The following is a 144,179-nucleotide window of genomic DNA, read 5'->3' as shown; positions in this document are numbered from 1 at the left end:
TCAAACTACCTGAGGATGGGCCAATAGCAACAATTATTTCTCTTCTTGTCCAGCCAAGTGTCAATAACCATAACATCAACTTCAGGTAGGCTATGCTAGGTTAGGATTTTGGGTGTTGGGTTCAAGATTTCCCTCTTACATTTTTTTCTTACATTAGCCAAAGAGGTCATCCAAATTCCATGCTACCCAAGAAACAATGCTTTTCTTTGCTTAACAATCAAATTCTGATGAAGGCTAAATACAGTCAAAACTCTCAGTGAGGAGAACTGCAAAAGGCAGTGTGTAATAAGGAATATGATTGGAAAGGTAAGCTCCACCCTGAATGGCAGAGTAGCCAATCACTCATCAGTCATGAAGCTGCCCTTATTACCAGCTCATCTAGAGTGAACTCATAGGTTAATGGCTAAAATGAGGCATGGGGTTCACAGCAACAGTTCAAATTCCAGATCCTACATTTACCAGCCAAATTACTTAACCTTTCTGTGCTCAGTTTTTTTTACCTGCAGGTGAGGATAATAGTACATACCTCTTAGAGTAATTATAAAAATGAAGTGAGTCCTCATGTGTGAGGTGTTGAGAACAGTGCCTGGCCAGCATCATGTTACTATCATCATTATCTGGGGATTCTTCTTAGCCATGCTGGCTCTCTTTCCTCTTAACTCAGATATTTGACAATAATTGAATCAACCCATAGTTGATTCATATTCTTGAGTTCCTTCTTAAATGGTGCTATTGGGTGTGCAACTTGGACAACCACTCAGATCTGGCATGATCTAATAAAGTTGAAGATGCTCATTCCCTATGAGCTGGCAAAGCTACTCTCAGGCATACACAATGGAGAAAATTTTAGACCAAGAGACTAGATTGGATTAGAATATTCATGGAAATATGGTTTGTAATAACAAAAAAATGGAGACATCCAGATGGTCATCAAGAAAAGATGAATAAATAAATCTTAGAGTATTCACACAATGGAATAACAAACAGTAGTGAGTATGAATAAAGTATGTTACATGTATCAACTTAGACAAATCTCACAAATATAATATTGAGTGAAGAAAAGCAATTCATAGAAGAAGATAATAGTATGATTCCATTTACATATGGTTCAAACATGGGAAATTTGTTTTTAAAAAGCAGGAGCATAAGAGGAGTTTAAATAATTAGGACCTGAAAATGAAGCCATAATAGAAAAAATCACATCATCAACATACAAACAGATGCATATCAGGAGCATAACATGCTTGAAATCAGGATAGGCATTGCCTCTGGGAGTAAGAAGGGTGTTACTGGAGTCTCAGTGGTGGTAATAATGTACTATATTTCTTAATTTGGGTGGGTAGATCCATAGACATTCATTTTATCGCAAAGTCTTCTATTGCATATATATTATGAATTTGTAAGCATTTTAACATTTTATTCAAAAGTTCTTCAGTGAAGAAAAACTAAATACAGCCACTACCTTGTTTAGGATCCCATCCCATTTCTCTCAGGTGGCTCACCCACATACATTCGTGGCAGCACATACTGAGAAGGCCCCTGTTCCCCCTCTTCAGTGCACCAGGGCACTATTCTGCAGATATTTCTAGTTAAGGATATGCAATCGAGTCAGGTCAGAGGGGCACTCTGCCAATATCTACATATTTGTTTGTTTTCTTAATAGAAGAATGCAGTATCCTGCCAAAATGATATAACCCCTCTTCTTACAGAGATTACTGTACCTAGTGCTTCAAAAGGCAGAAGGTGGGTTTACTTTCCCTATTTTGCAAAGAAATAATGCAAGCACAAAACCACCACGGTCTACTGGTGAACTGTTACCATCACTCTCTTCCTTCCCGCAGCTTCCATTCTGTTTTATTCCCAAAGGGACCCTCATGCACTGTTTGCCTCTATATATCATCCACAAGTTCTTTTGGAAGTAAGAAGCTCTAACTCTTAAATGTAAAAAAGGCAAGGGAATGGCACCTCTGGGGTTAAAACCCAACTTTCCTGATTACAGGTTCCACAATGGAACATCTTCTAAATGGGATTTCAATCCATACGTAGTGCTCATTACACACCACCAGGCCAGATGGGAGCGGGAGCGAGAACAGAACCACGGACAGCTCCGGCCGGCATGCACCTGCAGTAATGGGGACCGGTCCCCAGCCGCCGGCCCCTCCCTGCAGCCACCAGGGCTTCTCTTTGCATTATTTATTTATTTCTAAGACCTGGGGGTGGGAGAAGAAAGAGAAGAAGAAAAGGAAGTGATTTTTCTTCTTAATAGGTTTGCTCTTCTCGCTCTGGGTAGAATCAATGAAAGCAAGTGAAGTTGAACACACTCCTTAACATCCCCTCCCCTCCAAACTGCTTCCTTCCATGGTAAATAATTCAGACAAAATAAAATAATCATGTGCTGGTAATTACCACCCCACCCCAAAAATGAAGGATTGCTGCAATGCAATCCCCCTGGATGTTGCAGGGGCCGTTCTTGGTGCCTTCACTGGTGGCAAGTTGAGGCTGGGGGGGGGGGGGCACGTCTGAAGGTGAGGGCAAGAGAGCTGTTGGTTGTTATTCCCCAGCAGAAGGGCCATGAAATGACACCTCTGTGCTTCCATGGAAAAATGGCTGGCTTTCTGCTAAAGGGGTGTGGAAATAGCACCCATTTAAACTGGCTGCTCTAAACCAAATTCTTATTTTTCATTCTAATTTTCATCTTTCTGCATGAGACTAAAGCTTTTCTGAGAGGCTCCACATCAGCCCCTCTCAAAAAAAAGTATGCCTTTTCTCCCAGCCTCACTTCTTCATAGAATTTTTATTTTGTGAGCTTATTTCTTCATGCAAACACCTTGCTCACCTGTGTGGGCCTCATTGATAAGAATTTTTAGGCAAGGAGAAAGTGGTTGTTTTGCTCCAGAACATCAAAAAAGTTCAGGCAGAGATGGCATCAGTTACAATATGAAAATAACATTCTCGACCCCACAGAGCTAAGGGGTAGCAACTCATCACACACACACACACACACACACACACACACACACACACACACAAAAGTCTCTCCTAACAAAACTGTGCATGTGAACAGTATAAGGACAGTGTGGCGGAAGGCAACTTATTTGGACACCAGTAATTTACAGGGAAATCTCTACTTCATAATACTTATTCTCTGAGGACTCATCATCTTTGCGGAGACTTAAATAAGCTGTAAACAATAATTTTGACACCATCATAGACAGGACTGTTATGATCCCAACTGTTTATTGCTATGTGGCAAGTGGCCTTTAAATAAAAAGCCGGACAAAGGTAACTGAACTCATAAACATGTAGACAGAATCCTGGCTCTTCCTTCTTGCTCTCATGCACTGCTCTGAAGCTGGTGGGGAAAAGCTTTCTGGAGTGGAGGCTAGTGACCTTTGAAGCCTAAGGTTTCCCCAGGCTGCCCCAATACAGTGGGAGTAGAAGTGGATCCCTTCTCTCTGATACCTTCCTCAGGACCGAGGGTGACAAAGGCCATAAGGCCCTAAATCTGACTTGCCCAATGTATAGTCACTAGCCACATGGGGCTGTTTATACTTATACTAATTAATTTAAAATAATTTAAATAAAATTTAAAATTCAGTTCCTGAGTCACACTGGCACATTTCAAGTGCTCAGTGGTCACACATGGCTAGTGGTGTGATACTGGACAGTGCAGACATAGAACATTTCCATCATCTTAGAAAGTTCTATTGGACAAGGCTGTTCTAACATCAGCACACTGTAGAAGACAGATAGATACACTCACTACATGGGAGGAAGCCTTTCAAAAGGGAAGGAACAGGATCTCCAACCCTAAGTCACTTCAATATTTGATGCAACTGTTTAAATAAGTACGTGTAAATATCCATGAGAAACAAGTGCAACACCCAGTGTTTTAAAAATCCTCTTTCTACCCAAATGAGCATTAAGATATAATAGCAGGGTGTTTTCAGGTGCTTAGTAAAGTTATCTCTCAGTTTGGTTAATTTCCCTCTTCCATACGATGTTCTCAATAAGAGTTTTTGGAGAGAGGGAAGAGCACATGTATTAGGTGAAAAAAAATTTTTCCTATTCTAAAAAGAGGATAGTGATTCTGATGATAATACGAAAATTTTGCGTTAAAATACTTAGTAGGCTAGATAAGACATTTGGGCCTTTGCTCATTCAGTCATTTTCCCAAACAGTGTTAACACTGAGGATTGCCATGTGAGGATTGCACCAGGGTCTGATAAACCTTCTTTTAAGATTTTGCACTCACAAAGGAGAAAGAAACAAACACAAACATAAAGACAGTGCATGACAATGGCCATCAGAGAAGTGCAGAGGGGGGAGAGGGCTAGGGGTTTTAGAAGCAGCAGAGCCCACTTCCCACTGGGGAAGCAGGGCAGCTTCCTGGAAGAAGTGGCCTTTGAGCTGGATCTTAGAGTGGAAAGTGCCTGGAGGTGTGCAAACTCAGGGAGACAGGGGAAAGGCGGGGGACTGTGTTCGGAGAACCCTGGGTATCTCAGTTGAGCTGGGTGGTAAGCTAGTTAAAGGGAACTGGGGGAAGAAAGCACCAGAAAGGCAGATCATGATGTGATCTGAATGTTACATTGGGCCTAAATGTTAGACTGGGCCAAACACTGACCACCCTCACACCATCCAGCTACCAGTGACATGCAGACTCCAGCACCTGCCTTCATTAATGAAGGGTGGTCACTTTATCCATACTTGTACCTGCTTAGGGCCTCTATCCTTGACACTCCCCCTGTGATTGGTGCTCCGTGTGATGGAAAGTCATTCTGTCGTCAGTTACAATGCCAGTGGCTACCAACACCAGAATCCACTCACATTCCAACTTAGCTCCTCTCCTTTTCTAAAATGTTTACCTGATAGCTCAGTTCATCTTCAGCGTGATAGATCTTTTACAAAAGCTACACAGTTTACCCAGGAGAGTGAAAGAAAGGACTCAATCTCCAGGAGCGGCAAGGGTAGTGGGCAGAACACCAGCCCCAAAGCCGGAAACGACTCAGGCCTGGTTCTGTCCTGTAGCAGCTGGGGCACTGGGCAAAGCATATACGTGCTGTGACCCTTGGTTCCTTATCTTCCTATAAAGTGGAGGCGATGAGTGATGTCTGCCCTCACTCAGCTACAAAATACTGGGGAAACAGAACCTATTATTTCATTTAGATAAGAGTTCGGAATAGTTAGTATTGATTCATCCTCTGACAAAAATAAATCCAGAATAACTCTCTCTTCATGAATAATGTCCTTTTTCTCTTCAAAGGACCAATTTTCTTTCTAATTGAAAGTATCCACATGGAAGTTATTTTTTCTGATCTTTTTTGATTCGCTTTCCTTCTTAGCTTTTGTCTGTTAATTTAGGAGAAAGCAAAGGATTTATTTTGTGATTTAAAATTTGAAACTGGTGGTGAATTTCTTGAAATCCTACTGTGTGCTTAAAGTCATCTTTCTGGCCAGGGAGGCTATAGAAGCAGTATTGGGGGGGGGGGGGCGGAAGGGGAGAGCTCCGACCACAAAGACATTATAATCTAATTAGTTACTTAAGGTAATTTATGTTGTTATATTTTGTATGCAATTACAAAAACAAACTTAAAGAATTACTAAAGGTCAAGTTGTAGTTGAAATTACGTGTGCTTCAGAGCTTAGAACAATGGAGAACTCACCTAAGACGGAGCAGCAGGGGAAATTTGATGCAGTGGATGAGTTCTGTGTGAACCCCAAAGGGCAGGCAGGATTTGCTTGGAGGATGGGAGAGGGAGAGTACCACTGAGAAGTCCAGACAGTAATTAGGAGCAGCACTGTGACCTTGGAGCAATGAGAAAAGTGGCCAGATTGAGTGGATAGAAAACATTGGAGAATCAAAGGAAATAAGGTTGGGTCAGATTACAAAAGATTCAAAAGTTTAGCTCCTTTGAACAAATGCCTTTTGATAATTTAAGTTACGTGGGGTCACATGTAACTCACCATAATGGGTAGAAGACAAATAAGATGGTCTCTCTGGTTCAAGACACTAGACTTCTGGGACAGAGGACTAAATCTCCTGACAAATGACTATTTGCACCCACTGATCTGGGAGAGGCAAGGAACCTCCTGGGGATACACAAACAAATCAATAAACTTGAACTGTTTTTATAACTGTTGGTCAGACAATCTTGTACCTGTCTTGAGAGGGGAGGGCATTAGAAGCCAGGTTGAAGGGGAGGGTGGAGAGATGGCAGGAAAGAACTTATTGTGTGGGCTGGGGTCTGGCAGGGCAAGTCAGTCTGTGAAGAGGGCCAGAGAGCCACATATGAGTGGTGATCCTGGATAACCAACGGGGCCTTGTACCTGGAGCCACCTGCCCCAGCTGACCTGATGGTGTCTATGTACTTCTGTAGGAACTGAGAGGGGGACCTCAAGACGTTCCTGTAACACCTCAGCACTCAAGCAACAATGTTCTGGGACCCCACTCTTACTGTAATGTGATGAAAGAATCATTTTCACTTCCAAGAAGCCACCAAGCAGTCATAGCACCCATGGGAACTGATCATATCGGTGGGGTAGGTCAGTCTTTCTATACCTGCACTTATGCAAAGGAAGAAGACTCAGTGGAGCAGGCCAGTGGTAGCCATGTGGGGAGGCGGCAAAGGCCAGAGATAATATGGTTGAATAGATACATTACAAAAATATGCACTTTATCCCCCCAACCTCCATGCAAAGAGCATAGCTCCCCACTCCTTGACTTGGGGCATGGCCAAGTGAATAGCTTTGAACAAGAAGTGTTAGACGGGATACAAGCTGAGGCTTTAAAATGTGTTTGTGTGGTGGGATTTGTGCTCTTATGCTCCTGCCACCACTCTGAGAAGACTATGTCCCAATTAACCCTTTAGTCCAAGTCGGAGACCCAGACCCACAGGATGTAGCAGAGCCAACCCCAGCCAGCCAGCAGATCCTCAGGAATAAAGGGCATAATATAATTCACACCAACTGGAAATCCAAATCACACAAATCTCGGAATACAACATTCCACAAACTGGGACTGTCCTTGCCTACCTTAGTGAACGCACCTTTCAATAAACAATAACCTTATTGTGTTACTCACAATAAGGAACTGTGAAGAAGGGCTCACACAAGAGTTTTATTTGTTCCCATTGAAAGCAGTGGCTTACTCCAGCTATGGCTAAAATAAGGCACAAATATGAACAAAACCTAAAACTTGCCCAGACTGGTTTTACAGTAGCAGCTTTGGGAACTCACATCATACTTTTTTTTTTTTAAGATTTGATTTATTTATTCATTTATTTATTTAGATTGAGAGAGAGAGTGGGGGGGGGCAGGGGGAGAGAAATAATCTCAAGCAGATTTGGCACTGAGTGTAGAGCCCGATGCTGGGCTTTATCTCACAACCCTGAGATCGTGACCTGGGTTGAAATCAAGAGTCAGATGCTTAACTGACTGAGCCACCCAGGCACCCCCAGAAGTCACACCACTCTTTTTCCATTCAATGCATCATTTCTTTTTTTTTTTTTCTTTTTTCTTTTTTTTTACTTTTTATTTTGAAGTAACTTTAGACTTACAGAAAAGTTGCAAAAATAGTACGTACAGTTCCCATATTCCCTTCACCCGGTGCTAACATTTATTTGGATTTCATCAGTTTTTCTACTAATGTCCTTTTTCTATTCTAGGATCCAATCCATAATTCCACAATGTTTTGTCTCCTTAGTCCTTTCAAATCCATGACAATTCATTTGTCTTTCTTGGCATTTCATGTCCTTGACACTTCCGAAGGTTGCCAGTTAGTTATTTTTCAGAATGGATTTGTCTGATGTTTTCTCATAATTGGAGTTAGGTTATGCATTTTTAGTAAGAATACAATTTACAATTTTTGTAAAAACATTGTTGGCTCCCTCTCAGTGTATCATGGGGGTAGGTGAGTGGAGGGAATTGATTACTCGATCACTTGGTAAAGGGAGTATCTGCTGGGTTTCACCACTGTAGAGTTACTGTTTCTCCCTTATAATCTTGAGAATGGTACTTTAAGACTATACAAATATCCTGCTTCTCCTCAAACCTTCCTCTCTGATTTCAGTGTCCATTGGTGGATCTTGCTTGCAACATTACTACCGTGGCATTTGCCGAATGGTAGCTCAATTTGAAGCTAGAAGGGAAGCAGCTAATGCACCGTCCCTTCGCTTCCCAACCTCAACCCAACCAATAATGAGACCTGAACTAAATGTGCAAAAGGGTAGGAAAGGTGCGGTTCCTGAAACTAACGAGTCTCAGCCACAATTTCTGGGCTGCTCCACAAAGTCGACTGAACAGCAATTGACAGGTCCTGCTTAGAAGGCGAAGAGGAGAACAACCAGGGAGCACAGCCAACTTCCATGCTAATCAACGTGAATAAAGCCATGACATAGAACAGAAAACCACTGGACTCTGTTTAACACAACCAGGGAGGGACTCAACTTATTCAGCCAACTACCTTGTTTCCCACTTGTAATTAAAGTCACAAAGAAGCAGCTTCCTTGTGCGCTGCCCACAAGCAGAGCCCCAGACAACATCCTCATTTTCAATACTTCTTCCCCTTTATCTCACTCTGCCTGATGCCTAATAAGCTGATTGCTATTTACTTTGGACCAACAGCTAATCTGTTAATGATTGATTTAAAATTTTTACAGTCATTTGTCTCTGGCAGGACCTGAGACTGCAAAAGGCAGTCCTTCCCTACCTGATGAATTGGCTTTTTCTAAGAAAGAAAAGAAAGGAAAGGAAGGGGGGGAGGAAAGAAAGAAAGAAAGAAAGAAAGAAAGAAAGAAAGAAAGAAAGAAAGAGAGAGAGAGAGAGAGAGAGAGAGAGAGAAGGAAGGAAGGAAGGAAGGAAGGAAGGAAGGAAGGAAGGAAGGAAGGAAGGAAGGGAGGGAGATTGATTTAAGTCACAAGTCTTCATGGTTGCATTCTGCTGACCAACAATTAACATTTAATGAGAAATTTCAATGCAAAAGAAGAAATGGTGACTCTTCCTCTAAAATTCATCTGCCTTTGAAATGGTCAGCAAATAATAAAAGTGGACATTTAGCTAATGGTGGTATGGGGTAAAGACTCTGTTCCATATGAAGTAAATTATAATTGTACTATAAATTTACAAAGCCTAAAATTCTTAATTAACAAAATTGATGCTCATTGCCCAACCAGAATGGGCTAGCTAAACTAATGCCATTACTGTCTTTTAAAAAGATCTAAATTGCACACCATATGATATATGTATTTTTTGTAGGATATATGCAGAAAAGTGAATTTTGCTTTACACACACACGCACGAAAACTGTTGAATAGACAATGGTTGTTTTAATTGGTACCACACAGCAGTGCTCTGCAATTTAATCAGTGCTTCTAAAAATAAAACCACGGATCACCAAGTTCTGCAAAGTAGAGCAAACCCGGCGCACGAGAGTACCACCCGCATTTATAAACCCCACTTCCTCCAGAAAGTTAAGCCTGCCTCAGAGACGCCATCCCTAATTTTGTAAATAAGAATGACCCCCACGGCTAGCACTTCCATCAACTATTTATTAAAACGCACCCCAAGACCCCTCATCTCAAAATGGAATTAAACTCATCCAAGTGTCTCTGAAAAATGAGAGTGATTTAAAACGTGAACCAGCACTTGCACAAAACAAAAAGGAAGGACCCTGGTACAAAGTAGTGTTTGGTATGTCTGAGTGGTGGTGGGTCTTCCTGGAGAGCCAGTGTTATCAATTAGCAGATTAGACATTTTTGCAGAGCCTCTAAAAGGAAAGGCTAAACTGTTTGAAGGATAAAAGCCCTGATCTTATTAATATTTTAGATCCTGCAAGACATTGAGGCTCCATCTGCTGTCAGCACTACCTGAGAAAGAATTGAGGCAGCTGGGGGACAGAAACCACGGCCCCCCAAATGGTCTACTGACCTTCCTGAGAGGTAGATATCATGTGACAGCGATTGCCTATCTCAGCAGACACGCTGGAAACAGGAGAAAGTGTTAAATATCACCAGGTAGACAGTGATGAATTGACATACTGAAAAATCGAACACTTCAGTAATCAGCCTAAGGATCTGATATCAACAACATTTTTCAGTTTTGTCCAAATTCATTGAAAGGTGTACTTTAGCAAGTTCACTTCTCATTGGTAAGACCTTTCATCTTTATGCTGCTTTTCTGATTGGATTCTGTGTCATCATTGGTTTGGGTGGCTCTATGTGCAGGAGGCAGACAGACTGTTTGCCTGGAGAGAAGAAGGACTGGAATGAACACAAATACAAATGGGTTTTACTCCAACATTAATTAAAAAACTATTAAATATCTATCAAAATGGTTATTTAGAAAGAATTATTAAAGCCATGGTATATGAAAATGCATCAGGTACTGTGTTCTAACAGCACAGTAAGCCTGAAATATTGAAATATTGCCCTCTATTTTGCAGTAGGAAGCTTCTATAACTATAATTCTAATTACAGAACTCTAATTAATGTCTACATGGCCTCAGATAACTTCATTAAATATTTGGAATATTTATATTATCCAAAGACAATCTCTATCCATTAGAATAAGGAAATCCTTTAAAATAACTCTTTAAAATGCTACTGATATGCTTTTCTTTTTATAAGACACATAAGTCATACAATTTACTTTAAGGTTTCATTCATCTCTACAGCAGTATTGCAAAAACCCTTTAACTAAAAACCACTTTTGTCCCTGGTACAGACAGAACAAGGCATTCAGCTGAGGTCTTTACCTCCTTTGAGATTTAAATAAAAAACTGGCTCAAGTGTTCACCCCACATCCTGTGAGAAGTCTGATGCTCTCTCCTAGATTTCTGAGAATTCTGGAGAACTTATATTTTCATAATCACTTCTCTCTCCGGTGACTTCTCTGGGCTGGATTCTTGACCTCACTGTCTCTCACGTCTTATGGCTGCCCCATGCCACCCGAGATTTGGAAGGTAACCTCTCTTACTTGATTTCTGCCAAAACACCACATAAAAACAGTATTCATGTGGAACGGACTCTTTATGTCCTTAAAAGTCTATCATCAGGTCTGTCGTGTGCCACCATCTTGCTTTCTTCCTTACTTAGTCTCTCTCCCCTCTTCTTTCTCCTCTCCTCTCCCACATTCACAATTCCTGTAAACTTCTTTCACAGAGTAATTTGCTCTCTCCTCCTCTAGCTCCAGACTGTTCAGGCTATCTCTGGACGCCTTATCTTCTTAGCCAAATGCTCCCATTAAGGTGGTAGACAGTCTCCTCCCTGAAAGGAATTCCTGGCTAGCTCTTAAAATAACGGCATTTTCCTCTGGGCTGCTCATGTATTACAAGAAATCTCTGACTCATGCCTGCAAACATTCAGGAAAAGAAACACAAAGGACAACTAATTTTGTGATAAGTACCAGAGGAAAACATGGAAGGTCTATAACAGATAGGAATGTTGAATCAGAGTTTGGGGGCACTATAACTTGGGAGCAGAACTTTGAGGACATTCTGCTTTCAAATTCACCCTGGAAAGGATCAATGAAAGGATTGATTCATAGGCATCCAGAGAGCCATGTGGAGCTAGAGATGAACCTCCACGTCAGTATCTTCCTAAGTCCTTAAGCTCCTGGCTTTTCTTAGAAAGTTCTATGCCATAAATGGTGTTCTGGGTATGTCTGATTTCCTCTTGCAGACTAAGCTAGATGAGACCTAAGATGAGACAGTGCTTTGCTATATGGATGGGTAGAAAGAATTAGTTGCCAGAAACTGACAAGAAGTCAATTGCTTTCCCTTTACTCCCAGCTTGAATATGGGATACAAAACACCTCTCCAATACCCATAAGCTTCTGGCCACTCAGAACTATATGGATAATAACACGTGACTTACATGCCCCCATTAGATCAACAGCTTTAGCAGAGCTGGGGTTAAGGTTAGATCCATGAAGACAAACAGAGGATGACTCGATTCATTGGCAAATTCAGACACATCCTAACCCCTATCTTGATAATTCATGTAGGAGAATTTTACTTTAAATAGATTGTTATTCAATTTTTTTTTTCTGGCTCTCTGGCAAAGTAATGATAATTTCTAAGCAAATGACAAAAGTAAGTCAACTTGGTTCAAGTCTAAACAGTAATTTTTATCTCAGTTCAGTGCTGGAAATGTATATTCAATGTTTACAATGTTTAACTCAGTGGGAGGCAAAAGTGAGAATGCCCGTCACCATACATTGGAATAAAATCATTGAAAACTGCTGGAGAAGTAACTGAACAGTTAATTTTACTAAAATCTGTTGCGGCCAATGTCACCCAGCTATAATATGACTGCCCTATCTGAGACATGCTGGACAAAATTTGCACATGCACTGAGGAAAATGTTGGATTTTGAGGAATGTAGAAAGAAAATGACTTGTAATTGGTCAAACATTGTCCTTCAAATCACAATAGATATGATTTGATCTATTCATATTGAATTCATATAGTCAAATATGATAATAAATGGCAACACTTCTGTAATACTTTCTATAAACCAAGCACCACTATAAGAACTTTATATACTAATTCACGTATTCATCCCAACACTATAAGATAGGTACTACTATTATTCCCATTTTCCAGATGGGGAAACCAAGACATGGAGAGATAGTATAACTCACCTGTGGTCACATAGATAAGTAGCCAAAATGGCATTTGTATACAGGTGGTCTGGCTGCCCAGTGTTTTACATTGGCTTCTGTGCCCTAAACAGCTTCCACTAAATGTGGACCTACAGCTGACCCAAGCAACTTTCACAATAGCAGCACCAGAAGCACAAGCAGGCTTCCTATGGTCTAATTACCACTAACCACCTGAGGTTTGAAGACACAAGAAAAACCCACAAATCCAACCTCACTGCAGGGAGGGCAATGGCCAAATTAAGAGAATTTGCATTACAAAGTATTTTAGAATGTACCGGTTTGGTTAATTCCAAATGCAAATAGTGCCCTTGACCACAAGCCATTAAGTATGTCAAGTATAGGTTCCAGGGACCTGCTAAATAAACCAACAAATATTATTTGCATACTAGGTTTCATATGCCAGAATATTAAGAATAATTTAACATATTCCCTATACTCCTATTGGACTATTCATTTCCTTTGCAAACCATTTCTCCCTTAAAAATACCAGGGTAAATACTAGCCTGGCCAGTGAACTGGGGCATACTTCGAATTAATTGAGGATGCGTTAATGAGATTATACTGCAGTAAGAACAGTGGGTCCCAATCTCTAACCTAATCCAAGAGCCATTGCAAAACTGCAAAATATATCTTACTCTACCACATCTTGCATTTAAGCACCCCCTTTGACATAACCAGTTGGCAACCCTAAACATATTTGTCCTTGAATCAGGAAGCTGGGTAGGGTACATTCCTCCAACTCTCAAAATGCAATTCTCTCTTCACTTATTACCCCAGCCCTTAATTTGCATATAACATAAACACCTACTTGTTTGTGCATTTGTTTAATTTTTGCTTAATCATTCTTTTTTTCCCCCCTAAGCCTCCAAAGACCAAGTAGATCCGACACAGTTGGCTGCCCTCTGTTCTCCCTTTTTGGCGAAGGCCAGAATCCTTTCAGATATCTACCCTCCCACACATAACTCAGGAGGAATCTTAACTGATCCGAGCCAGTGATCGGTTTAGGTGTGTAAGTGAGCAAATGTCAGTGGAAGGGTTTCTGGGCTTCTGTATGAAAGGATATCCAAGGAAGAGAGAGGTTCTCTCCATTTCTATTGGATGTTAGTTACTATGTCCAGATATGGTGCCTGGAACAGTAGCAGCCATTTATGACTATGAGATCAGCTAGCCCGAAAATGACAGAACAGAAAGATGAGAAGGAGCTGAGCCAGGCATGATGTTAGTGAGCCATCAAATTAACCAACCACCGAACCTCTCTACTTTCTAACTTCTGGTTGTATGAAATAATAGATGTCCTCACTGGTTTAGCAAGTCGAGTCAGGGGTTTCTGCTGCTCAGAGCTGAAAGTCTCCTGAAGGAGACAGCAGAAAACATGACTATATAATTCACTTTAATTAATTTGTTCAACATGTACTAAATGAACATCCACTAGCCCTAGGCACTGTTCTAAAACTTGGGGATAGACCAATAAATAAAATAGACAAATCCCCGCCTTTATAAACATATGCTCTAGTGGGAAATTCACGTTGTGTGAGGCATTATACACTTAGCACAGCACAAAGCGGGAAAAGAGAAGGCATCTAACCCTGGAAGGATGAGAGGAAAGTTGCATTTATTACCCAGCACAACACTTTTCAAAGGCTATCTTGTTCAGTCGCCACAGTTGCACGGTGGGGTTGGTGTTATGGCCCCGTTTTGCAGATGAAAACGCTGGGGTTCAGAGATCATAAGTGGCAGCATCAGGATAAAACCAGATCTTCAACATCAGCCCTGACATTCTTTTGGCTCTTGTGCTTCCTTAAGCCTGCAGGGGAGCAAGTGGGTCAACGGTAGGAGCAGGACTAGAGACCCACCAGATCCTGGTGTGCTGGTGTAGACACACATCTCTACGTGGTCTCAGACCGACACAGGGCCATTGTGTGCCCTGTGCGGATTGTAAACAGGACAAGGCAGTAAAATGCGGGACAATCCCAAACAGATGGACATCTGGCAATCGTGAGATAAGCACTCAGAGCTTTTGATGAGTTGGTGACAGTGCAGGAAGGAGTAGAGATGAGGGTTCTGAGGGGTCTGAGATTTCCTGGCCTGTCAGCTCTGAGCCAGGCTGCAGGGCAGGGGATGTGGCCCCACCCTCTGTAGAAGATAAACAGTTCTGGGATCACAGTCAGGCATACGGAAAGGGGGAGTTCACTCAAGAGCTGTATGTTTTGCAATTAATAATGCATAAAGGAATCCTTCCCAAACTTCTGCTTGGGGTGCTGTTTAGTGACATAATGATGGTAGCTTCCATTTATTAAGCCTTTAATAATGCCAGGAATGTGCGAAGTCATTTCTCTGTAGGATCGTATTACGAAGTTAGTTCTACTCTTATTTTTACAGATGAGGAAACCAAGGCACAAAGCACTTTAGTAATTTTAGTAATTGCTAAATAGGAGGCAGAATTGGGATGTGAACCAAGTCCATCTTTTTTTTTTTTTTTAAGATTTATTTATTTATTTGACAGAGAGAGACCGCCAGCGAGAGAGAGAACACAAGCAGGGGGAGTGGGAGAGGAAGAAGCAGGCTCCTAGCAGTGGAGCCTGATGTGGGGCTCGATCCCAGGACTCCGGGATCACGCCCTGAGCCGAAGGCAGACGCTTGACGACTGAGCCACTCAGGTGCCCCATCCAAGTCCATCTTCTGTCTATTGTCCTATCCTCCCCGCTCTGAGGGTTTATGGAGATTTCAAGACCCTGTGTGCTTGATTCTCCACTCTGATCTAGGACAGCACTTCTCAGCCTGTGCAAAGTGAAGAACCGGTTTGTTTGCTTGTTTGTTTTGTGCAATCTGCCACGGGGCAACACGGAGTTCTAATATGCATACAGATTCCCACCACGCAAGACTCATAACCCAACCTGCTCAATATCCTATAAGATAGTCCTCTGACCACTTCTTGGATGGTGTAGCAATCTCAAATCACTATGAAATTTTAAGAACTAAGCATTTCCTCTCAATTTATGTATTTTTCGTTGTAGACCAGTAACAAACAGTTCACAGACATGCACTAGTCCACAGACCACACTATGAACGGCAGTGATGTAGGACACTTTACATGTAGCTCCCTAATCCTGAAAAGGCAAGGGAACCATTTAACAATGGTTAGTGTTTGTATGTACAGGTACATATCAGGGAAGAAAAACCCAACATTAAAAAATCCAAACGAAAAGAAAAAAAAAAAAAAAGGAAGCAAAACTTTTATAAAAAGGTAGTTCACAGACCTAAAAGCATCTTTCATATTATAAATCAGTAAGCTGCAATTGTCTAAGAGTGGAAGAACAGAACAATAATTCTGGTGAAGCCATTCATTGGAATAGTATACAGTCATTAGAGGAACAGATATAATGCTAAACAGAAAACAAGAGTAGAGATATATCCAGTATAATCCTATCTCTAACACACCAAAATCTGCTATCAAGAAAGGACTCTAGGAGCGCCTGGGTGGCACACTCGGTTAAGCATCCGACTCTTGCTTTTGGCTCAGGTCGTGATCTCAGCGTTATGAGATCAAGCCCCACGTCAGGCTCTGTACTTGGCACAGAGCCCCTCTCCCCTGAGCACTTGTGTGCACTCTCTCACTCCAAGAAATAAATAAATAAATAAATAAATAAATAAATAAATAAATCTTTTTTTTTTTAAGAACTCTATAAATTATCTGGCTTTTAATTATAATTTGGTAGATGACTTTAGCTAGCGTCAGTTTTTTTCCTTAACATACTTATTAATATCTCCTTAACTTATTTTAAGAAAACTGTTATAAATTCATTCTAAGTTGTAAATAACTAATAACTCATAATATTTCCCAGGGAGCATTTGCCTTTTAATGGGAGACATAGTTAGCAAAAAGGCATTAATTTTCAAATTTCAATCAGCAATGCATTAGGAATATTACTTTGAAATCAGGCAACTGAAGAGGCCGACTGCAATCCCTGATGTATATGGTATATGCCTCAGAAGCTTGGTCCCAGCTCTTCTCCTTCCAAATGAAATAACAAGGGTCCTTGCCTACATCAACAAACCATGAGACCAAAATATAGATGGCTGCCTTGGTCACTCACTTAGGAGGTATGTATAGGAAGGCTTTTGAATTATTTAGGATTTAGAGCTCACCTACTTCCCAAAAGAATTTGAAAACACCAGATGAAAATTTAGACAAACCTGGCTGGCTCAGTTGGAAGAGTGGGCAACTCTTGATCTCGAGGTTGTGAGTTAGAGCCCCACGTTGAGAGTAGAAATTACTTAAATAAATAACACTTTAAAAAATAGATTTAAATAATCAATTTTTAAAAAAACACAGAATAAAAAGTTTATAAGTGTCTGAAAAATAGATACAAGATAGTGAAGCAATGAATTTAGTTTACATTTTCCTCCTAGAACACAGTATTATTTTTTATTCAAAAAAAGTTACTGATTGTATTTCTTACAGCACTTCCCACAGTAGGTGTTTAAAATGAGCAAATTTAATCAAAGTGCATCAACTTCAAGGTTTAACCATTTCTTCCTAAGAAACTTGTGGAAATCAGTACATAAATTATGAAGTATTTAGCAAATTCCAAAGCAACAGTATATTCAGATAACTGTTTTATTTTTCCACTTAGCTACTTAAAGCATCTCAGACCTGAAGTACATTATGTACATTAAGTGTTATCGCTTTATAATGTATTTAGAACTCAACAGACTCCCTCTCCCCTCACCTCACCATCAGATGATCCACATAGGTTGAATTTGGTGTCAAGCAAATTAGAAGTGTTATTTTATTATCCAAAGTAATTGTTTCAGTATTAACAGGCCATTATGCTGAATTGGTTATGCTGGTGATTATGCCATTAAGAATGTGGGGCTAACTATTGGTTTAGCTGAATGCCCATGTTTGTGAAAGCCTTCTTTAAGCTCTCCTATAGGTGGCAAATCATTCTTAACTGGGTACTCCAAATGGTCTGTGCACCTCGGATGTATTTTTCTAAGCCATTAACACATTGAAGCCCTCCCTCAATTCCCCAAGTGACCATTAATTAACAGTGTAAAAAGAAAGAATCAGGCCTCCCATTGCGATGCGCCTGGGACCAAACCTTTCAGCAATGATCTTGCTCAGAACTAGACAGTCATTGGATGAGATCGCTTATTCACATCAAATATGCTATCATGGGAAGGGGGAGGTTGGGAGGGAAGGGTGTTAGAACAGTGCTTTTATTAAGAGCATTTTTTAAAGAGCTTATTTATTTATTTGAGGGAGAGAGAGAAGAGCACGAGCAGGGGGAGGGGCAGGAGAAGCAGACTCCCCACTGAGAGGGGAGTCTGACCCGGGCCTTGATCCCAGGACCCTGGAATAGTGACCTGAGCCAAAGGCAGAAGCTTAACTAACTGAGCTACCCAGGCGCCCCGTGAAGAGCCGGTTTTAAAAATCTGCTGGCTATGCATATGTTTTTGGAAGCTTCAAGTTTTCTCAACCATGTGAGGAATTTTGAAATGAACTGCTTAACCTTGCCCTCAAATAGTTCCCATATCTGAGGACTCACTAAGTCCTAAGCCCTTTATAAGGTGATTCAGGTATCATCACTGATGCTTACAGATTCTTGCCAGGTTTCCTGTTTTACAGATGGGGAAAAGCTTAGAGAGGAGAATCTACCCAAAGCCTCATGACAACCTGGAAGTACACAATCTGCTTGGTAGGCTTCTGTTGCATACCGACTCCCTGAAACACCACAATCCCGCTCCGAGCTTACAGTCAATGCCAGAGGGTAGCACATTCCTAAGAACCATAGGATTAATCATAAAACCAACAAAACCCACAAAAACACCCAGAAACAAACAACATAAGAAACAGGCAAAATCTGTGATACACATTCTCAGAGGGACATGCTCACCTAAGACTCAGAATTGTGAAGAAACTAATTCTCCCCCCAAATTAATCTATATATAAAATGCAATTCTAATGAAAATCTCAAAAGGATCTTCTTTGAACCTTTAAAAAATGATTCTAAAATCTATCTGGAAGAATAAACGCTCAAATAGCCAGGAAAATTCTAAAAATGAATAGTAATGAGATATTAAAATGCGTGATCCTGGCACAGAAATGCATGGAGCCATCAGATGACCATGGTAGAGCCCAGAAAGTATATATGGACATTTGTACATAATGAAAGCAGCATTTTATATCAGTGGGAATAAGATAAATTATTCAAGAAATGATCTTGAAAAAACTAGCTAGCCATTTGGAAAAAATAAATAGAGCTGGATCCCAGTCTCGTTCTTCATACTGAGTTAAATTCCAGGGGGATCAACAATTTAAATGTAAAAATTGGAACTGTAAAAGTAATAGGGGAAAAAAGAAAAAAGATTTTTATTATCCAGGAAAAATGGCAGTCTTTCTTATCATGAGTCAAAGGCCAGAAATGAAAAGGGAAAACCTGATACATTTTATTTCATAAAAAAATGTAAAATCCCTGTAATAAAAAAAAAAAAAGGCAAATGACAAACAGAAAAATATTCGCCACAAACATGATTTGCAGAGTTAATATCACTAAGAGTATATAAAATACTTTATATTTTCCCAAAAAATCATTTGTTTTGTTACAATGAACATACACCATTTTTCTACCAAGAAAAATAATAAAGCTGTTTTATTTTTTAAATGAAATATTTGTTTAACCATGCCTATTTCCTCCAGCATATAACTTCCAATATTTAAAGGAATGAGCAATCAGTTAGATCACACCCTTGCAACCCTAACCACAAAGGTCTCGAAGTTGGTGTGCTTAAGAATCACTGGGAAGGTTTTATTGCTGATTTCAGAGGTAAAGGAATTTGCCCTTAAAATTTAACAAGCGTCTTGGTGTGTCTCACCTGTTAATCTCACTTTAAAAACTATCATAGTTGCATCTCCAATCACAGAACATTTTAACCTGAAAAAAAGTACACTGAGAGACTGTCTTGAATTCAGCAGGAGATGAAGAAAGATCCAGGGCCTCTTAAAGCATTGGCCATTGAAGAATTACTTTCTCTGTCTCCTAGTTATGGGGGCCTCTTAAGATCTGATGTTAAAATGTTGGTGCCAAATAAAACTTATTATCTAGGCTTTATCCTCAAGCTCTCTTACATTTTATGCCAGAAAACCAATTCTGGGTATGACACTGTATTCTCCGTAGCTCTATGATGTGAAGCATGGGCTCTGTCTTCTGCATTTAAATGACCTTTGTAGGAATTCAATCTTCTGCGTATGGTCCAAATTTCACTTACTGAAGATGCCATACATGTCTCCTAAGGTGAAAAAAAAAACATTGGATTCCTTATTGGAACTTTCCTGCTTTATCCTGATGATCTGTTTTTGTTCATAAATTTGGAATGACTTTTGCAAGTTTCTATTGGCTCTTCGTTCCGTCCTCAGTTTTAACTTCAGCGTTAGGAGCTTTCACAGGCCTAAGTGTTGAGACACTAGTACAGTTCACAAGGTATGTGTGATTTATTCAAATCTATTTTGTTGGAATAGAAACTTAAGATTTCAAGTCAATTGATGACATGTCTAGGTTTAAATGAGGTCTACTCTGAGAAATCTTCCTATAATTAGGTTTTTCGAAGGATGTGATGGCCTTAGAAATTGATCATTGTTTCTAATTTTTTTTCTCTTTTTTTCAAGTTTTCCTGATAAGCATTTAGGTCCTACCACCTACATATTAGACTTGCAGTCATTTCTCTCTTCATACGCAGGTATTGTCATGCTAGGTAAAAATAATTCTGTTACCTTTTTGTATTTTATCTAACATTGAGTCCTTCCTTCCTTCTTCATTCATCATTTGATTAGTTCCTATTGACCACCTAGATAGGGTCTAGTTACTTTGCTAGATCATAAGCACATAAAAATTTGGGGACATCAATTCTAGGTGATATAATTCTGTTCTTTCCCAAGCTTCCCCAAGAAAGAACCAAACTTCACAATCACAACAGAGTTTCAGAAATATCAGCTATACAACTACTGTGAAGTTAATATCAATAATCTTGGTAAATCATGGCCATGAAAAAATTCCAGGGTGATGTCTCACCAGTCAGGCCCTCACGACTAGCCTTCACCTGTTGCTCATGGCTCCCAGATGCATAATTTTGGACCTTCTGGTCTTTGCTGGTATACAAATACATGAGCTCCAGACACCTGATGATCATATGTCATGCTCTGCCATTTGTTCTACCTCATACTGGTTACGGGACACATTCTTCCACAACGACCATTCCTTCAAAACAATGTTTCCTCTCCTCCTTGAATCTGGGAGTAAATCATTATGAAAGACTGTTGTCTGAACAAGGATTGCATGTCCCCAAAGTCCCAACAATGATTAGTGATTGCTACCTACTCACCTACACAGTAAGAATTCTCTCTCTTCATACTCTCAACAACTTGAGCTTCTGTTTGATAGCTGAGAAAATTAGAAATTTATTCTCATTGCCCAGGCTTTGTTCCATGCCAATGAAAATATCAAATTTGGTTTTGTCAGGAGTCCCTCTTGGAGGTCATTGCTGAGGATTCCACATAGGAGGTGATCTCATGGGAAACTATGTTGGAAATCCCCAACATCAATATGTGGGGCAGATGGCTCGACGCTGTGAGGTTTTAGCAGAGCCTCTCAGACCTCTTGCTTTCATTTGTAAAATTCAGGACACTGAACAGGGACCAGTAGGGCTGACAGGACATCCTTCTTCAATAATTCAATCATTTCATCTAACTCCCTAATCTTAGGCTAGTCACTGGTCACAAGAGATGCTATTGTGCCATGTATTTGGTCCTATGAGAAGTCTGCTTGTGTTTATTCTGTTTTCTTCTAGACAGCCTCAAATACAACATGGAAAACCCTGAGCCTAAAAATTAGGGGAATTACGTAAAGTTCATCTGGAAGTCAGCACAGATTTAAACCAAGTCTCTCATTCTTTTGGGCAAGATGAGCTGGCTAATAATTCTCAGAGTACTGGTGTCAGCTTGGAGGGAGGTCTCTAATCAAAAGGCCACAGGGCTCTCTCTGTCTTTCGATGTTGCTTCAGTTCAAATGAATCCCTCTGCCGCAAACAAGGACATGGATGGCACGCTTATCAAATCCTATGAAATTTATTCAGCGTATGAATCCAAGAAACAGGACACTTGACATCCAACTCTGCAATATACTTCGGAGAAACAATTTAAGCTGTGGCTGTTCGACTTCCAGTAAAGATAGCATTTAGTTGCATCTGAAGAGTAATTATCAAAAGATTTATACTGCCTGCTGTTGTTTTGCTTTCTTCTTCATTCTCATTCGTATCTTTTTTTGGGAGGGGACTACTAAAAAGTGTATGCAGTGTTCAGATCACAGTAAGTGGCCATGGTAGGTAGTTTCAGCAAATTATAACAAGCCACTTCCTACCATCTTAAAGGCATACCCTGAAATACCACACAGTGCTCCTTGGCACACAGAACAAAAGATAAATAAAGTCCTTGCATGCCAAGTTCAAATCCTGTAGCTCAAAGGCCACAGAATTTTAGAGATTTGTTTTTTTAAGATTTTATATATTTATTTGACAGAGACAGCCAGCAAGAGAGGGAACACAAGCAGGGGAGTGGTAGAGGAAGAAGTAGGCTCCCAGCAGAGAAGCCTGATGTGGGGCTCGATCCCAGAACGCCAGGATCATGCCCTGAGCCGAAGGCAGATGCTTAACGACTGCGCCGCCCAGGCGCCCCTAGAGATATTTTAGAAATTATGTAGCCTATGTGTTCCATTTTACAAACGAGGCACTTTAAAGCTACAGGAGTTCCATGACTTTTGAATGCCCCATTGCAATTCAGATTTAGAGCCTGAGTGAGAACCCCACTTCTTCCTTATTTCTCACTCCCTTTATGCTCTAGAATGATCGACTCAATGCCTCCTCGTAAGTAGGCAGTGCTTTTCTTTCTGCTCCCCTTCCTCCCTGTGAGCCATTCACACCAGCATTCCCCACAAAGCTTCACCCTCCTATTGTGGTTTCCTCTGTCTAGAAGTCCTACCCTGTTGCTACGGAAACAGTTCCCTCATCATCTTCCAAGACCCAGCTCAAATAAACTTTAAGGAAACTATTTACTCCATCAGAGTTAGTTACTCATTGTTCATTTTGCCCATATTATGTGAATTTTCAGACTGCTTTACATCCCCCTGTCTCTCCTCCTGTGAGCTGCTGGGAGATGAATCAAATGTCAGCCATCTTGAATCCCCAGCCTCAGGTAGAGCTGGGTATGGCCAAGTATGTAGTCGACAATAAATGGTCAAATTAAAACAAGCAAATAAACAGTAAGAACAATAAAAACAACCTTAGGTCAGGCCTCACTCCATAAATCTGTAGAAGCCACAAAGACAACATGACAAAGCTTTTACTCTCAAGAGGCTTATAATCCAGTGGAAAAGTCACAACTTCTCAGCAAATATTTGCTGAATGATGAATTAAAGTGATTTAATTCAAATTCTACCATATTGATAGGCTATTATAAAATTCAACTGATCTTGGTGTGTTTTGTAGAGCGAACACTTTTATTCGTGACTAACAGGACCTCCTACTTTATAGTCTGACTTCTCTACTTCACTGTATTTATCACAGCCCCCGGGGCTGGGCTCTTACCATAAAGCGATGCAGAAAACATGATGAGAAAATTCACTCACACACATTAGAAGTGTCCCCCATGATAAACCATTGTATTGGCCTGGAGTGGGAAAATGGGCACACTTTCTGTTAGTTGGAGTAGAAGACAGTATAATCTTTCTATGGGGTACCTGGGTGGCTCAGTCGGTTAAGCAGCCAACTCTTGATCTCAGCTCAGGTCTTGATCTCAGGGTAGTGAGTTCAAGTTCCGTGTTGGGTTCCAGGCATGGAGCCTACTTAAAAAAAAAAAAAAAAGACAGTACAATCATTCTAGTGGCCAACTTGAAGTATGCATCAACATTTTAAATGTATATCTCTTTGTCCCAGCATTTCCACCGCTAAAAATTTACCCTATGAACATATTTGCACAAATCTGCAAATATATAAGTATATTCGTTTCAGCAGTGGTTGAAATAACATAAATTTTAAAATGGTTACATCCATACCCCGGAATTCCATGCAATCATTACAAAGAATGCAAGAGATTAAATGTGCTGAGGAGAGACTTCGATACATTATTAATTCAAAGTTCAAAGCACTGAAGGGTATTGTTTAGTATTATTACCCCATTTGTGTAAACAAACAATAGATACATATATTTGTATATGTATAAAAATTACTAAAAGGATATACCTAAAATATTAACAGAGGTTATAACAATGGATGGTATAGAAGTCAGAAAGAAACAAGAGAATTTTACTTTTTAGTTCATACTCTGCCAGTGTTTGAATTATTTTACTATAAAATATATGATTTTTATGATTTCTAGAAGTGTCGTCCATCTTCTTACCACCTTCTTGTTTTATCTATTTCAGTTTAGCCAACTAGATTTTCTCGGGACTGAAGTTATTTATTCCATATTAACTCTGAAATTCACATGCGTCTCCCAAACTTACTCTCTCTAAACTACTTTTTCACTTTAAATATGACTTTTCCGGGGCGCCTGGGTGGCACAGCGGTTAAGCGTCTGCCTTCGGCTCAGGGCGTGATCCCGGCGTTCTGGGATCGAGCCCCACATCAGGCTCCTCTGCTATGAGCCTGCTTCTTCCTCTCCTACTCTCCCTGCTTGTGTTCCCTCTCTCGCTGGCTGTCTCTATCTCTGTCAAATAAATAAATAAAATCTTTTTAAAAAATAAATAAATAAATAAATATGACTTTTCCAAGGTCTTCAGCTTATATTAAGCAGATGAAATCATCAGTAAATGGACCCCCCACACACACACCCAGGTATTGAATTACAAAATTATATTTGGGGGGAAAAAAAGCTAACTCAATTGCATCAGTGAAAACATCAACAAATGTTAGCAACACCACAGTGTCACGATGCAGGAGGTCAAAGACCCATGCACTCTGCACCAGGAGTCACAGTGGGACTTAACTGGGGCAGTTCTGGTTCAGCCGTTAGGACCAGGAGCATTCCAGTCTCAATGAAAGTGCATGAGACACCGCCATTATCCCCGGATCATTGCCATGGTAGACCCAAACAACTCCTGTCTATCGTGTCAATGTGTATTTGGGGAGTCTTTAATGCACGGATCATTGGCAAGCTGCACCATAAAAGCCCTGTAGGAGCCATGGCCGAGCGTGGAGTCAATGCACACTCGGGGACGCCCCCATGCCTGGATCATTTGCAGCGCATCGTGTCAATGCATACTCGGGGAGCCTTTACTCCGCAGCCTGGGCACGCTGAGGAACAATGTACACCAAAAATCCTTATGAAATAGTAGTTACAGTGCATACACAGTATTCACTCTTCTAAACTGCATGTCAGCAAGTTTAGTGTGCAACAAATAACTCCTAAAAGGCACAAAACACTCCTAGAGGCCCAGCTTCACACACCGACGGCTGGCCCATGGAATTGTGGCAGGACTGTGGTGGGAGTGTGGGGCTCTCTTTACAGTGAAAAAAGCGAGAAGGACAGCTAGTTCATGCAATCTAAGCCTCTGCTTCTCCTCAATGTTCAGTAATAATCCCAACAATTTTCTAATTATTTTCCTGGGCGTTTGACACTTAAGATCCCAGAACCTTCCCTCTCTCCCCTGCCCTGTTCCAAAGCACCTAGAGAGTCAGGTGAGAGGGCATGGCTAGAGGAAAAAGCTCCGTGGGGCTGAAGGCTCTAAACCAGCACTGTCCAACAGAAATACAATGTGAGCCACAAATGTCATTTTACACGTTCTTTGTAGTCACACTTTTTACAAAGGTAAAAAGAAGCAGATTTAACAGATTTTAATAATACATTCCACTTCACACAAAATATTATCTTTCAATATCCAAACAATATTTTTAAGGGACTGGGAGTTTACATTCTTTTTTTTCAGAGACTGTATTTTGCACGGACAACACATCTCGATTTAGACTGGCCACATTGCAAGGGCTCCGTAGCCACATGTGGCCAGTGGCTGCCCCAGTGGACCGCACGGCTACAAAGGCCCAGGAAAACGAATCCCAGTAGCTTCAATGTCCGCCCGCAACGACCTGTCTCAAAGCAGGTGTGTGACTATCTTCCCCCTCATTTCCTTACCAGTGCTGCTGCCCCTGCTGATAGCCTTTTCTTAGCAGCCTGAGCGGGTGGGCAGGTGTTGGTTTTGTAACCGTAAAAATGACCGCAAATATGCAATCGGAATGGGGAGAAAACTACTTCAGGCCAAAGTGATAATGTCAGCAGTAGGTCCTCCTTCTTGGAGGTGAAGAGGACACGGGCAGCTGGGGAGGACAGGGGGAGCTGCTGGGGGAAGGAAAAGGGAGCGGGAAAGGTGCCAAGCGTGAGGGTGGCGGCCTCACTGCCACTAACTTCTTCCCCAAAAGTGCTGTCCGCAGGGTCTGTGGGTCACCGACAGCGGGCCGGGTGGGGTCGCTGGTATCTGCGGCTGAGTCTTCCCACAGACACAAAGGGGGAGGGAGGCGGAGACAAAGGCGCGGGGAAAGAAAGGGAAGAGGGCGAGAGCCGGGTGCGGGGCCGGGGGTGGGGGGTGAGGGCGCGCGAGGCGCAGGGCTGCGGGGCGCGGGGCGGGCGCGCCGGGGCAGACAAAGCGCCCGCGGCCGGCGGGAGGGGGCGGGCGGCGCGCGCTCATCCGGGGATTCGCGGGCCGGCCTGCGGCGGGGGGCGGGAGGCTGGGCGAGGCGGGCAGGTCTATTTGAATATCAGGCTCTGCCACACTCCGGGCGCCGCTGACAACTTCATTACCTCCGAGTATAAAAATGACTGCCGGCGAATGCAAATGGTTCGCCGGTCTCAGCCGCCTGCCTCCGCTCTGCCGCGGGCTGCGGGCGGAGGCCCCGGGAGCCGCCGCCGCCGCCGCCCGACCTGACGAACGGCCAGCGGCGGGGCCGGCTCCTCCTCCCGCGCCCGCGCGTCGCCGGGAGCCGGGACCTGGGACCCCCGCCCGACGCCGGCTCTGAGGGCCGCAGGGGAGGCCGATTTGGGAAGAGAAACGGGGGTGGGGGCGGCTGAGAACTGCCGATCTACTAAGATGTGCTCTTGAGTGTTAAGCAAATGCCCTGGCTCTTAACTGTCATCTAATTAATGTATAGCAATGCCGGGAAAACAGCACTCGGTGGATGGGATTCGTAACCTTGAACCCTGATGGAAGAGGGTGGACCCCACTGGTCCCCGACCGCCCTGCCTGGTGATTAATGGGGACGAAAGCATCCCGAATGCCCCATTTGCGGCAACTGAGCAAGCAGGGAAGGGAGTGTTCGGCTCCCTGCTCCCCAGGCCTTAGGGTGCACCTGCCACCAGGACGATGCCGCATCACTGTGCGGAACCTCTCTCCCAATCCAAATGGGAATAGAGGCAAATCTTGGAAAGGAAGGAAAGGAAGGAAAAACAGTCCTTACAGAGCCTCCCTCCCTCCTTTGGTATATAGAACGAGAGGAGAACTCCCTCCCTAGCAAGAAGTCACCTCCTGCCTTGTGACAGTTCCAGTTATTACATGTGGACTCCTTGTGAGCTTCTCTGGGGCAGGAGCTAGGTCCTTTTCATTGATAACGTCAACAATAGTAAACATCTGCTGAGGACTTATTATGCGCAAAACATTATGCCTACTCCTTTACCTAAATTACTTTATTTCTGCCACAACAACCCTACTGCTCTCCTGAAAACGAGGCTTATGGAAGCCTTAGAAGGGGCCCAGGGTAACCCAGCAGGAAGGGATGGAGCAGGGATGGGAAAGTAGGCCTGCTCCCTCCAGAGCCTGTGTTCTCAGTCATTCTGCAATATTCATTTTACGTGCCTTTCCTGCAGCTGGCACTGCTGTTCTGCACCCCCTTCCTTCAACTCCCCAACCCCTCCAAGACAGTCCTCTCACTTATGGCCCAGGAGTAAATCCCAAATCTGTTACAATCAACCCCTTCTTTTGTCACGGGCTTGGTTCAGAAAAGAACATGTGCCCAGTCCTGGCCAATGTCATGGGAGGGGACATCTGCTGGGGGGTTCTGGGAAGTGCTTCCTTGCTCCGAAAAAGGGACACACAGAAGCGATTCCCATTTCTCCTGCCGGATGATATCTTGGTGCTGTGTATAGTTTGACGGTGTCTACCTCCCGGTAGCCATGGAGTAGCCAGGCAGCAAAACTACTTTCTGTGGAGAGAGATTTGCAAGTATCAGTGGTGTGGGCAGGCCAAGTCCAAAGACCCAGAGGGAGGGTCCCACAGGACCAGCCAAGAGGGTCCCCGGCTTCATACATGATAGAAATCAAACGCAAGCCAGAGAGAGTGAAAGCAGTTTATTGAATAGCCTGAGTGACAGAGGGTAGCAGACAGGGTGTCTGGGAGACTCAGGAAGGAAAGGAGAGTGAGTCTCGTCATCACTTGGGGTGAGGGGGTTATACTGGGAAGGGGTCCAGGCCATGTGTTCCTTCAGGAATCGAGGACAGGGTCCAATCAAAGGCTGGTGTCATGTGAGCAATAGGTATTATTTCATAAACTACCAAAGGTGGGGGTGTTGATGCCAGCGTCAGCTGAGGTTTGTTTGAAGCGAATGTCTGGGAACGTGCTAGGGACCCGGCTCTTCTTCCGTGTTTTGAAGCCTAGGACAAAACTCAGAGAATGATTAATGGTCTTGCTTCCCCCTGGAAATGGGAACAAAGCTTCTTTGGTTTATTCAGAGGCAAAATATGGAACATGAGTAAGTAGGTCCTAGCAGAAAACCAGTAGAGAGGGAGCCGTTCTAAAATGGAGTCCCTTCAGCTTCCCGGCCTCCTCAGTACACTTAGTAAGAAAGCTAAAGTTTAGGAAAGTCTCATTCTATTCCCATCTCTACAGGCAGTGAAATCATGCTGCCTCATGTTTATTCAGGGTTATGTTTCAGCTAAATCCTTTTTGGAACAAGAGAAAATATGAACAAGTAAACAAATGAAAAACCCCAGAAATTTGGTCATGTCTCTTCCGTGTTCTCTTTCTCTTCATCAGTAAAATGACTGAAGAGGGTCTACTCCAGATACTTAAAGTGGAACCTCACACTTCCAACTCCTCTTCCTAGGCACTCACCTCCAACCTCATTCGGCCTCAAGGCCCTAGGCAGCTTTTCCCCAACTCCTTTTGCCTTTAAGACAGTCCTTTGCTTATACAGGCAAGGCATCTCTTCCCTCCCGGAGCATCAGACCTCCATCTAAGTGTCCTGCACACACACAGGCAGGTGTTTGAGCTTTGAAATGTTCTCTGCTGGCCCTCAAGCAGTCTCTTTAGAGAATTTGTATCTGGTTTTGGACATTTTCAAAAACAATGGCTACTTAAGCAGTCACTTAGTAGTTTCCTTTGGCAGCTGCTTTAAAACATAGAAGAAAATTAGAATGGAAAGTTGATTTTTATTGTTTGTTTCATTAAAACCTTGCACACTTTTCATTAAAATATGCAAAAAAAATATACAAAATACATTCTATAACAATCCATCCAGAATCAATATGGTGACTGGCTCCAATATCTCTCATATTTCCCTCCGCTGAGGAAAAGAAGCCCTGACTCATTAGCAAGACATTCAAGACGTGCCACCATCTGTACCCAACCAGCTCTAGCCTTATCTGTCTACCATCGCCCATACCGTCTAGAATGCCCTTGAACCCCATCTCCAACTATTCAAATACCACTGCTCTTTCCAGGTCCAGATTAAATACCACCTCTTCCAAAAAATCCTTTCCCATTCCTCATATTTAGTGACACAAAATTTTGTTACCTAGTGTTTGTTCTCAGTAATATTTAGCATGTGTCTTGAGTGTATTGACACCCAGTATTCTTAAAATAATGCACATGCCCAAATAGCATAGGCCTAATATTATTGGGCAAGCAAATCAAATAGGTTATAAACATTATCAGCAGAATGTATAAACCTCACTCCCAACTGAAGGATGGTCTCATATGTGATGAAATAAAGTTTCTTGGACCTCTTGTTTTCATTAGGATGACTTTGAGGTAAGTAATAGAAAACCTGTCCCTACTAGTTCAAGCAACAAGGAAAATGTACTATCTCGTGTAGGAAGTCTCAAGGGGGCAGGTGCTGAGGCTGATTAATTCAGTGGCTCCATAATGTTTAGTGTTGTCAGGGACCCAAGCCATCCTCAGCTTGTTGACCTTATCCTTAGCTAGTTCTCCTCAGGGTCTCAAAATGGCTACCGTAGTTCCAGGCATCACCTCAAGATACGCTAAAGACCAGCCAAAAAAGTGGGACTGTTCTTACCTTTAATTTCTTCTGAAGAGTAGGAAAATTATACCAGAAAATCATCTCAGGAGACTATTAGCCAGAATTGGATCCCATGCCTATCTCTAAACTTTTACTGGCAAGAGAGATAAGATTATCATCACTGATGACTAACCAGGCTTTATCCCTGAGTTATATTGGGGGTGGGGCGGTGAGAGGCAGGGGATAGGACAGGAATATCAAAACAAAAGTAAATTTTAGCTAGTCTCCCAGTCATCTATTATGCATACAAGCCCTCTGAAAGCTTATTGGCTTAAAAAAAAAAAACTATTTTTCTCAAGATTCTGAACTGGGTGAGGAGAGGAGTGATTCCCAAGGAAAAAGGGAGGATTGGTGGGTAGGCAACTGAAATTATCTCTTTCGTGCAACTTATGAGGGTTTATTTGAAAGTCAGAAATAGTCACATTTAGATTATTCTTATAGTTGTTCTTTCTGCAAAATATGTGTTCAAAATGGTGTGTATTAGTTTAGTCAGTAGCAAATTTATTGGCTAATTCCACTGATAATTTTCTTAGTGGGTGGCGAAATCATGTTTGCTCTTTTGCTTTGTTTTTTCCTAAATAACTAGCCGTGTTATAAACGCCACATAGGGGTTTGCCGTTTATAACATTAATGCTTGACTGTATTAAGCCATTTCTGCCCTAAATTCTTTAGGCTGTAGACATCTGAGAATTAAGGTCAGGAGGATAGCAAATAATTCCTTTGATTTTGCAAATAATTTGATAAGTGGATTATTCACCATCAGACTATTACCCTTTGGAAAACCTGTAAATCACAGAAGCTTTTGAGGATAACATTCTTAAATAAGCATCCCCCCTTTTAATCAGGGCAGGTAGGAAATCACAACGTAACATTCTTTGTTTTATAAAGTCACTTCCTTGCCCTAAATAGGCCTTCCAATTCTTTTTTTAACTTTCATATGTGTGAGGCAAGAAATTCTTTAGTGACAGCCGTAGTTAGATCCCTATCATTTACTAAAATAATACATGGACTTCCTTTTATGATGATATCTTCCATCTTCTAATAAATGTATAACTGCCTCTATAACAATACCCAGTCAGATGATGAATGTTCGTATAATAATACTACCCCCTCCCCCATTTTTTTTTCCCAAGAAGCTCGTGGAACTGCTTGCACAAAATCGGAGGTATGTCAGCATCAACTCTGTGACTCGTAGACCGTAAGAGTTGGAATCACAGCCCTCTAATCTGGTAAGTGAAGAAAGTGAGGCCCTAGAGTTCAAAGAACTTTCTGGAAGTTGCCAGGCCAGTCAGTGGCAGAGTAGGATCTCATCATTTTGTTTTCTGGTTGACTATCCTCTACACCACTCCATGCTATTAATGATTAATGTTAAGGACAGAACTAACTCTAACCAGGTTATCAAGTCAAACACCTGGATAAGAGTAAGCTCTGAGGTACCTGGGCAGCTCCATGGGTTAAGCCTCCGACTCTTGATTTCGGTTCGGGTCATGATCTGATCTCAGGGTCCAGGGATCAAGCTCCACACCGGGCTCTGCACTCAGTGGGGAGTCTGCTTCCTCCTCCCTCTCTCTCCCCCTCTGTCCCTCCCTCCCCACTCCTCAAACCTCTCCCCATGCCCCAAATAAATAAATCTTGAAGGGAAGAGTAGGTGGGACCCACTCAGCCAGGTCCCCACAGGGGCAGGGTCTGGGTTATATCCTCCAGGTGTACTTTCACCGCCCAGCCCGGTACTGCAGACATCCCAACCCACAGGTACCCACAGTCTCCTCAAGTGCCTGTTTCATTACATGTCCCAGCAGCCCAGGCAAACCCAGGGTGCAAGGAACGTCCTTGACAAGGGGCTTCTCTCCTCTACTCCCTCTCAGCGTGAGAAGAAAGGGACAAACAGCAGAGCACAGATGTAATGCATTTTTGGCCATCATAGTACCATCACGGTGAATTTAAAGCCAAATTTTAAGAATAGAATCTTTCAGTTCAGTCATAAAAGTGGGTGTTTACTTCTCCATGTTAGTTGAATTTCCCCCCTTCGATAATTTGGGTTTAGAAACCCCGGGCCTATATTTTTTCATTATAGAATTATTCCATTTGTGGCATTCACTCAAACCCACAACTTATTGGTTCAAATGGTACATTTCTAAACAGCAGAAAGGAAAATGTGCTCCAGTTCACTAGTACGTTTAAACAATCAAAGCACGACTAAGAAAATGAAGCCTAATTTCTCCCCTTCATCTCTTGCTTCCTCTTGTTCTTTGACCAACCATTGCTATAATCCACACTAATGAGGTAGACTGTGTTAAGAATTTTCTTCACTTAACATTTCTCATTATTAATAAATTTTACACTGACAACTATAAAGTGAACACTTTGGATTTATGCACCTAACCTAATTACATATGCTGCATGTACGCATTTCATTATTTACTTGACAGATTCATTCCTTGATATCATAAATAATTAAACAAGAATCAAATATTAACAATCAGATACATGTTAATTCTCCTCAAATCTGTAGAAACAAACTATATTTTTATCTTCAGTTCAACAAGCACTGATTAAAATCTCTTCATTAGGCAAATTTCATAAGCAAAGTTCTTGATCTACTTTTCTTACTTTCACTGAAAATTAAACCTGGAACAAATTATTCCAGGATTACTTCATGGGGGGAAAAATGAATATAACAGTGTTTCTAACATGCCACTGGATTCGTAATCTTTCTGGAGCATGGCTGTATCTTATATATGAAACATTAATCTGTGTGTTTGTTAGGCATTTTCAAATATGAGTTTTGGGGTTTTTTTTTAGATTTTATTTATTTATTTGACAGAGAGAGAGACAGCCAGTGAGAGAGGGAACACAAGCAGGGGGAGCGGGAGAGGAAGAAGCAGGCTCCCAGCGGAGAAGCCTGATGTGGGGCTCGATCCCAGAACGCCAGGATCACGCCCTGAGCCAAAGGCAGACGCTTAACGACTGCGCCACCCAGGCGCCCCTCAAATATGGGTTTTATTATGAGCCAGGAGACAGCACCATATTGGTTACTGGTAGTATATTAGCAAAACTTCTTGTCTTGTGAGATGATGGTTTTAACCAAACAATAATTTTATAATTTGTATAAAGAATAATATCCAGCCGTTATGGATAATGGTAGAACTACATTTCTTGGGGCTGAATATTTACCCTGAGGTCACAGTAGAGCTGTTGCTTTTTCTGCTTTAATGAGCTGGGTTTAAAATTTTTTTATTCAAGTATATCAACATCTTCATTGATCAAACTATTCTCACATTTTATCAAATTTGCTTTGGTAGAGCACACCATACAATTTCATCATTTAAAAAATATTAAAGATTCATAGATAGCCACATTATTCATAATACAAGATTAATGCCAGGCTGACAGGTTTTTGTAAAGATCTGACTCTTTTTTTCTAAGTGCATATACCATATCTATGCGAAATGTACCTCCGATGTTGCATATTGATTACTCCCTTCTCTTCTCTTCTAATGCTAAAGGGAGAATATTATGGAATGATTGTCAGGGTTAGTGTGTCTCTGACCTACACATGTACTATTAATAATTTATGAGCTGATTGGAAATACAGCACCAAGAAACCAACTGAGGACCACTGCCACTGCCTGGAATGACATACACCCGGGGTTGACAGCATGTGCACCCGGATTTCGAGGTTCCGTTAAAATACACAGAGACACAAATGCTCCAAGTGCCAGAGCTAACCGAATGGAAGGAAGCCATGCTTCTTTGTTAGAAATTTCAAGTAGCTACATTTATCTCGTTTCATCCCATCCTTTTTATGACATTAGATTTCCTCTTTAAATTATTTAATTAGATTGTCAAGTGAGGTCATAGCGTCTAAAAACATTAGAGAATCTAAATTCAAGGAATATAGAGGTATATAAAGCAAAAAGATCAGGGCTTTCTTATTTCCCCCCATGCTTTCACACCCAGAGGTTGTCTGATGAGTATCCTTCCAGACTGTTCTCGGCTCATCTCAAGATAGAGGAGATGGGGAGGAAGAGTTCCCCCTACCCTCAACAATGGTATCACACTACATACTGTGCTGTGATTTGCTTTATTCACTCAACAGTCTATCAAAGACAAGCCCTGTATCAGCACATGCATTGGTAGCTCAGAGTTTAAATGACAGTATAGCGCTCCATTTTATAGAGGCGCTACAGTCCACTTATCCCCTCCCTCATTAACAGATGGTTACGCTGTCTCCGATTTTTCACAATTAAAAAACAGCGCCATATACACTGAACGTACATGCTTGTGCACGTGCTGGACTATTTCACTAAGAGAGAGCACCGAAACTGGAGTGGCTGGGTCAGTCACTGATTTTTATTTATTTATTTTATTTATTTATTTTTTTTAAGATTTTATTTATTTATTTGACAGAGAGAGAGACAGCCAGCGAGAGGGGGAACACAAGCAGGGGGAGTGGGAGAGGAAGAAGCAGGCTCACAGCAGAGGAGCCTGATGTGGGGCTCGATCCCATAACGCCGGGATCATGCCCTGAGCCGAAGGCAGACGCTTAACCGCTGTGCCACCCAGGCACCCCAGTCACTGATTTTTAAAATCTCCTTGATCCAGAGTGCCTGGCCCGCTCAGTCAGCAGAGCACGTGACTCTTGATCTCAGAGTCATGAGTTCGAGCCTTGCATTGGGTGTAGAGCTTACTTAAAAAAAAATTAAACCAAAGTCTCCTTAATCCATTAATTAGGCAAGGATAAATAAATATTCCTATTTAGGGTTTAGCTATGACAACACTGCATTAATAGGTTTGCACATAACATTTAAGTACATTTTCTTACAAGTGTAGTTTTAAAATTGAACGATATGACGTAATTTAGGAAAAGATCGTCTAAAGTTTTAAGTACATTAATTTCATGTGTGGCTAGCTTTATGCCAAAAGCAAACTAAAGTCTACGTTTTCCTCATGTTTTAGCAATAAGTCATCAAGCCACACGTCTGTCTATATTATTTTTAATATCAACCCCCAAAGCAGCCAGTCTTCATTTTAGCAAAATGTTACACATAACGAACGCTTGAAGTGTGTTTATGGAGACCGACAACTGTTAAACTACTGAACATTTTTTAAAATATATCCAAAGGATTTTATGTGTAAAAACATTTCCTCCGCGAAATCTAATTAAAAACAGTATTGTTATGTTTATTTGAAACCATCACAAGTTAAGTATATTTGTAAAATGCTCTGCTTTCCCCTCGACTGTTCGAAGCTTTCTACAGTGTAATGGTTACCTAGTGTGTCTGTCAAGTTCCATTAAATGAAGTAGAGTATGCCTTCAGAAAAGATGCCTTGCATCCGATGACAGGCGCTTCCTATCTGCTAGGATTCATAAAAATTGGAACATTGATCATTTCATGTAGAGATCTTCTTTCGCAAGAAGATAAAGGGAAACCTTGTTATGCCAAATGACTTACTAGTCAAAAGTATCCCGGACACTGAGACCTGGAAACTAGTTAATGGTTTGTAACAAGTCAGAAATAAAGATGTTCAACCAAGAAAATGACATTAAGCAGCACTGGCTACAAGAGAAAAGAGCAGCCTGTCAGAATCATGCAAGGGCTGTGGTGACAGGTAGACAATAAAATGGGATGACACCCGTTCCTCTCACTGGGGGTGTTTTCAACAGCTTTCTCTTGAGAGGTTCCATGCACTTCCTCTGCAGGAGACCTTCCCTCTAAAAATGGCAGCGGACCCCTTGGAGGTCTTATTAAAATTCTCCTTCTGTGTTATAAAATACATTGTATAAGGCAGATGGCTGTACCTGAACAGTTCATTCTTCATTGCGTAAAGGAAAGTGGGGACAACGGTCATTCCAGTAAGGCAGCGCCTCGGCTGACGTATCCCAGCAATACTGCACGGTAGGCGTCATGAAACAGGAAATGAGTCGGGGGGAGAATCAGTCCACAGCACCACCTAAAATGGCAGACAGCACGAATCCAAAGAGAAGCAATATGGTACATAATTAATATTTCATACTCAGATTGGTAGCCATTATATCTGCAGATGAATTCCACATACTAGCTTAAATCTCCACAGTGTATAGTCCAACAGCGCCATTAGGATGAACACTGTTTTCATTTTTAAGAGAAATTTTCTTTCATTTACTCTCACCACAGAACTGCAGTGGTAAGAGTGTACCTCTACTTACCTCATTATGGGCTACGAAGGCTATGTTATCATAGAACAGAAAGAAAGCGAAGCACCCAGATAGTGCCCAGTGAGTTCTTTAATCGATTCCTTGAGTGATGTCAAGGAATGAATCTGCCTGACCTACAATAATACTATCAATGGTTTTTACTTAACACCGTTCTGTAAAGTTCTATCATTTCATATATGTCTACTTAAAATGTTATACCACTGAACTAATTTCCAATAGAGTAATAGCTATTAGAACAGTTTTCTAAACCATTTCTCTTTTTAAAATTCTATTCCCAATATATTTTAAGCTGTATGACAAAATAAACATTTCATAACCCTCTTCAGCTAAGTTTTTTTTCTACTAATGTCATTTCAACTAGTGGGAGGTCTGTGTTTCCACACTGCAGTTCTACATCTGAAATTATTTCTATAGATTAGCTGTCCCTTAGTGAGCTGTGAAAGACAAAATCTTAGTGTCTTTAACCCTGTCTTATTTGACAGCAAGCACATATCTACATGAAATAAAAAGCAAACGTTTGTTCTTTTCGTACAGCTGTCAGCGCAAACTTGGGTCATTTAGAAACCCGCTCACACAAACAGAATTGGTGTTTAATGCATGACATATGATAAAAGGTCAACGATAGGTAAAATCAAAGATTATTTAAAAAGAAGTCAAGAGTTGGCACACATTTTTGGAACAGAAGGTGATCGTGTTACACCATAAATCATATAGTCCATCGACAAGGAGAACTTCTTGTGTATTCATTTGATTGTTTGTTTAAAAAAACATAGGTTTAATTTTAGTTGCTTGCCTACCAGAGTATCAACTTCGGGTCCACTCGCAGGGATAGGAATAAGAAAATGTTGTTCGTTACCCTGAAATATTTCCAATTAAAGTTGCTTTTCAGCTCTTTCCTCCAGGGGACTTTCTAATAGCTAATGAGAACATTCTGAAGTCAGGCAAGCTGAGTGTTCCTGCTATTACAGCCACCTAATCGGGGCCCCCAAGGCACACCACCTCCGGTTACCCAACAATGTCTCGCTTCTGCTTTAAGAAACTGGCGGCTCCTGAGTATGCAGGAGCAGTGACTGACCAAAAGATGGTTTCCGTGGTAAATTTACTTTCCTGCTGCCTCCAGGATTTGCCCTATCTTGGGGACAAACTTCACCTGCCTCTAGACCCACTCTGTTCTGAAGCCCCAAGGACAGAACTTGTTCTGCTTTCTGTGGACAGCGTCCCATCTGCTGAACACACATTTTAATAAGTAAACTCTATTTCAAAGGAAATACCTATTGGTATTAACAAGAAAATAGCATCTCTACAAGATTCTCTGAAAGGAAATCCTGTCAATGCCACTCATTCTCCCTTCAAAGACAAGTCCCTGTAATTACTTTCTCCTCTTCGTTTCCTTGTCTGGATAAAGCAACAAGATCAAGAGAGCCTATCCATTTTCCCCAGATACCTTCCAAAATGTGCGTCTGCTTTGCAGGCTGGGATCAGAAATTTCATTATCTGTATTTGTATTAGTAATTCGCTGCACAAAGAGAACAGGGGGCAGAGGAGGAGAGCAAGCATGGAAGCAAACATCAGACAGACAATTGTATATATGCAAATGCTTGCAAATTTCTGCCAGCATCTCCATATCTATAACCAAGCAACATGGAAGCCTATTCATCCCTCATCTTCTTTGCTGCCAAATATGGTTGTGGTTTTGGAAGAAAATATTGAGAAAACGTTGAATTTTCAGGCACCGGGACTAAATCTAACTCAAAGCCTACTACATAAAAGGCTAAATATAAAATGCATAAATATAATCAGTGATTTTCTAGAAAGACATGAGAAATGCACCCTCCTGGCTACAGAGGGTGGGAAACAATATGCCCTGGGAGGGGGCAGGGGAAGGGAATGGTTGCATGCAGCTCTCCAGCCCAATTGACAGGGAGCTGAAATGTTGCCTCTTGGCTTGGGGTTGTGTATTTGCATAAGCAGCCTGAGCAAGGAGGGGCATGGAAAACCGAATCAGGCATGATGAAGAAAATGCCCCAAATTCGAATTCGTAAATACAACGTACTACGTTTCAAATGAGTATGCATGGTAATTGAAAAATGACAGCAGGACTCATCATGTATTTTTTTTTGTCTTGAAATCAATTAGTCCCAAATAATAATGGTTATAGGAATTTTCATGACTTTCTTTATTCCTATATGTTTATTCTACTCACTGCCAATCAGTAACATGCATTTCGCATGCATTAATTCCACTCACCTTCACAATCACGCTCTGAGGTAGGATCGCTATTATACTCGTTGCACGGATTAAGAACTCAAGACTCAGATGTTCAGACATTTTCATCACTAATAAATGACAGGACTGGAACTCAAATTCTCATGATCTACTGAGATGTGTCACCACATTATGCTGCCGAGCAACCTTACCAAAGAGAATTCTTTCCAAAGGTAATGGAAGCGGCCATTTTTTTTTCCTTTCAGCAACATCTGACCCTGCTGCCCACTCCTGCCTTCTTGAAACCCTCTACTTCCTTTATTCTGGAGAATTGTTCTTTATTGATTTGCCTTCTGCCTCATATACTTTCTCAGTCTCTTCCAAGACTTCCTCTTCCTTGGCCTTCTGTCCCCTTCTCTCAATTTCCACCATCAGTGAGCAGTCTCATCCACTTCGATTCCTTCATTTATTCATTCAACAGGTGTCTTTTGGGCACCTCCTGTGTGTGACGCACGAGTGTGGCCACAGGGGATAGCACAGTGAACAGTGAGCTCCCTGCACAAATTAAGTTTATGTTGTTGGGTAGGTGCAGAGAAGACAGATAAAAACAAATAGATAAGTAACGTGGATATAGGCAGTGGAGACTATAACGCAGAGAAGAGGGATAGGGAGGAACATGGTAAGGGAGTCCAGAGGAGATTGCAATTTTGGGGTCAAGGCAGGCCTCACTGACCAGACACGTGTGCAGAGATGACCTCTGTCGATCTCCTCTCAGACAGTTTCCGAATTTCCACCTTTGACCTCTCTGCTGATTCCAACCCCACACTGGCACCTCCAAACACACCATCTCTTCAAGTCGTCACCGCCACACTTGAATTCACCCTCCCTCCACTTCCTCCTGACCTCCTGCGTGCTCCCAGCTCTGGTTAACAGCACCACCCTCCCCTACATCACAAATACACAGTAAATAAGTGTGTAAGGGACACCTTCGGAGCAAGTGCGCTATTCTAGGTGCTAAGAGAATGGGTTGATCAATAACAGCTATTTTCTTCTTAACAGCGGTGTCTAGGGAAATCATATAGGGAAATGACGTAGGATTTAGAAACAGACCTGAGTTCAATTCCAACTCTTCCATTAATTAGCAGTAGGGTCATCTCTACACTGGGGATAATGGTACGTACTCCTACACATGTTATAGGTATTAAAGGCAGCAATGCCAGGAAAGTGAGCCAGTGAGTAAAGGAATGAATAAATTGGTGAATGGAGTGCTTCCTGCAGGGCTTGAGGTGGGACGTATTTAAGAGATTTACGATGATGCCATCAAGACCCCATTTTCTTCTCTCTCACCTCTGTTCTCTTTCGTGGGGCCTCATTCTCAGGCAGGCTCCCCTTACAGTGGCAAGATGGCATCCCAGAGTTCCAGGGTTACACGCTTGTCCAGTCACTCCAGAGCATGAAAGAGAGTTTCTTTTCTCTGTAACTGCACAAAAAGCATTGGTTCTGTTAGAGTCATGTACCCACTCCCAAGCCAATCACTTTGGGCACAGGAAAAGCCGTTGCTCTGACGGGCCAGGCATGGAGGCTGAATCCGCTCCCCTGCGAACTAAGAGTGAAGAGTGGTGGCCCCTGAGGAAAAGCAAGACACTTGCAGGAAGGGCATGGACAGTGGACAGGTAGAACAGTGGGTGCCCACTACCCTCGACTGTGGCACCCAGGGCATTCTGTTTTGCATTATGGTTAGATGCTTGCGTGCGTATCTGCCCTCCGAGGGAGAGCCCCTGAGAACAAGGACTGTCTGTTATCATCGTATCCCGGAGACCCAGGACAACCCTAGAATATACTACAAGCTCCATAAATGTTTCTTGGCATGAATTGATTCATTAAACTAGTTTAAACCAGTTCTTTTGCTCATTTTAAGTTCTGCGGTGTCTTGTTCTTTTTATTACCAGAAGATACTTAAGGTATTAAACACACATACACCTTTTAACACCTTACAAGACAGGGTTCCAACAGCAGAAGCAAATAAACCATCTTCATAATTTACATATATATTGACTCTCCTCCAAAATCATTATCTCAGCTAATTTTACACAGGTGAGAAAAAAGCAAGATCCTGTGATGCCTTTCTAAGCCGCTTCATTTTGCTGTTCTGTTTTCGTTCAGCAAATGTTGCATTTGCTAAAAATTCAAGAGCGTCAGGCTCCCGATAGCCTTTCACAGGGTTTCGGTATGCAGTTGTCATCACTTAGTTTTTACTGCAGTCTCGAAATGTCCTTAGTGTTCCTTGAGAGATTTCACTTCAATCTCTGTGGCCCCTCTCAAGGACCCCCCTCCCGCCCCAAATCCTGTGACCTCAAGTGTGGCATTTCCTCCTCCACCCTGGGCATACAGCCGCCCCCAGACAGTCTGCCCAGCCTTGCCTACAGCCAGATGTGGCCAGGTGACTGAGTTGTTACCAAGCGACGCAGCGATGTCTGCAACTTTCAGATAGCTTCTTAAGGGGGTTTGAGATTTGATTAAAAGTAATATAGCAAAGGGGGAAGGCGTATTTGGAGGACGTAAATCTTACAAGTTCCACCACAGGAAGGTGACTTTGAGTGATGGGCATATGGGGTATCTTACACTCCATTATCTTTACATGGGTGTGTGCTTGAGAATTTCTATTGACAAAAACATCAAAATAAATTAAAATGCAATAAATTAATTAAATAAATTAATTAAAAGGTGCTTTGCCCCAGTTGTTCTCGCCTTTCCGTCTTATGAGCTAGACATAGGAGAGAATGGGGCAGTGTTGGAAAGCACTCGTCAAGGATGGCAGGGCCACCCCGCCGGCCTGGGTCCCTGAATGATTTCCTGGGGCAGGGCTTGCCTACCTGTGCAGGAGAGTTCCTGAAAGAGACATCGATTTCTCGCTCATTGGAGCTCCTTGGGCTCTCTTTATTATAATGACAGTGTTCTCTACATAACTCCAGCTCCTGATTTACTTACATTCTATTTCAAAACAGACTCCTTTCCTCTGACATAGACAGTATAATTCACCTGCCTTCACCATCCTTTTATCTTTTCCTGGTTCTCTTCGGGGTCAGAAGAGTGGCACAATTCAATACATGTTGACTATGGCTACGTCTTTTGCTCCTCTGGGGGGCCGGCTGCACGCGCTCCACGGGCACCTCGCCTGCACTGAGACAGCCTTACGTTAAATTGCTCACAATCCACCTTGCTGTCGAAACCCTCACAAAAACGTCGTGTTTGCATTTGGAGGTCTGCTATTTACCACAGTGGTGGACAAACTCGATTCAGAAAAGGACCATAAATTATTACAGCAAAACTTAGGAAGAAATGGTCATGTTGAGAACATTTCAACTAGGAAAGAAAAGGTTTTGTTTTTGTTTTTTTGCAAATAAAATATGGATGTATTCTTTTGTTTCTGTTTTTGTTTTTTTTTTTTCAAATAAAATATGGTTGTATTCTATGGGGCGCTTGGGTGGCTCAGTCGGTTAAGCGTCTGCCTTCAGCTCAGGTCATGATCCCGGGGTCCTGGGATGGAGCCCGGTGTAGGGCTCCCTGCTCTGTGGGCACCCTGCTTCTCCTCTGCTTCTTCTTTTTTTTTCTTTTTTAAGATTTTATTTATTTATTTGACAGAGAGAGACAGCCAACAAGAGAGGGAACACAAGCAGGGGGAGTGGGAGAGAAAGAAGCAGGCTCCCAGCAGAGGAGCCTGATGTGGGGCTTGATCCCAGGACTCTGGGATCATGCCCTGAGCTGAAGGCAGACGCTTAACCGCTGTGCCACCCAGGCGCCCCTCCCCTTTGCTTCTGCCTGCCACTCCCCCTGCTTGTGCTCTCTCTCTCTCTCACTTGTTATCTCTCACTCTGTCAAATAAATAAATAAAATCTAATAAATATATACTTTATATATATACACATTATATATATACTTTATATATATACACATTATATATACTTTATATATACACATTATATATAAATATATAATTCATATATTTATAATTATAATATATAATTAATATTTAATTATATATAATTAAATGTATATTATAATATATAATATATTAATATAATATATAATATATACTTATAATATAAATATATATTTATAAATACAAATATATATTTTAATATATAAATTATATATTTATTTTTATTTATTATTATTTATATTTATTTTATATTTATACATATATGTATATATAATGTGTATATAAATATATAATTTATATATTAAAATATATACATATATATATGTGTATGTATATATACATATACACATTCTAAACCCCCCTGTAGGCTGCATCCAACCCATCGACATGGTGCCTGCCCCTGTCCAGATTCTGCACAGTCCCACCTCGCTTGTACGAGTTCACAATTTCTGTGCTTGGAGGGCATGCTCGATCCATAGGCAAAGTTTCTGCCCTTCCCTGGCCTCACCCAGGCTTCTGACACATTGACCCTGAGCTCAAGTGATCCGGCCATAGACTGGGCCTCACAGGTAGCATGAGGCACATTATATCCATGTTGATCCTTGTAGTGGATGACCAAAGGTCACAGTCTCTTTCTCCAATGGTCCTTAGAAACAAGGTCGATTTTCACATCGTGGCTTTAGGTGAATTCCCCCGAAGGTCAGAGGATGAAATTGGTAGACAGACCTACAGAGAGGAAAGTAAAAAGGGGATGCAAACTACCGTTTGTTAGTATTGGACCTAAAAGAAATTAGGAGCTCTAGGGAGCCGTATTGGCAGGGGTAGACTAGGGGCTTCCTCTGCTCACTTCTGTGATGGGAGAAAAATACCTTGTGAGAAGAGCCAGATGTCTCCCACCCTCCGCCCCCAGCACACCCACATCCACACCCCCCACCCAGCCCCCGGCCCCCGCTCCGCAGAAGAAGTCTTTGCCCGACTACAAGAGCTCTGGCTGTGCAGATGGGAATTAGTGAGGGCAGGAACCAAGAGGATTGGAGATTGCTGTCACCAATTTACGAGAGGAGAGCAAGGGATGGATATGACAAGATAGAGAAGAGGGGAAGAAAGACAAGAGCCAGTGTGGGCTGTGATTTGGAAGTTTGGACAGTCACTGAAGTTGTCAGAAGTTTCAAAACAAACTGACAAAGAATGTGAGGGGTGTGTGTGTGTGTGTGTGTGTGTGTGTGTGTGTTACCTAGAGAAAGAGAGACAGAGAAACAGAAAGTTTGGGACTTAAAATTAGATTCCTTCAGTGTTTTTTAGGAGACTTTAGTAAAACTCTAAATTACTTTTCAGTTCCTCTTTAAAAGTCAGTCTGGGCTTCACCATCATATAGGGTTATATGACAGAGCCCAGACATTTGGAGAAAATGCTAACCTGTCCACACAGTCAAATCTTTCCACTCGAAATCACCCACCAGTTTTCGGATGTCACTCTAATGTATACAGACCACAATGGGCACAGTGTCTTATCAGAAACAAGTTGTCTAGGGGCGCCTGGGTGGTGCAGTCGTGAAGCGTCTGCCTTCGGCTCAGGGCGTGATCCCGGCGTTCTGGGATCGAGCCCCACATCAGGCTCCTCCACTGGGAGCCTGCTTCTTCCTCTCCCACTCCCCCTGCTTGTGTTCCCTCTCTTGCTGGCTGTCTCTCTCTCTCTGTCAAATAAATAAATAAAATCTTAAAAAAAAAAAAACAAGTTGTCTAAAAGAAATATTTTATCAGAATGTTTCATTCAATGGTCTCGAGGATCAATGAAAAAAGTAATCTCGAGCCAAGCACTTACTGACTGCCATGCAGACGTCACGAATGGACAATTATGTTACCGTCTCAAGGCCTACTACAGACAGGAAATGAGAAACGAGGCCCCGTAACAGAGGGTTCCCATGCACCCTCAGGACGACCAAAGTTTCCAAGTTCAAGGAGGTAAACATCTCTGAATTACCTGCTCCCGCTCCCCAGCTCTTCTACTTTTGCTGGTTCTGCCACAGGAAAGAGGCTTTGAGAGGCTCTGCGGCCCGTCACCCACCCCATGGCAGGAATTCAACATCGCCTCCAGAATGTGCCCCATATCAGGCTAGAGGCTGCTGCTGGGTGGTGGGGGGTAGGAGGCAGAGAGGAAACGCAGTCCTCACCCTCCAGGAGCTTCTGCCTGAACAGAGGGACAGACAGACTGGCGACCAACCATGCAGAGCAGAGGGAGAAGTGCTGCCAGAAAGGCATGAGGGGATAGGAGGTTGCTCGTGGGTCTTGCTGCGGAAAGGGAACCCGACTTGTAGTGGGTGTGCTCAGAGTCGACCTCAGTCATCAGTGCATAGGACACGTAACGTGAGTCCTGACTAAGCAGTAGGAATTCGCCAAGCAAAAAGACATTGGAAGGGGAAAAGCAAAGACCCTTCCAGGCTGAGGGAACATGCAGTGACTTCATCAGCACTTCACACCTGGCCTCATGTTGTATCATTATCCTCCCGTTATAAATGAAGAAAGAAATTCCATCAGGTTAAGTGACCTATTCCCGGGTCACTTATCTTGTAAGCAGTGAAACTAAGATTTAAACTTAGTACCACACTCCCTGCCTCTTCGTAGAACTTGCTCTCTGAAGGGGAATCCTTCTTACTTAGTGATACTCACACATTCCTCACACCCTACCTCAGGAACACCTAGGGTGAGAGCAAGTGCCCCTTATTCATTCTGGGAAGAGATCCAAAGTATTACAGATTCAAAAATCATAGAATTTTAGATTCTCTTCTTCAAATCAGTTTAAGGAAACTGCATACTGAAACCCCCACCCCCGGCCCCTCTCACACACAAATACTTAAGAGATTCACAGTGTATATTAATATATGAAAGACACTGACAAGTCTTGCAGAAAAAAATTAATGTTAAATTTTGTTTAATGCAATGTGTCTAAAATGTAACTGACCATGGAAACCTTCAACCTACCTCCTTTTTTTTTTTAAACAACACTTATTAATACCTTTAAAGACATTCTGCATTCTGTATGCAATCTTCTTATTGCAGTGATGAGGAAAATGAAGTCCAGAGGGCTCGGCAGCTACCTTTAAGTATGTGCTAGTGGCAGAGCCAGAACTCAATTCACCAGACTTCCTTCCAGTCAACACTCTCTCCGACAAATCATGCTTCAATATGTCCAGTCCATACTTCTAATACATAAACACTACACACAGCACGAGTTGATAACCTTGTAATTGTCAACTTACAAATTACCCTTAAAAAAAAATACAAAGAAATCTGTAGGTGAGAGCTGAGATCATGTATACAAGTTTGAAGTGTGTTTATAAACACTATTAATCGCCCTTGTCATGGTTTATATTAGTTATCCAAATCAGCTGATATCAACTGTTTATCTTCACCGCCTTCCCACTGAAATAATACCAATAACAACTACTAGCTCTCTCAATGAGAAGGATAACATTACTATATTGATGCCAATTTCTAGTGTTTATCTTTTTGCCTTCATTTAAATGGAACCAAAGCTGAAGAAATCAGTCGTTAACAAGATAATCACAAAACAAATCTTTGTACCAAGTACTCTGTTGCTAAGTCAAATCCCATTATTACTAACTAAAAAGACAATTCTTTACTTTTAAATTCAGTTGGAATCCAGACAGCACAAAAAAGGGAGGTGAGGAGGAAGACTGGAAATCTTTTTGTTTTGCAAAGATTTATATTATCACAATATTTGTTTTATTAAAATGTAAGTTTTGCTTGAATGGAAGTTTTTTAAAGGTAATATGCAAGTGAAAAAACGCATTTCAAGAGCAGTCACTGCTCAACTCCGGAGAGTATTTATGAATAATAATGCATTACGAAAGGTCAATTGGGCTTTCTGTCTAAAAAGTTAAATATTCAGTGCCTGGTTCTGCATTTCTTACCAAAGGCTTCTTTATCAGTAGGAGGCAAATGATGCCCCGAAAATGTTTTAAATGTGCAACTTTGCTTATCTTCCTGTATTAATGATCCCTACGGCAGTGGTTATATTAACCTTATCACATAGCACAGGAATAGGGGAAAAGTATTGTGAAAGGAAGGAAAAGAAAAGACATTTAGTCTAATCTTGAGACACTTTTTTCAACCTAGCAATTTTCTGATTGTCAAGGGGGAAAAATGAAAGTTAGGTTTTTACTCGGTTTTCTTAAAATCTCAAAAAAGAAATTAGACATTTCCAAAGTGGTGATTCACTAGACATCCTATACTGTGAAGAGGACAGAGATTAGATGATCAATGAAAGGCTCATTACGTGAGTTCTGGGTTTCGTGAGGTCTGTGAAAGAGCTCTGAGCAGGAGATGGTGAGTGGCTCCTGAGAAAGCCAGGCTCTCCTTCAAGGCTCTGAATTGCTCATTTGTGGATATGACATTACAAGAAATACCGTTTGCCCCTCAGAGGACTTCTGTATCCTTCTTCATACAGTCTCTGTATTCACACAGAGGAAATTCAAAGGCTCCGTCTTTTCATCCCTTTTACCTTTGACAACAATACCAAACCCGACCCTGAGAACCTCTCTACCTTCTCATTCTCTCAAGGTGCTTGGAAAACCACCTAATTTTATGATTGAAATTAATGTTTTCATTCGACTGCAAATGCTGGAGCTCAACACACATACCAGCAGAGTGAACACAAGCCCCTTCGGCTTCTTCAGCCAGGTAATACGCCTCTTCCTTTTTTTTTTTTTTTTTTCATTATCCCTTTAATGCAGAGCAGGGCTACTGATTACAAAGAGGCAGTTTGACTCCAGCAATAGGTCTTCTTCACTAATCCTCACTGTCATGGAAATTCCAGCTGCTACAAGAATAAGAGGTTCAATCCATATTTGCCAGCTCTAATATGAAATCTGTCAGAGCCCAAATTAATGAGTTCCAAATTCCTTACATCACGATAACAGGTTAAGACTGGTCAATTAATTACATAAATCCTTCCCGATTCATTGTGCGTTTGCAGGCCAGATTGTGTCTTACATTACTCCATGACACAAGGCCTTTTGGCTCCTGTTGTTCTGCAGAAAGGCCCCATTTAAGTGGAGGCTGCCTGCCACGGCAAAATGTTAAATGTCACACGTTAAATTTGCACTTTTCTGTAATTGCTTTTGTTAAAAAAAAAAAAAATTAAAGCACAGGGCTCCCAGTACACCACGATGCAGAGGGCTGGGATGGTATTGAATGGATCCCCAGGCAGGCAAGGAGCTACCTTTTACCTGGAAAGGTTCACACGGTCTCTGTGCCAGGTGGTTAGTAGGCAGTGGAACCCAGAACGTGCATATTTTGAAAATAAACCAAGTTGCCCTAGGATCTGTGGCAGCAAAAATATATATTTGGAAGATTCTCTTCTTTATGAAAGGATTAAAATAGCTTTCTTTACGTAGCCAGGCTCCCTTTTGTCTCCCAGCAAAGGTTAGATAAAACACTATTGATCTAATCACCTGTTCAGGTACATACGTTGTACAAGTGAGTGTGTGTTACACTTGTGTAGGTCTTTGCCTCCAAAAGAGATGTTGCTGATGGCTTTGCTCTTTGGATTTGTAACTGGTACTCATCTACAGAGGGCAAATCACTACGGATTAAGATCTCAAAGGAGTTCAAAAATCATCCAGGTCAAACGTTTTCCTTTCTAAAACATCAAAATGAGCTCGGAATCACAGCTCATTCGAACTAGACCTGGAACTGTGGACTTCAGCTTCCCAGGGCGGCCGGTCTTCACCGCAGATCATTTCCTTGTGGAATGGACTTGCCTGTGCCTAGGTGATCTGTATTGAATGGAACCAGTCGCCGGATGTTTCCTGCATCCTCTTCTCGTTGAGGGCTAAGGGGTTCTGCGAATCCACGAGCGAGCAGACGATACTCCTAGACACGGACTGAAATCTATCTGGGGCGCAGGTTCCTTCCACCTGGAACCCCTAACACCACTCCACCATGCGGGCAGCTAGCCTGACCCTGGCGGCGCTCTCTCGGGCGGGCCGCTGCCGCCGCGGCGCTGGCCCGGCAGCGCCCCCCTCTGTCCGCCGGCGGCCTTGCAGCGGGTTATGCCACCAGCCGCGCGCCTCTTTTTCCAGACGAAGAACACAGCCCTGCTTCTGGGCCCGCAGCCTAAAGCGGTGGAGGACTCGTGTCCCCCCGCCTGTTCCTCACCCCCCTCCCCCGCACACACAGACATTAAACTCTAACCTAGGGCCCTTTCTGGACCCGGAGGCACGCGCTTCTACCCCAAGGCCCAGTCCCGCCACCAAGCGCGACTGTCCCCTCCCTCCCTAAACGGGAGGAGGCTAGTTAAGGCGACGGCCCGTCCGCGCAGCAGGCTTTAGGGTCCTGGCGAGACTGGAGAGGAAAGAGGTTAACTAATGGGTGCGGTGCGTGCGCAGATAACAGAGAGGCAGCGCGCGGGTGGTGCCCCAGCCTCGCCGCGACCTCGGGGCGCTCGCGGGGCCCCGCCAGGCCTCGCCGCCTCCAGTCCCGGGCGGCCCGTCGTCGCCCCCTCTCGCGCCGGCCGGCGGGGTCGGGGGCCGCAGCGCCGCGAGCATCTGCAGAACAAAGACTCGGGTCTAGACCGAGAAACAACGCCGCCGCCGCCGCCGTCGCTGCCGCCGCCTCCTCCCCGGGCTCCGGCGCGGCCGACCCCGACCCGGCTGTCCCGAACCCCACCGGAGCGGCGGAGTCGCGGCTCCACGCGCGCTCACAAACCCAGCGGGGCCCCAGGACACCACTGAGCCCGGAGGCCCGGGGCGGGGGGGGGGGAACATCGCTATTCAAAGCTCCCTCCCACACCAAACCCACCCTCACCCCGAGGTCCCTCCGCATTCTTGTTTTTTCATTATTTTTCAAGCAGCCGGAACTGTCATTTTCACATTGGGAAGGGGGCCTCGCGGTGCCCACGTTGGCAGCAGGTGGGGCAGGCGAGAGGGCGCTGCAGGTTTGTGCTGTAAATCGCTGTCTTTTTGCGGTTGTTGCGCCCACTCACCACCCACCGCCCCCCTCCACCCGAGTGTGTTTTTTTTTTTTTCCTTTCTTTCGGCAGCGCAGTTGCTATGGGTTACCAGGGCGGTTGCCATGGGTTACCGGACGGAGGCCGGCTGGCTCGCTACCTGCCACCCAGTCGCCGCCGCAGCCGCCGCCGGCGGAGCGCCCGGGCGGGAGGAGGCGGGAGCGCGCGTGTGCGGGACGCGGCGCGGGGGAGTGTGCGCGAGCCGCCGCGGCGCCGCAGCCAACAGGCGGCCGAGGGTGCAGCGGCGGGAGCGCCACCGCCAGTGGGGTGGGGGCAAAGCTATAAAGAAGACCCGGAGGTAAGAAACTAACAAAAACACAACCACAAGTTATGCCCGTGCTGTGCGTCTACAGCAGCAAAGACGCAGTGTGGGCTTTGGGATGAATCTACACTTCTGCGGGGGAGAGAAAGGGTATTTTCCTCTTTAGCATAAGCCATTTGCATAGTGTCTTTAGAGTTTACGTTCAGCAGAAAACTGTAGCTTAATTTTTTTCCCCCTCATCTGTATCTTTTGAAAAGAAGTCTTTGGAATTTTGGAGAAAGAGAAAAGGATCATTAGCTACCAGAGTGTTTGCGCAGCTAAAATAAATTAGTGTCCAATGCAGGGTTCATAATAATGATCCAGAAAAGTTTCCAACAAGAGTGAAGAGCAATTGTGTCCGACTTAAAGGGACAATGGTGACTCGTTTGTGAGATGCATATGGCAAAGAACAGAGGAAAAATCCTTTGTAAATATTTCAAATTTTAAAGAAATTGTTGCTTACTTACATTTTTCTTACAATTTTTGAACTCCCTCTATTACAGTGTATTAATGTCTTATGACCTTTATTGGCAAAGAAAATTGTATCTATGCTTTGAATGTCAAACTGTGGTAATTAATTTCAGACGGCACTACTTTTTGAAAATGTGTTTCTATATAATAAAAAAAGAAAAGGTCTATATTCCAAACAAAAAGAGAAAATTATGTTGAAATAAATGGTTTTCTCCATTGAAAAGATGGCTACATTGAATTCACAGGACATCGACTAAGCAATTTAAATATTAAGAGGGAAACTATTTAGAAACAGAATAAGCTTTTGTTGTGTTATTTTTGTCTTAAAACTGTAGAGGCGTTTTGTGGAAAAGGGTCTTTTCCTTTATAGCTGAAATACTGAAAACTATATTTGTATCACAGTAGCTCAATAATGATGAATCCTTAAGGCACCAAAAAAACCAAACTGAGTTCAAAACAGCATTCATTTTACTGTTGGATATAACGGTAATTGTGACTAGGCTAAATGAATTTGTTTATGTTCTTAATAGCCATAAAAGAAATTTTATTCTTTTACCTTACTATAGTAAGGTTACGGCATATTATTTGTTTGTATTTAATTATTCAATGAAATGTGCATTAGGCTTGAAAAGCTCCTGCAAGATACTTACTATCTTAAAGGACGTAACTACTTAAAGATAAACATTTGTTTTTCCTTGGTAATTTTTAAAACTGGAAATTTTAACTGGAATCTAAATCACTTTGTTCCAAGCGCGACTTTGAAGAAGCCCTAAGTAACAGGTTGTTGACTTTCATTGTTGACAGCTCCGGGTTATATATAAGATCAGTTCTCAAACAAAACACATAAAACGGCTTTACAGGTGAATCATTTACCCTTTCAAAATTAGTCAGGGAAACAGTTTTGCAGTGTGTAAATCATAAAGCATCCAAGACTGGAATTCTTTAAGTTCCATTAAAGATAGTTTTAAATAAACATCTCTTTAATTTAGTTACTTAGTAATTATGTTCTTGTCCTAAAGAAAGCTTTATTAAAAATATGCCAGAGAAAAATAAGAGACTAGAACAAAGCCAGAAAGCCATGGGGGCTGAAGTTCATCTAAATATCTCAGTTGCAGAAAATCAATTTTAAGAAGCCAATGTTTAGATATCACAACCACCAAACCAAGGCTAAAAGCCTCCAATGTGCAAATCTGACTATTAAGCAGATCTTACCAAAGTTTCTCATTACTGCTTGTTCAAAAACGCACTGAATTTAGGTGCAAGAAGAAATATATCCCCTTGTATAAAATAAGTGATCCAACAAACTGAACTTGATTTTTTCACGTTTAATGTGAAAACGATGATCTCGTGAAGTTTACATACCACAGTATTTCGCATACCTAATATCAATTTTGATGGCTATGTTACATCATCTAAAAATAATATGACAATCGGTGGCACATTACATGCTTTTCAAAAACTGCTGTAAAACAGAAATAACGTGAACTCAAATACATATTGCCAGCAAGCTAAGGATCGCTCTTAAATGACTGGATGGCAAACTTTACATGTTAGCAAATAAAAAGAAATTGCTAAATCTTTTTTCCCCCGTATTAAAATAATGAGTCTTAGATAATAAAGTAACAAGATCCAAGATACATTAAATCAAAATATTTACAAAAGCTCAGTAATGTTTTGGACCAAACAAAAACAAGAAGGAAAAATTAAGGAGATCATTCTTATTCTAAATTTAATTTTTTTCTGTTCTTAGTTACGGGCATTTCAAAGACTTTTTAATAATATGGTAACTTTTAAACTCCCAGTTAAAATAAAATGAGGTGAGGTAACATTTAATTAAAGCAACAAGTTACTCCAGTTATGTAAAAATATCTTCCCAGTGGTTTCAGAGATATTTCTCACCATTCAGTGAAGAAGAAACTTGGATAATTATCTCAAGAAAATGCTGCCTCATCTGAAATTTGAAGTTCAGTGTAGTTTATCTAAGACCTTTTATCTTTGGGCCACTAAAAAAGAAGACATTTTATTAAATGACACCAATCCTCAGGCAAATGCCTTAAAAGAAAGGGCTTTTTAAAAATGAACAATTCTTAAATTAGCAAATTGATATTCTCTTCTAAATTACGGGAATATTTATTGATAAACTTATTAATTTTTATAAGATCCCATTTCTAACTTAAAAATAAGTGACAAGTAACCACCACTGACACTGAAATTTATCTAGTGATGAGAAATTGCACATTTAGTCAGAAAATAGTTAACCCATAAATTCTAATCACACAATGATAATGAAAACAAACTACTTGTTTCCAGAAACCATGTGTGAATCTGGACAATGAAAATGTATTTCTGAATCTATATATTGCAGATATAAGCAACATGACTAGCACTATTTCTGTTTTTGTACAAGACATCAACATTATTTTAACATGTCTCTATTCATAAGACACACTTTCCATCTAAGTGTGACATAAAATACCGGAAAGGTGAAACTTCTTAAAATATTTCGAACACCCAAAAGCCAAGTATCTTTCCCAGTGCAGGGGAGGTGCCCACAAAATATTGGCCACATGTCTGAGAGAGGCGGCCTGGTCTATGCGTCAGGCTCCACAGTGGTTAAGATCATACAGGCTGCGTTTATGCAAACACTGGGCCACTGATACAGGAAGGAATGCGCTATCTGGATTTTTAAATGCAGGCTAACTATATACCTATCTTTTAAAATTGAGTAAAGCCAAGTAGGTTTTTCTAAACGTATGTATCATTGCATTCCAGAGCAGGGTCTTGTTGTTGCCAATAATGTTTGCCTCTAAAGGGGACTTGCATTCACAGGCCTTTAGCTTTTTACAGAAGCTTAGCCGAAATAAGACAACATAAAAATACCACTAATAAACAACCCAACGTCTTTAAGAATGTAAATACCTAACGTCATGACAGTGAGCTTTAGGTAAGGATATATTATTAGCAAGCTTTCTTCTCCATGAGTGGACATCAGTTGCTCTTCCTAAGATGGTAACATTAGAATTATTTTTCAGGATTCCTGCGGAGCGGTGCTCATTTTACATCCGTGCGAACTGCTGTCATCACTACTGTGTCCAAACCCAGAGGATGAACTGGAAAAGAAGAGAGGGGGAAAATAATAAAAAGAGGAAATTGGTTTTCACAACACACTCAAAGCCTGAGTAACAGAGGAGAACTTTAATTATCTCCAGTCACAAAGAGAGACAGGAAATTTGGACTTTTAATTAGCCATTTGGAGTGCAGTTGGATATTTTTTTAGCTAGATAATTTAAACGCGAATAATTCAAGTCTGACTAAATGAAAGTCACATAATCAGAATGCAGATAATTGAATTTCTACTGCATTCATTAATTCAGTGTGGAGGTGTGTGTGAGGACTTCTCCGATGAGCTGTCACAGCTCAATAAAATCTCAGTCAATTAATTTTTTCATTATCTTAGTATTACATCAACAAAAAAGTGAAGTGTGTCCGTGTATCTGTACACACGCAGATGTGCGCTCCGTAGTAGCCAAACACATATACGTTACATCGAAGTGCAAGGAAATACCTTTCTGAATCATAATCTACATCGTTTTCTTTCTTCCCTTCTTCGTCTTCTTCAGGGAAACGTCTGTTCATCAAGGCAAACTTGTGAATGGCGTCTTCTACGGAGTACTTAGTCTGCCCAGAAACGCAAGCCTCGATGTCTTCCGAATTCAGGTGGCTCTGCAGGAAGAGGTGGAGGCAGCTATCTGAGAGCAGGAGTGCGTTCTGGAGGACCCTGTGTGGAAGGGAAAAGGACAAATGACCAGTGATCGGGGATGGACAATTAGAGGGTAGGAGAGAGCAAAACGTTAGGAAGGGGCCCCCGAAGTCATCTCTCCACGGTGGCAAACTTTGCCACCATGAAAGACTCTGCCTATTAAAAGGAGGAAAGCATATGTTAACTTTTATTCAATTATTTGGAAATTTAGGTGCGTAAAAACATGAAGCTAATAGTTAAGAACATCTGTTAAAAGAATAACTTCAAGGACATTTCTTCAATTTAACCATCTGTTATGACCATGTGGATTAATTATGGGAAGATTTTGCTTATAGTCATAGAAATGTATTCTACTTAAAAAAATTGTTTTACTGCCAACCAGTAGGTCTGTTCTGTGATCTTTATTGGCGAGGCTGTCATGAAACATCAAAACTTCCAACGACTATTAAAAATTGTATTAAAAGCCAATACGGTTCTCAGCATGTTTTACATTTTAAAACTTTACAAGTGTGCTTACGTACATGTTTACAAGGGCTGAGTTGAGAGGTGGCTTTTTTTCTGAAAACCTAAGATGGACCAGAAATCTCTCCATAATCTTCTGTGGCATTGTTTCTATGTTGTTAAAATAAGCCACCAAATAAAATTACTCCAACCGATTTTACCACATATACCCTTAAAATAGGATAATTTTGGGTGAAGTACATACTAGCCTTCCCACATTCAAGGTCAAAGTTTACGAAGAGAGTACAGGTTTCAACCAGTGCGTGAGAACTACATGGAAAACTAAAAAACGACTGCACCAGTCTGACCCTGCTCAAGTTCATATTACCACCGAACGTGCTGGGGTTTTTTCTGAACTGCGTGTCTCAGAACAGGAAATTAAGTCAAAGAACACCCTGATTTTTAAATAAAAACTGGTTTTACCTTTTCAGGAAAGATCTTGATGTACGATATTTTCATCTCTACGAATAGTTCAATAATGATTTCCTACGAGGCACTCAGACCAGACAGAGGGGACAAAACTAAAACATGAAAACCTGAGGATACTTTTGCTTGACATGGGCTTTTGCATAGAGAGCTCCATGAAACACAGCTTTTGTATTTCAGACCAAATGAACTTTCCCTTATATTCTGCAATATTCCACAAATAATTAGAAAAGTATATCTTTTTTGGCCATTCATGTCAATTTACTTAAAATCCAAGGTCATTAGAAGATTTCCTTTTCTCTAAAATAAAACAGAGTTATTTCTTCAAGAAGGCAAAAGTCTAAACATACAGTATCACGACCCAAATCTAGCTTCAACAGGCTTCCCACATGTAGCTTGGGAAAAGATTTTTACTAGCCTACTAAAAGGAAAAATTAAGCCTCTGTGCCTTTTAAGAAGGCAAAATCTCCAGCAAAGCAGCTAAATACTTCCCCTCCCCTCCATGTCCTCTGCCCTGGCTTCTCCCAGAAGATGACCATAGCACATGATAAAGATTAATTTACCAAGTACAAGTAGTAAAGCAGTAAATCCCTTTTACTACTTTTTGAGATTTATTTTCTACATTTACAAATGTTTACCACTCTTGTTTTAAATACTTCAAATCAAGAGAAGATTTATAGGGCAACAACCCATTAATATTAACTCGCATTCGCGGTGAAGTTTGCACGGAGTTTCCTGTGTCTCGTCCGTGGTTTTCCTGCCGGCCACGGTGCAAGTAACTGCTCATAGGATTACGCTCACTGCTTTATTTCTGTTGGAAATGTGTTTTATTTTCTTTATAAAATAATAGGTAATCTTTAAAATTGATTTTAGATGGTTCGAGGCATTACACCACAAAAGTAATGAGCACTAATGCCAATGATATTGGACACAAATTCATTTTAGCTTTATTTCATGTCTAAAGCAATTCTACTGAGCCTTGAACTGCTCACGCGCGGTTATTAACTTGCTAGTAACCTAACACATGGGTACAGCAAACAAAAGTGATCAGAGTCCAGGTTGATCGGGACCTCAAGGCTACTGTCCTTTTTCTTGAGCTGTAATTCAATTTCCAATTTTACTGTACATTAGACTCATTATTTCCCAGTGTTTTCTTTTCTGCTTACTACTGCCATCTGGAGGACACGCTGGCGAAAAGCGAGAGGGAGCCCAGCCCGCACACACCCAGCTCACAATTCTGAAGTGGGAGGACGTGGCTGTGGCCACGGGAGGCGAGATCTGAACACCACATGGGCCTGGAGATGGAAAAACAGGACCCCTGCTAGGCACGCTTTTGGTTACTGGAAGGCTGTCTGGCTGGCTGGCTGGCTAAATTTAGGCAACCGTGCTCCATGGGGATGGGTTTTAAATAAGCAAAATAATTTTTTAACATATTCGTGATTTTTACTCTCAGGTATTTCATCTCGCGATTAAAAATACCAAATTTTGAAAGTATTTTCCCATCTGATTCGGTGAGCACAGCTAGTTCGTTTTAAGGAATATCTGGTTTACTGTATTTCAGAGACTGTTGTGGCTGCCATCATCATAATATTAAATCCTCTTTTTACCTTAGTCATATTTGTGCCGCATTTTCCACAAACAAATCTAATAGCAGAAAATCAACTTCAAGCTTAATATAAAGAGTACTTTGTAAAACGGTCAATAAAATGTCATCTTTATAAGCCTCCATAGAAATAAATGTATATAATTTTCAAGCCTTTATAGAAGGAGCAAAAAACAGCCTCTAGAATTTTAAAGAGATGTCTGAAAAGGTATTTACAACATGAGTCAAACATTACTCCTTTCTCCAAAAATAACTTTAAACAAAGCAAATCCTGTTTTTCCCTTGAATTGGACACAGTTGAAAATCTGGTTTTCCTCAACGTGATTTTATTAGGTGTATTATATACTGGATCAGTTGGGAACAATATATAGCTATGCAAAACCACTTAATCCTAACTAAGGATGCCCTGTCTGAACCCAATATAATGATATATACACATGTGTATAGAGTATAGAAGGTTAGCAGTGGGATGTAGGGAAAAAAATTAATTCAGCCTGTTTACCTCTTACCATGAGGGAAAAAAAATAAAACCTACAAATCTTCACCGAAGACATTCATGATCTGTGCTATGGTGCCCTCTATTGAACACAAAGACATGAAGAAGTGCGTGTGTGTGTGTGTGTGTGTGTGTGTGTGTAAAATTAGTGTTTCCATGGTATCCTTTTGTAAAAAACTACAATATTCCTTGAATTTTTAAGAAATATAAAACTGTAATACAAAAGTCTACACTGTAAGGTACAGTAGTTATATTAATGGGATGAATTCTGTAAAGAAGGAAAGCTGGTTCCCCTCCGTGGTATGAATCAAACATAAATTAGCAGGACTGCCATGTTTACAGTTGGTGACTTGCCAACAGTTTATAATTTTAGTCTATAATTTTCTTTTTCCATAACTATTAGTAGAAGTGACTTACAACTTATAATTAGCTGGGGGGGGGAATCTAAAAGGCTGATTATAGCCAAGATTGAGAGAAAATGAATATATCTGAAAAATGTCACAATCATAGTGACCAAATTTAGCTAGCATTTAAGAGTTCTACTAATTATAAACTTGCCAGTTCCTGGAATTAATATGATGCCTCCACCTTTTCTATAATTTCCTTGTCTATAAAATCAAGATGATACCCAATTCCTAATGTTATTGTAGGAATGGAGATAAAAGATGTAAACAGCTAAACACAGAGCAAGTGTTCAATAAATGGTATAACTTATTATTTGGCACTGGTCAAAGAAACAACTTCCCAATTCCTTTATAAAGACTGGCCTGGATATGTACTTTGTTATTGAAGATGTATAATTTTACCTCAAGATGAAAAAACATATATACTTATAAACACACATATGCGCAGAGACAGCAGCATTTTGGTTTCAAAGGGTTTGAACATATATAGTGTTCTCGGTTCATAACTTCAAAACCTCCACAAAAACCAGATTTTTAAAAATACATGCTAAAAATCTACAACACAAGCATTATTTCACATTTTAATGCTGGGGTGTCTTCCCTCTCGAGTTCCTAAAGGTGCTCTACAAAAAAAACAAAGTGCAGACTATTGATAGTGACCTTCCTTAACCGGTAGCCAGTGGGGCCTCGGGGGGTCACGCTGGGATCAGGACACGGTGCCAAGATGGCCGACAGCCGAGCTGCCCGCCATATCCAGCTTCCCAAAGTGGGCTTGGGCTGAGGGGATCCCAGGGGCAAAGACCCGCAAGGTTGCGACTCCTACACAAACTGGACAGAGAGCAGGAGCGCTACGCATCAGAATGTGAGGGGCACAGAACGCACGGTGAGGAGGCTCAGGAGTGGCCATTTAGGTCAGGCTTCAGTCCAGCCGTATGGTAGTACAGACTCCTCGCTTCCTTCAGGTTCAAACCATGTAGAAGCCCCAGCTTTCATCTTTAATGTGAGACACGTCAGCTTGGTCAATAACGTTCACATACGATAGCGGAACAAATAAACACACACGAGAACTTGGTGTCTGCTCCGTGACTGGACTTCCGGGTGACCATCCAGATCCCATTTTCACGAACCTAGCTATCCCCTGATATGGATACAGGACTCTCCCACTAGAGCGGAAGCTTCAAGAGGGTAAGGATTTGTGTCCATTGTGTGTGGTCCTATTTTCCCAGGACCCAGCTTGGCCCCAAGTAGACACTCAATAAATAGATTTTCAGCGTCCTTCCCAATGTGTCGTCTTAACGACACAACCCACAAGTCAAGCAGCACCTGTGTTACATGATCATACCCTTTATAGCAATCTGAGGCACACAAGGATTAAGGGACTTTTCCAAGGTCAGATAGCCACAAAAAATTCCAGAGCTGCGATCCACGGGAGACCTGGAACCCAGCTCCTCAAGCTCCTGATCCAGGCCCCCTTCCCTAGGATGTCTGCAAGCAGCCAAACGGCACGGTTTGCAAAATGCTGCTCTGCAGCCGAGTGACCTCACTCTGTCATTAATCCGGTAGATCAACTGTGGAAGGAAAGGTCATTTTCAAAACAGGGAAGTGATTCCTGGTTGAAAACACGCGCCCCGTGCTTAACTCACAATATAAATACAGAGACACATGCCAGCCTTTGACCTCCAGGAAGGAGACTTCTCTAGAGAAGACAAGCAGCTTCCCAGTGCTGACGGGGACTGCAGGATTTGGCTGTCCCCGTCCAGGCCTCACTGCCAACTGCCACTGTGTGGCTTCCCCGAGCAGCATCTGCACTGACAGGCCGCTCGGCAAACCTGGACTCGGGGGCCACATCTTAAGGGAGACGCCATCAGCCACCTGGGTCTCAGAGAGACAACAATTAAAATCAGAGCTGTCTCCAAAGGGAATGGGCAGAAAAAACTTGACCAGGCCTTTGTTCTGCCATGCCTGTGATATCCAAAAGAATACCACTGTAATGGTTCCTGAGGACTTGACTCACTTAATGGGTTCTTCTGGTCTCCTGTCATTTTTATTCCTCTGGCTTCTTTTTCCTTTCTGGCCCTCCCTCAATTTATAATCTCGGTTGTTTCTGTATGTCTCCATGACCCCTTCCAAGGAAAGACACTATATCAACCTAATGGAAATAAATATTAATATTCATGTGCATACTTAATATCCAAACCCTTTATGGGTGAGCCATATGGGGAGAAGGCAGTATATTATTTCAGGCTAGCTCTAACGTACCACGTAGTGAACTCAAAAGGAGATTACTTCGGATCCTGAAGTCAGTAGAAAAAGAAAGGGAGCTTTAGGAAACTGGGCCCTGCCACTAACTAGTAGTCATAGGACTCAGCCTATTTCCAGATCTATAAAACAGGAAGTTCGAAAAATTAGCTCAAACCTATTTCATGTCTAGGTGGATTAAAATAATAATGACCAATACCACACACTACATGCCAAACTGATGTGAGTGCTTTACCTTCATTAACTCACTTAACCCTCTCAACAACTTTACAAAGTACATACCATTATTAATCCCATTTTAGAGATGGAAAAACGCATGCCCAGAGGACGTAAAAGACTTGCCCAGCCCCCAGCTAATAAATTAAGTAGCAGAGCCAACCAAGATTTGAACCCAGGAAGTCCGGCCTCAGCGTCTGAGTGCAAAGAACGTGCTGTTTCATGGGATGGGTATTCTAGCATTCCAGAGTGGAAAAAAAGAGAAATTACAGTAGTGCAAATTCAAGTCACTTTAACTACTGTACCTGCCATCACCAAGCAATCCAGAGTTAATAAGCCAGACTACTGAAACACCAATAAACACTCCCTCATACACATTCCCTCCAAAGAGTACAGTGAAACCCTTTCTTTAGAAGAGCCCAGAAAAGTATTCACTAGCAGCCCATCGTGGAGCCGCTTGGCCTATCAATCCTAAATGTTGTAAATAAAGACAGTTTTTAAGAAGTACTTTTGTAATATAGCACGTTTACCTCCTGGCAAGTATTACTTTTGTCAGCTAAACTCCCAAGTAATTTGGCTCCGCTTTAAAAGCTTCAGGGACGGTGCAGAGATTTATTATCTGACTCAATTAGCTCATTGTTTTCCTTCCAGAAGATGTGGTCCCGGATGTGCACCATATGATGTGAGCCACAAGATGGCGCTCTAATATAGGAAATGAACTACGGAGCCTGGCTGTAGAGTATCTCATTAGCATTTCAGAACAGCGATCGTCTCCCCCACACAATGACAGGACACTTGACTCTTGCAAAGCACTTTGCTCATAACTGTCTGGCCACAAGAGTTTCTGTGCACTTACTTTCTGAGGAAATCTTCCAAACCCTGACGACGCTGATCCACATGCTGGCGATTATTCATGTTGAAAAACAGGTTTTTAGACGGAAGTTCCGGCAGTTGTCTTAGGAGAAAGAAAAAAAAATTTTCTTTAATCAGCAAATCAAGGTGGTTTAGTGAAAGAAATCCCTCAAAGCGAAAGCAAATTATGTGTGAGAACGATCGTGAGAACTATCACATAGTTGTATATGAATTACGTGGCACATATATTATAGTTATATAAGGGTAGGAGAAAATTAATTAACTTAAAGAAAACCCATTTTTAAACATTTTTGAGGCCTTCCGTGGTCAATACTCATCAAGGTGGGGAAATTCAAGTGGTAGATTTTGAATTCAGATGCAGTAGCCACAAAACTAACTAAAGCTATATATTGCAATCCAGAAGAAAGCCTATAAAATCCCTCATATTATGTATCTTAATGCATAACAAATTTTAAAATGTTGACTGTAATAATAAAGTCTCCTCAATATCACTTATTTAAATCACTTACACCAGCAATGCATTACTTTGAAGTCTCTGCCTCAGCCACACAAATTCTCTGTATCTTCTTCGCACACAGGACGTTTTCATGGTAAAACACATGCTATTGGTCTGTTTAAAGAAAAAGAAACATTTGAGGGGAAAAATATTTTTTTCTTACATCTCTAACTCACTGTGTGCACCCATATTCATTTCTAAGAGGATTTTTAAAAACCAAAAAGACATCTGCATTTATGCTAGACTTCCATCTTGCACAAAACCCACCAACAGGACACCCGTGAAGACAGCTGGGACGACATCGATGAGCAGTGTCGTCCCTGCGGCAAGGCATGACCCCGCCGCTCCCTGGGCCCTGAGGGGGCCTCCTGCACACCTATTAGAGCTGCTTTCAAAGATGAATCATAAAAATTAAATCCTGAAGTCTAAATGACGAATAAAAATTCAGGGTCATCACTTCCATTTTAACACCATCCACCCATCCCTGTAGCTGCAGAAGCCTTTGGGAATTAGAGACCCCTTCTTACAGCCCTTGACATGACACCACAAGAAGCCATCACATCCTTGGTATGGCCGTCAGTACGGATCACACATAAATCACCAGGCATCCCATAATCACTTTTGGGGGGGGGTGAAATTACCACAGTGTAATTGCAAAAGAGCTGCTACAGCACCAACCTAGACCTTTTTCTGCACCCAAACCATGTTTATACCCTGAACATTCTCCGTAGACTGTTTCCCTAACTTACACCCAGATTTTCTTCCAGAACCTATTGGTATCATCAGTTTTAGTTCCAATGTTCTAACTTGGTGAATGGTGGGTCTTCTCTCTCTCAAGTTTATCTCCTGTCTGCATCTTGTGGGGGGATCTTCTCTGCCTGTGCCGAGCTGGAAGCAGCAGCTCCCCGAGAACCGTCAGGATCAAGGCATGCCCATGCGGATGGGATTCTCCCCTGTGTAATCCCGGTTGTCCCAGGCTGTGATCAGGATATCCGAGGTGGGGGCTGGGGGCTGACCGTGTGGAGGAGAGGTTGTGTCCACCACAACATCCGTACCGGCCCCCATGGGGGGGCCCACACAGCCCAGGGGGATGTGGGGGCTGGGCTGTCTGTCTAGATGCTGGGGAGCTCTTTGTCCTTCGACCTCCAGGTGCAGAGGGTCACTGGGGTGTCCTGAAATCACTTTTAACAAGAGAACAGCATTCTCCTTCTCTACCGGATGTGCGAGGCAGAGTGAGGTGTGTGGAGCAGAGGGACAAGCATCTGCGTGGGGAACCCGCGTGGCAGTCCCGGCTCTGCCACAGAGCAGGTCACTCAGACACCAGTTTGCCGGATGGTAAAGCGGGGATGAAGGAGTACATATGTGTTTCGTAAGTACCTGGCAAATGTTATCTATTAATATTATTATTAGATAGATGTTGGTTTCTTTCCAGCCACTTTAAGGCAGATTTCAAAAAAGCCACCTACAACGGGGTCCCCATCCTAAGCCAAACGGCAGTGCTTCTCCTTCAGGTAAACCCAAGACGGTAAATACGGGTGTTTCTCCTTTCTCCTTTGTGTAAACAAGAGACTGGCAAAAACGTGTCTACTGGTTTTGTAAGGAGATCTCTATTCTATTTATTTCAAAATTCTATTTCATAATCTTTGCATTGCCAAATGAGAAAACTGTTTGCCCCAAGATTTATATTCTTTCAAAACTGTTATTACCCTACCACTTGATAAGCACCCAGCAGTTGTTTTCCTTGGCAAATGGAAGTGACTTTGTGTCCGAGTTCTTAAACTGTTCCCGTGAAACGTAAGGCGCAGTTCCTGCTACTCCTGAGCGCGATGAGGTTCAGAAAACTTCAGAAAGGCAGAGAGGTTAAGACATTTGCCTGCAAAGTAGCTATAAGTTTAAACCCCGTCACCTTTGACAACACGGCAGCAAAACCCACCAGATGGGGTTTGTGGCACAATTACATTGTGTGTGTGGATGTCAAAGCACGCCAGGGCCTTGCTCTAATGTAACCCTCGGGGACTAAGGAGGCGGGCCGTCTCCACCAGAACGGTGCCCTAGCAAGGCCTGGGCAGACACCTTCTCAGTGCTCCCTCCCGAGGGAGGGCCAGGCCACTGCAGGGACTCCTGACACCTCAGGTACGCGCTGAGTCCCTTTCAACCCCCTTTCATTTCTCTGTTCCCAATTACCGTGGATGTCAATAACATGGCTGTCAACTGGAGACCTGTCTGGTACCTACCCCAAAGGTCCATCTGTAAGTCCTTCATCTGCAGGACAAGGTCAGGAGAGTATATACTGTCCACTAGTTTAAAATTCCAAACAATGCTAAGATTTCAGAGTCACCTGGTATCATTTCCCTCGAGGTTAGTTTATATGGGTTACCCACCAGCTTCTCTACCTGCAACGCTCTATGGGCCTAGCATCTGAGTGAGGCTGACGAGAGCTCTCCAGCCTCCACCCCCATCCATTCCTAACCATAAACAGGTATGGACAGTTAGGACCAGACTATGCTGAGATCACTAATTTATTAAGCTCCTCTAAATCTGTTTGCTTATTTCTGCTATCTACCAAGCCCAGAAGATTTATACATTGTCAATTTATTAGCATTTCAGAGAAATGCCACAACGCCATCAAATAATATTTGTGGAACCTATCATTTCTGGCTCAAGATAGACATTTCTGAATTTATCTCACGCTATTTATGTAGCAGAGAAAAATCTATGCTTTCATTAGCTCCCTGAGAATAATTAAATTTCATGTCTACCATAAAGTGTGATAAGGACCCACACGTTTTTTAGAGGAAGTTAAAAAGGTAACTAAAGAATTTCATTTCATTTTCAAATGCTTAGTCTTACACACTCATGTTATAGTTTCCCACACAGAATGAATATCTGGTGTGACTTTATGAGTAAAACCAAAGCAAAATCAAATACAAGACATACCCTGGCCATGGCCTTCAACACAATCAACAAGAAAGCGGTTCTTAAAAGAAAAAAAAAGCAGTTCTGAGTTTTTACTTTATTTTTTAAGTTGGGGGAACTTGGAAAGAAAAAAAAAAGGGAAGAAAGGAGAAAAAAAAAGTTTTATGGCTGATGCTTGGGGTTCCAATATACCAATTTTACTACTTGTAATGGGAAAATTAAAGGTGGCTAAATTTTACTTCATTTGAGCTATATAGTCACAGACAAAATCTGAGTCTATTTCTATGCTCCCAAGAGAATTCTGGACTAAATCAGACAGGGAAAGTGACTACCCTCATGATCAGGGGCCAATAAACTATAACCTGTGGGCCACACCCAGCCTGCCGCTTGTCTTTGCTAATAAAGTTTTATTGGAACACAATCATTTATGTACTGTATATGGCTGCTTTCGCCCTACCACAGTGGAACTGAGTAGTTTCCAGAGAGAATGTATGGCCCACAAAGCTGAAGATATTTACTACCTGGCTCTTTACAGAAAAAGTTTGCTGACCCTTGTTCAAGATGATCACAGAAGGCCACACACCACACAACATTACTCAAGAGATCATAATAAAGTATTATTTCCAAATAAAGCGCATCATTTCTAGTTCTTTACTTACGTTAATTACTCGGAATCTAGACTAAGGCAAAAATAATTGCACACATTCCTTTCCCACTTTCTTATCCTATTTATAAAACCACCGCACATCAGTTTTCCAGAGAGCTCTGCATCCTCTCAAAACCGAGGGTTTATCAGGCAATATATTACCCAGAAATATGCTATAACAGATGATGAAGAAATACCACCAATCAGCTATAAATACTCTTTAACCGTGAATTTCAGATGTATTCACACATTCATACATGAAGGCAATAAACATTAAAATATTACTATTAGCAAAGGTGCAATAAGGAACTCAAACGAGTAATTTTCCAGCTTTAGGAGCCGTCTGACTACTTCGCTTGAGATACAGGCATTACTTCTAATCACTCGAATTCAGCTGAGTTAGGAAAATCTTCACACATCTCAATTGTAAGTATAACAGAGTGTCCCATCAGATGTATCCCACCTCAAAATTACTATGATCTCTGTAGACTACTGACTGCATACTTACATGGATGCATATCTCATAGTCAATATAAGAATGCCAGAAGTCCTCTTTCTGAATCCGAGGATCTCGAACCCAGACGCTTACAAACTCCTGTAAGGGCATCATAAACAGAGATGTGTTTCAGAATCACAAGCAGAGCTGGAAAGAGCAGAGGGAAGTGATGGTACCAAAACAAAACTGAAATGAGCTGTGGTCGTGAATGCTTTAGAAAACAAGAAGTAAAGCTAATGAATCAGGCACCACAGGAAGTCCAAAAGCACTTTTGCCCCAAATGGAATTTTTAAAATAATGCAAAACCAAGCTGGATGCCCTTCTTGGGAGTCTTACAGGTTTTAGGATGATAAGAAAGTGTACTCATTTTTTTTTCATTTTTAATCATGAAAAATATGTTCAGATTTTTCTCAAATCTTAAAAGCAGCCATTTCTTACTTTCTTCATCTCTCTACATGAAAACCAAATCACTCTCTAGAACAAAATATAAAGGAGGAGAGGTCACGTGAAAAGCAAGCAATGGGAGATGAAAATGACTTTGTACAGGTAGCCAAGCTTCATGAGAAGAAGAAGCAATAACTTATTAACAGAAAGATGAAAGCCTTTTACCCAATACTTTTCTACTTTTAAAATATATTTTCCCATATAGTAAATCATTTCATCCTTATAATAACCTCCTGTTACAGGTAAGAGTTAGCAATGTTAAAAAAAAACTCACGGCAGATCATCTTGTTCCTTTTTAAAGAGAGTAAGAATTGGAAATATAGGATAAAGTTTGAAACACAATACTTTCCAAAAAGTGCTCTTTACTGAATAAGCTTAGTTTAAAAATATGAAAGCATGTACAACAAACAATTATCACGTTTGGCATAATAAATTTTAAAGTATAATTTATTCGCTTGGTGATCATAAATTTGCTAAATGAATTACTTCGTTTTATTTTATTTAAAGATTTTATTTATTTGATAGAGAGTGTGAGTGCGAGAGAAAGAGAACATGAGCGGGGGTGTGGGGAGGAAAAGAGGGAGAGGGAGAAGCAGACTCCCTGCTGAGCACAGAAACCGCCCCCCAACTCCCCATGGGGTCAATCCTCCCCCACCCGACCCTGATATCATGACCTGAGCCAAAATCAAGAGTCAGACACTTAACCAACTGAGCCACCCAGGCGCCCCGAAAGATTTTACTTTAAGTAATCTCTACACCCAGCATGCGGCTCAAACCCAATACCCCAAGATCGAGAGCTGCATGCTCCACTCACCGAGCCAGCTAGGCACCCTGAATTTTTTTTTAAAGATTTTATTTTTAAATAATCACTATACCCAACATGGGGCTTGAACTTACAACCCCAAGATTAAGAGTCGCATGGTCTACCAACTGAGCCAGCCAGGCACCCCTAATTGAATTTAATTTTAAATATTTTAACTTTTTGTCTAAAAAACAGGGCACCAAAGCTGAAATTGTAGGCATTTGTTACTGCCCTGTTTTGGCACATCTTCGAGGCAGGCTATGAACGCTCTAGAGCAGAAGCAAAAGAGAGATTATGGTGTTTTCTGGACAAAGCACCTCCATTCTGTTACACAGATCATAAAATGAGAATTTTTCAGTACAGAGGATTTTTTTTTAAAGGCAAAAAAAAACCAGTCCACATTCCCTTTTGTGACCTATCCTGTCACGTGCTAAGGCAACATACACTTTGTTCTTGGATTTGAGACTTCTGCCCCACTGCCCGCCCCCAGGGTACGGGGATTATGAGTTAACTTTCTTCAAAGTCTTACTTAAAATCTTTTCATTATGTATTTTTAAAGTCATTTAGAAGATGGATAATAAAAACAAGGTAACAACAGAGTGACGCTGCTCGAGACATTTTTGGCCATCATTTCTCAAAAGCACATCAGAGCCTAAGAAAAGCCGCCCAGAGATGGGAACTGGAACAAAACCCGGCACGATGCCTTAGTCTGTGTACATTTCACCTCGGTCTCCTGTCAGCGTGTGTGTGTGTGTGTGTGTGTGTGTGTGTAACTCATTTCCCCCGGAATAACTCTGCACACACCCAGAGTTCTTAGAAGGAATGAACAAATCCATGAACAGAAGGTCAAACAGGTTAGGAAGAGAAGACCAGAGTTCAGAGTAGACCACACTTATCTTTCCAAATCCCCCACTCACACATACATGCAGGGCTGCCTTCTGACTTTCCGGGGCCCTGGGTACTTTTGCCTTCATGGGCCCTTTCTGCCACAGAAAAATAGTAAAAATCATACTTTATGACTACACAGACAGGAAGATGAATATATTAATGTTACATAATAAAACCTCCACTTTGATCTAAAAGCGCATTTTATTTTTCCAATTTTAAAAGAAATTAAGACATTTTCACGGGCCCCTAAAAGCAGCGTGGGCCCTGGTCACCACTATGCCTAACGGAGAGGTCGGTGGAGCCCACACTGAGCAAGGCAGAAGGCTGAGAACAGCGGCCAAGGTTATCCTGCGCCACCCCTTCCCGCCCCGCCAGCCAGAGGCACCTAGTCATCGGGTCACACGGGAGCCATGCGCCCTCACAGGGTGCCGGCAGCTCCATTTTTCCACTGCAGAGATAGGAGTTCTTGAATATACCAAGAGGGAAATTAAGTATTTCCGACGGCTGAATGTTCTATGTCAACAGCAGAAGACATGTCCCTGTTACCGAAATTGTGGGCCTTTACACAAGATTAGACAGAAGTGAAAAGAAAAGGAAACCCACTCGTCAATGTGCTACAAACTTGTGATTAAAAAAAAAAAAAGATTCTGAACTAAACCCTACAGTTACTCCAGTGTCACAAACCCCCGACCACTCGACATACTATTAATTGATGATGGTAGCAATGACAAAAGTTCTGAAAAAAATCAGGGCTCCCCCCTCATTTGCTTGCTGCTGCCCAACTATGAAGATGGAAGCTTTGAGTAACATGTCCCCCTTCAGGGAAACAGCACTGACTTATGGTCACAAGACTAGGGATAAATGCTGGTTTACCCACTTTCTAAATTATGAACTTATGCACTGAGCCTCTGTTTCCACATCTGGAAAATGGGAATAACGCCTGTTCCAACCTATCTCAGCTGTTTGTTAGGAATATCAAATTAAAAAACACTGGTGAAATGCTGGGAAGCTTTTCATTAAGTGCTCCGTGAAGGTAGGGGCGCCTAGGTGGCTCAGTCGTTAAGCGTCAGATTCTTGGTTTCCACTCAGGTCATGATCTCAGGGTGGTGAGATCGAGCCCCGTGTCAGGCTCCTCGCTGCGCATGGAGCCTGCTCAACTTGCTTAAGATTCTCTCTCTCCCTCTGCCCCTCCCCCTACCCCCACCCACTGTTTGTGCTCTCCCTAAAAAAAAAAAAAAAAAAAAAAAAATGTTTCAGTGCTACGTGAATGTAAGGTATTATTACATAGAAAGGAAAATGCTTATAAACCCAAAGCATTGAGACCTTCCCACAAGACATTGGCAATAAGCAATTAATCTAAACCAACTGTATATATTTTTTAAGCACAAACTCTTAATTAAACCCAGCAGTAAACACTCTAAAACTGTAATTTCTCAGCAAAACACAGACTGACCTAAAGATTTTATAACACTTGCTCAGAGCAAGCCCCTCATAATATTTGCAGAAGGAATGGACAGCATAACGACAAATTACAGTTAAAAAGTCTTTTCTTCATCTCACTGGGTTGGAATTCTCGGACTCTACTATTATTATTACTCATTAAGTCTAATCTTTATATAGGGGCGCCTGGGTGGCACAGCAGTTGGGCGTCTGCCTTCGGCTCAGGGCGTGATCCCGGCGTTATGGGATCGAGCCCCACATCAGGCTCCTCCGCTATGAGCCTGCTTCTTCCTCTCCCACTCCCTCTGCTTGTGTTCCCTCTCTCGCTGTCTCTATCTCTGTCGAATAAATAAATAAAATCTTTAAAAAAAAAAGTCTAATCTTTATATAGCAAAGGGAATGTTGACTACATCTTCTAGAACTATGCTGGGGAAAAACCAGTCTTCTAAGAACAGCAATGCATTTTAAATGCGCACTCAAAGTTAACTATGGTGCTAAGGCTCCAAATATTTTTTCAATCTTGAAAGTCTTGAACTGGGTAGGAGTGTTAAATATCACTATTCTTTGTGGATGGTGAGCTCTTCCTTAAGCACTGCCGCTCTTAAGCACTGCCGTGGCCCCGAGTGCCAGTCCCGGCTGCTGTTCTTCACACCCTGTTGCCCTTCCAGGATGATCTCATCTGAACATATGGCTTCGAGCACCAGCATGAGCTGAGGATTCCATCTCTGTCCCAGTCCAGGCATCTCCAGCCTCTTGCCTTGAGGTCCCACGAGCAGAGTCCACACCCTTGCCACACCATCCTGCTCCCCATCTCATTTCCAGCACACCCACCAGAAACCCAGTTACCCCAGACTTCTCTCTCTGACTCACCTCCCAAATCCATGCCGACCAAGGTCTCAAGATTCACCCTCCTTTGAACCCCCCTCCCCACGACTCTATTTCCCCTGCAACTGCTTTGGTTCAAGGACCACTTGTCCAATGTTAATGCATGGGCTGCTGATTGATCTCTGGGCCTGTACCCAATTCATCCCCCACACCAAGACAAGAATGACCCCAAAGCACACACCTGGTGATGTCATTTTCCTGTTGAAAGTCCTTCAAAACCTGCCCCATAACCTTCAAGATCAAGTTCAGACTACTTCACTAGCACAACACAGTCCTTCATGATTTTCACTCTACTCATCTCCAAGGGTTAAACAAAGGTCCCGCTACACGACATGCCAGTTCACACCTCCGTGCCTTTGAACATACTGTTCCCTCTGCCTGGACTGCTGTCCCTCCCCTCCCCCCACCTTGTGCTTTCTTCTTCGTCATCTTCCTCTTGCCTTCATTTTCTGCGAACTCCAATTCATTTCTGAAAAATGCAACTCAGTCTCTGGCAATCCTCTGATTCACCCAGTCTGATTAACCGGATCCTCCTCCAAGCCCCTCCTGCCTCCGGGCACCCCCTCGGCACGGTCCCTCCACCACAGCCCACGGTGGGGGGGGGGGGAGGCTAATGCCCGCCGGCCTCCTCTACCCGATGCAGAGCTCCTTCAGGGGAGCGCAGGACGGGAGTGCCTGGCCCAGCCAGTGCCTTCCATTAATATCACTTAATGAATAAATGAATGCCTGCAGGAATGAATGACCTGCCTTCAGGAAAAAAAAGGGATCAAACATCAATTGAAATGAAATCCTCATCCACTTGGGTTCTTGGGCTCCGTGAATTAACGATAAGTTACTTAGCAGCTGGTCTAAAGTTTATCTTAATTTAACAACCCCCTTCCTCTAAGGGTGTGCCAATTAACAGCATATGGCTGCATGAGCAATGTTGAAGATCTATGAGAACAAACCGTGTTCGAGCACCCTGAAGAACTCCAGAAGCACCTATTTACATAGAAATAATTGAAAATCATTCTGATAGCTTCAGTAACTTGGGTCCCCTAAGACCTGTACCAGACAACAATTTGTTTGCCTAGTTGGAGTTAAAATATGTACTCGAAAGTAATCAAAGTACATTTATTTTAAAATATTCTATAATTCAGATGGGCCTCCCCTCCCCCACTCCGCAATTAGTAGGAATTAGTGACGTTTCACCACGCTTCCAGCTATGAATAGCACACCCAGGAAGCCAAGGTTCACCTATAATCTCTTAATTAGACACATCCCTCACGATGCTGCCCACCATCCTTCAAAGGAATGTTGACAGCCTGTCAGCCACAGAGGACAGCTCCGAGTTCCATACCTAGAATCATATGGATTTCCTATGAAAATTGCTTCAGTAGCAGCAGTTAGTCAATTTAATAACCTTATTAAACACTTTAATGACTTCTTGGGTCTAATGACTATATCTAGTATGAAGGAAGAAGCCAGGCAGAGTAGAATTAAAAATTTAAACTAACTGATCCCTACTGTTCTCCATGTGGGAAAAGGCTTCTGAAGAAAAAGAGACTGCTAGACTCTTTGAAAAATCTAATTCCTGTGTTCTCTTACAATAATCGCTCTTTGACTTCAATGCACCCTGCCCCCCACCCCCACCACTCCAGGTTCAACCTTCGTCCGTTTATCCATCTACCTTGTCTTCTTTCTTTTCCTTAGCCAGGATAGGAGATGAAATTAACAATAAAAATAACTGTATTGAATAGGGCACTGTGACAAGTGTTTTACACATGTTTCTCTCTTTAATCTTTACAACAATCCTAAAGGGTCAATAATATTATCATCCCATTATTCGGGTAAGGAAAGTGAGGCTTCTAAAGCTTGAGCAACTGGCCCAAAGCCAAATGGCTAATAGGCTGAGCTAAGTTTCAAATTCAAACCTTACTCCAAAGCCTGCACTCTCAAACATACTCTATCTAGCGGTTCTTTTTTTTTTTTTTTTTTTAAGATTTTATTTATTTATTTGACGGAGAGAGAGACAGCCAGCGAGAGAGGGAACACAAGCCGGGGGAGTGGGAGAGGAAGAAGCAGGCTCCCAGCGGAGGAGCCTGATGTGGGGCCCTATCCCAGGACTCTGGGACCATGCCCTGTGCCGAAGGCAGACGCTTAATGACTGAGCCACCCAGGCGCCCCTATCTAGTGGTTCTTTTAGCAACGATAAATCTCAGATTATTTCCACTCTCACTGTAATTATATTATTTTGGAGGGGAAAAAATTATCATCTTTGCTATTAGCTAAAATATCATTTCAAAAAACATGCACTTCTCAAAGGCTTTCTATTCCATCTTTATATTTCTAGCCCCAAGTACAGTGTTAGCACATAGTAAGTCCTCATGAAATGTTTAAGAAATTAACCAACCAATTGGTTACAAAGATGTTTCAAAAACAAACAATGTGTAGATGCTGTATGCTGAAAATTACAAGATGCAGCTGAAAGAAATCGAAGAAGTATATACCTCTTCGTCTGTGTCCAGGTAAGTATATGTCTATACTGTGTTTATGAATTGAAAGATTCAATACGGTAAAGAGATAAATTCTCCCCAAACTGATCTATAGATTTAATGCAATTCCTATATATAACCCAGTTAGATGTTTCGAAGACACAGATGAGCTTCTTCTAAAATTTACATGGAAAGGGACAGACCCTAAAATAGCCAGAACAATTCTGAAAAAGAAATAAGTGAAAAGAATCCCTCTTCCTGATGTCAAGCTCACTATATAGCTACAGTAATCAAGACCATATGGTACAGGAAGAGGTACACAGATCAATGGAACAGAACAGGAAACCCAGAAATAGACCCATACACTGGGGCGGCGCCTGGGTGGCTCAGTCGGTTAAGCATCTGCCTTTGGCTCAGGTCATGATCCTGGGGTCCTGGGATCAAGCCCCGCATCGGGCTCTCTGCTCCTTGAGGAGCCTGCTTCTCCCTCTCCCTCTGCTTGCTGTGCCACCTGCTTGTGCGCTCAATCTCTCTCTCTCTGTCAAATAAATAAATAAAATCTTAAAACAAAAAAAAGGAAATAGACCTATACAGATATGCCCAACTGATTATTGACTAACATGTAAAAAACAATTCAACGAAGGACAGACAGCCTTTCAACAAGCGGTTCTGCAGCAATTTGACATCTACAGGGCCCAAGATGACCTTCCACCTGACCCTTGCACCCTCTACAAAAATTAACTCAAAATGGATCATGGATTTAAATGTAAACATAAAACTACTGGGAAAAAATATTTGGGACCTAGGCCTAGACAAAGAGTTCTAAGACTTGATTCCAAAAGGATAATCCACGTAAGGAAATGATGATATATAGGACCTCACCAAAACTAAAAGTTTCCCCTGCAAAAGACTCTGCAAAGAAGTTGAAAAGACAAATGACAGACCGGAAGGAAATATTTACAAATCACACATCCCTCAGAGGACTTGTACCTAGAACCTATAAAGAACTCTCAAAACTCAACTTTTTTTTAAAAGATTTTACTTATTTATTTGAAAGAGGGAGAGACAGAGAGAGAAAAGACACAAGTAGGGGGAGGGGCTGAGGGAGAAGGAGGAGCAGATGCCCCCTGAGCAGGGAGCCCCATGCAGGGCTCGATCCCAGAACCCTGGGATCATGACCTGAGCAGAAGGCAGACGCTTAACCAACTGAGCCACCCAGGCACCCCTCAAAACTCAGTATTTAAAGAAAAAAACGAATTCAATTAGAAAACAGGCAAAACACCCGAAGAGCCGTTTCACCAAGGAGGACACACAGATGGCAAGCAAGCACGTGAAAAGTGGCGCCACGTCATTAGCCGCCACCACGTGATATCACGGCGCCCACCGCAGTTGCTGCCGGTGGTACTGCTGTAGTGTGTGTTAGCCGTTGTGACAGGTGTGTGTTTTTCTTTAACTTTCCCTGTAGCCCAGCTCTACGGTACAGTAAACCCACCTATGTGCTCGTCGTAAGAATATTTACTCTGATTACAGAAAGACGTGTAGGAGGGACAAGGGCTAGTAAGTCAGAACCTCTAGGTGTTAATGAGTAGTAATTGTTCAGACCCTTGATGAGAAATTTCTATCACAAAAATGAAGACTTGTTTCATCTTGTGTTCACTTTCTCAGGACATTTCTTTTTCCCCTATTCCAAAGTGTGTTTTACATGCTTATGTGTTTAAACTAAGGACTCATTCATTCATTCATTCATTCATTCCATTGAAGAGCACTGACTTGGTGCTAGGCACTGTTCTAAACTGGAGAATTTAACCAATGGCTTATCACCAGGGTTCTGTTCAGGGCTCCCACGTAACAATCTTAAAACTAAAATTTAGCACATTTTATACACTACATTCTTACAAATAACAAGCTTGAAAGGCAGAAGGAATATATCAAGTAAGCTTCCTATTTTCTCATGAGAGTTATGACAAATCACCTAAAAGACATACTACAAGGGATGTTATGTGCCACTTTGTAGCTTGGAGGGTATTTAAATGCCATGCTCTGGCAGTTCTGAATGATGATTTTTGAGAAAGCTCTTATTACTTCAGGAGGAATAACTGTGGATGAGATTCACTCAGACCTGCCTTTTATATGACTTACAACAGTTCATGATGTTGCAAGCTTCTTTATGAGTGTCCAAAATTAAGGAGTTACCTTTGTATCTCATAACACATTAGCAAAAGTGCAATGGAAAAACTCATCTTTCTCAATAAGGAGTAGCTGCGAACCTGTATCGAACTACACCACAAGGACACAATCGGCAAAATCCAGTTTGTGAAAATCTCTGTAACAAAAGATGCAGTTTTTCAACACATAAATTGCAAAAGGGGAAAAAAGCAGAATAAAAGACTTGAAGCAATATATTAACCAAATGCAATGTATGGTCTCTATTTGGATCAGAACAACAAAATATATACATTCCCCCCACCAACAGAATCAGAAACACTTGAACACTGACTGAATGTTTGATGATATGAAAGAATTAATGCTAATTATTTAAGGTGTGATAACATGGTTTATTCCTAAGAAGGGTTCTTTGTTAGACATGCATACTGAAATATGTACAGATAAAAATAGACAATGTCTAGAATTTGTTTCAAAATAATTCACTGTCTGATAGCAGGAGGAAATGGATAGTGGTGGGGGGGTAGTTTGCTCATGAATTAATAATGTGTTAATTGTTGAATCCTTAGGTACATAAGGGTTCATTATATTATTCTCTCTGCTTTGTGTATGTTTAAAATTTCATAAATGAAAAGTTAAAAACAGAGAAAGTAAAAGGAAAGAAGGGAGGGAAGAAGGGCAGGGGTGTCATCCCAAGCAGACTGCTTTATAAAAGGGAACAAATGTGGCACTCGAAAGTGAAAGCAAGTCAGAAACAAAGATCTGAAATGTTAACTATTTGTTCAACATTTATTGATGCCACTAACGTTAATGACAGCCTAATACTTATCGACCTTAAAAAATATGGTTTTTCATTATTATAAAAATAATACATGTATGTAATTAAAGAAAGAGATATATAAAATTTCAAGAACAGATGAGTACACCATGAAAATGGAACCCCCTACTTACTGGACTCCCAGTTCTTTGCCCACCTAAGTTAGGACTTTTATATATTTTTATATATTTATTATATAACATTTTTATATTATATATACATAATTATATATTATGTTGCATATGTTACATATTATATATATTAATATATTATAGAATACATATATTGTTATATATATTATATATACTTTTTAACACAAATGGGAGCATAACATACTGTTTTATACCTTGCTTGATTTACTGCACCATCTTGTAGAAACCTCTACACGTGAGCATATATAATTCAGTGTAGTTTGTTTTAAAAGTGTTCATTTTAGAGCAGTTTGAGATATACAGAAAAATCTCCATATACCCTACGTCTAGTTTCCCCTATTACAATATCACATCACACAGGCGAGGAAGGAAGGAGGAAGGCATAACAGAACAATTCATTGTGGGGAGTAGGAGAGTGCTGTCCTGTCACTTCCCTTCAAAGTCCCCAGCATCACAGGACCCGGGGAAAGGCTTGCTTATGGGATATTCTTTAATGATATTCATTGGTTCCAGCCCAGTCAGTTTCCAATCAGTTTCCCCATAACAAAGCCACGCTTTCCTAGAGAGAGCCCAAAAGGTTACCATCAGGCAGCGCAAGCCTATCCCGAACATGCAAATGTTAGGTTTCCCTCATGACCGTCCCCGCGGGGCCCTGTCTCCTCCCTCGGTGTCCGGGTCCTCGTGGTGCCTGGAATTCCCCTGGGCCCACCTGGGTCTGCTCCAGTCAGGATGTCCGCTGCCACAGAGCTGAGGCATTTACTGCCACTAAGGTGCCAGTTACTGGTGGCTGCTGTCCCGTGTGAGGTACGCACACTTTGAAGAAAAACCCTCATCCTAAACGTATAAATTTCTCAAGGCAGAATTCGGCCGTCGTGATCCGGGACAGCAGGGGAGATATACATCCCACCCCCAACACCCCCCCCACACAGGGGGTGTCAGCCCACCCTTCCAGTCATATCACATAGGCAGGGCCATCCCATTTACACCATGGGAGCCCTGGGCAAGGGCCAACCCAGGGCCTTGGAGGGACCAGAACGCGGGACCTCACGCAACACCGTCCAGCAGGAGCGAACTGTTTATTCACACATCACGGAAGAGGAGCTCAACATGGCAGGAAGCGAGGGTCTTTAGTAATGCAGAAAAACCAAGCTGCTTACTCCAGACATTGGAATATAAAGAGGATGAAAATGCCTGACTCCACGAAAGCCAGCCTGAAACGTGTTTCCTGACACAGCCACCTGCCTTTTCATTAGGATTCTGGGTTCTGTCTCATTAAACAGAAGAGTTGATTCAGTTGGGTCCATCTAATTATTCTTATTAAAATATGTAACCATAATATTTTAATTGTAAATTAAAGTTGCATGCATGAATGAATCTGAATTCATTTTAATTTTACAATGGCCCAATGCCAAGGCCTTTTTATGGGGAAGATCCATCAGCTTGGATACTGCTCTCCTGGGAATCCAAACCAATGTGCAAATGGAACGTGTTTAACTAACAAGGGAGACTCTCTTGCTCCCTGTTCTCCTCTCTCTAGATTTATTACAGTAATAAAGCTATTTTAACAAGAGAGACTCCGTTTGGTTACCCACCCCCCTCATCTATTAAAAAAAAAAAAAAAACTTACCAAACTTCTAGGCTGGAGCTACCAGTTAGGCGGAACCAACATGTCACTCCTGGGCTGTCTGAGTTTTAAACAAGGATGGTAAACAGGTCTCAATTCGTGTGCCAGTGTCAAGATTAATTAGTAAAGTCTGCTATGGGCACCGAGTAGAAAGTGCTTTACACACAGTGCCTCCTCGGTCTAGATGCTAGAACAATCAGCGATATTGCATCTCCCCTTACATATGCAGTCAGGTGGGGCCTGAGTTATTTCCACTAAATGACAACCAGGCTCAACCAAAACCTCCTCCACTTCTAACTGCATTGACTACAGGGTAGGTGGTGAGATAAAAATACCTTTTATAATTGAGGCTTTAGGAAAGCCTCCTCTTGGCTTCTAAGCGGAGGCCTGAGGATAAGGAGGAGTTAGCCAGTCAACGTGGAGTGAAGTCTGGGGGAAGGAAGATTATTGCAAGCAGTGGGAGAAACATCTGTGAAAGCCCAGGGGCCCGGGGTGCACAGAGCATTCAGGTCTGCAAAATAAGCTCCAGACCAGGAAGTGAGCAGTGCATCAGGGGTACAGGGAGAGGCAGAAGACGAGTCTGTGGAAAGAAGCAGGGTCCGATCACACAGGGCCTCAGAAACCACACTTGGGAGTCTGGACTTTGTTCTAAGAGCAATCTGCTAGAAGCCAGGAGATCATCCTGGCCACGGGTGCACAATGGGCTGATATGTGATGAAAAGCACTGTATTACAATACATCCAGAACCTAGCCTGACTAGGCTTAGTTCTTGCTGATAGAGGCAAAATTTCCAAACATTTCATCTCTTTCTGCTTACTGTATTTTTTTTCCTTTTCAGTTGAAGGACTTTCTAGTTTAAAATTGCTTAATGTTATGATATTATTACATAATTATTTATAATAAAAGACTTTTGGGGGCACTTGGGTGGCTCCCGTCAGTTAAGCATCCGAATCTTGATTTCGGCTCAGGTCATGATCTCGAAGTCGTGAGATGGAGCCTTGGATCAGAATCCACACTGAGCACAGCCTGCATAAGATTCTCTCCATTCCCTCTGCCCCTCTCCCCACTTGTGCTCCCCCCCTCAAATAAATAAATAAATAAAATCTTTAAAGGACTTTTGCAAGGTCAGTAAAATACTTTCTGTAGGTGGTTAAAATTTGTGTAGTTTTTATTAATTGAAGTGAGTTTGTAATAAAAAAATCAAGTGATTAAACCACCTAAGCAAAAAATCTAGAAAATTAAAAAATAAAAAAAATTTAAAATAAACCTTCTTCTTTTTTTTTTTTTTTTTTTTAAAGATTTTTTATTTATGTATTTGACAGAGATAGAGACAGCCAGCGAGAGAGGGAACACAAGCAGGGGGAGTGGGAGAGGAAGAAGCAGGCTCATAGAGGAGGAGCCCGATGTGGGGTTCGATCCCGGAACACCGGGATCACGCCCTGAGCCGAAGGCAGACGCTTTAACCGCTGTGCCACCCAGGCGCCCCCATAAAATAAACCTTCTTCTAATTGGGAAAAAAAAAAGTGTGTGCCGCTTTGATTGGCAGATTTTTCCCCCCGAAGAGAACGACTTTTAAAATATGCCTTACCCCCGCCCCCCTGGCACTGCCTGCTCAGCGGTCAGGCCCATGCAGGTGTGCAGTGAAGAATTCTCCTCACCCAGAAGGAGGTCTGGCCTCTGCCCTCGGCTCCTGGAAGGTAATCTCTAGGCCCCTGAATGCCCTGCCTGACAAGAGTACCTTTGCTAGCCTGGGCTTTGGCCACTAGACAGTCCAACAGTGCAAATACGATGGGGGTTTAGGACCACACTGTACCAGCTGCGACCTTTGGAGGAACTGGAGACTAACGATATTAGCCTGACCCCAGGAGGACGGGATACTGAAAGTCCGCCACACAGGCAATGTGTGACTCAGCCCCAGTAAAAACTGGACACCGAAGGCCCTGCTAGGCTCCCCTGTGCCAATCATCCCACATCGACGGCGCAGCGTAACCCCAGCAACTCCGTAAGAGGATGAGCTGGGGCTCCACGTTTGGACTCTATCCTCTGCATCCCTCTGGCTGGTTCTAACTTGTGTCCTTTCCCTGTAATAAACCGTAACTGTGAGTGTAACCGCTGTCTCTGCGAGTCTTTCTTGTGAAGTGTCAAAACTGAGGATGGTTCGGGGAACCCCCGAAATTATAATTAGTGTTAGAAACGAGAGAAGTCACGTGGGGACTTGCAGTTTGGTCAATTTCACAGAGAAGGTATTTCCTGAAAGAAACGGCCTGATCACCATATTATTTAATACGAGAAAGGAGAAAAGTCTTGGTATTGTCTGGGGTTACCTCTGTAGGGAAAATAGGGGCGCTGACTGGAAAGGGACACACGGTACGTTCTGGGGTGCTGCAAACAGCTAAACCTCAGTCCAGTGTGGTTACACAGGTGTACACATAAGAGATCATCTGCTGAGCATTTGGTGCATTTTACTGTATATCTGTTATACCCAAAAAGTTAAAAAACAAACCAAAACACTGTCTTTGAAAAAGGGGGAGCCCCCAAAAAATAATAAAAAGAAAATTAAAAAAAGAAAATGGGAGATCCCAACCTAGAATTAAACGGTGGAAATGAGTTAGATTAATGAGGAGAATCTGAACCCAAAGACAGGGCAGAAAGAAAGGATGTGAGATCTAGTAAAGAAGCTTCTGGAAGGATTCTCTGGAACGGATTGTTTGGGCTGTATAGTGCTTTAAACTTGGGCAAGGCAAACGAAGGACCATGTGGCCGTGTGTGTGTGTGTGTGTGTGTGTATGCTCCCTAAAAAGTTCCTCTACCACTATTCAGTTCCATTAGGCTCACCTAGTGACAATGTGCATGGAACAGTAGTAGACAGGGTAGGACAAATGGGTACTTTTAAGGGGCACCGGGGTGGCTCAGTCAGTTAAGTGTCAGACTCTTGATTTTCGCTCAGGTTGTGATCTCAGGGTGGTGAGATCAAGCCCCATGTCAGGCTCCTCGCTGGGCATGGAGCCTGCTTAACCTGCTTAAGATTCTCTCTCTCCCTCTGCCCCCTCCCCCTGCCTCTCTCTCTCTCCCTCTCAAAAAAAAAAATCTTTCAAGAGAGGGCCACTCAGCAAAGGGTTAGTGTGGTGGTTGTCCTACCCTCCTCCCAGTTAGAGGAAGCTCTGGAAGCTGGGATTGGAGGCTTGGGAGATCAGTCAGGCTGGACTCAGGCAGGAACAGTGTTCTCTGAGCTGTATGAAACCAAGCCAAGAGAGCTAAGAGGCAATAAGCAAGGTAAAACTGAAACCAACAGCAGACAGTTCCCCTGGGTTGTTACCAGAGGTCGGGAGATTCATGTATGAGGCAATGGAGGAGAAAACCAAGAAAGCCAGAGGGAGACTGTTCAAAGCAAAGGGTGGGAGTCAGAGCCTGGGAGAAATCTGAGTCATGGAACAAGATACTTTTATAAGCAGCGAGTGGGAGTGAGCTAAGAGCTAGCTCAGTCACTGGAACCCCGGAATGAGGGCCGAGGACACACCAATGCTGGGGAATGGGGGGAGGGGGGGGGGCCCTCCTCTAGGATGCCCTGAAGTATCTTGACTCTCCACCACAGGCTGATGGTTAGTGACTGAAGAACTAACCTGCAGTGAGTCAAAACGCATGGATTATTTATTTTCGGATTTGTGACGACATACCTCTTTCTGTTGTTCTGGAAACATCTTCAGCGCAGGACACAATCAATCTGAAAAATAAGATACCAACACTCAGTCATTTGGAAGTTCCATACTGGAGCAGATATGTCTCTCATGGCCTCCCACCCAAATCCTCCGAGAGAAAATCTCTCTGGCTACCCGTAGTCTCTGAAAGATGAACCTCTGCTCCCTCTCCCTCCGGTCCACTGCTGATCAGACCTAGGTGAATACTGGTCTGCACTGGGGATCGGGAGTTTGAGACATGGCAAATCCAAGACAGTTGGATGGTGACAGGCACTCAGACAGGAAGGCCAGGCAGTATGTGGCTAGAGCTGGAGCCTTGGTGAGTCAGAGGCTGGAGGAAGGGGAAGCACAGTGGCCATGAGGGGCCAGCGGGGGTGCTGGTTGGCAGTTAGATGGAGAGAATGGAGATGCCCAGAGAGATCCACCACTAAGAGCAGCTCTGATGGCTTTATCAGCAACCAGAGCTTCAAGAAATAGGTCATTCCTGTGATACTTGAACCGCTGCAGAGTTCAGACAAGAAATGATGTGGCCCTGAGAGGGATGAAGGTCAGCACCTTGATTCCAGTCAGTACAACCAAGCTGAAGGTTGATTCCAGGCCCTGAATGTCCCTGGGGTTGTCTGCTGTGTTTTAATCACCCATTTATTCCATAAGCTCACTGGAGTTGATACCCGGTCCCTGTCAAAGAAAATGAGAATCCCCTGACTATATCCATGCATGTGTTTTCTTACAACGGAAAGCTGGCTATGACGGCTCGGTCACTGTTTGTCTTTATTTTGAGAATATAAGTCTGACTCCATTTTTCTGGACACTTTTTACCATCCACAAATATTTCCTGAGTCTCTACTAACGTCCTTGGCAGTGTAGGGAATATGCGGAAGCAAGAACTCTAGCTTCAGCCTCCAGACCCGCATGCCGCCGCTGCTAAGATGCCCCAGAGCAGGCAGAGGAAAGGAAGAGCGTGGACTCTCTCCTACGGAAGAGAGTGCACTGCAGGGAGAGGCTGGCGGGTCTCCAAGGGGAAGACAGTTCCTGTCACCTGCAGGGCAGAGGAGGACCCACGGAGAATGCAGGAATGTCAGTGTTTGTGGAAGGAAGAGGGATTTCCAAGGGAACACAGGTGGCAACAGCATACGCAAAGGATGGAGAAAAGCATGATGGGTAGTCCAGTGATGGCAGGCAGGCCAGTTCTGCTGAGGGAAAGGGACGGTGGAGGGTGGACTGGGTTGAAACTGCTGCTGCCAAAAAGATATGTCTGCGTCCTAACCTCCGGAACCTATTTGGAAAAAGGGTCTTTGCAGACATAAATAAGAATCTTAGATTTGAGGGGCACCTGGGTGGCTCGGATGATTAAGCGTCTGCCTTTGGCTCAGGTCATGATCTCCAGGTCCTGGGATCGAGCCCCATGTCGGGCTCCCTGCTCAGTGGGAAGTCTGCTCCTCCCTCTGCCTGCCTCTCCCCCTGCTTGTGCTCTTTCTCTCTCTCTCAAATGAATAAAGCCTTTTTAAAAAACAGAATCTCAGATTTGATCATCCTGAATTACGGGTGTGGGCTCCGAATGCAATGACAAATGTCCTTATGAGAGACAGAAGAGGAGAAAATCCACACACAGAGGAGAAAGCCATGTGAAGACGGAGGCAGAAATTGCTAAGCTGCGGACACAAGCCAAGGACACCTGGAGTCACCGGAGGCAAGGAAGAATGTTCCTCTAGAGCCTCCGGAGGGAGCACGGTCCTGCCAACACCTTGATTTCAGACATCTGACCTCCAGAACTATAAAAGAATACATTTCTCTTGTTTTAAGTCACCAAGTTTGTGGTAACTTCTTTGGGCAGCCACAGCAAACTAATACAGAAAGGGTCTGCAGGGATCAGAGAGGAGAGCTAGGCTGGTGGTGCAACTGTGGAGGGCGTGGGAGTTCATTCATTCCTGCAGCACTCAGCAAGTATGGCGCTCCTAGTACGTGCTCTGTGCTGGGCTAGGAACGGGCGCACAGTGGAGCACCGCGTACACCCGGAGCTCCTAAGATGACTTCGGAACTATAATGTGGAAGGGACAGGAAGGGAAAGGACAGCTGTCACAAGAATGGAAGGACAAAACGGGGTGGTGGGGCTGGGGAGGCTTTATTGAGAAAGCGGCACTGGAGCTGAGGCCCAAAGGATGGTGCGATTTAGCCGGGAATGCAAAGAGGAAACACATTCGAAGCAGAGGGACTGGCATGTGCAAAGGGGCAGAGGCTGGAAGGAGGAGCAGCCCAAGAGATGGGTTCTGGAAGGGATTCCTATATCGGATAAACCTTAGACCGAGGGGTGCACCCATGTCAGGCCTGGTCATGTTCCCTACACACGCTTCCCTGTTCCACACAGCTAAGCCGCTGCCTTCACCCCTTCCAGATCCCCCTGCAAACTCCCACACCTCTTCCATGATTCTGCTCAGAAATCATTTCCCCTCTCCTGCCTGGGCTCCCGGCCGCATCACACGGTCCCCTGCCATCATCAACCTCGCCTGCACCAGAATATTTGTATATTCCGTCTTCCCAGTTGATTCAATTTCTCCAACACAGCATTTCTGTGTTTTCCTGTGTAATTAAACTTCGAAATCATCCTGTGAGGGAGATGTGAGCCTCCTCACTTTACGGGTAAGAAAATAGATATGAGATCAAGTTGCCCAAGGTCACACAGCCCGTGAGAGAGTGAGAGAACTCCAGTCCACGTTCAACTCAAGCCAGTCTACTTCGCAACAACTGTTCTTTCCATTGCTTGAGGCTGGTGTCATAGGAACCAATGGGTCGAAGTTTAGGTCTTAATCCTCCTTTAAAGGGCTTGAGTTTTTCCCACCCAGGAGGAAAGACTCAGCAATCCCATGAGGGTGTCGGCCTCCCTTATGCTACAGACCATGTAGCACGGAAACAGGAAACGGGAAGTTTAAACCAGTTCCAAAACATCAGAGAACCACGCAGGCAACCTTTGATATCTTAAATCACAGGGAAGGAGGTAGAGGGGGGAAGACTTTCATTGTTTACTCTACAGACTTCTACATTGAATTTTTCTAGTTAACACAAATTCATTTTATACTTTTTGAAGTAACAACTGCTTAAAGTAAATTAAACACCATAATTCTATCAGAAATAGTGACTAACATAAATTATGGACGATTTTTATTTCACGTAAGCTAAATAGCAGATTCAAATTACAAAGAGACGCTACCTTTATAACAGAAAATGTCATCTGGTACTAGACTTTGCCATGGCATTTACTAATGAAGAAAAGGAAATTAAATGATCGTACAATAGTATGGCTTGAGATAAAAGGTCAGTTGTCTATAGCTAAGCAAACCAAAGCTGCTAATCAGAAACTACCCTCTGAAAAAAACGATGCCCTCTCGGTGGGTTGTAACGTTAGATTTGTTTAGATTTTCAAATTCCCCAAACGAGCCTGTGTGTCTGTCATTATACTGTACATAGGGAACTCTTGCCTCCCTGGAAGATTTTCATCCCAACAACTATGGAACTCTGCCTCCAGGTGGCCATCCACAAGACGGTCTTTGGAGTACATTATCTCCCCACCATCAGTGGGGAACCACAGCACACCTGGATAGTCACCTACTGAGACCCACTATCTTTCCTACTTACCTTCCTAGGAAGAAGTATTAACTCTTGGGGTGCCTGGGTGGCTCAGTCAGCTGGGCATCCAGCTGTTGCTTTTAGTTCAGGTCATGATCTCAGGGTCGTGGAACTGAGCCCCCACATCAGGCTCTGCACTCAGTGCAGAGTCTGCTTATCCCTGTCCCTCTGCTCCACTCCCTGACTTGTGCCCCCCCCTCAAGTAAATAAATAAAATCTTTTTTAAAAAATTATTATTAAATTTTACCACCATTCCAAACAACACAGATGACTTCTCAAACCTGTTCCTCAGATTAGAATTGGGTACACAGTGATGACAGATATATGGGTTGTCCCCCTACTGGGAAACATGGCGGCCATAGAGACTCATCTGAGGGACTCAACACATCTTCACAGCTCTATCACCGCCTTGAGAGTATGATTTGCCAAAACCAGAAACTTCAGGAGAAAACTGCGTTCATTTTCCCTCTCGGAATACTTCTTCTATAAAATACAAAATGTCTGTGAAATACAGATAGAATTCTATAGAGCAGGGTTTGGCAAATTTTTTTCTGTAAAGGGTCAGATAGTATATATTTGAGGTTTTACAGGCCAAACAGTCTCCGTTGCAACTATTCAAGTCTGCAATTTGTAGTGAGAAAGCACACAGATGCTAAATAACCTAAGGCCGATGGCTATGTTCCAGCAAAACTTTATCTATAAAAACAGGCGGCAGTAGTTTGCAGACCTTAACTATGGAGCAATCAAGTGTTGTATTTTGAATTCTACACCTTAATAAAGCTCTCTCTTAGATCAACAGGAAAAAACTGTCACAAGGTGAAGCTTGGTCTGTGTACCTACAGGCAGTCTCCTCTCTGACAAGCAAATTACTGAGAGTCTGTGGACTATATATGTGAGTGGAGAGAGAAGGGATTATGTACTTTCCCCAATGGTGAAATAAGGAATACAAGTATAGTTTACATCATTCTCTAAAATGAAAATGGGGGTGGGGTGAGCTTTCAGGAGCATCGTTTGGGTTTCTTTACCATCCCGTGTCAAAGGCTGATTAATGCAACAAACTTGTTAATCAGGAACTGGATTGGAATTTATATCAAAGCCACGAGGACATCCTAAACAGAACAAAACAGGTTCTATCAAAGATCTACAGAGTTATTGACTCACTGTAACAATATATAATTTCATAAACCAAACAGATATGCTTTTCCATATTTCCCACACAAAAGCCAAGAGAAATCTCATGTGCTCCTAGAAGAACGTGCAGAAAGACTTTTAACTAACTGAACAGTGGGCAGAGCCTTTGTAACAGGAAGGAGTGTATTTTTATTAGGAAACAACTGCTATAGTTTTCTTGCTTTTTTTTTTCTCCTATATCAGGAGGAGTAGTCAACTGTCAAACAAAATACACTTAACCTCTTCTCCGTTCTAGAGATGTGGTGGGATTCCAGGAGCTGGGGCTTGTGTGTGTGCAAGAAGCAAGTAAGTAAAAACGATACCACCTAACCATTAGGTGTCGCCATGTCTCACCACCTCAGCAGGACACCTGGCTGCTTCTGATGCATTTTCACCCTCCTCTTAGAACCTTCACAACAACACGCTACTGTTTTAATGCTGAGAAGACTCCGCTCTGGGTCGACTGTGGTTAAGGAAAGGCATCAGTCCCCACTTCTTTTCCTTTTTTTTTTTTTTTTAAGATTTTATTTATTTGAGAGAGTGAGCGAGAGAGAAAGAGAGAGAAAGGAGGAGGGGCAGAAGGAGAAGGAAAAGCAGACTCTCCACTGAGCAGGGAGCCGGTTGCCGGGCTCAATCCTAGGACCCTGGGATCGTGATCGGAGCCGAAGGCAGACGGTGAACCAACTGAGCCACCCAGGCACTCCACCCCCATTTCCTTTCCTGCTACAACTCTGCTTCCAGAGAGGGCTTTTATAAGAAAGTTAGACAAAAGAACTGGTATTGAAGGGGTGTAAGGTAGGAATCCCAGTGAGCATTGGAGGAGAGGCCCACAGGAACAGCGTGGGTCAGTCTCAGAGGTATCTAAGAAGGCGGGAGGAGAGGGAAGGACGGCTGCTTTCAGGAGTATCCAGGAATGTGTTGATTTGGGGTTCTAAAAAGCTTACTGCCCACCCTTCAGGAGAAGAATCTCTTTCCACCTACACATAGTCCCCTGCAGTGTGCACAGAGGAGGGAGTGATGTTCTGTCTACACCTGTGTCTTACCAGCTCACCGCCTAGCAGCAGAAAGGCTCACCATGCCAGGGGATTTATGCCGTGGCCATTGTGCTGCCCTGGGAAATGCCCTAGGGGGCTGAAGGCCCCGAAAAGTCCTCTACTACTCCCAGAGGAACTGGACCTAGTATTAAGGTTAGTAAACACCTCTCCACCCTCAAATACACATAAAAATAGAAAAAATTTTCACAAAATTTGAGAAAACAGTGAGACATGATCATATGAAAATTTAAACCTGCTGTATGTTTCAAAGGAATATAAAGACAAATGTTATATAATAATAATATTTATAATACATACGACAAAGGATTAATATTTCATTTATGGAAAGCTCTTATAAATCCATACCAAAGACTATTTCTGTAGAAAAATAAGCAAAGTTATCAATGATCAATTCACAAAACAAAAACAATAAAGGTCAAACTCAACAACGAAAACCAAACAACCTGACTAAAAACTGGACAAAGGACCTGAATAGACATTTCTCCAAAGATGATATACGAATAGCCAAAAAGCATATGAAAAGATAGTCAGGATCGCTAATCATTAGGAAATGCATATCAAAACTGCCATGAGTTATCACCTCACATCCATGAGGAAGGCTACTATCAAAAAAGACAGAAAACAGGCACTGGTGAGGATATGAAGAAATTGGAACCTTTGTGCCGATAGGAATGTAAAATGGTGTCACTCCTGTAGAAAACAGTATGGAGGTTCCTTAAAAAATTAAAAACAGGGGTGCCTGACTGGCTCAGTTGGAAGAGCATGGGACTCTAGATCTCGGGGTTGTGAGTGTGAACCCCATATTGGGGCAGATATTCCTTAAACCAAAAAGTAAACTTCAAAAAGTTAAAAATAGAACGACGCTATACTCCAGCAATTCTACTTCTGGAAATACATCCAAAAGAACTGAAAGCAGGATCTCAAAGAGATAGTTGCACACCTGTGCTCATGGAAGCACTGTTCCTAAAGCCCAGAAGGGTAAGCAAGCCAAGTGTCCGACAAACGAATGAGCAAGATGTGGTATGCACACACAATGGAATATTACTCAGCATGTAAAAGGAAGGAAATTCTGACACATTCTGCAACATGGATGAACCCTGAAGACATGAATCTAAATGAGATGATCAGTCATTTATACAAAAACCACATACTTTATGATTCGACTTACCTACCTGAGGTTTCTAAACTTAAGCCAAATTCATAGAAACAGAAGGTAGAATGGTGGCTGCCAGGTGGCAATGGAGAGCTCTAGTTTAATGGGTGCAGAGTTTCAGTTTGGCTAGATGAAACCGATCTGGAGCGTTACACACCAGTGTGACTATACACACTACTAGTGAATTATACACGTAAAATGAGCGAGACGGTAAATTTTTTATGTTCTTACCACAATTAAAAAGTTTTGGAAAAAAAGGTCAATGATCTATTTAAAATGTTTAACCTTGCTATAAACAGAAATGCAAATAAAAAATAAGATACCATATTTGCCTCTATTAAATTAGAATGTTTTTTTTTTAATGATAATATCCATACTGGCAAAGATCATCGGAAATGGGACTGATTGCTGCTGGTGGGAATGAGAGCTATTTCAATATTCCTGAAAGACAATTTGGCCATATGTTTCAAAAGAATTTTTAAATCGCTCATGTTCTTTGACTCAATTATTCCACATCTGGGAACTCAACCTAAAAAAATCAATCAGACATGTGCAAAAAAGAATTCTGTATGAAAGAATGTTCCCAATGCAGTGTTTTTAAAAAACAGATCAAATAAAATAGAAACCTGAATGTCCATCAGATTAGAAAAAATGAATGATGGTAGAGCCGCATAACAAACCAGCCTATACCACTACAAATTACGTTACAGAAAAATATTAAATGATAGGGACTGTTCAAGAAGTATTGTCAAGTGATTTTTTTAAGTATGCTTCTTTCTCTCTCTCTCTCTTTTTTTTTTAAGATTTTAATGTATTTGTTGGTCAGAAAGAAAGACAGAGAGAGCACAAGCAGGGGGAGCAGCAGGCAGAGGGAGAAGCAGGCTCCCCACTAAGCAAGGAGCCCGATTCGGGACTCAATTCCAGGACCCTGGGATCATGACCTGAGCCGAAGGCAAACGCTTAACTGACTGAGCCACCCCCGTGTCCCAGTATGTTTCTACTTCTCTACTTATTTATTTGAGAACTGGAGCCTACACAGGACAAGTTAACAATGGTCATTTCTGAATGGTGAGATTCTAATCGCTTTTTTCTGTATTTTCCCAAAAGTTTACAATGCATTTGTTACTTTTAAAGTCTGAAAAGGCTATGTTGTTTGTTTAAAAGTAAAACTGTATGTGCTCAATTGCTTTTATATTCCCCTTTCCAAGAAAACAGACAACTACATTTATTTCACTGTGTTTTACTTCCTCCTATGATGTTCAGCAATTTTTCTATATAAATGAAAAATTACTGACTTCTTACTTTCATCTCATAAAGATAGGCCAACAGTGAGGTTGTTTTAGAATCAAAGTTTAACTCCATACCAGTTTTTCTCATACCTGTTCTCAGTACCACCTATGTCCTTCGCACTGCATTGGGTAGGTCTGGGAGTGGGGCCGTAGTGCCCCCAAATCTCTTCTAGGGGGAAACTGTCAGCCAAGGTCCTGCTAGAGGGGCAGCTCTATAGGTAGCCCTGCTCTGTATCACTGGGTTGCGGGGGGGGACCGTTCCTAGACACAGGTGACGGCCATCAGTGATAAGCATCAGACTCTGGTGAAGCCAGTCCACAGGTTAGACAGGTGCCCAAGGCACAGCCTGGCACCGAAAGAAGGACTGGGCACCCACTCCCTCCCATATTTGGCCCAGGAAACACTGGGAGACTTGGCTGTTCCCTGGTACCTGAAGCTGGGAAATGATTAAAGAGAAAGGGAGGGGTAATGATGTCACAGCTGGAGTTCTGAGGGACCAGAGCTTGCACTTAAAACAGAAGCCATGATGAAGATAAAAGTTCTCACGAGGTATTAAAGAAACTGGCCACCAGAAAGCTGAATCACGGCACTGGCTTCAGCTGCTGACATCCACAGAGCTGCCTGGAGCCAGCGCCCAGAGTGCCCAGTGGTTTAAGGCTCCAGCGTCTCCTGGGTTCCCATGCACCCTTTACTCAAGGTAGCTTGAGGGAGATCCCAACATAGGCAATCAAAAGAGCTCATCCAAAAAGAAAAAGAAAAACAAGCTGTATCGTCCTTGAGAGAGCACTGCTGTCCCACCTTGGTCCAGTTTCCATGTTTTGGTACAGCCTGTGCAGAACCACCTGTAAAGCCCACCCAAGTTCTTCCTCAGTCTGATCTCAGAACTTAAAAACGACAAACTAAGGGGCACCTGGGTGGCCCAGTCAGTTAAGCATCCAACTCTTGATCTCAACTCAGGTCTTGATCTCAGGGTCATGAGTTCAAGCCTCATACTGGGCCCCAAACTGGGTGTGGAGCCTACTTAAAAAAAAAAAAAAAAAGACAAACAAAAATGTTAAAACAAGCAGAAATCTGAAGTTCAGTTAAAGTTGGAAGCACAGATAAAATTACCATTTAAGTTTTCCACCATTTATCACAAAAGAAAAAAATTAAAGAGGGTAAGACATTTCTTTTTAAGGTTTATTAGCAGTCAAAAAATACTGGTTCAGGGCGCCTGGGTGGCTCAGTCATTAAGCGTTTGCCTTTGGCTCAGGGTGTGATCCCAGGGTCCTGGGATCGAGCCCCGCATCGGGCTCCCTGCTCAGTGGGATGCCTGCTTCTCTCTCTCCCACTCCCCCTGCTTGTGTTCCCTCTCTCGCTGTCTCTCTCTCTGTCAAATAAATAAATAAAATCTTAAAAGAAAATACTGGTTCATAGTACAAAAAAACCATGAAACCACTAACTTGCTAATCTCAACAACATATGGGTTCCATTAATGGTTGTGAAGATGATGTTAGGCCAAATTGGTGGGTTTAAAATTCAGGAACAAGAAAAAATACATCGAATTTTAACGTCCCAACAATTTTGGTGGTATTTAGGAAAAGTACCGACCTTAGACTTAGCCACTCTGGACACATAGGCATGTATGCTGTGGGCCTGACCTCTACCTCCCATCATATGCACACTAAGGACAGCCACCTGAGGGACGGGGGTTGGGGGGTGGGGTGGGTGGGACACATGACCAGAAGAAACAGAACTAAAGAAAAGAAGTCATAAAAAGAAGATGCAGGAGAGAGAAGCTGACCCTAGAGCAGACATGCAGGTAATACTAGACTTCCTAACTTGTGACATCCTCTCTCCCCAAAACAACCCTACCCTCACAGATCAAACTCAAGAATATTTTTCACATTTTCCAAATGGTCTCCTTCCTTTTTTATGCTATTAAGTTTCTCCCACCTAGTAATGTGTCTGGGCTACTCCTTTCCCTCTTCTAGAAAAGCAGATAAATCTCGAGGTTGGGGGAAGGAGTATCAGTAATTTAAATATTAGTATGAATTCATCCAATCAGATTGCATTCCTATTAACCAAAAGCTGTCTACAGCTATTCACTACCCTCCCCTGCCCCATCACCACACTGTTTGGATTAGGATGGAAAAGAGGACAAACAATGGGTACCGGGGGGTGGGGAGTTCTTCGGAGGTTGACGTATCCCTCAGTGCCCTGCCACACAATCACGAAAGACCTGAGAACACAGCCCCCTGAAGAACAGTGGAAAATGCCCTGCTCTTCTTTCCTGCCAATGATTGGGAAGACATTTTTTTCAATTTACTCTAGCCCTTCACCTGGTAAGGGGGCTTTGCTGAAGTACTACCACAACTTCCCATCAAAATACTACCTGAACAATAGCATCAAGAGGATAAAATACCGAAGATTAAATTAACAAAAGAAGTAGGACATGTATACACTGAAAATTACCAAAGATCACTCGAAGAAATTAGAAAAGATCTAAATAAATGGAAAAACATCCCATGTTCATGGACTGGAAGACAACATTGTCAGGACAGTAATTCTGCTCAAACTGATCTATAGATTTGATGCAATCTTTTTTTTTTTTTTAAAGATTTTATTTATTTATTCAACAGAGATAGAGACAGTCGGCGAGAGAGGGAACACAAGCAGGGGGAGTGGGAGAGGAAGAAGCAGGCTCATAGCAGAGGAGCCCGATGTGGGGCTCGATCCCATAACGCCAGGATCACGCCCTGAGCTGAAGGCAGACACTTAACCACTGTGCCACCCAAGCGCCCCTCGATGCAATCTTTATCAGAATCTCAGCTGACATCTCTGTACAAATTCACAAGCTGATTCTAAACTCCTCTCTAATTGCAAGGAACCTAGATTAGTCAAAACAACCCTGAAAAAGAAGAAAATAGTAGGAAGACTCCCACTTCCTGATTTCAAAACTTACTACAAAGCAACAGTTCTTAAGACAGTGTGCAACTGGCACAAGGATAAGCAAATAGATTGAAATAGAAACGAACAGAATTAACGGTACAGAAATAAATCCATACCTTTATGGTCAACTGATTTTCAACAGGGTGCCAAAACAATTCAATAGGGGATAAAAGTCTTTTCAACAAATGTTTCTGGTGGGGCGCCTGGGTGGCGCAGTCCTTAAGCGTCTGCCTTCGGCTCAGGGCGTGATCCTGGCGTTCTGGGATCGAGCCCCATATCAGGCTCCTCTGCTATGAGCCTGCTTCTTCCTCTCCCACTCCCCCTGTTTGTGTTCCTTCTCTCACTGGCTGTCTCTGTCAACTAAATAAATAAAATCTAAAAAAAAAAAAAATGTTTCTGGGACCAGTGGATAGCCACAAGCAAAAGAATAAAGCTAGAGGTCTATCTACTTTATACCATCTATAGAAATTAACTTGAAGGGGGCGTCTGGGTGGCACAGCAGTTAAGCGTCTGCCTTCGGCTCAGGGCGTGATCCCGGCGTTATGGGATCGAGCCCCACATCAGGCTCCTCCGCTATGACCTGCTTCTTCCTCTCCGACTCCCCCTGCTTGTGTTCCCTCTCTCGCTGGCTGTCTCTATCTCTGTCAAATAAATAAATAAAACCTTTAAAAAAAAAAAAAGAAATTAACTTGAAATGGATCAAAGACCTAAATGTAAGTAAGAGCAAAAACTATGAAACTCTTAGAAGAAAACACAGAGGTAAATCTTTACAGCCCGGGATTCAGCAAAGGATTCTTAGACATATCAAAAGCATGAGCAACAAAAGAAAAAAACAGACAAATTAGATTTCATGAAAATTAATACTTTCTGTGCTTCAAAGGACACCATCAAGACAGTGAAAAGACAATGCAAGGAATGGGAGAAAATATTTGCAATCCATGTATCTGATAAGGGACATGTAGCTAGACTATAGAAAGAGCTCATCTGACTCAATAATAAAAAAAACTTAAGGACCTAATATATAACATGGTGACTATAGCTGATGATACTGTATTGTATAACTGAAATTTTCTAAAAGAGTAAAATAGTCTCACCAAAAAAAAAAAAAAAAAAAGAAGAGAAAAAGGGAAAAAAAGTAAGGCGATGGATGTGGTAAGTAACTTGATGGGAGAATCCTTTCACAATGGATATGTATTATCAAATCTTCACATTGTACATTCTAAATATCTTACAATTTTATTTGCCAATTATGCCTCAATAAAGCTGGAAAAATAATAAATATATATCACATGTCTAAATATAATAAAAAGATCATTGATAACTAATACAGATAACAGCTAACTGATAACTCATTTCAAAAACGGCAGAGGATCCTCAACAGACGTTCCTCCTCCAAGGAAAATAGAGAAATGGCCAATAAGCACATGAAAAGATGTTCCATATCATTAGTCTTCAGAGAAAAGCAAATCAAAACCACAGTAAGACACCACTTCACTCCCACTAGGCTGGCTAGAATCATAAAGTCCGATAATAACAAATTCGGGCAAGGATATAGAAAAATTGGAACCCTCATACACTGCTGGTGGATTTGTAAAGAGGTGCGGCCACCTCAGAAAACAATCCTGCAGTTTCTCAAACCATTCAACACAGACTCACATTTTTTAAAAATATTTTATTTATTTGTCAGAGAGAGAGAGAGCACAAGCAGGGGGAGCAGCAGGCAGAGGGAGAAGCAGACTCCATGCGAGCAAGGAGCCCGAAGTGGGGCTCGATCCCAGGACCCTGGGATCATGACCTGAGCTGAAGGCAGACGCTTAACTGACTGAGCCACCCAGGCATCCCAAACACAGACTCACATTTGACCCAGCAATTCTCCTAAGTGTACACTCAAAAGAAAGGAAAACGTATGTCCACAGAGAAACTAGTATATAAATATCGGCATTACTCATAATAGTCAAAAGGTGGAAATAACCCAAATGTCCATCAATGGACGAACGGATAATTGTGGATAATCAAATTGTGGTACATCCATACAATAAGCTGTTATCTGACCATAAAAAGGAATGAAGTACTGATACACGCTACAACTTGGATGAACCTTGAAAACATCATGTTAGAAACAATCCACAAAAGTCCACATATTACACAAGTCCATTCATATGAAAGTCCAGAATCGGGAACTCTTTTACAAAAACAGAAAATAGATTACTGGTTGCTTAGGGTTACTGGGTGGGGTGGGTGGAGAGTAGAGGGGTGGAGTTTAGGGGTTCAGGGAAGTGACAGCTACAGGGCAATGAAATCAGGTGATAAAAGCTTTCTAAAATGGACTATGGCTGGGACTCCTGGGTGGCTCAGTGGGTTAAGTTGTCTGCTTCGACTCAGGGCATGATCCCAGGGTCCTAGGATCATGCCTGCACTGGGCTCCTTTGCTCAGCAGGGAGCCTGCTTCTCCCTCTGCCTTCTGCTCCCCCTGCTTGTGCTCTCAATCTCTCTCTGATAAAATAAATAAAAATCTTTTTTAAAAATTAAAAAACTGAGAGCTTCAGAGGGGAGGGGGGTGGGGGAATGGGATAGGCTGGTGATGGGTAGTAAGGAGGGCACGTATTGCATGGTGCACTGGGTGTTATATACAACTAATGAATCATCGAACTTTACATCAAAAACCAGGGATATACTGTATGGTGACTAACATAATATAATAAAAAATATGATTATAATAAAAAATTAAAATAATAAAAAATTTAAAATTAAAAAATTTTAAAAATTAAAAAATTTTAAAAATTAAAATTATGGTGATGGCTGTATATATCTGCAAATATACTAAAATCAGTGAATAGTATACTTAATTGGGTAAATTGTATAGTATGCAGATACTTCAATAAAGCTGTTTTTTTTTTTAACTGTTACCTGAAACTCTGAGCTTGACCCACTTTATTCATGGTCCCAGTGTCTCTCATCCTGCAAACCACAACGCCTGGCAGGCTGAAGGCCGTCCAGGCATCATCTACCCCTGGGGTTCTCCCAGCCTTACTTGGCTCTGACCCCAATCTTGCTCTGCCAGCCCTTCTTGCAACCCTTCCTCCCACTCTGCCTCGGGAACTCTCCTCCTAGAGCCAGCAAGTGCCCCACACGCACGCCCATCTCAACAGCTCTATCTTGGCTGCGCCCTGGCTTCTCCACTCGTCCCTTCCCTTGTGGCCCTTACAAGTCAAAGCTGCTCATGTCCTCAGCACTCCTATTTCTAAGGACCAGGAGAAAACCAAATTCCCCTGGCCGCTACAGTCTCCAGACAATAACGTACCAACCAGTACCTGGAACCTAGGAATTCGTGACCCAACTCCCTCCTCCTCACTTCCTGGAATGACTTCCTTCTCTCCAGTTTTCTGCTTCTCCTTTCTACATTTTTAGGAACCTCTTCTGTGTTCTTTGCCACTTTTTCCTGATCCCTCCAAGGAGGACCTCATTCATGGGTAATGACCTAACATCCCCTGGCCTTGCCATAGGCTATTCGTTCCTAACTTCTCAACCAACAAGTGTTCACCCTGTGACCAGATCCCAACCCAGGAACTGCTCCTTAAAATGGAAAACTAGAAGTCTCCCCTGATTACCACAGCCCACCCTTCCTTTTCTCACTTCCTTACTCTCACCCAATTTGCTCTTCCACTTGAATGAAAAACCACCAGAACTTGCATCCTATCCTTCCTATTCTTCCTCTGGACTTCACTTCCTTGAACCTTTCAAATACTCTCCCTCCAGCACCCCTCATTTCCTGTTCCGCTGACACCTTTCTTTTCTATCTGTCAAACCTCCAAACACAGATCAACTTAACCTCTGTCACCTCCATTTCCTCTTGTCCCACCTACCACTAAAGAAAAATCCCATTGTTTCTGTGACTGGTTCCATCACTAGGTTATGAGTTCCAACTTTGGTGGAGTCCTCCGGGGCTCAAGAATCTTCCATTCATGCCAGCATCTTCAGACCTTCACCTCTCACCTCTAGCCACCTACCTCCTCCCGGTCCGCTACCCCTCTGTCATCTGGTAACTTTTACCTCCTACTTCATCAAAACAGTAAGACCACCAGGTTTATATTCTTCATCTTGGTTCTCTGCCCCCTTGAAATCTACCCATTTACTCACCCACTTCCCTCAGTCTCAAAGAAAAGGATCACACTCTCCCATCTTCATGATCTTATTTCTCCTACCTCCTCCAAGACATTGGTTCGATTGCCCCTCACCCTTACTAATTCCAACTGCTTCCTTCCCCAACAAACAAGCTCAACTTCCTCTTACCCCGATGTAGATGGGCAACCCTGGTTAATTCATTCAACCTATGAAGGACCGGGCCTACTGCAGACATCAGAGATGGGGCAATGAACAAGACACCAGGTTCCTGGTTTCATAGACATCAGTGAAAAAGACAGGAAACAAACATGTGAGCAAATAAATGGACAAGGTAATGAGTAAGCATAATGAAGAAAACAACAGGCTAATGTAATCAAGAGTGACTACAGGTGCTTGATGCAGACTACTTCACATTGGGGTGATCAGGGAAGGCTTCTCTGGGGAAGTGACATTTGAACTGAAACCTGAAAGGCAAGAGAGAGCCAGTGACAAGGAAGTCTTGTGAAAGCGCACTCCATGGTGAGGCTCACAAAGGGGGGATGGGTCTTCCTCTCCCTTCCTCTGTACTGACACCCCCAGGGCTAACCCTGAAGTACACAGTCAATAGTATGCTCATGGTGGGGGACACTTCTCAGCAGAAGCCACAAACTCACTGTCACCTTCCATTGAATCAGGACAATTCCCCAGTGGGCCACTGGCAGCCCTCTTCTCTTCCACTCTACTCCTTCTGTCTTGGCTACCATTCCCATATCCATATCACCTCCAAAGGAGTCCAGAGTTAGAACTGCCTTTGAGGACAGCCTGGCCACCTCCCAGTGAACATTTCCATCCAGCCATCCTGTCGGCACCTCTAACTTACCGTGTCCAATCCAGGCTGCCTGTCACATGACACCTTTTCCCTGTGCGCTGCTGGGGCCCTGCCAATTCTCCTGCCTCCTGTGTTGCCCATTTTAATCATTAATCATGTCAACATTCGCACAGTGACTCAAATGGGACTCCCAGAAACTGTCTCTGATTCCTTCCTTTCTCTTACTTTCCAAATCCAATTGGTCAGCAAGCCCGGCCACGCCTCTCTCTGAATGCCTCCTAAGTCCACTCCCTTCTCTTGGACTCCAATGTCACTAGACTAGCTCAGGATCTCATCATTTCTCTCCTAAACTCTCGCGGGAATCACGTAGATTCCCAGGGCCCAACACACTTAGCAGAAGCTCAGTAAACGATTTTTGAATAAACAAAAGAGAGGGAACATGCATGAATGGACAAAATGACTGAGTGAATAAATGAGTGAGAAAATCCCTGAATAAATAAAAGAATAAATGAGTGCTATGTACAAAGAAAACTAAGGAACATACAGTTTAATGGAGGAGATGCAACCAAGCAAGTACAGGGCATCAGGTGATAAGCAGAGTGCTGGGGGGAAGGGGTGGGGGGAGGGGATAGAAACTAACAATCAGTATGTGTCTTCCAGTTGTCAAGTACTAAACCAGAAACTTCACACACAGTTCACACATGACTCACCTAGCAACTATATGATATAGTGTGCTTCTGATGTGGAAAATGACATTCAAAGGAGTTAAAAAACCATCTAAGGTCACCCTTGCACGTGGCAGGGTTCAAATTCGAACCTAGGTCTGCAGGCCCCAAATCCCATCATGGTTAACAGTCATAGGCTTACAGGACAGGCTGGACCTCAAAAGATGACGATGATAATAGCCAACACACAGAGTGCTTCTGACAGAGTCACCATTCTAAGAACTTTGCATATATCCTCAAAAAGAATCCTATGAGGGGCACCTGGACTGCTCAGTCAGTTAAGCATCTGCCTTCGGCTCAGACCATGATCCTGGAGTCCTGGGATCGAGCCCCACATCGGGCTCCCTGCTCAGTGGGGAGTCTGTTTCTCCCTGTCCCTCTGCCCCTCCCCTCGCTCCTGCTCTCTCTCTCTCTCTCACTCTCTCCCTCTCAAATAAATAAAATCTTAAAAAAAAAAAAAAATCCTATGAGGTAAGCATGAATGTGATCCCCATTTTACAGTTAAGAAAACAGAGACACCAAGAAATCAACAAGTAATTTGTCAAAGGTCATAAAGCTACTAAGTGACAGAATTGGGATCTGAAACCCAGACAGTCTGGCTCCAGTGTCTGTGCTGGTCGTCCCTTTAACCTTCCGTCGTACTGCCTTCCTGATGGAGGTAAGATGGCGGAGGATGGTTCCAAGTGGCGAGAATGTAGGATTATGGGCCGTGAGGCCTGAAGGTGGGAACAGGAAGTGGTTCACTGCGGCAGGGACTGGGGGATGGCTGAAAGTAAGGCCCCAGAGGAAAGATGAGGTCAGACGCACAGCTTCCTGTTACCTGGTCCGGGGCCCCTGGACTATCCTGTTGGATATGTAAAGTGCCTCTGTCTCTCACAACGTAGCGAACAGTCAGAGGAGCACGTTCACGCTGTTTTCTCGACACCGTGTTTAGTTCTCCTGAATCTGAAAAGCTAAAAGGCAAAGGAATAGCTGATGTGTTCAAGGTCTTACCGTGAGCTAGCTGGTACAACCTCCCCGCAGTCCACAGAGAGAAGTATCGGCACCGTAACCCGCTGGCACTTATTTTTCATACAGTATTAGTTTGAAAAGATTACGTGTATTTTTAAAAATCTCTATTTTGTTTTAGAGAGAGCGAGCAGGCGAGTGTGGGGAGGGGACAGAGGCAGAGAGAGAATCTTAAGCAGGCTCCATGCCCCGCGTGAGTCAGACAAGGGGCTCGATCCCACGACCCCGAGATCATAATCTGAGCCAAAATCAAGAGTCGGACACTGAACTGACTGAGCCACTGAGGCACCCCAAAATCTCTAATTTCATTTCACAGTATTTCAAATGTGAGCCAATAAATTGCCATCTTTATGCCTCACTACTGTGAAGTGATATACAAGTCAGTCAGGTCTAAATTTATCTTAGGAAAACTTTCGTAGAAACAAATTAAAAGGCAGACCCCAAAACTAACCCTTCACTCTAACACAGCTTTGGGAAGGAAAAGGAGAACAGGCCTCACAAGTCACCCAAGCAAGCCCTTAGGTCATTCTGATTCCGATTCCTATTCTCATCAGTTACTGGAAAAGATCACCTCGGAGGAATCTGTAAGTGCTACTCCAGTTCCTTCCTTCATGAGAATCTACCAGGTTAAACAATAACCACTTCAGCTTCAAGGCCTCCCAACTCAGAGGAGACCAACATGGTCATTCCTCATGGTCCAGGGGAGAAACCTAAGGACTAAGTGAAAGAATCCAAAGAAATGCTCTCTGACCTCTGAAAGTAAATATTCTAAAGGGCTTGTTTGGCTCCATGGGAAAGGGGCAGGATCAGCTCACCCAGTGCCCTCTGCCACGGGGCTGCCAGGCAGGGAGAAGGTGGGAGATAGAGCAGAGGTGGAGTGATGTGAGCCATGCGTCAGACAGGAATCATCCCTGCCCTGAGCCTCGTCAGAGCCCCAGGTGAAAACCTGGTAAATTACAAGGAAAAAATTAAAGTAACTTGTTCAGCGCCTTAAGTTGTTATTGAACACAGAAGCAGAGGACAGCGAAGTCTCTAGGGTGCCCAGTGGTCAGCTGGCCTCACTCACTCCCGGTACGCGATTCATTTCCTGCCCCGGCATAACCTGGACCAGTTGTCACTGCTGGCCCCGTGACTTCATGGGTCTGAGGTCCACCGGGAAAGGAGCTTTGGCGCGGAGAGTCTGGCTAGGAAAAGACTCAGGGGCAAGGCCTCACAAAACTGACCAAATTAAAGCCAGAGGGAATGTTGTTCAGACAACACTAATCTTGTGATCTTGTCAGCTATTTCAAGTCCAAAGATTAACAAAATACTAGAAGGGCAAATACTAGAAGGGCAAACCGATACAGGTGGTTAGGGAGTGAGAAAGAAGACTTGACAGATTCAAGTTCTCCCTGAATACATCTGGATTGAAGCAAAAGTCAAGATTCCAACATGGCTAACTTGTTACCTTCATAAATTTGAAAAGGGTAAGCTAGCTGGGAGAACCTTCATGCCCATTCACTAGCTCTGTCCCGTGGCTCTGGGCTGGGTACTGATCTGCCGGCCTCACGGGCACATGTGAGTCAGAGCAGTGTTCACACCTTACTGACTCCAAAGTCTAGAGCTCACACCTCCTTCAACCCAGCATCCCCACTTCTAAGAAGGGATCCCCGAGAAAGCCGAGCACCCAGGTGCAAAGCCACATGTGTAAGGCCGCTCACCCGTGGCCATGTTTATAACTGGAGAAGCGGAGACAACCTGAACGTCCACTAGTAAGGGAACGATTACATAGAGTAAGACACATTCGTGGAATACCTTGCAGTTGTTCAAAAAAGATGGGGGGGGCAGGATCTGTACATATTACCCATGATGCACAAAGTGGGAACAATGACTTGCAGAACAAAATGTGTGGTGTGACTCCATTGCTGAAGTGTGTACATTTCAAAGAGAAAACCAAAAGCCCAAAATGGAGTCACATATGCTAGACCACGCCAGCGAACCAGGGCTTCATACCTAACCTAAATGCAGTTTTAACCTCCCCCAGAAATGTAGTCTTCACAGGTCAGTCAGAAATTTTCTGGTCAGCACCAAGAAGATAATCTGTCGCATGGGCCCTCTTCATCCCACTTCCCACGCCCCCTCCAAAAGGAAGGTAAGGTCATCTGTGTGGTCATACCCCCTACTCCTCCCAAGGGAAAATGACCTTGCCTAAAGCAATTCTTTCTCTTTTTTTTGCTAATAACTTCCCTGCCCCATCCTCCTTCCTATAAAAACCTTCCATATCGTACAATCTCTACTTGCTGGATGGGATACTGACCAGTTGAATTTTGTTTTTTAACAACATACATGTGTATACACTTATACGCACTGAAAAAGATCCAGAGCGTGTGTACCAAAGTGAATGCAACTGAGGCGTACCGGGGGGGGGGGGGTACTTCCTTTTCTCTCTTTTATAAACTCCTGGATTGTCCACAACTCTTATTTTTTAAAATACATTACTTTTGTGATTTGAAAATACAGATGTGCTCAGAGCTCAGATTTGGAGCCATTCACATCTGGGTTCAAATCCCAACTACGCCACTCATGGCTGTGTCAACTTGGACAAGTTACCTAACTTCTCTGGTCCTCCATTTTCTTGCAGGGGGAGGAAAGGATTCTTAATAGTGCTTGTTTCATAGGGTGAGGATTAAATCAGATAATGTAACGTACTTAAAGCACTTACCAAGTGTGCAATAAAAATTAAGTGTGACCACTGGCTGAATCTTTGGTACCTTTTTCTTCAAATCTAAGAACAATGAAAGATGCAAAAATTTATTATTTCAGTAAAAAGCTGCATTGTATACACAGACATGTGTAAGTGTATGTCCTGGAGCAGAGAGAGAAAAGAAAAACTCGCCATTCTCAAAGGATGCACAGGGACCACTACATCTTTAGCTATAAGAAATACCCATGCAAAACTACACTGTAGCAAAAATCACTGGGCAAACAGAATATGGTATTGGTACAGAAAATAAGCATTAGCCTGGCTACTCAAGATTCACTGCCATGAGAAACAGAAATGTAGATGTGACCTAACAATACCAGGTCTTAGAATCCTAGTACATTACAATTGCTTCCAAGGCAGCCCCACTCTGAATGTGACTTCCCACCGGCGTGGCTTTGTATGAGCCTCTCCCAAGTCTTAGGTGCCAAGGACACTTGGACTCGTTGAAGACCATCAGTAATCTCCCTTTAGGCTTCCATTTACCAAGTTAAGTATCCTCAGGTATTTTGTGGCTCTTGCTAACCAGAAAAAAAAAGATTTCAAAACAAGTATCTTTTCAAAGTTTCCAAATGAACAGAAAACACTGACAGTAATAAAAATAGCTATTTATGATGTCAGCTACGTGCTGGCATTGTGCAAAGTATATTATGTGCCCTGCCTCACTGAAGTCCCACAACCACCCATTTTATAGATGAAGACACTAAGCCTTCGAGAGGTGAAGCAGCTTGCTCAAGGTCATCACAGGGTCGATAATTTGTCCAAGGGCAATGCTGGAATTCAAACCGACCTGTTTAGTTAACCTTTAGTCACTTTTCTCATCTCGGTCCCCAACTCACTAACCCAAAGGAGCTTCCCTAACTCCCTTCAGCAAAGTTAAATCCCCCTAGTTACGCTTCCCTCGCACCATCATCTTCCTCTGTAGTTCTGATCACGGTGATATTTTTACCCTTACTTGTGTCACTACTGAGTTAATGTCTGTCTCCCCACCAAACTGTAAGCTCAGGCCCAGCTCAGCTCCTCAATGTGCTTGTTTACTTAGGATCCCTAATCTCTTACCACAGTACCAGGCACATAATGGGTTCTCCATACACATTTACACCGATTGCATGCATAAATGGGGAAAAACAGTACTCAGAAATCAGCCAGCCACTTGGGCACTGCACCAAGCACAGGCAGCCCAGTGGACATCTATGTGCAGGTACCACAATGCCACCTGCCCGTTCTGAGGGGCAAGTTAACAATGTTGGCAGAACTGAAAGAGGATTTCAAACATAAAATCTCCCAGTGGGGAGACCCAGTACCACCTTCCCATTTGAAGGAGAGCAGTACAAGAGCTGGACTCTTCATCGACCCCATCAATACATCGTTAATAATAAATCATGTTTCTGATTCATTCTGGTTGATCCTTTCCCCTACATATGGCTTATTTCTGTTTTAATTCTTTTAATTAAACAATTTTTTCTAAAGATCTTATTTTTCAGTAATCTCTAAACCCAGTATGTGGCTTGAACTCACAACCCCGAGATCAAGAGTCGCATGCTCCACCGTCTGAGCCAGAGAGGCGCCCCGCCCCTTGCTGTTTTGATTCTTTTTCCTGCTATTTTAATCTGCTAAGTCCCTTCCTTGAATATCTGTTTTCTCAAAACACTTGAAGCAGAATCACATGGCGTTCACAGGCTATTTTCTTAGCACTCAGCTACGAAACTGAAAGCAACTGGAAATAAAGGAAACTATATTCACAACAAAAAATAGTTATTAAATCTCAGCAATTCTTCGCAAGTCACTGTCACAAGGAAAATCCCAAGGGTTTCAGAGCAAAATCTTTTTTGTCTTTTTTTAGGTAAGCTCCACGCCCAACGTGAGGCCCAAACTCACAACCCCGAGATCGAAAGTCGTGTGCTCCACCAACCGAGCCAGCCAAGCGCCCCTGAATTTTTTTTTTTTTTAAGATTTTAAGTAATCTCTACCATCAATGTGGGGCTTGAACTCACAACCCCGACATCAAGAGACATGCCTGACCGACTGAGCCAGCCAGGTGACCCTAAGCAAAATCCTTTAAGCAAGCCCTAGCACCATCCCATGTTAGAGTCACTCATAATATTAAAATGTAAAACAGTACAAGTATTGAGTCCTTCAGGAGCATGGACTATATTTTGGGGTGCCTGGCTGGCTCAGTCAGTAGAGCTTCATCTAACTCTTGATCCCAAGGTCCTAAGTTCAAGCCCCATGCTGGGCATGGAGCCTACTTTAAAAAAACAAAAAACAAAAAAAGATAGTATTTGAGAAGGGGCTATATTTTGAAAACACATCCAAGACAAAAAAGGAGTAACTAAAAAAAAAACAACTACATTTGCTACCTGTCAAAAAACCGGGTTTTTAAAGGGCTCGGGGTCTGATTATCGGTCTGATGACAGCTCCAACTTTGCAATGTTTTTTATTTTTATACCCCAGGTGAACACTGAGTTCTGAGAAGAGAGAGGAGGTGCAGACAATCCGGAGAGTGGATTTTGTTACACAAATGCTCAGGAAAAAAAGGGGAAAAAAACAAACTTAGCCACATTGATTTGGCAGAGCCCCAAATTCATGAAAGCCTACACAATCTAACCCTTTTTTAACATGCAATCTTTACAGGTATAGAATTCCTCTGAATATTCTTTTCGGAGGGTCACAGAGACAGCAGGTCTCACTGGCCTAACAGAACAATTCTGGAGAACCCGGCTATGCAACCTCTTAGCCAAGAAAAGTACTGCAGGTGAGTGAAATAATAGCCTTGGGGAGGAAAGACATCGCCTTAGAGGTTCTAACAGGATCAAGTATCCGCTAGAAGAACCAATCTAGAGAGCCGCTGTTCGATATGGTACTCATTGTTAACAATACCACACTGCGCACTTAAAAACTTGTGAAGGGGCACCTGGGTGGCTCAGTCGGTAAAGCATCCGACTCTCGATCTCAGCTCAGGTCTTGAGCTCAGGGTGATGAGTTCAAGCCCCACGTTGGGCTCCATGCTGGCTGTGGAGCCTACTTAAAAAAATAAAAGGAAAAAAAAATTGGTTAAGAGGGTAGATCTCACATTAAGTGTTCTTACTACAATAAAAAAACTTTTTTTTTAATGATCAGATATTTAAGTGGTTTTCTACTTAGCCGTACAGGAAGGACTGAGAAAGAGAAACTGCAGGATTCCCAAAATGTCGCAAACAAAGATGTCCCCTCATGCCTCTTCTGTGGCCGTGTGCACACACCCACACACAGCTAGCGTCTTCCTTTTGTCAATTAGCTTCTCCATCTTGATTCCTCTGTGTGCTTCATGCATCTTCTTCATATAAGCACTGGGCCCTCTCCCAAGAGGCAGCCCATGTATTTCCCAAGCCGCTACCACCTGGGGGTGGAATCACTCGCAGCCTGTTCCCTCAGGAAGAGGAAGGGGTGTGCAGCTACAGTCATGCTCTCAAGCACCCTGCACAAGCCCTCATGTGAAAGTTTTAAGAACTGTGTGTAGCCTCCATTTCGAATGAAGTAACCCAGAGCCAGACCTACGCGCGACCACCAGCATCCTGAGTTTCCTCAGAATATAATTGTAAGCAACTGCTTTACCGCCATGGTCCTAAATCTCCAGTCGCTCCTCCTGCCAACTTTAATAACGTCAACAGGGACCAGAGCTTCCGCCATTTGCGGCAAAAGCCAAGTTCCTCTCTCCTTCCCTGCACACAGGACTGGGAAGGAAGCAGCCCCGTGTCCAGGGAGCACACCTAGGCGCTCACCTGTCAGGAGGCCCCTTCCTCCTGGTCTCGTTCCGAGAAGGCGGTGACGGGAAAGGCCAGGCGCCTGTCCAAACACCACCCAGATGCCAGAGGAAAGCCCTGGCAGAGGAAAAGAGAACTTCCACTGTGGGATGAAGGGAAAGGAAACGCAAAACGCTCACAGATGTTTCCCCACCCTCCACGCAGAAACCCAGGAGACCTTGAGCCCAGACCACTGCTTCACCAGAAGGCCTCTGTCCAGGTAAACTGACGGCCACCACAGTGATGACTTGACCCTGTCACAGACATTAACTCGTACCCATAAGCTGTCAACACACAGGCTGTCTCTTGTTTGTGATCTGTCTCCACAAGAGCAGGGCCGGCACTGTGTTTTATCACGAGTTTATACCGGCTGCTTGGCACAGTACCTGCCACTGTGTAGACACTACAAAACAGATGACTGAACAAATGAATGAATGAGTGATATCCTAGTCACAACAATCCTGTGAGGCGGGGAAAGTACTATGGTCTGGTCTCTGTTTCTCAGGTAAGAAGAGACACCTAATGGAAGTGAGGACTTGTCCAAGGACAGAGGGGCCTGGACGTTTCCTCACACGATCATAAGAAATCCACTCATTAGCACCTACCTGACCCTTTGCACAGGTTCACTTATCAGATAATGTAGGAGAGAAGAGGCCTTGAAAGACTGATACGCTGGCATCTAAATGTTTAGGGGGTGAAAGCAAAAGTGAGAGGAGGGGCAGAAGGCTGAGATGAGTCAAGAGCATAGAGTTCTCGGGAGATGGGGAGGAAGGACACACTGAGGATCCCCTATTTCGGGACAGCTCCCTAAGAGGCCCTGGGCATCCCAGAGTCAGCAAGAGGAATCTGAGCTGTGAGCAAAGAGGGATTTCCAAAAAGCAGAGGGAGAACACACAGGGACCAGGCCGCTGGTCTGGAAAAGGCAGATTCCCATTTCTCCTTCAAACGCCCTACCTCAGGATCATTCTCTCCAAGAACTCTGAAGGTTCTGCTGGCTCATCTGCTCAAGAACCAGTGCTACATGTTGAGAGGACACAGACCCCAAATGGCCAGAAGGGAGCTGACTTCTGAAAGACAACAGGGATAGGCCCAGGCTCACCCCTGGGCCCAGCCATTAGCCTGTGGGGACCTGCCGAAGCCACGTAGGTTAGGTTTCTGCTCCTCCATCTGCGGGGACACAGAAGAGGCTGAAAGCTGGCTTTGACGAAGTAGGTGACTCTGAGTATCCACACAGGAGAGCCAACTATAGATGCCAGAATGTTCTCTAGAGACCCTGAACCCTGATGATCTGGTACTGGTAAGATCCTAGGTGGTGGCCCCTGAATCCAAACCCGGCAGGGTGGCAGAGGGAGCACAGAGGGGAATGAAGAAGATCATCTGGGTTAGAGGTCAGGCTGCTCATTGTGAGGGGACAGAAGAGACAAGGTAAGTGGGCAGAAGACTCTGGAGTTAGGGCTCAGAAACCAACCGCCTCCCCATTTAAAGAAATCTGATCAGCACTCTTGCTCTACTCACTGTCATCCTACCTGCTCAATCCTCCAGGGCACTAAGTGGATGCTCTTCAGTCCAGGGCCCCAGGCCACCACCATCTGGCTCCACGCCCCTAAACAGCCGTATCTTCTGCTCCTTCTCCCCACTGGTGCTCCCACCACTCAACCAAGAGCAGTGGGCTTGCTGCCCTCAGATGTTCCACCATTGCTCTCTGCCTGCCTCTGCCTTACGCATCCACCACTAGGGCAAAATATCAACAGCAAACACGTCCACAGTGCTTGGAATGGCCAGGAACTACTCCAAGCACTTGACACACATTAACTTGCTGACTCTGCACAACAGCCCTTTGAAGAGGCATTATTAGTATCCCCACTTTACAGATCAGAAAACTGAGGCACAGAGAGATTGACTCTCCAGGCCCCATAGCTAGGAAGAGGAAGAGACAAGACTCAAGCCCACAGTCAGCACCAGAGTCCTTCATCCCAACCAGCAACTGCCTCTCACAGCACAGTCCAGCCAGCACCTGCTCCCCAAGCCTTCCCCGACCCCTTCATGGACAGCTCCTTGCACATCTCCATGCCACTTTCCACATTTGCTTGGCACGATTATTGATTAGATTTTGTCATCGCTTCCCTCCTAAATTAGAAAGCCCATGAGAGCAAGGCTTCGGGGTTATTTCTACATCATCTTTGTATTCATTTCCTAAAGCTGCTGTAACGAAGTGTCATCAATTTTGTGGCTTAAAACAACACAAATTTATTATCGTACAGCTCTGTCGGTCAGAAATCCAACACCAATCTCTCTTGGCTAAAATCAACGCATCTGCACGGCTGGGGGCTCTAAAGGAGAGACTGCTCCCTTGCCTTTCCCAGCTTCTAGAGGCTGCTGGCCTTCCCTGGCTCCTGGCCCCTTTCTCCATCTTCCAAGCCAGCCACATATCATCTCTCTGACCCTTCTTCTGTGGGCACATCTCCCTCTGACCACAGCCAGGAAAGGTTCTCTGTATTTAAGAACCCATGTGATTAGACTGGGCCCACCTAGAAAACCCAGCATAATCTCATCTCAAGACCCTCAACTTAATCACATCCATCCTTGAATGCAAGCAAACATGCCCAGGTTCTGGGGACTCGAACATGGACATCCTTGGGGCCATTACTCTACCGCAATCTTTTGCGTGAATGTCTTCAACAGTGTTCCCCTGACCAATATGGAACCGAATCGCCATCGGGCTTCAGCTGCACCAGCTCCTGAACGCTTGATTATACGGTCCTTCCACTGGCCTCTGACTGTAGTGTACATTAGTCTTGTGTGCCCACAATGGCCAATAGCTCTTGGAAAGAATGTCTCCCCTTTTCATAGCCCCGAACTGTGATCGCAGTGGACACATAAAGATGTTTAATCTGGGGATCAAACACAATGCTAATGAATCTACAGGTAGGCTCAATCCCTATCTCGTCTACTGTTTTATTGTCTATTTTTTGTTTCATATTTAGTATTTATTTCTTAAAATATAACACTTATTTCAAGATGTAAAAAATATAAAAGAATATAGAATAATAAAAACTCTCCCTCTTTCTCCTACCTCTTAGTCATTTTTTAGTATCTTTCCAGAACTCTTTTATGCATATGCAAGCACATACACACAGTCATTATTCCCCCCCTTCCTTTCCTGTAAATGGTAGACTCACGGATGGCCCTTTCTACACCTCACTCTTTTTTTTTTTAATCTTTGCTTTTTTTTTTTTAAAGATTTTTTATTTATTTATTTTGACAGAGAGAGACAGCCAGCGAGAGAGGGAACACAAGCAGGGGGAGTGGGAGAGGAAGAAGCAGGCTCCCAGTGGAGGAGCCCGATGTGGGACTCGATCCCGGAACGCCAGGATCACGCCCTGAGCCGAAGGCAACCGCCCAACGACTGCGCTACCCAGGCGCCCCCTCTACACCTCACTCTTTACTTAACAGTGCAGACCGCGCCACAGTTATCCACAGAGCATCCCTGTTCCTCTTCGTGCCTGTGTACTATCCCCTGTGCACATGTCCCGTAATTCATGCTCACCAGCTCCCACTGATAGACACGCTTGCTGTTATGAACAGTGAACACTGTGAATCTATCTGAAGAATAAATCTCTTTAAGCGGAATTTCTGAGTCAAGCCAGACCATGTGAATTATTAACTCTGACAGATACTGGCAAGGCGGCCCCTGTAGGAAACTAATACACATTCACTAAGCGTGTATGTGTGAGTTCTGTTTTCCCACAGACTCCTTAACACGGATGGTTTTCAAAATGTTTTTATCTTTGTCAATCCCAGAGAGGTGAAATGTGGTACTATTTCAGTGAAATTTAATTAGAATTTTAAAAATTACATGTGAGGGTCCAGCGTTTCTTGTATGTTTAGGACCCACTAAATTATTTTCTATAGATTGCTCATATCCTTTGACCATTTTCCTATAGTATGTTTGTTCTTTTCCTTATGGATTTGTAGGAGTTCTTTATGTATTAGGAAAAATAATCCTTAATACATAACATGAAATGCAAATGTATTTTTCTGATTTGTAATCTGTCTTTTACTTTGCTCACACAGGTTCTGCTGTGCCAACTGTTTGTAGGTAATGAATTTTATTGATCATTTCCTTATGGCTTCTAAGTTTTGCACCATACTTAGAAAGCCCATTCCTACTACAGTTATAAAAATATTCTCCTTCGGATTATTCCAGAAACCAATCATCCATAAGCAGTGAAAAGTTATCCTCTATGGTCACGAATTACATCATGGCCGTAAGTGCTATTAGCCGTAATGCACTCACACGGAATTTAAGTTTCTTAAAGTAACTTTTATTTTCTAACGTTCTGCAGTTTCGAAAGCACTGCCCCATGACAGTTGGTGAGGCAGGCAACTTATCCGTCTCATTTTACAGAGGAGGATACCAATATCCAGAGAGGATAAATGACCACCGAAAGCCACACTATGGGGTCCAGACTCAAACCTAGGGCTCCTAAATGCCAGAAACCGTGCTCTGCTCTCCCCTATACCGCCTCTCTCAACAAAAGGACAACATCCACATGCATTAAAATATTAAAGGACATCTCCAAAGTCATTTCTAAATAATTTCAAAAGAAAGCAAATAATAACTTTTCTATTCAAAAAGCAGTATTTACTTAAGTGGGTCACGCAGTGATCCAATTAAACAGTGACTCATCCTCAAATGCCCATGCCAATGTTCTCACCAACTGAAAGAATTCCATGTTCTACAGTGCCTTTATAACCTCACAAATTTAACTGAGAAATAAGAGATGTAGAAGTTCCCAAGAGGGGCTCCTGGGTGGCTCAGTCGGTTAAGCGTCTGCCTTCAGCTCAGGTCATGATGACCTCAGGGTCCTGGGATCGAGCCCCGAGTGGGGCTCCTGCTCAGCAAGGAGTCTGCTTCTCCCTCTCCCTCTGTTCCTAACCCCTGCTTGTGCTCTCTCTCGCTGGCTCTGCTCTCTCTCTCAAATAAATAAAATCTTAATAAATAAATAAATTAATTAAATTAAAGTTCCCAAGAGTCCATGACTTGTAAGTGGATCAGGACGAGTAAGGCTTCTTATTTTGGGGAAGCGGAGAAAGTGAGGTGTATCCAAATCATGGAGGGTTCTTTTCAAATCTCACATACCCCAGCCTTCCCCACCACCAACCCCTCAACAGCCCTACCCCAGAAGGTCACTGCATGCCCCTTCAAGTGTACTGATGATAGAAAGTTTTTGAAAACCACTGTTTCAGTGGACAGGGTCTATATTTGCACAACCCCTACAAAGAACACTCCTCTGGTTCTCCAACCAACACCTTGTCTCCACTCCTCTGCACACTCATGGTGACTAATTGCCCTACAGGCCAGTTCTGAAACTCCCACCTCAGGCCCTTTGTGCCTCTTGTTCCCTCTGATGTGCCCCCCACCTCCCCACCCAACCCACCATGGTGGCTCCTTCCCACCTTGCAGGTCTTGGTTTCAATGCCACCTCCTGAGGTGCCTGGGTGGCTCAGTTGGTTAAGCGTCTGCCTTCGGCTCAGGTCATGATTCTGGAGTCCCAGGATTGAGCCCCCCATCAGGCTCCCTATGGCAGGGAGTCTGCTTCTCCCTCTCCCTCTGCTCCTTCCCCTGCTCATGCTCTCTCTCTTTCACACACACACATTCTTTCTCAAATAAATAAATAAAATCTTTAAAAAAAATTAGTAATAAATGAATAAATGCCACCTCCTCAGCAGGGCCTCCCCTGACCACCCACTAAAGCAAACTCCCCCAGGAATGCTCTACCATTTTATTTTCTCCTTAGAATTTACCACAGTCTGGGGCGCCTGGGTGGCACAGCAGTTGGGCGTCTGCCTTCGGCTCAGGGCATGATCCCGGCGTTATGGGATCGAGCCCCACATCAGGCTCCTCTGCTATGGGCCTGCTTCTTCCTTTCCCACTCCCCCTGCTTGTGTTCCCTCTCTTGCTGGCTGTCTCTATCTCTGTCAAATAAATAAATAAAATCTTTAAAAAAAAAAAGAATTTACCACAGTCTGTATTATTTTACCTATTAATCTATTTTGTTGTTTATTATCTGTCCTCTCAAAGGTCCCCCAAGGGCAGGCACCTTGTCCAAATTATTCATGCTTTATAACCCAAGCACTTAGCAGAGCACCTGGCATATAGTAAGTGCCCAATAAATATTGGGTCAATTAAATTTGATTGAATTCGTCCCAACTAATTTTCTCCATGTCTGCATCACCATCAAGTTTCGAAGCAGCCCAAGCACGTGGGCTGGAGGCGGGGCATCAGAACAAGGGCCCTGCCTCTCCTGCCAGCGCTCTTCCTCTCACCCAGGGTTCATCATTCACCTTGGGAGAAAAGAAAGCTTTTAGTCAGCAACAGCCCCGAGGAGAATGTCTTCGGGACCACATGTCTTCCTCTACTGTTTTCTATCTTTCCTCCTGACCTAACTCCACTGGACAGTAAATGGGGAATAACATCAGTTATGCCACTAGTAATCAGAAATAGTAATCGAAGTAAAAACAGCAGATTGCTAACCATGTGCCAGACACCACGAGGGGCTTGTAACATGAATTATCTCACCTAATCCTCAAGACAGCCAAGTAGCATTACTTCAATTTTACAAATAAGAAACTGTGCCCAAGGTCACGTGGCTAGTAAGTGAGGGAGCCAGGATCCAAAGCCAGGGAACCAGCCCCCCTTACTCACCACACAGTACCCCCTATGCCCAGCACAGCATCCATGCTACATCCTTAGAAATAAACGCTTAAAAGACAGCAAACAATAAATTGAGTTATTAATGTCTCGAATGCTTTAGGGAGCTGAGGGCGGGGCAGAGTTCTGTCTGTATATGAACCTGGGGAAGCCAGCAGCCAAACATCTAGACGTGCCTTTCTCACCCTCAGAAAGGAGTAATACTGAGAGAAGGGTAGTACATTCCCATGACAGACCTCTTTAGTGTCAGGGGCTATAAAGGACCCTCTAAGAATAATAGAGGACAATGGCAATTCAGTTCTATAAGTAATCACTGAGCACCTACTGTGTGATATTCTAGGTCTGGTCCTGGGGAGGGGTATTTTTTGTTAACGGTTAAGTTATACTCTCTGAGTTCTATGACCTAAAGATACCCAGACACAGAAATGAAACAGTTCACTTGTAATGCAAAGCTCACTGTATGTGGGGAAAAAAAAAAAAAAAAAAAAGCACTGATAACAAGGCTACCGGGAAGAATGGAGAGGGAAAGGCTTCATGGAGAAGGTGGGGCTTGATGAGACCTCGATGCTTGCATTAGGACAAGCACAGAAAACCAGACCAGGTGATTAAGAAGCAGTACCACTTTTGGAGATCTAGGGATCCAGCCCCCCAAGAGCGGAGGAGCTGTATTGATAGAATATTGCAAGGAAGTAAGTCTCGAAGGGTTCCCATGGGCATCTAGGATGGGAAAGTCCCTGCAGGATAAGAGGAGGAATTTGAACTTCGATCCTGATGGAAGGCAGGGATGAGTGAGTTGCCACGACATGATGGCAATGACTCCCCTGGGGATGGGGTGGAGGAGGGACTGACAGGGAGGGGAACTATAGGCCGGAGGCTTCATCAGGGGTTGCTAGGATGCTCCAGCCAACAGGAGAGATCATGGACCCAAGGTGAGCCGGGGGAGATGGAAAAGTACTTGAAAGTAACAAGAAGCAGAACACAGAGGGTGCTGGGGGCAGTGAAACCATTCTGTAGGATACTAGAACGGTGGGCCCATGTCAGACCTTTGTTAAAACCCGTAGCGTGTACAGCACCGTGAGAGAACCCTGATGTAAAGTGTGGACTTCGGGTGATAATGGGGGAAGGGAGGCCAGCAGTATATAGGATCTCTCTGTGCTCTCCCCCACGTCCGCTGTGAACCTAAAACTGCTCTTAAGAAAAAAAAAAGTCTATTTAAAAAGATGTATATAATGAGAAAAACTTGGACAAGAGCATGACAGGGAAAAGGGAGTCAAGGATGACTCAGCAGCCAGGTGACTGGAAAAAGACTGGTCACCAGCAGAAAGAAGAAGTCAGAAAGGGGGCGCGTGTTTTCAGAGCTGAGCGAGAAAGATGAGGTCGGGTGGGAACACTGAGGTGACGTAGGACAGCCACACAAAAGCACCTTCCGGCGTTTGGAGAACAGTCACGACTGAGGTAAGAAGAAGGTACAGGTAGGCAAAGTAGAGACAAAAGTGAGCATTACATGTTCCTCTTTCAAACCGAGTGACAAATTCCCTTTCAGGAGGAAAGGGTTGCAACACGCCGGAAATAACAAGCTTCCCATCAAGCTGGCCGCCTCTGTCACAAATTGGTCACTTGTGAGAAGGTCGGTCACTTGTGAGAAAAGCAGCATCGGGAATTGTAATCTACTGGTCCAGTTCAAATCTGCTCAAAGTGCCGTCAGTCTGGACACGAAGGACTGGCGAGGAAGGTGAGGGCCAAGCGAGAAGGGAGATTTCACCCTTGACTCCCACGAAGAGAAGCAGGAAGGCACAGCGAGCGGGAAAGCAGAGGAGCTGTTCCGTGCCAAGCAGCCGAGGCTGTGAATTCCCAATCTGCCCTTCACCAAGGGCAAGTATTTAACCTTTTTGTGCCTCAGTTTCCTCACCTGTAAAAAGGGGGACACCTGCCTACTTCGTGATCTGCTGCAAAGGTCGAATGAGCCCACGTGGAGGCGTGTGTCTAGGGCTCGCTGTGTCAGCCACTGTCACCGTTCACTACCGGCCGTGCTAGGCTTTTCCCAGGCCTCGGAGGGAAAAAGGCTGAGGTCTCTTCCTCAGGATCACAGAGCACTTGCTCCTTTAAAAAAATGTTCTCTTCAAGTATCTGTTTTGTCAGATGGAATAGTAGTATTGACAGAAGCAGAAACTTTTAGATCTCTATGCTCTGAAACTCAGCCCACGTGGGTGCAACGCATACCTTGGCCATCGTGTGCAGCAAATCATTTCCCCAGGGATGTCCAATGCCTGACCTTGATCCAAGAAGGTGAAGATAAGCCAGATAAAAAGTCCTTTCTAAAGTGGGTGAAATGCCATTAATAAGTGAAAATACATCTTACGATTTATAAATAATAAACATGAGTCTTGAAAAAATAATAAATAGATAAAAATAAACAAATAAATAAAGTGGATAAAATACCGAAGTTATTATTCCTTAAATTATTTGCCAAAGCGCTGACTATAATCCAAGGGCGCTTGACACATGTTTGTTTATAGACTTGGTAAAGTTCTCACAACAGAGGTCACAGTTTTTCAAGGTTTCTCAACTGTCAGGGAAATGAGCTGACTAGAAAAAACCAGCATCCGGTCTGCGCCTCCTTGTAAATCATTGCATTGATTTCCTGGCATAGGAACTCTCATGTGTGTCGAGCAGGAGGTGGCCAGATTCTCAGGGTCTGATCAACCACTGGTGGCTGATAAAAGGCTCCGCGTCTCCTGCTCTGAGATACCAGAACCCAGAACCGTAACACCACCCCGCAACCCAGCCGGGAACCCGGGCTTGCTGCAAGGACAAGTGCCTTCTCCTCTTTCTCCCCTTCTCCCCAGCTCTTCCAAATGCCACTCTACAACAAGGACAGCCACTGTGTCAGTAAGAAAAGGGAAGAAAATGATCATGTAATAGAAAACTCTTCTTTGCGTGTTTGTATTTCTAATTCCTAAGGAGCACGGGTCCCCAACACACAAAGCACCTTGTTGTGCTCTGCACTTTGAACTGTTTGGGTTTGTAAGTTTGAGGAAGGAACTGGGGAGTAGCCATAGTCATAGAGGGAGAAGCCTGGAGCTCAGAGGAAAATGAGGAGGTAGGGAGGGACGGGGCTCAGAGGCAGAGAGAGGGCCGGTCAGGAGCCCCACGGGCTGACTTCTCCCTAGCCTAGCTGAGGCTACTGGACGAGCCACAAACATGGTGGGGCAGAGGGCTCCCTCGGTGCGTCAGGGCTGACACCAAGGTCAAACAGACAGAGCAGGGGAGACCGCGCTCACTCGCACCCTAGGGAATTCCAGAAAACCTGGGAGGACTTTGCAATCCCCTGGGCCATGGGCTTGTGGCTTCTCACCAAGGTTTATTAGTTCCCTAAGGAACACGAGGCTCCAGATGCCACCTGGGTTAAAAGAGAATGTGCCTTTCTTCCCCAGAACTAATTAAGCAGTCTGATTTTACACCTTAACATCGAAACACCACAGGAACACATCCAAAAGCAAAACATGAAGGGACATCCACCCCCACTTCGCTTGCACGCCAGAGGTCTCACGTGGCACCCAGGTTCTCTCAGGGAAAGGAGGTACACTGGGACAGAGCCAAACAAGCAGTAGTGGACAGGGTGGATGTGCCTCTCCAGATGCGCCCCCAGTTTCTTTGAAACTGGTCCCCAAAAGGTCAAGCTCGTGTGATCCCACCCTGACCCTCTGACATCCACCCCACACTCATGGCCCTGCCACCAGTCTCAGCCATTTGCAGGGACCATTCAGTCCACACTGTGGGGCTGGCAAACCAAGGGAATGACAGGTTCCAAGATATGTTCTTAAAAAGATTACTCTGGGCGCACCTGGGTGGCTCAGTCAGTTAAGCATCTGCCTTGGGCTCAGGTCATGATCACAGTCCTGAGATCGAGCCCCCATCAGGCTCCCCTCTCAGTAGGAAGCCTGCTTCTCCCTCTCCTTCTGCCCCTTCCCCCTACTCGTGCTGTCTCTCTCTCTCTCTCAAATAAATAAATAAATAAAATCTTTAAAAAAAAAAAAAAAAGATTACTCTGGCTTATTTGGGAAACCGGATTGGAGGGGAACAGAGTAGAAAGAGAGACAGGATCAGAAGCTGATTAAGGGGGAGCTGGGCAGGCAGCAGAGCACAGACTGATGGGAAAATCAGCAAAGACCTTGAGCTGGCTCAGGGTGGGATGGAGAAATGGCTCCGGGTGTGGGTGCTAGCCTGGACAAACGGGCGGATGGCAGTCATAATTTCTTCAGATGGGCAAGGGAGGAGGATGGGTTGGGTGAGAGTGGGGAGGAGATGAGGCATGACCAAGAAGTTCAGGAAGCTTCAGTTTCTGAGGCCACAATCTACACAGACACCTCCGTGGCCCTGTACCGCATTTTGCATTCACAATGCTGTATTCTTTTTCTTCAAGAGGGCCCCCAAATTGCCTAAGTGTTAGGCCCTACAAAACTGGGAAGGAGGTGATCAATAGTGTTGGGCAAGTTATTTAAAATGTCTGCGACACATCCAAGGAGTCAGCTTCAATGTGAACTGCATAATCCTGGACCTCACAAGAGAGCCAGACATCGGTATCCGGGAATTAGTGGTTTAAAGTCACGGAAACGAATAAACATGGCTGGTCCAGTGTTTGTCCTTGCATCTGGATCACGTGGGAATCAAGATACAGATTCCCAGGTCTCATTCCAGACCTACTGAATTAGACTATTTAGAAGTGAGGCCCAGAAATCTGCTTAAACAAGCTTCCCAGGTAATTCTTATGCACAAAAACATTGAAAACCACAGATCTCAGGAGAAAGCGTGGAGAAACAAAAGAGGACCCAGGATGGGCAGAAGAGCTGCCAACTGGAGGGGTCAGTGGGGCTGTGGAAGAACACACAAGGGAACAGATCACTTATCTGGTCATTAATAAAACATTTCTAGATACATATGTGAATTACCTATTAATAGCCTTTGCCCATATTTCTATTGGATTATTTTTCCTATTGATTTCTAAGACTTCATGCCTGTTATATATTTTGTAACTATTTGCTTTCCTCATTTGTCATCTGCCTCTCAACTTTGTTTATGACATCTCTTTTCTTACAGAAGTGTAATGTTTCATAAAGTTAAATCAATATTTTCCTTTATGGTTTTTGAGTTTTATTAAAGTTGGCCAACTCCAATAAATAAATAACTCCAAAGTTATTTTTAAACACTATCTCATCTATGTATATATTTTAATGTCTATAATTTGTTTCTGCCATTTAATCTTTACTCCAAATGGAATGCGTTTTTATGAATGGTAAGAGGCAACTGTCTTCAGCAGACTTCAATTCCTGTCTTCACAAGAGAACCATTTCTGGACTCCCCATCCCTGGTCCTCCAGGATATATTTTGAAATCTGGCTGAACAATACATTTCAAAATGTACTGCCTATCTGTACAAAGCTACTTTTTCCAGGTAAACTTGATCAGTTTGTAAAACTTAAATGAAGCTGCAGGGCGGGCTTCAACTCATCACGATCTCATGACCTTTCAGTCTTGCTTACTCATTGGAGCACCAGCCTTTGGCCAGGAGGTGGCCTTACTTCCTAGTGACTCATACTGCACAGAAATCTCGGACTTCATGGAATTTTGAATTTACAAACCTCTCAGCAACAATGTTCTAACACTACAATTCTGCCAAGAGACCCCATAGCCTCTTTGTGACTCATGCATGTTCTCAATCTTTCCCCATCTCCTCCCTGGTTTTTATGCTCCCGGCTCCTACCTTTCCGAGTTGCCGATGCCCATCCTGAATCACAGTAAAGTGGTTCAGTTAATAATGTGACAAGCCAAAGGATGCTGTATTTTAAGCGGCACTTCCAGGAAGCTTTGCTGGCCTCACATACTGCGGCAGCCTCGCAGGAGAGGAGGGAGTCTTTTGGCATCTCATAATTTATTCACCTGGTACCACGTACTCCAAAGGGAGATATGGGAGTGTGATGGAAAGAAGATGAGACCAGGGGACCTGAGTTTTAGCCTCTTTTCTGCTTCTAATGAGCTATGTAGATCAGATGAAGTTATTCTGCCTCTCCACTGGGCCTCCGCTGCCTCAATTGTAAAATGAGATTATTGGAATGGAACGGGCATTTCTAACCTTGCTTTCCACCACAGGTGACCCTTTAAGAATTGGACATAAGCTGTGGATTCTCTCCCCAAGAATAACACACCTTTGCACACAAGTATAAAATCAGATCTTTTCAGGGGGTTCACAGATCCCCTAAAGCCTATCTGTGTATTCCTAAGACCAAGATCACTGACATCTATCACATCACAAGCTATTAAAAAGAACAGAGAATACAACAAATATACACAGAATCACAAAACCTTAAGCAAAGTTGCGTCATTTCCAGAACTGAGAGCATCTCCCCTGCAGATACTAGGAGGAGGGAGTAGTAATTTAGGGAAAAATAAATGAAAGTGCCAATAAGACTTGCCCGTGATTGAGGCCTGCTGGCCCAGCCCTTTACCTACACTCACAGGGGACTGGGTGAGACCTCCCATTCCAGAGCCAGGCTGCCCAGTTCAAATTCTGGCTCCATCATTTATTGGTTGTCTGCCCCGGGCTCTGTGCCAGTTTCCTCATCTATAACAAAAAAGGGAGGGTAAGGGGGTAGAAATCGTACGATCCCAAGGACTGTTAATAATATACAAAGGGTATTTGAAACAGGGCCTGGCCTACAGTAAGCCCTAAATGATTATCAGCTATTACAGAAGGGTGGAACACATTTGCTGAGTGGTTAGAATCCTGAGCTGTGAAGTTTCGGGAAGTCTTAAATACCTCGAGGCCTTAGTTTCCCCAGATGTAACTAGGATCTGCTTCATCGGTGTGTCGTGGGGATTAACGAGACTGTCACATAAAAACTCTCTCACAGGGGCGCCTGGGTGGCACAGCGGTTAAGCGTCTGCCTTCGGCTCAGGGCGTGATCCTGGAGTTAGGGGATCGAGCCCCACATCAGGCTCCTCTGCTGTGAGCCTGCTTCTTCCTCTCCCACTCCCCCTGCTTGTGTTCCCTCTCTCGTTGGCTGTCTCTATCTCTGTCGAATAAATACATAAAATCTTTAAAAAAAAAAAAAAACTCTCTCACAATGCCTAGCACATAGTTAAGTGCTCAGTAAACGTCAGCTATTGCTATTAACAATTCTGGGAGAGAAGGATTATCGCTACCTTTTTTTTAGATTTCCGAATAAAGGGTAAGTTGGACAGTGTGTCCTGCCGACAGTACCCCAGCTAGCAAGTGACTGTGTCAAGACTTCAATTCTCATAAGTCTGAAACCAGAATTTGTAACCACTACCCTCCCTCTATCTCTTATTTGAACAGGGCTAAGACAGCATAAATGCTGATTCATACCCACTACGTTACCAAGAGAAAGAAAGAGGTAGGTGGTAATAGTCTAAAATTTGGGGTATTCTCCACGGAGGTCAACCCTGACTTTGGCAAAAAGCCCCTTTCTGCCACTCTTAGAAATGAAAGACTACAGAGGCTGGACCCTGGTCTCAACCAGTTCTAAGCCTTTCGCAAGCGGTTGTTAAACCACAGCAATGACATCGAAAGAGGAAAAAAGAAGCCATTTCCCATAATAGCTTAACTAACAAAGTGAACCTTTAAAATGAAAGTAGAGATCCTAAGGCTGAAAAAAGATATCAAGAGTGCTCCGAAGCCACGTAAAAAACTGCGGTCTGGAACACAAACATCAGTCTTTAATGAACACACTTGTATTTAGAAAAGGACAGTTTATATCTATTTTTTGGATATCAAGCTCCAGGAGGCTTTCCCCTAAGTAAAATAAGAGGAAGTTCTCACCACAACCCACAGTGGCGGGGACAGAAGTGGAGTGCCAGTCAAGAGACCCCTGGCGAGGCGCAGTGTCACCTGGGCAGGTCCCCACTCTTTCGACACCAGTTTCCTCACCATTGCAACGGTATGGTCGGCACCGAGAATTTTTGAAACGGGCCGGCAGAAGAAACAGGATGGTCAGTTAAAAAAATATTAAGTCGGTGCTAATCACGTTGCTTCACATCTTCATATACTGACTTCTAAATGTATTTTATTTGTGTACCTTTACCCAAAACAACCCCAGTAGTCAATCTTAAATCTACCACTGCTTAGAACAAAAGAGGCCTGAGGGACAGCGCCCCCCGCCGGAAGTCCTCACCAGGCTTACCCAGTACCCCCTTCTGGGACTGAGGTCGGTTCTCACTGGCTCTCTCCGGCATCCACCTTACCCCGAGGCGGCGCTCAGCCCGGGGGGAGGACCGCGACTTCGGCATTCCAAGCCCGCCCCCGCCCCCCGAGGGTGGGAGTCAGAAGCCCCCTGGAATCTAGGCCTGGTTCTGCTTCCATCTGGCCGAAGGGCTCCCCTCCCCGGGCCTTAGTTTCCCCGTCCTTAAAATGAAAGGTTTGAAGGAGATCACGTGAAAGCCTCGTTCCTGCTCTAAATTTCTAATTCCATCATTCCTACAAGTCAACGTGTCTTGCAGAAATAGACGCCCTTCCTCTCCAGCAGGACAGGTTGCCCTGCGTCCCCGCGCCCGCTCTCCTCCATAGCCCGTGTCATCTCACAGAAGTATGATGCATCGGAACTGAAAACAGGCTGTTGCTTTCCCGTGGCCCCAAACCTGGTCATCGTCACCAGTCAACGTGGATTTTCTCTCAGGCCTCTTTCCTCAATCCCGCAAACCCACGAAAACCCCTGCCTACCCTTCCCAATTTCTAAACTCCAAGCTACCCCTTTCGTGGGTTAAACATAAATAAATACATAAATACATACCCACCCAGACCCGGCCTGGTGTAAGGTGCCACAGCACTTTTTCTGGCATCAGGATTCCACCTCCGCCCCACCCTCTCCCCGGGGTGTCTCTTTAGCCGCGAACCCCTGGATCGGTCCGTAATACTCCCCATGCCCTCCCCCCTCAAGCGGGACGACGTTTCTTCTCCCCTGCACATCCCGGCTGGGAAGGTGGCAGCTCCCGGCTCCAATCCTGGGAGAGCCAAGCTCTTCCCGGCCGCAGGCAGCAGCACCTGGGGGTCCTCTGGAAAGAAAAGGGCGGCCGGCTCGCCCTCGGCCGCAGTCCCCACCCCGGCGGCGCGGGCAGGCCTCCCCCGCAGGGCTCCTGTCACTTACGGACGGCTCCTCCGGGCAGGGCCAAGCCGGCGGGCTGGCAGGCGGCGGAGTTTGCTGACTCAAAGGCACGGCGGCGGCGGCGGCGAGCGCCCAGGAGCGCACCCGAGCGCAGCCCCGCGCGCCCCGCGCACGTAGCGGCCCCGCGCCCGCGCTCAGCGCCCGCAGACCTCGTGGGGCCGGCCGGCCTCCCGCTTCCGCCGCCCGGGCAGCCACCGCACCGCCCAGTCCAGGTGCGGCCCCGCGCCGCCCGCGAGCCCCGCCCTCCCGCCCGAGGAAGATGAGGCGCACCCTCGGCCCGCGGGGCTGCAGCGAACGGTGCAGCCGCCGGGGGGCGCCCAGGCGCCCCGGAGCCCCGATCCCGCCTTCCGCGTCTGCCAAATCCGGCTGAGGGGGAATAGCGGCGCTTGCCCAGGACGCTAAAACTGAAGGTATGCAAGCGGCACCCTCTGGAATCACCACTTAAAAGCCACCTGGAGTTTGCTCATCCCGTCCCCTTAGTGAGAGGGACGATCGATGAATGGGGAGAGAAATGGCTAGATAATGGGATCAACAAGAAAGGTTGAATGTTAATGGTAGAATCTAGAAGGTGGACATCTGACTGTAAAGTTCTTTCAACTTTGCTGTATATTTGAATTTTTCATAATAAAACTTCTAGGGAAAAGAAATGAGATCTGCCAAGGGGCCTGAATCAGGGAACCATTTCCCAAATGGCCCCTTGGCCTGAGTGTGACCCACCTGTTTGCATGGAAAACCCCCAAGAGCCACTTAAAGAGCTCCTGGATGCCTACAGGCCAGAATAATAACGTAGCTTTATGCTTCATTTTTCAAGCACGAATAGACACCCGGCTGCAGATTATCATTCTGGGCCATTCCAGGCCCACCTGAAAATGTGCATATCTCTCTTCCATACCTAAACTGACTTTGCGTAACAAAACCTCTAGATCTACGAAGGAGTGTCTTAAGGTCTTGGATCCTGAACTTGCAGCACTGCATCTTGAAGCACTGGTGTTAAAACAAACAAAATTTAACAGTAAATTTAAAGATCTTATTGGCTTTATTCACCAATTCCGGAATCTGGCAGCATCCCAACTAGCAGATAGAAAGTAGCTCTGGGGAGCTAAACGATATGGAAGATTTTATAGGCAGAAGGGAGGAGGACAAGTTAGAGGAACAAAAAGCAGGTTGGTTGTGGCCAGGTTATTTTCCTTCAGGGTTTAGCCAGGCCCTATCGGGCAGATACCCTAGCCAGTGCTGACCAGGTTCTTCCTGACGGACTGGTTTAAGATCCCATTTCTGGGAGACACCAACACTGTAAGGAAGTCTTAGTTTGGTGATGTGGGGGTTAGCATAACTGACTCCATTTAGGGCCTGTTGTCTTGTTTTTAACATTGCTATTTAATTTCTTAAAATTGTACCCAAGACATAATACAACGTGAATGTAAACACTATCGCTTTTGAAAATAAAATTAAAGTGTATTTTTCAAATTCTTGTTCCTTTGCTCCACAAAGAAAAGCATTGACTGGAAAACAAAATGCAGCGTATGTCTAAGATCCCAAGAGATTCTGGAAAATTAAAATCTTTCTGAATGTATTATTGTCAAAGCACAACTTTACAACTGTAGACAGAGTAGCAAAAAAAACCTTTGGAGAGTCTGTAGGAGGTCATTTAAATATCTGTTAGAATTATGACCCTAGCAGAGAGGAAGAATATGAAAAGAATTCAGAATAGAATGAAGCAATGATGGAGTATTTTAATCCTCTCCATGGGTATAGCCGCTGGATAGTGTTACTGGCCTAAGAATTGTAATGTGCAGCCTGAATCCCAAGGTTGGAGCTCAGTGACCACCACCTTTTTAGGTTCTGACTTTGTTATACCATCAGTGGGCAGGTAAAAAACTAGGACTTTCTCGTGCTTAAGAAATCCTAGCCAGCTAAGAAAATCTCCTACGATTGCTTTTAAGAAGAAACTCTTTTAACTGCCAAATCCTACCGTGACAGTGGCTGCTAGGATCTGGTTCACTGAGTTTAAACCCTAGCTTTCCCACCTTTCATTATATGATCTTAGGAAAATAACTCATTTTCCCATATGAAAAAGAAGGATGGTAAGAATAGCACCAGCCACATAGGGTTGTTGTGGGGATTAAGTGAAATAATCTAGCTACGGGGCACCTGGCCAGCTCAGTCGGCAGAGCATGTGACTCTTGAACTTGGGGTCGTGAATTTGAACCCCTTGTTGGGTGTAGAGATTACTTTAGAAAAAGGTAAAAGATTTCAAAAAAAAATATTTTTAATCAGGTAAAGTTCTAGGAACTGTGCTGGGTCCATAATAAGTGCTCAATAAGTATATCTATTATGATAAACTATTATAATTTTATTATAACTGTTATTATAATTTGATCCTCTTCTCTAATCTCTCCCAGCTCCAAGCTATCCTTAGTAGACATATTAAGGAAAGCCCCCTCCAGGACCCTGCCTCTAGCTCAAAAGTCAGTAAGAACACACTGAGTTCTTCCTCCATCCCTTGGGAAGATTGCAAAATCCACAGACAGGAAGCTGCCTGGACCCAGTGTTCAGAAATTATAATTTCTGAATTATAGCTGTTACTATACAGAACATTACATTAAAAACTCTTTATCTTTAAATTTACATAAATGGTCCTGCCTTCTTGAGAAACATTGTCATGGTAGATATAATGTACAGAAGATGAATTTTCTCACTCATCGAACAATAGGGATGTGAGCAAAAAAATTAAACAAATTGCAAATAATTTGGATTTTGATTTCTGATCTTATAATCATCTTTTTTGAATAGTTTGAGGACAGATTAACATGAAGAAAAATAACCACTCCTGACCATTAATCTAACATGTTTTTTTCAAAATACCTCTCTTATGCATCTCCTGCCAAACAGTGACTAAAGAAAACTTTTGAGCCTGATTACCTATTTGTAAGATGAAGGCGTTCAGACTTCTCATCCATCTACCCACCACTCCATCTTCCTTATTTTTGTTAGCGGACTACCTTTCTCTCAGTTAAAGGCCACAATCCTACTAACTTAGGCACTGCTTTTGACCTGCTCACTTCCCGAATCCACACAGATCCAAGTCCCATGCATTTCACTGTGTTCAGATCTTGCTGTTTCCTCACCTTCTGCTTTCCATACTCCTGTCCAGCTCTCCACTCTCTCAGAATCCTACTCTTTACTGTGGTCAAAGTTAGTGGTTTGCAAATGTTTTTAGCAAGGAATCCTTTTTTAAAAAAGAACACCCTTTATAAAACCGAGATAAACAGTATTGCATTACTATACATTTCTTTGGAAACTTTGATTTTGTAACATTTGTATATCATAAAGAAATCCAAGACCACCAGAAGCTGCTTTGTGGAACACAAACATTTGAAATCAGGGATTTGTGAATGATTATTGGACTCTCCTATCAGGATCAACATCCAATTTATTTCTGTATATGATTGCTCAACATTGAAAAAAATCCTAATCGACTCAGAGAGGTGTTTGTAAATAATCACAGTTTATAAACAATTCAAGATTTTCTTCAATCTAAACTATTCAGAAGTGTGAATGAGGAATAATAGAAATTTTTGTTTCAAAGTGAAGCACTAAGCATAACACATCCTTGTGTTTTATTGCAAATAGAAAATGCAGGGCTGGGGGCTCCTGGCTGGCTGGGTCAGAAGAGCATGCCACTCTTTGATCTCTGGGTTGTGAGTTCGAGCCCTACATTGGGTATAGAGATTACTAAAAATAAATAAACAAATAAACTTTAAGGGGGGGGGGAAGAAAAGATAATGCAGGTCAGAAGACCAGTATTTACAGTAGATGCTAACATACGTATAATGGGAATTATCACCACACGACATGCTGGTTTTCCAAGCAATTCTGCAACACAGATGGGTGTCCTATGATTCAATTCAGTGCTGACACTATCTCCCTGGAGTTAGTGTCAGATCCCATAGGTTAAGTGTTCAGTCCCCTAAGACTGCCTGCACTAAAGATGCCAGTTGCAAATTCCAAGTTGTCACCTGTACCGATGGTTCCTGACTTACGATGGTTCAATTTAGGATTTTTTGACTTAATAATGGTGTGAAAGTAATATATCTTCGCTAGAAACTGTATTTCAGATCTTGAATTTTGATCTTCTCCCAGGCTGTGATATGTGGGATGATCTTTTCTTGTGACACTGGTCCTTCTCCCCTTCCTAAAGGCTAGGAAGTGGAGGGGAAAGTTCCGAGCTTCCAAGCATGATTTGGTCTTTCTGGTGACCAGCCTCCCTCTCGAAGCTATCCAGGAGCCCACCCAGAGTTGCCTCATTAGAACAAAAGACACTGCAAAGGATCTTGGAAATTCCAAGAGATTTAGGAGGTCAGTGTCATGAATCAAGGTCAAAACCAAATATTAGAACAAAAGATCTCCCAATGTTCTTATCACTTAGGAAATTACAAGGATCTTAGGAGCCTTACACCAGGACCCTGGGGCAGGTATAGATATAGATAATTTTTTTGTGTTACTTCACAACAACCAACAGAAGCACACACCAAGCAGAGAGGTGGGTACCTTGCCTAGTATTCCACGAGAGCCGCCCATGGATGTATGCTGCAGTGATGTTCCGTCCTTCTGCTCTAGCAAAATAGCTAACACCTGCATTCCCTAAAAAGGAAAGAACCAAAGAAAGCTTTGCATTATTACGGACTTTATTTTATTTTTTATTTATTTATTTTTTAAAGATTGTATTTATTTACTAGAGAGAGAGAGCGCAAGCAAACGAGAGAGCACAAGCATCAGGGAGGGGCAGAGGGAGAGGGAGAAGCAGACTCCCCACTGAGCAGGGAGACTGACATAGGGCTCGATCCCAGAACCCCAGGATCATGACCTGAGCCGAAGGCAGATGCTTAGCCACCTGAGCCACCCAGGCGCCCCAAGAATTCCATTTTAAAAGCACTGGTTTAACTAGCAGATTTTTACAAACTAAAAATAATAAATTGGTTGGTTAGAACAGACCAAAAACAAGCAACAAAACTTAGTATTACTGAGCATATCTTGAACATAAGTCCAGTCCTAAGACATCTAACTTCTAGGCCTTTGATACAAATTGCAGTATTGTGTAATTCGCACCAACAGTCAACCAAAGAGTAAGAGAACAACGGAGAAGCCACCCTCTTGGATGGAGCAGCTCGGCAGTTTCCTGCTCTGCAAATGCCGCAGCCTTTACGTGGCACTAGTTCTAGATTGTGGGTGCATTACAGCTGATAGCCATGTGGAGGCAGTAGAGCGCAGTGGTTACGGCGCCAGAGCCAAAAACTGCTCTAATCCCAAATCGTACGTAGCAGCCATATGACCTGGCAAATCACTCCAAGTCTCAATTTTCTTATCTATAACATAGTATCTACCCAAGGGTTGGAATTAAGAAATAATATATATAAATGACTTAGCCCGATACTGCAACAGAGTAAAAGCGAGCATCATAAGCCTTACTTAGATATTATTGCTTCTAAAGCATAGCTCAACCTTCCTACATAAATGGTTGCCTACTATCTAAATCTCATCCTGATAACTCTTGCAGAAGAGGATACACTTACACTCATGTATACAATTTTCTGTGAATGGACATACACACGCCTACATTTTTAAAGATAAGCAGTCTGGGGCGCCTGGGTGGCACAGCAGTTAAGCGTCTGCCTTCGGCTCAGGGCGTGATCCCGGGCGTTATGGGATCGAGCCCCACATCAGGCTCTTCCACTATGAGCCTGCTTCTTTCTCTCCCACTCCCCCTGCTTGTATTCCCTCTCTCGCTGGCTGTCTCTAACTCTGTCAAATAAATAAAATATTTAAAATAAATAAATTAATTAAAAATAAAGATAAGCGGTCTGTGTATATGTATGAAATATCTCTGAAAGGATACACTTTGGTGAGGAGAAAGAGAGAGTTGGGGCAAAGGTGGGAGGAAGATTTCTTTTCCCTCTATATTCTTCTGAATCTTTCAAATATTAAAGAGCACATTCAAAAATATGTAAACAAAGTAAGAGGCAAGCACTAAAGACGTGAACAGACGGTTCGACAAAAGAAATTCCAATAGCTAATAAACCATAAAAGGAGAATCCATTTTCAACAGTTAGCTTAGTTTAAAAATTGTAATTGAGAGTATTACATGTTGACCATAGATATTTTCATGCTCTGCTCATGAGAGTGTAAATTGGGAAAATGATTCCAGAGAGCGATTTGGCCGTGTCCTATCAAGTCGGGCATACCTTATAGGCCAGCAATACCACTTCTCAGCATCTCTCCTACAGAACCCTTACTCCTGTGATTGAGAGTATGTTCCATGCAAGGATGGGCATTATAGCATTGCTGGTAACAGCAAAAAACCGGAAGCAAGTTCAAAGTCTCCCAATAAGGGAATGTTTATATCATCTGTGGTACATGCATAGCAATGTCTGTATACATTGACATAGAAACATCTTCAAGACATACTAAGTGAAAAAAGAAAAGTGGAAAATAATATAGTATCCTACTATTTTTATAAGTTTTAAGCTTATAAAACTTGTTCTGTTGGGGTGTGTGTGTGTGTGTGTGTGTGTGTAAATAGACGGTCTAGGAGAATTTTAAACATTTATAGAGGTTTCCTCTGGGGAAAAGAATGACCCAACACTGCCACAAGCCCTTTGTGAGAATTTGTTAAAAGCTCTCTTTCATCCGGACACTTTACGGCCATCTGCTGCAAAACTGTCATTTAAAATATGTGAAAACTTACTACCCCATGAAGAGTGCCCCCTAGGGTTGTTCGAGGGTACAACCCGCATAATCCTGCGTGTGGCCCTGAGTTCTCTACAAAATAAGTTAACAGTTAACCTGGCCACATAGATAAACATCGGGTAGTGTTCAATGTGTTAAAATTTAGCATGTAACACACTTCAGTGTGTGAAGGTAGCTAAGTGGCACTGTGGGTTATGTCATTGCCAACATCAGAGACTCACTGCTTCCGGGGCGCCTGGGTGGCCCAGTCAGTTAAGCAGCTGCCTTTGGCTCAGGTCATGATCTTGGGGTCCTGGGATCGAGCCCCCACGTTGGGCTTCTCTCTCTCAAATAAATAAATCTTAAAAAAAAAAGAGAGAGAGAGAGAGAGAGAGACTTAATGCTTCAAAGTGCAGGGAGGATTTGAGCAGCAGCAACTTTGGGTATCAGACCAGACTAATTACCTCTCAAATCCTTCCTTTTAGATGATAGGTGTGTAATAAATCCTGCATAACAAGGTATCATTTCTCAGTAGCACCAAGTGTCCATTTTCTTGCTTCTCTTTATATTTCAAACCATGTTTTCGCGGCACCAGGAATTGGTGTGATATTTGCAGCAATCGCTCATGGCAACTTAGAATGTTTTTGCAATATTAAGCAATTCAAACTGCTTTGTGGGTTTAGGTAGACAAAGGTAAAATGTGATATTGATTATTTATAGTAACAATTAAATTGGCATTGAACATTAAAATTGCGAAGAATTTTTTGTATGAAAATATTAAAATTTTAATTAATTTTCAAAAAAATCAAATCAAAAAGCATTGTGTTTAAATAATTTAATTAACAAATTTTATGTCTAGTATGTACACTTTATTTTTGCTTTTTTGGTTTCTCATATGTGTTTTTTGCTTTTGGGTTTGTTTGGGGTTTTTTTGCCCATGGCTCTGTGGGTCAGGAATTCAAGTAGGACACAGCGAGGTGGCCCTTCTTCCATGTGTGTTGCCTGGAGCCATTCACTTGGTCGTATTTGGCTGGTGACTTGCCTGGTGTCTCTCACATGTCAGTCTCAAGTCACTTAGCCTCTTTAGGCTGGTTCCCTTTCTTCCAGTCTCAGGTCTCCCTGTTGCCAGCAGCCCATGTGGGGCCCAGGGAGTCCGCTTGGGCCCATTTCCAGAAGAAACCATGGAGTCTCCCAGGGGAAGTGTCTTTGATGTATAGCAAGCAGAGCATTGGCAGGCAATGTGCATCTCTGGCCATTCCTGCCACTGATTCCACCAGCCTCTCAAGCTCTATTTTTGCTTTTTAATTTTAACAGGTGATAGTGAATGTTTTGGAAGGAAAAAGAACTTTTGGAAAACACCCGAAACTTTCTACTCAAATTTTGGTCATTTTGACTATGATTACCTTTTTTGTCTGTTGGTTTGGTTTTTTGTTTTTTGTTTTGTTTTTCTTTTTTTTTTTATTTTTTTGACTATAGTTACATCTTTTTTTTAATTCTTTAGATCGTTACTGTCTATAGAAGACAAATTATGTGACAAATCTTCACTATAGTAATTAAATTAATGCTTTAGCAAAAATAAAGCAAAATAACTTTATGGGATAAATATGTAATAGTTTATGAATTGTGAATGTTTATTTTATCCCTCATACAAACATCACCAGTCCGTCATCAGAACAATAGACATGCCCAATAATAATTAAATTTAGTCCTCTTGGATATTTTATCAAACATCAGTCACATAAAAACATGACTATGAACATATTTTTCCATTTTGACATTATAAAGGTAGATCTGTCAAAGTAGAAGAATTATATACCATTTAACAGTTTTTTAGCTTGATTTATAACTTGTAAATATTTAGACATACACTATGTATATCTCCATTATACACTTGGCCTGGGACCTATAAATGTTAGGGGCACATTTAAGAAAAAACATATATATTTACATTGTGATCGATTTTGGAAAATCCTTTGCTATAATGTAGTAAAACTGAACATACACATACCATATGGCCTAGTAAATGCACTCCTGGCTATATGCTCAACGTCAGTGCACATACATGTTCACTAAATATGAATAGGGATGCTCCTAGCGGCACTATTGGTAATATCCCCAAACTGTCAACAACCAAATGACCATCAACATCAGGAGAGGTAAACTGCAGTGTATTCATACAATACCGACAGCGAATGCGCCCCTTGCTATGCACGGTGACGAGAGTGACTCTCCCAGCATAATGTTCCGTGAAAGAAGCCAAATACGAAAGAGTCTATAAAGCAGTGGGGAGTTGTGACCGGAAGAGACACGACATAACAGTCTATTTCTTGATCTGGCTAGTGTGCACACAGGTGCAGGTGCAGAATGGACGTAAGCAAGGAGACAAAGGGTGTGATGTGATTCCCCTCGCACATCTCGCGGCCGAGCCTCTGCCCAGCCAAGACTGTTTCATATAATCTCCCTCCTATAAGCTCTTCATACTCCCTATTAAGCTTCTTCCTGGGATTCCGTCTTGGGGATGGGAGACTGCTGGCTCCTAGTGAAGCGCTTTGGTAGCTCTCCAGGACTAGGTCCCCAGGGAGGATCACATGCCACCCAACGCTCCACTGGGTGAGATGTCTTCCCCTTACATCCTATCGCACCCCAGAAACACCGCTGAAGTCGAGTCTCTGGTTTTGCTGGACCTGACAATGGTCCCAGCCTCCCCTTCATGAGAGTCTGTTTTCATGACTTCAGTGTTTGGCAATTTTCTTTTCACTGCCTCTCAAGTGTTCTGATAAGCATCATTGGAAGATACTGATGGAGCGTCAAGAATCTCCCTGCTCAACGTTTACATAAGCATGAATTACAACTGTAAGAATTTAAGCAGTAGGACTTCCATGAAGGTCTTCATTCACCGCAGGTAGACTTTGCCCTGGGCAAACACAGCCTGGCTTTACAGCCCTGTGAAGCATGCTTGAGCCAACAATGAACGATTTTATTTGGTTGAATCCATCAAAGTGGAATAAATGGCTTTTGTGAGCAAACGTTCTGTCATCCCAACTAGATGTGACTATTGCAGTAATTCCTACACAATGATGCATTTTTTTTCTCACTGAATATACCCTATATGCAGCTTCCCGGATGCCACCACGCCCCCCTGCTCTCTTGACCCAGGGACACAAATGATAACCTACTAAGATCATGGTGGCATCACTATCATTATTACTGAAAGCGGAAGCAAGAACAGCGTCCTGGAGCAGATCAAAAGGAAAAGGATGGAGGATGGAGCCAGGCTCAGGGATGGGGTGGGTTAGAGTGTAGTGCATTTTGTGTATAGGACTCACTCCTTTTTTAAAAAGAAAGCTCAAATTTAATGGTTTGCTATTTTGTGTGCATGAAAGCACGTTATGTCAAAACATCAGTTTCAACTAGTTTGCGTCAAGATTATTTTGTCAACAAGGTCACATACCCTAATAAGAACCTGATTCTTATTTTTTTTTTAATATATTCTGATAGCTTTTAAATCTTACACCTTCCTCTTCCTCTTGCATCCCACGTCTTGGCAAGCTGATAGGAAAGTGTGGTGCTTCTGCCTTTGGCACCGGCAGGAAGTTCAAACACACACACAGAATCCTTACATGGCTTTACCCCAAACACAGTACAAATACCCTCAAGCCAGCCCCTTTTCCCTACACTCTCTCACCGTTCTGAGACCTGTGCAGGAGACATCCTACTCTCCCCAATGAGTAGTAAACCTTTTCATGCCCTTTTGGGGTATGTGTGCCATAATCAGCTCGACGCCCCAACCAAATGCTTAGGTAATTAATGTGGACAGATGTGCTACAGACGCATGAGGGTTTAAAATAACCACCGATGAAGCCCGAATGAGCCCCATCTGTGCGTATAAAAAATGGTAATACACCTACATTAATGCCCAAATCATAATGCTTTGAGTGGTCACCTACTCGAGAGCAGAGCTTCAGCTCCTCTCTTCCCAGAGCCCTCCCCTCCTTGCCTTTGGAAGCCCCCAAACAGGTCCTCATGTGCAGCTGTACACCTGCCAGCCTTCATCTCCACCTGGGATCACCAATTCTTTCTCTCCCGCTGCAACAACTTCAGGCTGCTGTCCACTGTCCCGAGGTTCCTTCAAGGGGGTTCCCATTCGTTGCTGTGGTAGAGGCAAACTGGAAGACAAGCTTTGTCTTCTCATGTGAGCTTCAGCCCTGACCCAGTCCGGATGTTCTCCCGCTGCTCTCCAGCGCACGAGACAGAGGACCCCAATGAATGCACCTGCTGTTATGTCACTGCATGGGAGAAGGCCCTTTCCTTACTGCCAGCAGGCCTGGAGGAGCGTTTCAGGAACTCAGACGACTTGACAGCTTCGGAATGGTTTCCCGCGAGCCCTCGCCCCCCCCCACCCCCCCCCCACCCCCGTTTCCTCTCCATGCCCTGGCTGGCACTATCACTATTTGACAGACCTTCCCCCAGCAGCACCTGGTCTGTGTCTCCATGGCAACAGGCAGGCCTGAAGGAGCACTCTCTCCAGCTTCCCTCCAGAGGACAAAATTAGGGTGCTCATACGTAAGTTCACTATGGAAACAAAGACAATTAGATCAAGAGAAAATGGGGTAAATGAAGGAGCGATTAATTTGAACAATGACCAAGATGAAGTCAACAAAAGTAAGAGAAAATATGTAAGGATGGAAGGAAGTTCGTGATATAGCATCTAGTGAAAAAAGACAGGTTATAAAAGGTATATAAATTATACTTTCATATTTGTTTTCTTAAAGGAGGCACATATAGGTAGGTATAAAGTTTTTTTTTTCCAGAACTGACCCATTTCTATATTTTGTCTATGAAAATAAATTAGACTCTACATTCTACTGCACTGGGTCAGTGGGAAAGTCTATTTCAGGCATTAGGTTGCTTAATGCCCTTCCCCACAACACAACACCTGCCTCCAGGAGAGGCTAAAAAGGAACCAGAGATCTTATCTCAAAGCTAAATATTTAAAGAAGCTTCAGGTCTTCAGTCTCCACTGGTTCCCACTGAGATGCCCATTGTCCGAGCTCTTGTGGTCCCTTCATGTTACTTCTATGCCACGGGAATTTGATGAAGCTCTCTGGAAAAGACATTGTCTGTGCTTAGGATGTTAAAAGAGACAAATAAATGCACAATATCCATTAAAGGGAAAAAATTATAAATCCAAAATAGGCAGAAGAGAAACGAGAATAATTAGGTATACAAAAGTATCAACTGAAGGTCTTAGGAAGGAAAACTGTAATCAATGAAGTTTAAAACTCAACATAGGAGATAAACTCTAGGCGGGACACAGGTGAAGAGAGGATTACTAAACTGGAAAACATAATATCAGCATTTGCCCAGAAGGCATCCCAGAGACAGTTAAGGGATGTGGAAAATGGATCACAAGACTCCAAAACCCACACAAGTGTTGCTCCAGAAGAAGTCACTGGATTGAATGGTGGAGAAGCCATGTTTCAGGCAATGACAACTGGAAATTATCCAGCATTGTTGAAAGGCATGATTCTTCAGATAGAAATTGTACTTTAAAATACAAGAAGGAAAAATAAAACTAAGTCTAGACTTATGAAAGCGATACTGCAGAACATCAGGGATAAAAGAAAATCTGTGAAGCTACCAGAGAGAAGACGCAGATTGCAGGAATGATCCCTATGGCCCTAGGCTTCTCAGCGGCAGCAACAGATACTGGAAATGCTCAGTGAGAGCAGCCGACCACCTAAACTTTTCTATTCAGCGAAGCTGTCATTCAAGAGTAAAATCAAAATTTGAGGCACACAAAGATAAAGAGAACTTACTACCCCAAAACAAAAATATCGGGGCTCCTGAGGCAACCCCAGGTTGCTGAGAAAGCGCACTGGTTCTGAAAACAGTTGCCATAACTCAGCGTCCCAGGGGCCAGCATTCTTGTATACCGTCTTACTGTCCTTCGACGTCCTTGCTGTGAGTGTGGTCAAGGTACGTGAATGTCAAAGAGGGGGAGAGATCGGTATTCCCTGTTACATGTTCCTTTGCCTCTGTAATAACTCCTCTGCTTGACATCTTTGGAGAATAAAGTGTTACACATTTTCCAGATGAGATGGAGTGAGGAAGTATAACACCCCTCTCACCTAGAGGATTCTGGCCAGCCCAGTGGTCTGCAACAAAGCTCCACGGTTATTATAAGGGATGTACAAGCCTCAATCCTAAAGACCCTGAGCACTCAGTTGGACCCCTTTTCCTTTTATTTACTGCAATTCTTGAGTAAATGGTAGCCCAGAAGACAGAAGGGCAGGAAATGTTAGAGGTAGACAGGACGACACCAGAAAGGAGGGAGAAAAACATTTTAAAGGCAAGTCTAAAAAGATCCCTGAAGTTCCAACACCACCACGAGGCTGATGTCCACCGTCCCCACCAGACTGTGAGCTTCCTGAGGGCAGGGACTGTGCTTCGTATGCAGTAGGCCTCTGTAGTTCCAGACACAGTGCCTGACACACAGGCAGTAGGTCCTCAATAAACAGTCACTTGGATAAAAGGCCGAGGGGACAAAGGAGGAAAAGAAAGAAAGGAGGAAGCAAGCTCAAGAAACACTGAAGAAACCCAAGAAAGCCCCAGTCAGCTGACCCTAAGGTGCATTGACCGCATTTTCTTATTTTCTGTATTCTTGATGCTGGAGAGACTGTTCCTCCCAGGGCTGGCTAATCCCCAGAGACAGCGAATGACTCCCCTGCAGGCATGCCTTTGATGTACAAACCAACCAAGCCCGAGCCCACACCCTCAACCATCTCCTTTATCAAACTCTCCCATACGAAGCCGTATTCTTCTTGCCCTAAACCACCCCAGGGCCAGGTACTGGACAACGAGACACCACCCCTGCAGACCAGAGTCTGCCCAAATTATTCAGACCATCCAGTCCTAAGCTGACTCAGTGTACCTACCCTTCCATGTTGGTTCCTTCCCAAGAGAGCTCCAGTAAAGAATCTGGGCCATGAGCTGCCCTCTCCCTCTCGTCCACCTCCCGACCATCCCTGGTCCTTCCCCATGTGGCTCTGCATGGTGTCAGGTGCCTCCTGTTTCTAGGGATCTGTGAGTATGAACTTCTTCCTTCCTGACAGCCATGTCCATGTCTGCTGTCTTACCACACCTGACTAAAACAAAGCTGGTTACATTTTTAACACATCAGGGTAACCTTTGTTTCCAAGAAATATATCTCCAGCTAAATAACAGAACTGTGTGGAGAAGACAGGCAGGATATATAGGGTTTTCCTCTGTTATCTATTCCATAAAGCAAAGGGAACCTTGCAAAAAAAAAAAAAAATCCACAAATTTTATGAGGTGAGAACAAACAGCCCATATCTTTTGCATCCAGCCAAGGATATGAGTCATTCAAGGAGAGTGTCTCTTCTTTTCTTCCTCAGGTATACCTTGGTCAAGCCCTGAAGAAATTATAGCTCGATCCTGGAATTTGATTTTATTTTACCTTCTGGAATTTAAAAAAAAAAAAAAATGTTTACCATTCAGCAAACCTGTTTCAGTTTCCAGTTGGGAGAAAACGAAATTAACAATGGAAATGTTCATTCCTTTTGTAATCAATACAAGGAGCATTTAATTGGATGAGGCAGCAATGACAAAGTTAATCACAGTTTGTACTGTTCCAATAGCTCATTTGGAATATTTCTCTTTCTTCAGTCTCACTGTTTGTGATTCAGTTTTCCTGGAAATGAGTGTGGATCAGATGAAGGCAGTCACAGGCTGTCCTAGAGTATTTTTCCTATACAGACATTAATATACTTCAGCATATATCAATACCCTAGTTATAAAATATCACGTCCCTACCTACTTATTTTTTTTAAAGATTTTATTTGTTTATTTGACAGAGACCGCCAGCGAGAGAGGGAACACAAGCAGAGGAAGTGGGAGAGGAAGAAGCAGGCTCCTAGCAGAGGAGCCTGATGTGGGGCTCCATCCCAGAACGCCGGGATCACGCCCTGAGCCACCCAGGCGCCCCCCCTACCTACTTATTTTTAAAACAATATTGAAATGTCTTTCTCTGTTTTCCACAATTCCCTCTCTGTAAGAAAGGCCACATCAGAGTAAACCCAGAACCACAGAACCCAGAACCTTTGCCCCTGCTTTGGTTTCTACTTATCTTCTTAAAGTTTATTTGTTCATTCAACAGGTATTTATCAAGCCCCTACTATGTGTCTGTCCACAAGCTAGTTTGTTCACTAGATATTGTCCTTTTTCTCATGGAGCTAACAATCTAATAAGAGAGATGGATGTTAATCTAATAAACACAAAAGCTAATAATTAAGTATAACCTGTGTTAAGTGTTGTGAAGTTAAAGCACTCAGTGTTACAATAGCAAAAACCAAGAGAACAGACCTGGTGGAATCACAGACGTTTTCACTGAGAAAATGGAATTTGACACAAGATCTAGAAGGATAGGGAAAGAATGCAGGAGATTATTCCAAGTGTTTGGAATAGCATATGCAAAGGCCCTGTGGCTGAAGCACAGGGCTGGGAATGACAACAGGAGATGAAGCTGCAAAACTGCAGAGATACGTAGCCAGGTTAGGGATTTGGGGTCAAATCCTAGAACATCATAAAGCCGGTAAGGGGTTTTAGATAGGACAGAAATACGATCAGCTTTCTATTTTGAGAAGATCACTCTGGATTATATTTGAAATGGGGATAGGAGTGGGAAGGAGAAGAGTGAATGCAAGGAGACTAGTTAAGAAATGATTACAAATGTTTAGGAGATAATGGCCTCACTTGTTGGCAGTAAGTGTGGAGAACACAGGAAGTTTTGAGAAGTATTTAGAAAGCAACATTGGCAGTCTTGGCTAACTATACGTAGATTGCTTGACAGTAATTTCAGAAGAGAAGAATATCATTTTCATCATGCCTGAGAGGTAACAAGTTAAAATGGGAAAAGCCTGGATTGTGGAAAGAAAAGTATATTCAACTTTTAGCTCTGCTACTTATTAACTGTGTGGGCTTGGAATCGTTATTTAACCTCTCTGAGCTTAAATTTGCTTGCAAGTAACCCATGTAGATGTCACTCTATGAAGGAAAGTGTGTAAGATATATCTTGCCTTTCTTCAAATCAACCAACAGACTCTGGTTCCCCATTTCATTTGACTTGTGGGGAAGTCAATCTTAGTTATTCTTGGGGCTACCTTTGCTGTGGTTGGCCAAAAGTCTTGGAGTGGTACAAAGTGCCAAGTCACCAGGGAGGCCTTGAGTCATGCGATGACAGTATATCCTAGTTACCACCAAGCCATCCCTTGTTCCAGAGTCCAGGATCTGCCACTTTTATACCTACCAGGGGGGAAAGGTATCTTTGGTAAAGTTCAGAGGTCATTTTTCAAGGGTCAGCTTCCTAAGGGTACCTCCAAGCCAAGACCTCCCAGGTCCCTGAGCCAGCCAGAAAATGAAATGCAGCTACCCAGTCCTTTCACACAGGGCTCAGAAAGGTGGTGTGTAACCAGCGCAAACTACCTAGACTGCAGTCTGAAAGGGGGTCTGGGACCCAAGCACCCTTGCAGGGGAACCCTATTTTTTTTCTACAGGTCAGAACAAACTTTTGATGGTCCTTCTTGGAGGACTCACATACTTTCCATCTGGAGAAACTTTCCTGTCTGTCACATGGCATCTCAAAGTCACCTCCTGCTTTCAGTCCTCTTGGGACACTGCAATAGTGTCTCCATGAATGATCTCCCATTGAGGAGAACACCTTCTCGGGGTAACATGAGTAGATCCAGCTGAAAGTCTGACACATTATCACTCCCCTCCCCTCCCCTTAAGATTCTGGAAAGGTGGTAAGTTTCAAGAAACAACAACAACAAAAATATTCAAGACAGAACAATGTACTACAGATAGTATCTAGAAGGGCAGAGGGAAGTTATTATTATTTTTTTATATTTTATTTATTTGCCAGAGAGAGAGAGCACAAGCAGGGGGAGAGGCAGGCAGAGGGAGAAGCAAGCTCCCCGCTGAGCAAGGAGCCTGATGCGGGACTTGATCCCAGGACCCTGAGACCATGACCTGAGCCCAAGGCAGACGTTTAACTGACTGAGTCACCCAGGCATCCCTCAGAGGGAAGTTATAACTCTGCCAACCTCGGCTGAACACAAGGGCCTCGTGGACCTAGTGTTGTGGGAGAGAACCACAAGAACCAAGTGAACAGTGTCCTGTAGAGGCTGAGGTTAATTTCTACCAGTTGGTGAAAGAGCAGTTGTTAGAAGAGGAAGTCCAGTAAGGCCCGAGCCCAGGCAAACACAGGGTTAACCCCGACGGGGAAACACAAGGAGCCAAGGCAGGGTGAGGAAGAAAGATGAGCACACGTGTGTAACTTCTTTCCAGCAAGTATCACCCTCTTACTACACTGCAGTATCTAGGCAGTTTGCTTGCTCCACAGCAGTTTATTTTATTTATTATTTTTATTTTTTAAAAGATTTTATTTATTTATTTGACAGAGACAGCCAGCGAGAGAGGGAACATAAGCAGAGGGAGTGGGAGAGGAAGAAGCAGGCTTCCAGCGGTGGAGCCCGATTGATGTGGGGCTGATCCCATAACCCCGGGGTCACGCCCTGAGCCGAAGGCAGACGCTTAACGACTGAGCCATCCAGGCGCCCCTCCACAGCAGTTTAAACCCAACGGGTATAGTTAGGGAAACAGATTTTTTTCAGACTTGTTTTGAATTCTGGATGTTCTGGTCAGTTCTCACGTCTCCCCCACCCCCCTGCCCCCGGGAAGGGGGTGGTGGTGGTGGAGAGGCAACTGCAATAGGCCAGAGGACTACACACTGGGTGAGACCGGGCCTGGGGAATTAACCCAGATGTAGGGCTGGCCTCTCGGCTCCAAGCTCCAGCTATAACGAACCACTGTGACAAGATGACATTTTAAAGCTATTAACTTGTGTTCTTCCTGTCCCTCTCTCCACCTCTTCTCCATCCGGTGTTTTCCTTTTTTTTTCTCTCTCTCTCTCTCTTTTCCCCAAACAAAAATCAGAAATATCATTATGTGTCCTGACTTTGGTTTCCAAAACCCTAACCCCACTGAGATTAAGCTAACTGCCCATGAGTGAAACATCAAGAGAAAGATGGATGGCTATTAAACATGCATTTGTCTCAACTGTCAGTGGTTTAATAAAGAGGAGTTTCTTCTCTTCTCACACAGCAGGAAGCCCTGAGGTAGGGCTTTGTCCTTTGGGTTCAGTGGCTCTTCAATGTCCAGTTCTGAGTTTTCTCTGCCTTCCCATCATGGCTGCAGTAGCCCCTGTGTCCCATCGTCCCCCAACCATTTCAACAGGGCAAGCAAGTTGGGTGCAACCAATGCTGTCATTACCCTACCCTGACCCCCATGGCATGTACCATGGTCACGGATGCGGGCCCAGCTTCAAACGGCTAGCGACCTATCCCACCCACGCTCCTTGCTCAGGCTTCTCTGGCCACTGGAACCTCTGGGAACAGCTATCAAGCCAAAGCCGATGGGAACAACTGAGTAAATCCCGCTCTTTACCCTTGGGGATGGGGACTCACTTTGAAGTGATGTTCTACATTGCTTCCTGGTGGGATTATGCCTCAGTTACCTATATGGGAACTTGCTTTGATAACTCATCTTTCATTGGCTTCTTGCCTTTCCCAGTGTCATGTCCCCACTCCACTACCAGTGTTTCGTGGGAACACCTCCCAAACAAACTTCTGATGCTCAAAGGCTTGTTCGGAGTCGACTTCTGGGGGCTTACCTCAGTACAAGGGGTGAGCGAGGACAGCACCTGAAGCTCTGGCTTCCTGCGCCCCGGCCTGGCACTGGGGAGGCTGGCTTCTCCTCGCCCCGCCCCGCCCCCTGCAGACGCCCCTTACGGCTATTGGCCCAAACTGGATCACGTGGGCTCCCTTGTCCCATGGCCTTGGCTGTGGCTTCAGCCGTGCTATCTGTTTGGATTAAGCTCAGCGACGAGGGACGGGAAACCCCAAACAAGAGTGGTTTAAACAAGACAGAAATGTATTTTGTTCTCTCACATAGAAACGGAGAGACCGCCTGTTGGTTAGTGGACCAGACTTGTGGCTCCCCGAGGCCTGGCTTCCAAGCTGTACGTCACCACGTGGTTTTCTGCGCCCAGGCACTGTCCTCTCATACGCATTATTTCACGTCATCCTCTTAATCCCATGAGGTAAATGCTCTTTTTCCCTCTGTTTTACAGGGAAGGAAGTGGAGATAGGATACTTGCCTGCTACTTGGTGGCAGAGCCCAGGGCATTCCGGATGCAAAGTTTATGCTTTTTTTTTTTTTAAGACGTTATTCTTTATTTATTTATTTGTCAGAGAGAGAGAGAGAGGGAGAGGGAGAGAGCCAACACAAGCAGGGGGAGAGCGCAAGCAGGGGGAGCGGCAGGCAGAGGCGGAAGCAGGCTCCCCGCCGAGCCGACCTGGGGCTGGACCCCAGGACCCTGGGATCATGACCTGAGCTGGAGGCAGACGCTTAACGACTGAGCCACCCAGGAGCTCCCCAAAGTTTATGCTTTTAAGCCATATATTTTTTTAAAGATTTTATTTATTTATTTAACAGAGGTAGAGACAGCCAGTGAGAGAGGGAACACAAGCAGGGGGAGTGGGAGAGGAAGAAGCAGGCTCATAGCAGAGGAGCCTGATGTGGGGCTCGAACCCAGAACGCCGGGATCACGCCCTGAGCCGAAGGCAGATGCTTAACCGCTGTGCCACCCAGGCGCCCCTAAGCCATATTTTTAAGATAACATCTTCCTCTCCAGGAGCATGCTTATCTCTGTATTTATTTAGGTCTTCTTTAATTCCGCGTACATCTTTTATTAAACGTATTACTAGGCTCTCTATTTTGCTATGGTTAATAGCATCATTTTGGAAATTAAGTTTTCTTTGTGGCTACAGTATCTAAATATAATTCATTTTTTGTATATTGATTTTATATCCAGCCATCTTACTAGACTTATTAATTATAATTTGAAGAATCTTGAGTTTTTTAGTAAACATTTGTATCATCTGTGAATAAAACCAATTTTGTTTCTGCCTTTTCACTCCTAATGCCTGTCTGTCTGTCTGCTCTCCTTTCTTACTCCTCCCCTTCCTTTCTTGTCTTCCTGCACTGGCTTCAACCCCTAGTACAGTGTAGGATAGAGGTGATGAGAGAGCATCTTTCTTTGTGGATACTGTTTATCTGGTTAAAGAAATTTCTCTCCATTCCTAGTTTGCCAAGGGTTTTTCACAAATTCTTTTTCTACAATTATTGAGAATATATGATTTTTCTTTTTTTAATCTAATAATGGAATGAATTACATTTATAAAACTTAATATTAGATGAAACTTGTCTTCCAGGGGTAAACTGAACTAGTTACAGTGTATTATCTTTTCTACACATTGCTGGATTCACTTTGCTAATATTTTGTTTGGGATTTTGCACCTACGTTCAGGTATGAAACTGTCAATTTTCCTTCTTGTACCATCTGTGTCATATCTAGTTTTGTTACCAAGTTTGCACCAGCCTCACACAGTGAATTGCATGTTTCTTCCTTTTGTATTCCTTGGAAGTCTTGTAATAAATTTGAATTATCTGTTCCTTGAAAGCTTAGTAAGATTTTCTTGCAGGTATGGTGATTTGTTTTATATTTTAAACATTGTCTTCACTTTTTGTTTTTAAATAGTGTCGGCTTATAGAAAAGTTGTAAGTACACTACAGAGAACTCCCATATATTCTTTATCCAGATTTCCCAGTTGTTAACATTTTATCATATTTGCCTTGTTATTCTCATTATAGTACATACATATTTTTCTGAACAACTTGAAAATATGCTGTAGATGTGAAGTTCCATTACCTCTTAATACTTTAGCGTATATTGCCTAAAAACAAAGACACTCTCCTGCCTGATCGTATACAACCAACAAAATAAATGAACAGATACTGTATTTTCATCTATCCACAGACTACATTCAGATTTCACTGGCAGTCCCAGTGATGTCCTTTATTGGTCCAGGATCCAATCCAAGCTCAGAATTTAACCTAGTTGTTATGTCTCTTTATTCTTTTCAATCTGGAACAGTTTGTCTGTCTTTCATGACCTTGATATTTTTGAAAAGAACAGTCCGGTCACTTTGTAGATTGTGCTGAAATTTGGGTTTGCCTGATGATCCTTCATAATTAGATTCAAGCTATGCGTTGTTGGCAGAAAAGAACCTTAAGCAGATGCTGTGTTTTTCTCAGTGTAACATATCAGAAAGCACATAATGTCGATCTGTTCCATTACTGGTGACGTTAACTTATCAATCATTTGATTAAGCTAATGTCTCCCATGTTTTCCCACTGTTAAGTTAATTGGTATTTTGTACCATCAATTAATAAGTAATCAATGACTATTTTGTGAAGAGATACTTTAGACTATATAAATACCTTGTTCTCCATTCAACTTTAACCCATACATTTTAGAATTTATTGATAATTCTTGTCTGAATCACTTATGACTATTATGGTGGTTGTCAGTTGGTGATTTTCTAATTCTGTCAATCCCTCCACATTTATTTGTTGGCATACTACTAAAAGGGAGAGCTTTACTTTCTCTCCCATTTGCTTATCTGTTCATTTATTTGTATCACAATAGACTCATGGATTTTTATTTTGTTCAGTAGGTTATAATCTGATGCAATGACTTACGTAAATCAAAATTATTTTTATAGCACAAATTATTCTATATTTGATAGTGGGAACCTCCTAGTACTGGCCTTATGATCTGTTGACATGCCCCCAGAATTCTTTGAGCACTTCATTCTTTTTGGCACAATAGGATGTTCCAGACCCATTTCTAATTTCTTTTTTTTTTTTTTTAAGATTTTATTTATTTATTTGACAGAGAGAGAGACAGCCAGGGAGAGAGGGAACACAGGCAAGGGGAGTGGGAGAGGAAGAAGCAGGCTCCCAGCAGAGGAGCCTGATGTGGGGCTCGATCCCAGGACTCCGGGATCACGCCCTGAGCCAAAGGCAGACGCTTAACGACTGAGCCACCCAGGCACCCCCCATTTCTAATTTCTTGATCCCAGCCCTGGATGAGTCATGTCTCATAGAAAATGGAGAGGACGGAACTTTCCAATGATGATAGGAATGTCCTCTATATATTGTGTTCCTTTTCTTTCCAGAGGACAGAACTACTGACCAAAGGCTTCCTTAAAAAATGGAATCAGGGTATGGATTATGAGGGTGAGGGGGTATCAGACTGAAGATGTATTAATTTAATCCATGAAGTGGAGGCACACATTTGGTGGGAATACAGATTGGAATGCCTTGGAGGTAAATTAAACTTGAAATCTATTAAACATGAAAATGCACATATCCTTTGATATAATAATTTCACTACTAGGAATATAATGTGGCTTTCACTTGTGCAAAGCACTTATATCCAAATATATTAATTGTGGCATTGTTTAGAAACAATTTATATGTCCATTACCAAGGGACTGGTTAAATAAAGAAATGGAATATCAGCTGATAAAAAAGAATGAGTTAGTTATAAATCAAAAAAGAACGACTACCAAGGTGAATTTTTAACCACTTGTTTAAAAGTTATACAGAAGGGGCGCCTGGGTGGCTCAGTCAGTCAAGCATCTGCCTTCGGCTCAGATCATGATCCCAGGGTCCTGGGATCGAGCCCCACATTGGGCTCCCTGCTCAGTGGGGAGCCTGCTTCTCCCTCTCCCTCTGCCCCCCACTCGTGCTTGCTCTCTCTCTTTCTCTCTAGTTTTTTCTCAAATAAATAAAATATTTTTAAAAAAGTTATACACAAAAACTATCCATGTATATATATGTATATATAAATATATATGCACGTGTGTGTGTGTGTGTGTGTGTGTGTGTGTATATCTATATATCTCCCAAGAAGGACATATAAGAAATGGTAATAGTGGGTAGCTGTGGATAAACCTCTTGAGTCCACCCCTACTGCTGACGGGGCCACATCAGCTCAGGAGTCTGGTAGATGAAATCTGCTTAGCATCACATGTGATAGGAAATAATGCACAGCCCTTTGGCCCTAATCTCTTTGTGTCCAGAAAAACCCACCCTACTACCATGAAAAGAATTTAGAGCAGCATGATTAGATTAAGCTAACAGGCTGGGAAGCCGGGCTGTCTGGGTTTGAATTCCAGCTCCACTGCTCATAAATTGTGCAACCTTGGGCAAGTGACTGAACTTCTCCGTGATACAGCGTTGTCTAGAAAATGAGGCTGGTAAACAGAACATATTCAGAGCTGTAGGGGATTTGAGTGAGTAAATATAGGTAGGAAATCTAGTTTCTGGAACATAGTAACCACTAAAAAAAAAAAAGTGAGCTATTATTAGTAGCATTATTAGGCCCAGCAAGAATAGTCTCTGTCTCTGGCAATCTATTTTTTAAAATTATTTATATTATGTTCAGTTAGAGAACTCTGGTGATCTTAAGGACACTTGCTTTTCACTGGATAAACACTAGTAATTTGTTGTTGTTGTTGTTGTTATAATATCACGAGCATGATTTCCTTCAGGGA

At 43.2% G+C, this 144,179-nt stretch overlaps 1 protein-coding gene across 2 annotated transcripts; it reads right to left on the bottom strand.

The window, feature by feature from the left end:
- Nucleotides 1-51,446: 51,446 nt before the first annotated feature.
- On the bottom strand, nucleotides 51,447-121,069 carry SNX10 (sorting nexin 10). Of its 2 annotated transcripts, XM_026508087.4 has the most exons (7): nucleotides 120,889-121,069; nucleotides 80,592-80,638; nucleotides 65,241-65,327; nucleotides 61,184-61,284; nucleotides 60,658-60,756; nucleotides 53,702-53,914; nucleotides 51,447-53,246 (listed from the first exon to the last, which is right to left on the bottom strand). In XM_026508087.4, exons 2-7 carry the CDS (start codon nucleotides 80,613-80,615, stop codon nucleotides 53,165-53,167), a joined length of 606 nt encoding a protein of 201 aa, XP_026363872.1. In that variant the 5' UTR covers nucleotides 80,616-80,638; nucleotides 120,889-121,069; the 3' UTR covers nucleotides 51,447-53,164. The 2 variants fall into 2 exon arrangements, with proteins under 2 accessions (XP_026363872.1, XP_026363912.1); XM_026508127.4 differs by lacking the exons at nucleotides 80,592-80,638; nucleotides 120,889-121,069 and adding an exon at nucleotides 76,921-76,982.
- Nucleotides 121,070-144,179: the final 23,110 nt, after the last annotated feature.

Source organism: Ursus arctos, unplaced genomic scaffold (genome assembly GCF_023065955.2).
Source record: "Ursus arctos isolate Adak ecotype North America unplaced genomic scaffold, UrsArc2.0 scaffold_3, whole genome shotgun sequence".
Lineage (NCBI taxonomy): Eukaryota > Metazoa > Chordata > Mammalia > Carnivora > Ursidae > Ursus > Ursus arctos.
Note: the sequence above shows the minus strand (reverse complement) of the source record. Positions and strands in the feature narration are given on the sequence as shown.

What these genes read in the sequence shown, in the direction of transcription:
- SNX10 (XM_026508087.4), bottom strand. Translation starts at nt 80,615, where the DNA reads ATGTTTCCAGAACAACAGAAAGAG. An exon ending in CAAAGTAATGCATTGCTGGT is followed by an intron (nt 60,757 to 61,183) that starts GTAAGTGATTTA and finishes CTTTCTCCTAAG; the next exon opens with ACAACTGCCGGAACTTCCGT. An exon ending in TTGGAAGATTTCCTCAGAAA is followed by an intron (nt 53,915 to 60,657) that starts GTAAGTGCACAG and finishes CCTTCCACACAG; the next exon opens with GGTCCTCCAGAACGCACTCC.